Raw genomic sequence first — 142666 nt, 5'->3', positions numbered from 1 at the left:
CTCTCTCCAACCCCCAGCTTGGAGTCCCTTCCCCTGGGGAAGGCTGGCATCTGACGAACAGGGCATGCATACCAACTCTGGGGCCTGTGATGCACCAGGAATAATGGGGGAGGGGTGACTTCCTGCAGACATTGAATCTTTTCAGCTGAAAGGGACTGTATTCTGACCCTGTCATTTTAGAGATGAGATTCAGAGAGGGGTGGCTGTGATGTAATGTAAGAATATCCTGACCCCAAATCAGGAAAACCCCGGGTTCAAAATGCAGTTCAGGGGCCATGAGCTATGGGATCTCAGGTACAAGCCTTTCTATGTGTCTGTATCTATTTGTAAAAAGTTCATACAGATGCTTCACATCCCAGGTAGCTTGCCCAAGGTCACACACAGCACACACACACCAAGGTTTTCTGACTCCCAGACAAGGGCCTAGTCCTCTCCAGAGGTGAGCAGCTTGCATTAAAGGTTGGCTGATCATAAAATGTAGCTGGAGACACAGTTAAATAACTTGGCCTTTTACTACTTAATCATGTTCTTTGTGCGAAGAAAAAAATTCCTACTCTTTCTACTCCCTGGAGGAAATAATTGCTAATATTCTGGCTTTCCTGGTGGCTCAGATGTTAAAGAGTCCACCTGCAATGCAGGAGACCTGACTTTGATCCCTGGGTCTGGAAGATTCCTTGCAGAAGGGAATGGCTACCCACTCCAGTATTCTTGCCTGGAGAATTCCATGGACAAAGGAACCTGGTGGGCTATAGTCCATGGGGTCACAAAGAGACATAACTGAAGGACTTTAACTCTCACTTTCCTATCCCCTGCAGGAAATAATTGCTAATATTCTGACATTTATCCTTTCGGAATGTCAAAGCATATATAAGGTATATATTCATATACTTTTTTTTTTTTTTGCCCAGCTAAGCAGTTTGTGAGATTGAACCTGAAATAGGAATTGAACCTGGGCCCTCAGCAGTGAAAGCATAGTCATTACCACCAGGAAATAACCAGGGAATTCCCTATATATTCTTTTCAACAATGAGATTGTAGGAGATCTATGTATTCATCCATCCACAGTTTTACATATATATTGCTCTTTCTCATGTAATTTTTCAATGGACAATTGACATCTTTTCACGTCTGGATATAGTTGGATAAACAAAGCATTCTATAGTTTGTTTCATCCCCTATGTCAAGACATTTAGGTTTTCAATTTTCCATTATGATCCATCTTTACTCACTTGTTCTGTCATTTTCTTAGGATAAATTCCTCACTGAGGACTGCTGCAAAACTGTCCTCTACAAATGCTGTGATGATTGTTATTTCCTCAAACAACATATTTAATATGAAGGCTGGTCCTCCTTTAAATAGAAAGTGTTCTCCCTCACCAGCACACTCAGCTTTAGATGGGAAGAAACAGAACCCAGGTGGGCTGAATGGGGCCGGTTGATGCAGGGCAGATATTTTGCACCTGACCCTTGGCTGCATCTAAGCAGGCAGTAGCCTGGCTAATAAGATGCTCCCATCTCCAAGCTCACAGCATGTCTGGGGCCATGGGATACACAAGAAACTGATCCATATACTTTCCATCTGATAGATGGAAAGGGGCTTTCTTTCTCCATATTTCCTTGTCCACCTGGCCTCCAGCCCACTAAACAACCACCCTCAAGCGCTCTTTATTTCCTAGTTAGATAGCACTACTTGTGTAAGCTACTGTTTATTACAGGTCTCATTTCCACTATTACATTTCATCTCTACGTTGGCCCAGAAAGCAGGTGCATGCGTGTTCGGTCATGTCCGACTCTTTGCAATATCATGGACTGTATTCCGCCAGGCTCCTCTGTCCATGAAATTCTCCAGGTGGAAATACTGGAGTGGGAAGCCATTTCCTTCCCAAGGAAGCAGGTACAGGTGGGAAAGCTGAGTCTTGGGCAGATCAAGATCTTGTCTAAAGGAACACAGCAGATGATTAACCTATTTGGGATTCAAACCTAGGTCTGTCTTACTACGAAACCTGTGTTTTACTTTAAAATTACTGTAGAACTAGTATGTGTATCAATATAAACACAAAAGCCTCAAAAGATGCAGCTGGTTTGTGGTGTGCAGTAGACATTACCTGGGCTCACCAGTATTTCTAGCCTCCTTTTTTTTGGATACATAGGACTGTACTCTCTGGAAGTCAGGTGCAGCTGCATGAGTTGCTCTGGCCAGTGAAATGTGAGGGGAAAGCGACGCATGACCCTCTGGGGGGGATTTGAGAACCCCTGTGCGGTTCTCATGCCTTCTTGCATGGCAGTGGTAAACCCTGAAGCCTCTTGTGGGGATGGTGACTTCAGGAAAGTCTAATGATGACTAAAGTGCAGACAACAAAGTTCTGAGCCTATGCAAGCCACATTGGGAATGCAAGCATGGGTAAGAAGTAAATCTTGGTTGTTTTAAGCCAAAGATGTTTAGAGGTGTTTGTTACCACATCATATCCTAGTCTATCCTGACTGCTGCAAGTGGTGATGGGGAGTTTCATGTCTTTGTCTAAATTCTTCTGTAGTTTTTATCCTTTAAGAAGATAACTATTTATAATTTTAAGAAAACGAGTCATAAATGGATACCAGCAAGAACCTACTGTCTAGCACAGGGAACTCTTCACAACGTTATATGGCAGCCTGGATGGGAGGGGAGTTTGGGGAAGAATGGATACATGTATAGATGGCTGAGTCTCTCCGATGTTCATCTGAAACTATCACAACATTGTTAATCATCTGTACCCCAGTACAAAATGAAAAGTTAAAAAAAAGTCATAATACACATTCACACAATTGGGACCATAATACACACCCTGCTATGCAACTTTTTTTGTTCTTTTTCTATTTTTTTTGATTTATTGTTTGTGGCACTTGGTCTTCCTTGCTGTTCTCGGGCTTTCTCTAGCTGTGGCAAGTGGGAGTGACTCAAGTTACAGGATGTGGGCTTCTCATTGCAGTGGCTTCTCTTACTGTGGAACACTGGCTTAGTTGCTCCCAGACATGTGGGATCCTCCTGGACCAGGGATCAAACCTGTGTCCCCTGCACTGGTAGGTGGACTCTTATCCACTGTGCCACTAGGGAAGTCCCTATTGCATTAATTTTAACAGCTTCATAGTATTCTGTTCTCTGAATATACCATAATGTTTTATAGCTGACAACTATTGAGAGATATGTTGGTTGTTTCTGGTTATTCTCGAAAGACGTGCTCCGAGCTACAGCTAGGCTGTTGCAACATTTATGGGAAAGGAAGGATTACTATTTACTTTCTCTTTTTTTGGTTCAGATCTTGCGGTTAGTTTCCAGCCTGAGCTCAGCCCTTAGAGGGCTGAGGGCACCTCCTGAAGAGAGATGAATAAGCCAAGCTGCCTGCACCCCTCCCAGGATGTACAGAGGAGGAGGCTGAAGGGCACCTGTCTGTGTGCATGCGTGAAGGCTGGGTGCTAGCCCGGAAGAACAGGGCAGGGAAGCACGTACCTGTACAACCTGGGCTGCACTGACCCTGACTCATATGTTCAGGAAGATAAGTTAACGGCCTGGAAACTCCAGAGCTCTGTGTGAGTTCTGACTCACTGACAATTATCCATAAACAAGTCATCTCACTTCTCAGCTTTCTTCCGGGTGGCACCGCACGATCTTTGGGGAAGGGCTGTGACATTCCTCCTTAGGAGCTTGAGAAAGATGAGAGCTGCTCAAAGAGAGTGTCAAGAGGATTAGAAGTGTTGGTCTCTTTCATTAAGGTGTCGAATGACTCATCACATTCGTAATTTTGAATGGCCCCCCCAGTGGAGGGTCTGAGTGGCTGACGCAGGTTCTACCCGCATTCCATTCCCAGAATGATTTGACTGACAACAATGGTCACATGCCTATCAAGACCTCGTTGTGCTAAGTTGCTCCAGCCATGCTGACTCTGAGACCCCCATGGACTGTAGCTCGGCAGGCTCCTCTGTCCATGGGTTCTCCAGGCAAGAATACTGGAGTGGGTTGCCATGCCTTCCTCCAGGGGATCTTCCCAACCCCAGTCTCTCATGTCTCCTGCAGTAGCAGGTAGATTCTTTACCATTAGCACCACCTGGGAAGCCTGTACTATTTACAGGCACTGCTATAATTCCATGGTAGGGAAGAAACTGGGGTTTCTCAGCCAAGAAAGAGGGCATAATTTAGAATTTCCGTGGATGTGACTCAAGGGTTACATATAGATCACAGAGCTCAAGAAGAACTTAGAATCAGCTATACTTCAATTGGAGAAGGTGATGGCACCCCGTTCCGGTACTGTTGCCTGGAAAATCCCATGGACGGAGGAGCCTGGTAGGCTGCAGTCCATGGGGTTGTGAAGAGTCGGACACGACTGAGCGACTTCACTTTCACTTTTCATTTTCATGCACTGGAGAAGGAAATGGCAACTCACTCCAGTGTTCTTGCCTGGAAAATCCCAGGGACGGGGGAGCCTGGTGGGCTGCCGTCTATGGGGTCGCACAGAGTCGGACACGACTGAAGTGACTTAGCAGCAGCAGCAGCAGCATACTTCAATTAATAAAGAATTTTTAAAAAAATAAAATGAGAAAAAGAATGTTGGAGATCAGAGTACTACCCCCTCATACAGTAATTCTGAGTATGTGCTTATCTGTAAGACAACCTAAGGGAAAAATAGGTTTGGAATGTGGATTTTTCTCTTTTAAGACATTCTCACATTTGGTCTGGAGTCCTGAAAAGAGTTTCTGAAGTCTCTAGTCCTGGTTTGGCACCTATGACGCATATGACCTTAGGCATGTTCCTTAAGCCTCTGGGCACCTCAATTTTCTCATCTATAAAACGGGGCTTCTGATCTTGCCCGACCTGTCTTACAGGTAGCTGTGACGTGGTTTAGATGAGGCACTGCGTATGAAAGTGTTTTGGAAATCCAAAGCAACTTCATACCTGCAGAGCTCCCTCACTACAGCTCCGGTCCACTGCCCAGACTGCAGAGGCATGAGGGACACCGAGACCTTCATTCAAAAGTGGGTCTTGGGACCTCCCTGGTGGCCCAGTGGCTAAGCCACTGTGCTCTCAATGCAGGGGTCCTGGATTCTGTCCCTGGTCCAGGAACTAGATCCCATATGCTACAATTAAAATATCCCTTGAGCAGCCAAATAAGTAATAATACTAATAAATTTTAAGTGAGTCTGTTATAGGATTTCCCTGGTGGTCCAGTGGCTAAGAGTCCACCCTCCCAGTGCAGGGGGCCTGAGTTTGATCCTTGGTCAGGGAACAAGATCCCACTTGCTGCAACTAAAGATCCTGCATGCTGCAACCAAGACCCAGGACAGCCAAATAAATAAATATATTTTTTAAAGTGAGTTTTACAGAGCGGGTATCTAGAGAGAGTCCCTGAGCACCAGGGACTGTTCTAGAGCAGGGGAGGCAGCAAAAAGATATAAAGACAAGACCCTTCCCTCTTGGAGCTTATATTCCCGCGGAGAGGCAGACAACACAAAGGGAGGCAAATTAGAAGCAAGGACAGAAAAGCCTGGCGGCTACGTCCACGGGGCCGCAAAGAAGTCAGCCACAACTGAGCGAAGAGCTTCAGAGACAGGGCTACGTCCACGGGGCCGCAAAGAAGTCAGGCACAACTGAGCGAAGAGCTTCAGGCTACGTCCATGGGGCTGCAAAGAAGTCAGGCACAACTGAGCGAAGAGCTTCAGAGACAGGGCTACATCCACGGGGCCGCAAAGAAGTCAGGCACAACTGAGCGAAGAGCTTCAGAGACAGGGCTACATCCATGGGGCCACAAAGAAGTCAGGCACAACTGAGCGAAGCGCTTCAGAGAGAGGGGAGTGTTTCGAGTGAATGAAGCAGGATGAGGCTGTTAGGGAGGGATGAGACAGGGGCTAGGTTAGGGGGTGACCAAAGAGGGCTTCCCTGAGGAGGCGACACCTGAGAACTAGGATCCAAGCGACAAGGACAACCCCGAGAAGACCCAGAGCACAAAGTGTCCAGCGCAAAGGGACAGCCGTGCAGAAGTTCCGAAGCAGAGAGAGACTCCTGTTCACAGAACCTGGAGAAGCTGATGGCTCGGAGCTGCAGTGGGGTAGGGCGGGCACGGCCACAAGCCAGGGCTTGCAGCGTGTTTTCTGGAGAGGGGAATGACACAGGATCTCATTTTGTGTTGTACTAAGATCAGCCTCCAAACAGTTGGAAGTTCTGTCTCTCATAGGCCATGTTGGGGACCTCAAGGAATGTTTAGGGCCTTCAAGGGCTTTATCCAGGAACCACCCCAACCTCCTGAACAGTCCACGGGGTCCCTAGTTCCTACTAGGGAAACTGAGAGGTAGAGAGGAAGTCACTTGCCTAGGGGGACCCACTATTTCCTTCTCAGGCTGGCATTCATCCCTAGGTCTCAGATCCTGCCCCCCAGGCCCAGCCTCTCTCCGCCCCACGGGGCCACTCCATAGATGGAGGATGGGAAGAGAGCCAGAAGATGGGCCCAGTGGCCCAAGTCTCCTGCTTCAGGCAGTGAGATCTCTGGGCTGGGCTCCAGAAAGGAAGGGCCTTGTCCAGCTGGGCCCTGTCCTGCATCACCAGGCCCAGCGCTCAGCCTTCAGCTGGCAGGAATAGGGGGGTGAGGTGGGGCGGTCAGCTCCAGGAGCTGGGCCAGCCAAGAGCAACCTGATCAAGCAGGAAACACGCCTGCCGCCAGACAAAGCGTCACCCGGCACCTGGAGCCTTTGTTCCCTGGCTGCCCGTTGCAAACTTTCCCAGGCACCTGCAGCCGGGCCTCGGGAGCACCTGGGCCAGGAAGGGGTTCCCACGGAATCTGGTTTTTCTGCAAAAGGGAGTGGCCTGACTTGTGACCCGGAGGGAGGTCTTGTGACATAATAATAACAACAATAACAATAGGTCCTCTACGTGTAAGAGGCAATTCATCTAACCCTCCAACAAACCCAGGAGGTCTCTACTAATTATTCACGTACTACAGATTACGAAATGGAAGCACACGGAGATAAAGTGACCAGGGCCAGGTCACGCAGTATAAGGAAGAGAAAACAATATGGGCTTTTAAATTAATGAATCCCAGCCCTACTGACCCTCAGCAAGGCATTTAAAATTTTCCAAGCTTGTCATCTTGTTCTGGTCTCAGAGGACTGTGGTGCAGATTAAATGATATGAGATATACAAAGCCTCTGGCACATGGCTCCCCATCCAGACAGGTTTTGCTCCCCACCTCCTAGAGCTCTGTGATCATGCTACCGTCACTGGACCTCAGTTTCCTCATCAAAATAATAGGTACAATAACATTACCCAATAGGGCTATTGAAAGCCTCATGCTCTTCTGATAGGAGTGCCTCATCTTTTGAAAGGAGGCGACAGAGGATGAGATGGCTGGATGGCCTCACCAACTCAAAGGACATGAATGTGGGAGATGGTAAAGAGCAGGAAAGCCTGGCGTGCTGCAGTTCGTGGGGTGGCAAAGAGTCGCTCACTTAGCAACTGAACAACATCTTTTCAAAAGGCCCCATTCCTGAGACCATCCTAGCAAGACTCCATTTTACAAAATTGCTATCTCTGCTTTCTACCAAAACAAAGAAACACAAATAGAAAAACCAATCTTAGTGCCATTCTCCTTTTTGAGACAAAAAGCCAATATTACTCACACTGCTCAGCTTGGAAGATTTTCTCAGAAGGAAAACCAGAAGGGACAGCTCCAGTCATACCACGGGTTCCAGGATTCTCTCCAGCTTCACACTCTGAGACCGACGACCCACCCACAGCAGCCGCGACAGGACAGACAGCCCACGCAAAGCGCAGGGAAGATCCACCGGGGATTTCAGCCCAAACAAAACAAGACACTACACTCCTTTCCCTGTAAATGAGCCAACACTGATGAAGCTTGTGTTATCAGCAAAGGCATTGTGTGCATGGATGTTTCCCCAGTATCAGGGACTATATTGATACATGAGAACACACTGCCACCACTGTTGTGGATACCCGTCAGGGTGGCGGCCTCAGCTCTTCCCAAAGGCCACATCTGTTTTTCTCAATCAGCTTTTGGGGGATCAACTGCCCTTTTTCTAGTCCAACTCAGCCAATCATGTAAGGGCTGCCAATCAGCCTACATCACCGCCCCTGGTTACAGTGACTGGTCCAAGAGAAAGGTAAGGAATTAAAAAAAAAAAAGGCTAGCAGAGTTTTTACCAGAATTTCAAAATTGGAGCTGGAGAGGAAAATCCTATTCTTCTTGGATTTGGTGAGCTTGAAGGATGTAAGTTGGGACCACTGACAGCCATCTTCTGGATGGAGAAAGCCTGTTTGCAAAAGCAAGGGATGAAGATATCAAAGAGAAAAGCCATCTTGAATAGCAGGGTATCCTGATATAGTCCCAGATTGCTGTTGTCTCCTAAGAAAGTGAAAATGAAAGTCACTCAGTTATGTCTGACTCTTTGTGACCCCATGGACTATACAGTCCATGGAGTTCTCCAGGCCAGAATACTGGAGTGGGGTAGCCTTTCCCTTCTCCAGGGAATCTTCCTGACCCAGGAATAAAACTGGGGTCTCCTGCACTGCAGGCGGACTCTTTACCAACTGAGCTCTCAGGGAAGCCAGGTCATCTCGTAAGGCAGGCTCAACCCTTCCTGCCCATCTCCTAGTATGTGTTTAAATGAGCCAATAAATTCCTTCCCATCCCTTGTTAGTTAAGAGACCTGCTTAACCCAGCCACCAAGCATCGGGTGGTAATAAACACAGCAGTTGAGTGGGAGAGACGTCACAGGCAGGACCTGATGACTTGCCAAGTGAAAGTTTTAGGCAATCTGGACTGTGAAATCTGAGACAGACAAGATCACCTGATTCATTAAAATCAACAAACACTTACTGAGCCCCTCCTTACACCAGGGCTGGTATTAGGCATTCAGGAGGTAACAGTGAATGGGACAAACCAGGTACTTTTCCTCCCTTTGGAGTAATCAGAAGGGACTTCCTGGAGCTGGTGAGGTTTGAGGAAGTCTCCAAGAGACGGTAAAACCCGGTCAGACTGAGGGTGATGGGGAGAAAAGCGTGAATAAAAATATGGAATATGGAGACATAGGACTTGCCTGGTGGTCCAGCGGCTAAAACTCTGAGCTCCCAATGCAGGGGGCCCAGCTTCGACCCTTGGTCAGGGAGCTAGGTCCCCCATGCCGTAACTAAAAGACCCCGCATGATGCAACGAAGACCTGGTGCCACCAAATAAGTTTTTTTTAAAAAGAATGAAAAAAAAAAAAAAGATATGGTGGCACAAAGTACGTGTCCGTGAGGGCCCGCTGTCTTATATTTCCATGGTGCCTGGCTATAGGTCACACTCAGTACAGGTTGATGGCCTGGTATGAGTAAGAGAATGAATACGTGAGTGAAGCAAAGTGCAAGTCGTGTGGAGAAAGAGCAGCTATTCAGCTTGACTGCAGAAGAGCTACTTTTAGAGAAGGCAATGCCAGCCTGTAGAGGACCTCAATGAAAGCCGTGGTCTCTGCCCGGACCACAGCACACAGTCCCGGTTCCGGCTGGGCTGGGCAGAGCTGGCAGGGCAGCACAGTGGATCCCACAGAGCCCTTGGGGCCCCCATCTCTGTTGTGGCTGCCACACCCACACGCTCTCAGCGTCACCAGCCAGGCTCTGCCCAACACCCTAACCAGCACCCCAGCCACCCAAGGTCATGCCCCAGACACCACCGCCCTCCTGGCTCCTGGGCGAAGCTGCCAACACAGCACTCCTGCACAGTCTGTAATTTGAACAGGACCTCCTCCCAGCCTGACCGCTCCTGGCCTTCTGCACCCCAGACGTGCCCACTGTGGGAGCTGCCCAGAGAGGAGCGGTCTGCTGTTCGTCAAACCGCTGCACCTGGGCTGCCTACAGAGGCCGAGCCTGGGCACCGTGGGGGCATCAGAGGCCGCTCCTTTGCCCAGAACTAGGGAGACTACGCCCCCTTGTGGCCAGGAACCACCCAGCACCTTGGTCTTCCCAGTTCAGTTCAGTTCAGTTCAGTTGCCCAGTTGTGTTGGACTGCAGCACGCCAGGCCTCCCTGTCCATCACCATCTCCCGGGGCTTATTCAAACTCGTGTCCATCGAGTCGGTGATGCCATCCAGCCATCTCATCCTCTGTTGTCCCCTTCTCTTCTTGCCTTCAATCTTTCCCAGCATCAGAGTCTTTTTCCAATGAGTCAGATCTTTTCATCAGGTGGCCAAAGTATTGGAGTTTCAGCTTCAGCATCAGTCCTTCCAATGAACACCCAGGACTGATCTCCTTTAGAATGGACTGGTTGGGTCTCCTTACAGTCCAAGAGACTCTCAAGAGTCTTCTCCAAACCCGCAGTTCGAAAGCATCCACTCTTCAGCACTCAGCTTTCTTTATAGTCCAACTCTCACATCCATACATGACTACTGGAAAAACCATAGCTTTGACTAGATGGACCTTAGTCGGCAAAAGAATGTCTCTGCTTTTTAATATGCTGTCTAGGTTTCTTCCAAGGAGCAAGCGTCTTTTAATTTCATGGCTGCAGTCACCATCTGCAGTGATTTTGGATCTCAAGAAAATAGTCTGTCACTGTTTCCATTGTTTTTCCATCTATTTGCCATGAAGTGATGACCAGATGCCATGATCTTAGTTTTCTGAATGTTGAGTTTTAAGTCAGCTTTTTCACTCTCCTCTTTCACTTTCAAGAGCCTCTTTAGTTTCTCTTCGCTTTCTGCCATAAGGGTGGTGTCATCTGCATATCTGAGGTTTTGATATTTCTCCCAGCAGTCTTGATTCTAGCTTGTGCTTCATCCAGCCTGACATTTCGCATGATGTACTCTGCATATAAGTTAAATAAGCAAAGTGACAATATGTAGCTGTGACGTACTCCTGTCCCGACTTGGAATCAGTCTGTTGTTCCATGTACAGTTCTAACTGTTACTTCTTGACCTGCATACAGATTTCTCAGGAGGCAGGACAGGTGGTCTGGTATTCCCGTCTCTTGAAGAATTTTCCAGTTTGTTGTGATCCACACAGTCAGGTCTTCCCAGCTATGAAAATTTGCACCGGTAATTTGGTGTGTGTGTGAGCTCAGTTGTGACCAGCTGCTGCGACCCAGTGGACTGTAACCCGCCAGGTTTCTCTGTTTATAGAATTTTCCAGGCAAGGATACTGGAGTACGTTGCCATTTCCTTCTCCAGGAATCTTCCCAACCCAGGGATCAAACTCATATCTCTTAAGTGGTCCTACCTAGCAGACGGGTTCTTTACCACTAGTGCCAAAGTGAAGAGGAGCTAAAAAGCCTCTTGATGAAAGTGAAAGAGGAGAGCGAAAAAGTTGGCTTGAAGCTCAACATTCAGAAAACGAAGATCATGGCATCTGGTCCCATCACTTCATGGCAAATAGATGGGGAAACAGTGTCAGACTTTATTTTTGGGGGCTCCAAAATCACTGCAGATGGCGACTACAGCCATGAAATTAAAAGACGCTTACTCCTTGGAAGAAAAGTTATGACCAACCTAGATAGTATATTCAAAAGCAGAGACATTACTTTGCCAACTAAGGTCCGTCTAGTCAAGGCTATGGTTTTTCCTGTGATCATGTATGGGTGTGAGAATTGGACTGTGAAGAAGGCTGAGCGTCGAAGAATTGATACTTTTGAACTGTGGTATTGGAGAAGACTCTTGAGAGTCCCTTGGACTGCAAGGAGATCCAACCAGTCCATTCTGAAGGAGATCAACCCTGGGATTTCTTTGGAAGGAATGATGCTAAAGCTGAAGCTCCAGTACTTTGGCCACCTCATGCGAAGAGTTGACTCATTGGAAAAGACCCTGATGCTGGGAGGGATTGGGGGCAGGAGGAGAAGGGGACGACCCAGGATGAGATGGCTGGATGGCATCATGGACTCGATGGACGTGAGTCTGAGTGAACTCCAGGAGATGGTGATGGACAGGGAGGCCTGGCATGCTGCGATTCATGGGGTCGCAAAGAGTCAGACACGGCTGAGCGACTGAACTGAACTGAACTGAGTGCCACCTGGGAACTTTTATTTTTGGTTTTTGGCCCAGTCACATGACATTCAGAGCTTCCCTGCCCAGGGATCAAACCCATATCCCCAGCATTGGAAGCTCAGAGTTCTAACCGCTAGGCCACCAGGGAAGTCCAGGGGAGCTTTTAAAAAGGAAATAACAATTTTGAAAAGCTGAGAACACGAATCACTTAAGTGGATATCTCAAGGAAACTCATGGTAAAGACTTTGGGGAAAAAATAAAGCAGACTCTTGGAAAAAACTATTTTAGAATTTCCAACGCCAAAGTAAATTTTTCTGACTATAATTTCTTTTACATTTATCTGCTAAGGCAGGAAGATGTGATATCCGAAGATTGCTGTTTTAGGTGCTTTCCAGTTCCATGCGGTCTTCCCGTGTTCCATGTTCTTATGGAACATACCTCCCACTTCTGTGATTCTTAACAGCCCTGTCAGCCCAGATGGATAGTAAAGAGCTCCTCTCCCCCACATTCCTCAGCTTTGAAAACTCCGTTTTTCACCTACATAGTGTTTGTTTGCAATGGGGGCAAACCTCTGAGCATCTTTACAAGCGTTTTTGTCTATGATACGTAATACTGTGTATTAGATGCTCATTGTTATTGCTGGTAGTGTTTGTCAGGGAGGAGAATGGAGATTAAAAAAAGAAAAACTAGAAGACAGCTCCTGATCTCAGGGGCCTGTCTACCTTAGACAAAATACACACACATGACACAACTTGCAAACAGTCAGAAATTAACAGCCGGGCATAAACTAAACGTATGAGGGCTGAGAGCAGTAATCAGAGTGAGTGGGAGGCTGAAGGCAGGGCACTTGCTGGAAATACAGTCTGAGAGGAGTCTGGAAGAATGCCAGGCCCACAGACTGAGGCTGTCTGGGCTTGGATAGACGTTAAGGAGGCCAACATGGACTTCGGTAGTGGTTAAGAATCTGCCTTCCAACACAGTGGACATGGGTTTGATCACTGGTTGGGGGACTAAGATCCAACCTGTTACAGGACAACTAAGCCTGTGTGCCCCAACTACTGATCTAGGGCCCAGCAGCAGCAACTACTGAAACTTGTGTGCCCTAGAGCCTGTGATCCGAAACAAGAGAAGCCGCCGCAAAGAGAAATCTATGCACTGCAGCTAGAGAGTAGCCCTCACTCCCTACAGCTAGAGAACAGCCCTCGCAGCAACAAAGAGCCAGCACAGCAAAAAAACAAAAAAGGAAGAAGAAGACAGTCAGATGAACCAAATAGCTGAAGACATCAGGCCAAGAAAGCCTCGTGGTCTAGTGGCTAAGAAAGACTCCGTGCTCCCAGTGTAGGGGCCTGGGTCCGACCCCTACTCAAGGAATGAGATCCATACAACTGAAGAGTTGGCCAGCTGCAACTAAAAGGCCCTGCACGCCGCAACCAAGACGGCACAGCTAAGTAAATAAGTAAACAATATGAAGAAAGCCCAAGGCAGTCATCTTACCACCCCGAGTTCCAACTCTTTAGGATCATCTCTACATGTGGATTCCACCAGGCTTCTTAACCACTCGGGAGGCAGCCCCTGCTCACGACCAGAAGGACTGCCTATTACCCTAGGCAGTTGCCCACCCACTGCTTTTGAAACAGCTCACAGTTCATTCTCTGGGAGAGATTTTGCTGTCAGCGATGATCTCAGCATTTGGACCTGTACCTGTCTGGATCGGGCTAGCCCCTGGATGACCCAGTCAGATTCTGTGATCTGGCTTCTGGACAGACCCGACTTTGCTCCTGGCCTCAGGGTGGGGGGCAGGGCATGATTCGGGGTATTTTTGGTTCTCGGTAACAGACACCCTACTCGAGCCGGTTGAATCGGTGAGGACGTTTATTGTGTCACTTAATAGGAAGTCCCACAGGAGGGTGGTCTCCAGGTAAGCTGATACAGCCTCTCAGTGAGGACGTCAAGACCGAAATGCATGTGCTTCTTTGTTTACTCCTTCCCTGACTTTGGAGATTGTGCCAGTCTGCCCTTCATGCCTGGAAACACCTGCTTGCTCACAGCCTTACCAACAGAATGGATTGTCAAACATTTGGAATTCTGCCAATCTGATAGGGGATAAGTGCTGTAACAGTGTCATTTCAATTTTAATTGCTCTTACGATGAGCGAATTGAGCATTTTTTCATATACTTAAGGGCTACTTGTTTTTTCTTTTCTGTGACCTTTGTCTTCTTCACCTCCCTTGCTCATTTTCCATTCAGGTTGTTGACCTTGGATGCAGGTTTTTTTCCATCTCTCTGCTCTGGCTTTTTCAGTGCTTGCTTCCTGCTCAGGGTGGAACCAAGAGGGCAGCAGCGGCTTCCTGACCTTGAGATGCTCAGAAATCAGGAGTGTCACTTTCTGTTTGTACCTAACCCAGTTCTACTTCCCAACCGTCTTTTCCCTTTTCTCTTTCTTTTTTGTTGTCATTATTTTTTTTTTCCGGCTGCACCATGCGGTTTGCAGGATCTTAGTTCCCTGACCAGGGCTGGAAACTGGGTCCTCTGCAGTGGAAGCTCCGAGTCCTAACCACTGGACTGCCAGGGAAGTCCCATCCTGTTTTTCCTTTGGATAAGAAGAAATTGACTTGCCTAGTTTGCTTTGCAGTGAGGAGTGGCCATGAGACACAGTTCTGCCCAATGAGATGAAGGTGGGAACATGTCAGGGACTTTTGGGGAAAGATGTGGTTAGAAAAAGCACAGGTGTCGGGCTTCGCTGCTGGTCCAGTGCTTATGAATCACCTGCCAATGCAGGGGGACATGGATTTGAAGACCCTGCATGCCATGGAGGGATTAAGCCCATGAGCTACAACTACAGAGCCCAGGCTCTAGAGCCCTTGAGCCAAAACTACTGAACCCCGTGTGCCTAGGGCCTGTGCTCCACAAGAGAAGCCCCTGCAGTGAGAAGTCTGTTCTCGGCCAACTGGAGGGGAGCCCCCGCTCTCCGCAACTAGAGAAAGCAACGAAGACCCAGCGCAGCCCAAAGGAAACTACGAAACACAGGTGTCATGGGCGTAGCCCCTTTCTTCCTGTCTTAATACGGACAGAATGGCTGGAGTGGCAGCCTTCTTGACACCATTAACAAAGACAGAGACAGTCACAGGAATGTTGATCCTAGTATTACTAGAACCGCCAAACCAATGCCAGGAACCACCTACCTCCAGACTTTGTATATAGCTCACTGAGTATCTTCACTCCTAAACTACATTGTTGGCATGTAGGTGGAGGGAGGTATGTTCTGTTACCTCTGATGAAAACATCTCTAAGCAGCGCATTGTGGCTTTCTCTTAGCAGAAAACACTTCCCAGAAGTTCACCCTTCCTCATTCCCTGGACTTTTCCTCAGGATATTGGTCGCAATGGTCCCGAACCAACCATCTCAAGGGGCATAGGATTTCCCTTAGGCTGATGGGGTCACTCATCACTCATGGGCTGGGGGCAACATTCCCTGAGGCATATGGATGCAGGGAAGAGAGGTGAAAGCCAGAGGCGAGAGGCTTGCGGCATTTTCAGAAACCAAGGGGGTGAGAAATGGCTGCTCGGTAGCCAGGCACGGGGTCTCCTGCAGTGAGTGAGACAGTGGCCTCAGCTCGGGACTGCGCCTGGGGGAGCGACTTGTGTGTCGCCTCCGTGGACCCACTGCCCTGTCATCCTGCCCTAGGGCACTGCTGGGCTCCACCTGTGTGCAGAGGTTTGCAACCTGTCCCACCTGTAGGTCTTATAAACCATGAATGCACAGTTACATGAACTACATACACTTCTCACAGTGAGGTCAAAGAAATAGTTGTATTCCTTTAAGACAAAAACTTTCTTTGATAAATGAATAGATTACATTAGTTTATAAAGTCCATGAGGACAGGGGTGTATCTTTCTTATTTTCTGCTATACCTCCAGTCCCTAGCAATTGGTTAAAATTGTTGAACAGAACAGAGCTTTCGGACATAGTTTTTTTTGGAGGCATGGGGGGTGCCAAGTGGCATGTGGGATCTTAGTTCCCTAACCAGGGATTGAGCCTGTGCCCCTTGCATTGAGAGTTTGAGTCTTATTTTTAAAATACTTGTATTTATTTATTTGGCTGCACCAGGTCTTCGTTGCGGCACAAGCAATCTTAGTTGTGGCATGTGGGATCTAGTTTCCCGACCAGGGATTGAACCTGGGTCTCCTGCATTGGCAGCACAGCGTCTTAGGGTTAGGGAAGTCACCAACATAGACACTGACATCAATCAACCCACTAACTTGGGGGCTCTGATAATTCAGTCTGCTACCACCTGACTGAATTATACTTCACTCTCTCCACTACCAGACAACAATAAGAAGTCTGTTTGGAGACCTACTAAGTCCAGGATATCTGCTTTTAGCGTTTCAAGCCAAGGGTGCTATGGAGCTGGGGATGATGAACCCATTCTGGCTCCCAGGAATCATCGTTTCCTTTTCCGGGCCTTCCCAAATCACCCCTTCATTACTGTTCAGCCCTCTGGCTCAATGTTTGAAGTCCCCATTTTCTTTCCTTTCAAAATCAAGAATGGCCTTTCCACTCTCTCCCACTCTCCAGCTCATTTTCTGTTGGAATATTTCCAAGACCACAGGCACTGACTCAGCGTCCCATTTCTCAATAGAAGGGATATAATTAGTCCAGGCCAAAGGACCTTGGGGGCTTCCCTGGTAGCTCAGCTGGTAAAGAATCTGCTTGCAATGCAGGAGACCCCAGGTCGATTCCTCGGTCGAATCCCGAGATGCCTGGCGGGCTACAGACTGCTGCTGCTGCTGCTGCTGCTGCTGCGTCACTTCAGTCGTGTCGGACTCTGCGAGACCCCATAGACGGCAGCCCACCAGGCTCCCCCATCCCTAGGATTCTCCAGGCAAGAACACTGAAGTGGGTTGCCATTTCCTTCCCCAATGTTACATTCTATGGGGTCGCAAAGAGTTGGACATGACTGAGCAACTAAGCACAGCGCGCAGCACAACAGACCTTGTTTCAAGGAGCTAGAGGTTCATTTACAAACTCTCCAACCCACCTTGGGGATAGCCAAGAGCTAGTTCCTCTCTGAGTTGCTTGCACACTTCTCTAGGTCTGAAAAGCAAAGGTCCCATTGCTGACAGGTTCCGACCTTCCAAGATTCCGCTCCCAGCATCTAATGCAGGCCTGCTCTTCCTTTCATGTCTTTGCTCTAAACAAAACCTCCTTTCCATTGTCCTCCCTGGCAATGTTCTATTACATTTGTTTATTTCCTCCATTATAAAAAATAACATAAGCTCAGGGACCAGTGGTTAAGACTCCAATGGTCCAGTGGTTAAGACTCCAGTGGTCCAGTGGTTAAGACCGTGCTGTGCTTCCAGTACAGACGGCATGGGTTTGATCCCTGGTCAGGGTACTAAGATCCCACATGCTGCACAGCATGGCCCAGAAAAATAAATAAATTAATTAATTAAAAGGTAACTTTTAAAAAAAAAGGTAATATAAGCTTATAAGCTCATTTAAGAAAATGGAAATCTAGCTGGGTTCCCTGATAGCTCGGTTGGTAAAGAATCCGCTTGCAATGCAGGAGACCCGGGTTCAATTTCTGGGTCAGGAAGATTCCCTGAAGAAGGGATAGGCTACCCACTCCAGTATTCTTGGGCTTCCCTTGTGGCTCAGCTGGTAAAGAATCCGCCTGCAATGCAGGAGACCTGGGTTTGATCCCTGGGCTGGGAAGATCCCCTGGAGAAGGGAAAGGCTACCCACTTCAGTATCCTGGCCTGGAGAATTCCATGGACTGTAGAGTCCATGGGGTCGCAAAAAGTCAGGCACAACTGAGAGACTTTCACTTTCAGAAAATCCAGCTAAGTAGGAAGATGGAGCAAGGAAAACATACTTCTCCTTTTACCTAAAGTCAAGTTCAGTCAATGATGAGCTGTTGAGGCAAGGAATGTTGTCGTGGTCTGGGCGCGGGTTGCAAAAGAATTTCCAGACTTGAGACAGAATGAGAGGGAAATAAAGTTTATTAGAACGGGAGACACTGTTAGAACAGTGGACCAGTTCAAGAGAGAACTGATATTGAACAGGGGTCCTTAGTCCACTTTTGTACCCAGGGTACAAGGAGCGGGATAGGGGTCTTGCGGGTCATTTGCTGATTGGATGAGGCATGTATACTGGGTGGGGGAAGAGTAAGGCAAATACCTTCTCCCTATAGGGTAAGAGGGGAGACAGGTCATACTGCTCAGGAGGACCCAAAATCTGTTAATAGTTACAACATGGGGGATGGAAGGACAAGGGTCTGGTTTCTCTGTTCCTGCATTCTAAGACCCTCCTTGGTTTTATCTGCTCTTTAGTTCTTGGGTTACCACAAATATGGCTTTATTTGGAAAGCCCACAGATGAAGATGGCAGACTAAAGTTTCAAAATAACCATCTAGTTGAAGATTCTTTTATAGAACCAGAGAGAGGAACTAAAATCAAAAGGCAGAATAAAGATGGAGAGGCAATGGGGAAGTAAATAAAAAGGGCCATCAGTCTTGCAAAACATCTCCGGGAATGGCCAGCTTTGAGGAAGGGTGTGTTAGTCTCTTTTTTCATGCAGCCTGTCACAGGTGGGCACGGTCGGATTGAGAAATCTGTATGCAGGTCTGGAAGCAACCGTTAGAACTGGACTTGGTACAACAGACTGGTTCCAAATAGGAAAAGGAGTACCTCAAAGCGGTATATTGTCACCCTGTTTGTTTAACTTATATGCAGAGTACATCATGAGAAATGCTGGGCAGGAAGAAGCACAAGCTGGAATCAAGATTGCCGGGAGAAATATCAAAAACCTCAGATATGCAGATGACACCACCCTTATGGCAGAAAATGAAAAGGAACTAAAAAGCCTCTTGATGAAAGTGAAAGTGGAAAGTGAAAAAGTTGGTTTAAAGCTCAACATTCAGAAAACTAAGGTCATGGCATCCAGTCCCATCACTTCATGGGAAATAGATGGGGAAACAGTGGAAACAGTGGTAGACTTTATTTTGGGGGCTCCAAAATCACTGCAGATGGTGATTGCAGCCATGAAATTAAAAGATGCTTACTGTTTGGAAGGGAAGTTATGACCAACCTAGATAGCATATTAGAAAGCAGAGACATTACGTTGCCAACAAAGGTCCCTCTAGTCAAGGCTATGGTTTTTCCAGTGGTCACGTATGTGTTAGGCAGGCAGAACAGGGAAAATGAGTCCAGAATGGTGGTGGCTAAGAGACAAGGAAGGGAAAAGCCCAAGAAAATAGAACAAAAGAAGGTCCGAGGACCAGAGTGAGGACCTCAGATAAAACAAACAACACTCCTGGCTGGCCCAATTTACATAGGACTGGCCCAGGGAGAGAGAAACATATAAATAGAGGAGCCAAAGCTAGCTTCCTCTCTCTCTCTCCTGCGCGCTGGGGCGCTCTTCTCCTCATGCCTTTGGATCGATGTGCCTTCACGCCTTGAAGATGGATTTTCCTGCTATCTTCTAAATAAAATAGAGCTGTAACACTGAGCTGTAACACTGATTTGTCTAAGAGCTATAACATGGTCCATTCGAGACCTGAGAGCTATAACACGGTCTATCCAAGACCTGAGAGCTGTGACACGCCGAGGGGGCTTTCATGTCCGTCACTCCAAATCTTTGTTGTGACGAGACAAAGAACCAAGGAACATACACTCGCGTGACATATGGATGTGAGAGTTGGACTGTGAAGAAGGCTGAGCACCAAAGAATTGATGCTTTTAAACTGTGGTGCTGGAAAAGACTCTTGAGAGTCCCTTGGACTGCAAGGAGATCCAACCAGTCCATCCTAAAGGAGACCAGTCCTGGGTGTTCATTGGAAGGACTGATGCTGAGGCTGAAACTCCAATACTTTGGCTACCTCATGTGAAGAGTTGACTCATTGGAAAAGACCCTGATGCTGGCAGGGATTGGGGGCAGGAGGAGAGGGGGACGACAGAGGATGAGATGGCTGGATGGCATCACCAACTCGATGCACATGAGTTTGGGTGAACTCTGGGAGTTGGGGATAGACAGGGAGGCCTGGCGTGCTGCGATTCATGGGGTTGCAAAGAGTCAGACACGACTGAGCGACTGAACTGACTAGCTGACTGAGCTCAACAAAGGCATTTTTAGTCCAACAGTCAGGCTGAGGGGCTGGGTTTCCTGAGGTAGGCCATTATGTATGATGATAACAACAACAGCCACGAAAAGCAAGTCAAAGAAACACTTCCAACATGAAGTCAGAATTAGTTTTTCTCTGCATTGGGAGCGCAGAGTGTTAGCCATGGTGAAATAGGAGGGAAAGGGGCCAGGCAGAATTTCTGAAAGAATGACATAGCCCAAGGACACAACATAGACCAATTGGAATCAAATGGGCCCAAGACGGCAGACAAGCCAGCTTTGACCAGACCTTGATCCTCAGTCAGCAAGCTAAATGACACACTCAGAGGTGCCATGGTGGTTCCAAAGTTGACCATCAAAGACCAAAAAGCAGGCAGTAGTCCAACCCCTGGAAATCCCCTCCCTTTCCCCAAAATAGTTGGAATAATCCTCCCACTCATTAGCCTATGAAATTATCCAGCCCATAAAAGCTAACCACAACCCCTTTTGAGGCCACTGTATTCACCCTCTGTGATGGCCCATGCTCTGTGGAGTGTTTCTCTCTCTGAATAAATTCACTTGTTACCTATCACTTTGTCTCTCACTGAATTCTTTCTGCTATGAGACATCAAGAATCTGAGCCTGGCCTTTCTCACTCCCTGGCCATCTTGGTGGCTGCTCTTGGTTGGAGGCACCCCACACCCAAGGCAGGGAGGTGGTGGCCACCAAGAAGATGAAAAAGTCACTGGAGTCAATCAACTCTAGGCTCCAACTGGTTATGAAAAGTGGAAAGTACGTGCTGGCGTACAAGCAGACTCTGAAAAGGATCAGACAAGGCAAAGTGAAACCAGTCATTCTCACCAACAACTGCTCAGCCTTGAGGAAATCTGAAATAGAGTATTATTCCATGTTGGCCAAAACTGGTGTCCATCACTACCATGGCAATAACATTGAATTGGGCACAGATGTGAAAAGTACTACAGAGGTATGCACTCTGGCTATGATTGATCCAGATGACTCTGATATCATTAAAAGCATGCCAGAACAGACTGGTGAAAAGTGAATCACGTACAATTTTTCTTTAATAAAACTGGCAAGAAAGGGCTTGTTAAAAAAAAAAAAAAAAAGAGCCTGAGCCTGTAACCAGGTCTGTGATCTCAGTTTGAAGACTGTGGGTTTTGGCTCAGTTCAAGTTCCAGTCTGGGTTTTGGCTGGGTTTGAGTCCCGGCACATGGGTTCCAGTCTCAATCTAAGGTAAATGGCTTCAACTGGACCACCAGAGAAGTCCCTTGCAGAGATTCTTACCTTAGTTTCTTCACCTCTGGAAATTTTCTATGGTGAACATATATTGCTTTTATAATCACAGAAATGTAACACGTGTTACAGGCTGAAGCATCCCTCAAATTCATATGCTGAAGTGCTAACCCCCAGCACCTCAGTATGTGGCTGGATTCGGAGAAAGGGCCTTTAAGTAGGCATTTAAGTGAAAAAGGAGGCCATCAGGGTGGGCCCTACCCCAACATGGACCCTGCTCCACACTTCCCAGGCGGCATTGCTGGTAAAGAACCCGCCTGCCAATGCAGGAGACGTGAGACATGGTTGGACCTCTGGGTGGGGAAGATGCCCTGGAGGAGGGCATGGCAACCCTCTCCAGTATTCTTGCCAGGAAAACCCCATGGACAGAGGAGTCTGGGGGCTACAGCCTATGGGGTTGCAAAGAGTCACACATGACTGAAGCGACTTAGCAGGCATGCAGCACTACTCCAATGTGACCACTGTCCTTCTAAGAAGCGGGGATTAGGTCACAGATACTCATAGAAGGAGGCCCAGGGAGAAGATGTTGTTCAGTCGTTCAGTAGTATCCAACTCTTTGTTACTCCATGGACTGCAGCCTGCCAGTTTTCCCTGTCCTTCACCAACTCCCAGAGCTTGCTCAAACTCATGTCCATTTAGTTGGTGATATCATACAACCACTTCATCCTCTGTCGTCCCCTTCTCTGCCTGCCTTCAATATTTCCCAGCATCAGGGTCTTTTCCAGTGAGTCAGTTCTTCGCATCAGGTGGCCAATGTATTGGAGCTTCAGCTTCAGCATCAGTCCTTTCAATGAATATTCAGGACTGATTTTCTTTAGGATTGACTGGTTGGATCTCCTTGGAGTCCAAAGGACTCTCAAGAGTCTTCTCCAACATCACAGTTTGAAACCATCAATTCTTCGACACTCAGCCTTCTTTATGGTCCAACTCTCACATCTAAACATGACTCCTGGAAAATGCCAATTTGACTATACTGACCTTTGTTGGCAAAACAATGTCTCTGCTTTTTAATATGCTGTTTAGGTTTTTCATGGCTGCAATCACTGTCCACAGTGATTTTGAAGCCTGAGAAAATAAAGTCAATCATTGTTTCCCCATCCATTTGCCATGAAGTGATGGGATCGGATGTCATGATCTTTGTTTTTTCAATGTTGAGTTTTAAGACAGCTTTTTCACTCTCACTTTCACTTTCATCAAGAGGCTCTTTAGTTTCTTTTCACTTCCTGCCATATGAATGGTATCTGCATATCTTAGGTTATTGATATTTCTCCCAGCAATCTTGATTCCAGCTTGTGCTTCATCCAACCTGGCATTTCACATGATGTACTCTGTAAGTTAAATAAGCAGGGTGACAATATACAGCCTTGACGTACGCCTTTCCCAGTTTTGAACCATGTCCGGTTCTAACTGTTGTTTCTTGACCTGCATACAGGTTCCTCAGGAGGCAGGTAAGGTGGTCTGGCATTCCCATCTCTTGAAGAATTTTCCACAGTTTGTTGTGATCCACAGAGTCAAAGGCTTTAGAGTAGTCAGTGAAGCAGAAGTAGATGTTTTTCTGGAGTTCTCTTGCTTTTTCTAATATCCAACGGATGTTGGAAATTTGATCTCTTGTTCCTATACTGTTTCTAAATCCAGCTTAAACATCTGGAAGTTCTTGGTTCATGTACTGTTGAAGCCTAGCATGGAGGATTTTGAGCATGACCTTGCTAGCATGTGAAATGAGTACAATTGTGAGGTAGTTTAAACATTCTTTGGCATTGCCCTTCTTTGGGATTGGAATGAAAACTGACCTTTTCCAGTCCTGTGGCCACTGCTAAGTTTTTCAAATTTGCTGGCATATTGAGTGCAGCACTTTCACAGCGTCATCTTTTAGAATTTGAAATAGCTCAACTGGAATTCCATCACCACCACTAGCTTTGTTCATAGTGATGCTTCCTAAGGCCAACTTGACTTCGCGCTCCAGGATGTCTGGCTCTAGGTGAGTGATCACATCATCATGGTTACCTGGGTCATTAAGATCTTTTTTGTATAGTTCTTCTGTGTATTACTGCCACCTCTTCTTAATATCTTCTGCTTCCGTTAGGTCCATACTGTTTCTGTCCTCTATTGTGCCTATCTTTGCATGAAATGTTTCCTTGGTATTCTTGGTATCTTGAAGAGATCTCTAGTTCTTTCCCATTCTACTGTTTTCTTCTATTTCTTTGCATTGTTCACTTAGGAAGGCTTTCTTATCTCTACTTGCTACTCTTTGGAACTCTGCATTCGGATGGGTATAGCTTTCCTTTACTCCTTTGCCTTTTGCTTCTCTTCTTTTCTCAGCTATTTGTAAGGCCTTCTCAGTCAATCATCTTACCTTTTGCATTTTGTTTTCTTGGGGATGATTTTGATCACTGCTTCCTGTACAATGTTACAAACCTCTGTCCATAGTTCTTCAGGCACTCTGTCTATCAAATCTAATGCCTTGAATCTATTTGTCACTTGCACTGTATACGCATAAGGGATTTGATTTCGGTCATACCTGAATAGCCTAGTGATTTTTCCTACTTTCTTTAATTTAAGTCTGAATTTTATAATAAGGAGTTCATAATGTGAGCCATAGTCAGCTCCCAGTCTTGTTTCTGATAACTGTACAGAACTTCTCTGTCTTTGGCTGCAAAGAATATAATCAGTCTGATTTCAGTGTTGTAGCCACACGTTCTGGGAAACAAACTCACTCAGAAGGACGATGCAGATAGCGGAGTGCAGTTTATTACACCAGTGGGCCCAAGGCAGAGTCTCCTCTTAGCCAAGAACCCCGACCAGTTTTTGTGAAAAACCTTATATACCTTAAGAGCACTTGCTCATACCCACCTCCCCAAATTCCTTGAAACTAGTCTGGACAGGTAAAAGAGAGATATGATTAAAGTTAACCCATGATTCACATGTCACAAGACTAGAGAAACAGTAGATATTTATCAATAGGCCTACGGTCATATCCCGATAAACATAATGGAATTTACGACTTTGTTCTGTTACAGAGATAATTAGCATATTCTTTTAGGCAACGGAGAGTCCAAGTACAAGTCCTGAGGCTCCTTTATCAGGGGGTCTGGTTTTCCATTGGCATGCCATTTCTATAGACGCTGGGCACGAAGTTCAGAGTCCATTGGGAGGGTGACCGTGTGTGTAGCCTAATGTTTGCAGCCTGGCCTAAGGTGGAGTCCAGCTCTGTCCGTTTCTTCCTTCATCAGTACTGACCATCTGGTGACGTCCATGTGTAGAGTTGTCTCTTGTGTTGTTGGAAGAGGGTGTTTGCTATGACAAGTGGGTAGCACTGGAGAAGATGGCCATCTGCCGACGGAAGCCTCAGAGGGAGCCAACACCTTGATCTTGGACTTCTAAGCTTCAGAAGTACAAGAAAATAAATTTCTGTTGTTGAACCACCCAGTCTCTGGTATTTGTTACAGTAACACTAACAGACGAATATACTGTGTCATTAAAAGGAGGGAGAAGGCAGTCAATACAAGTTCTTGGCATTTCAGACGTTCACAGTGGAGGTTACTGCTGGTAATGAGAAAGGCATGGGGTTAGGAAGTAATTTGTAACTTTTTGCTTTCCTGGCTGAAATTTGAGCCTCAGCCGGTGGGGCAAGCAGAGGATCCAGCGGAGCCGAGATGAGGCATCTTTACTACAAGCTGCCACTGGCGTCCACCTACACAGTCACTGGAGAGTATTCAGAGACTTAAAGGCAGGTCTCTTCCTGATGAATGGTGCTGAGTAGAAAGCCTGCCCCTGGGGCAGGGAAGAGAAAGGGAGGAACAAAGAGAAGGGTGGATCTTTTGAAAAAGTCTTCAAAAGAGCAGACAGTGCAAGGTCCAACCTGGGAATCACTCAAGCCCACCACATTGTCCAGGCAGAGCTCTGATTTTCCGGTGGGTCCCCGTTATTATTGTTGTTCAGTCCCTAAGTCATGTCCGACTCTTTGCAACCCCATGGACTGCAGCATGCCAGGCTGCCCTGTCCTTCACCATCTCCCACGGTTTGCTGAGATTCATATCCATCGAGTCAGTGATGCCATCCAACCATCTCATCTTCTGTCGTGCCCTTCTGCCCTTCTCCTCCTGCCTTCAGTCTTTCCCAGCTTCAGGGTCTTTTCCAGTGAGTTGATTCTTTCCATCAGGTGGCCAAAGTATTGCAGCTTCAGCTTCAGCATCAGTTCTTCCAATGAATATTTAGGGTTGAGTGGGCCCCAGACCCTTTTAGAAATTGAGCAAAAGTAAGAGAAAGATGCCTAGGCATAAATGGGGCAGGGGTTGTGTCTTCCCCTTCCAATATTCATGTACCCTAATTGAACTTCCTTTCTAGTTAAAAACACAGAAAGGCAATTAATGGCACTGTTTCAGTTGAGATCTTGTCAGCAAACAAAGTGCCCACCGAGTAAGAGATAAAACCTGACTGAAGGGTAAAAGGGCAGTCAGATGGAAACTGGGAAGAAGCCAGGAACCAGAACAAACATTTCCACGAAACAGGAGGCAAAGGCTCCATGGAGGTCTCTCCTGATTCTCCAGAGAGCAAGGTGGAATGGAGGACCTGAAGAAGTATCTTTTTTGCATAACGTGCCCCAGGAGAGGGGCTTCACAGGTGGAGCTAGTGGTAAAGAATCCTCCGCTAATGCAGAAGTCACAGGAGACATGGGTTCCATCCCTCGGTTGGGAATGTTTCCTGGACGAGGAACTGGCAACCCACTCCAGTATTCTTGCATGGGAAATTCCATGGACAGAGGAGCCTGGTGGGCCACAGTCCACAGGGTTGCAAAGAGTTAAACACGACTGAGCAACTGAGCATGCCCACTGTAGCGGGGGCATCCTGGGCTGACCTTGTAGCCCAGAAATGTTTCCTCTTGAGCAGAAGCACATCAGAGAGCAGGAAGCTAGGTGGAATCAAGTGTTGGACACAGGTGAAACGAGCCTGTGTGATGAGAAAGTGAAATTATGAACATACAGGTAAGTGGCCAAATTCAGGGATTCTTCTATGCATGGGGACACGTGAGGCTTGCTGAGTTCACTAGACTCCCTCCTATACACCCTGAAGGCCAGACAATGAACAAAGTAGTGGAGATTAAAATCTTTTTGCCTTATTGGCAAACGGGAAAGTATAAGAATGTTCATCACAGAGCTATTCATGTTTGTGAAAAATTGATCTCAACTAGGGGCTGCTGAAATAGATGATGGTGCATTGTTTGAATGACTTTCAGGCAGCCATCTAAAATGATGGTGTAGAAAATGGTCTAAAGAGCTTTCTCACTCCTACTTTGAGCCATGGGGTCATTTTTCCTTTGAACTTTTATTTTGGGGTGGGGAGTGGGGGCCAAGCAGCACATGGGATCTTAGTTCCCTGTCCAAGAATCGAACCTGTGCCCCCCTCAATGGAAGGGCAGCATATTAAACACTGGACCACCAGGAAAGTCCCTCCATTGAACTTTTCAAAGCAGATTTAACCTTCAGGGTGGGATGCAAGTAGCCACACCCTTTCCTTCCTTGACACTCACTGCAGTGTGAGATGATGTCTCCCGAGTGTTCACTCCATGTAGGTTCAGATCACACTGGGACCACCTACGGGGCAAGACCCTTTAGCCTCTCTTATGCTCAGTTCTGGGCTTCCTTGGTGACACAGTCAGTAAAGAATCCACCTGCAATGCAGGAGACTCGGGTTCAGTCCCTGGGTTGGGGAGATCCCCTGGAGAAGGAAACGGCAATCCACTCCAGCACTCTTGTCTGGACAGAGGAGCCAGGCGGGCGACAGTCCAGGGAGTCGCAAGAGTCGGACACGACTTAGCGACTAAACCACCATCCTCTGTTCTGCTCTGTAAAGCAGAGGGAATAAGGGCAGACAGCCTTTTACTTTATGTCCTAAGGGAGATGAGACCCACAGTGGTGACAGCCCAGAATGTTTATTATAGGAGACCAGGTCCCCATCCCACACTTGCTGAGCTTGGTGGCTCAGATCCTGACTTAGCTACCTTCCTCCTGGGTGGCCTTGGACAAAGAACTTCTGCCCTCTGTAAAATGAGGATAACAAAACATGTGGCTAAAGTGCTTATATTGAGAATTAATATTAATATATCTAAACTGTTCTGTCCAGTAGAGTAACCATCAGCTACCTGCATCCATGGAGCACTTGAAAATGTGGCTCCTTCAGACTGAGGTGTGCCCTAAGTATAAATTCACATTGGATTTTGAAGACTTAATAAGAAAAAGAGAAAGCAAAATATCTCACAGATAATTAATATTTTACATCTTTTAGGTTAAATAGAATATATTTTAGAGTTACTTTCACTTAAAAAAAAAACTGTTAATAGTACCGAGCAGTTACTAATTTTCCCCCGGATATCTCACATATACTCATTAGGTATACATGTTTATTACTTGGAGAAGGGAATGGCTACTCACTTCAGTATTCTTGCCTAGAGAATCCCATGGACAGAGGAGCCTGGTGGGCTACAGTCCATGGGGTCACAAAGAGTTGAACACGACTGAGCAACTAACACTTTCACTTTTCTTCTTCATACATGCTTGTGTTAACATACATGTCTGTTTGTATTTCTTCCTATCTAAAATTTTTTTGGTCATGCCAAACAGCATGTGGGATCCTAGTTCCCTAGACAGGAATTGAACCTGTGACCCTTGCATTGGAAGCTCGGAGTTTAACCAATGCAATGAACCACCAGCAAAGTTCCCAGAGACCTTTTTTTTTTTGAGGGGTTAGGGTTAGAGATCTTACTTCCCTGACCAGGGATCGAATTTGAGCCCCCTGAAGTGGAAATGTAGCGTCCCAACCACTGGACCACCAGGGAAGTCCCCTGTTTGTATTTCTTAAACAATAAATAAAATAACATGCAGCCACTAGACTATTTTAAATCACCTAATTGGCGGGCACTGCAAGTTTATTAGCTGGCTTAGAACACGGCCAACCTGGCATGTAGCAGGAGTCGTTGAAGCTACTATCAGACAGTAAAGAATCCGCCTGCACTGTGGGAGACCTGGGTTCAATCCCTGGGTTGGAAAGATCCCTTGGAGGAGGGCATGGCAACCCACTCCAGTATTCTTGCCTGGAGAATCCCCATGGACAGAGGAGCCTGATGGGCTATGGTCCATGGGGTTGCAAAGAGTGGGACATGACTAGTGACTAAGCACGGTAGTGTTTAGCGCTTGGCACTTGGTAAGCACTTATCAAGCGGCAGTTTTTGTTCTGAAGACTTCTCAGGGGCCCTCTCCTGCCTTTGCTTTGGAGATCTATGCCTGGGAGGCACTGTCTGTTTCCCTGCGGGGATTTGTCGTAATCATCCACGGGGAGAGCTTCCCCATTTTTTCTTTAATCTTTCCCACCCGCAAGACCTCTCCAGGGATGTCTACACACACAGGCACACACACACACACACACACACAGGTGCAGACTTTCTTGATGTCCAGTCCTCCAACACCTCCTATCACTCCTGTGGTTCCAGTTTCCAGTCACTTCGTCCCACATGGAGTCCACCTGGCCTGGGCTTGGGGATTCCTCATTCTCTGCTTTATGCCCAGGGCCTGCGCTTCTGAGGCTTGGTCCTCGATGCTCAGACAGATGGAACGTTGCCAGCAGGGCCTGTTTGCAAGCTGCCAAAAGGATGCCCAGAGAGGCCTTTACTCTGACAAACTCACTCCTGGGGCCCCCAGGTCTATCCTCAGCCTGGCAGCTGGTGGAGAGAAGATGGCATCTCAACTGTGGACTTGGACTATTCAGTTCTTCAGGGGCCCAAGTACACACCAGATGCCACGTTGCCATGGCCTTTAGCAGCGTGACAACTGTTATACTTTCGGTGAGTATCTGGATCAGTCACTTCGGCTGAGGAAGGGGAGGTGCCAGGGACATGGTTAAACATTGGAGGAACTGAACAGCTTTACTGGGGTCTTAACAGGAACTTGGGGGAAAGGGACCCCCCATAAGAGAGGAGAAGACAGGGGAGAAGTTCAGAAGAATGATAAGGGGCCAGGACAAAATAGCAGGAGCCTCAGCCTGGGAGGTGTGTGTCCGGTGAGGAATCCCCAGTGGCAGGGACAAAGGACCTTCTTTAAAACAAGTGAGGTAAAATACACATGGCTTCCCTGATGGCTCCTCAGGTAGACGCAGGAGATGTGGGTTCAGTCCCTGGATCAGGAAGATTCCCCCGGAGGAGGAAATGGCAACCCACATAATACACATAACATAAAATTTATGTTTTTAACCATTTCTAGGGGTACATCCTCCTTGTTTAGAGCCATCACCCCATTCCATCTTCAGAATTCATCTTCCCCAAACAAAATTCTGTACCAATTAAACAATAACTTTCCATTCCTCCAGCCTCTGGCAACCACCATTCTATTTTCTGTCTATGTGACCATTCTCAGTGCCTCATAGAAGCGGAAACATACTGTGTTATGTTAGGCTTATTTCACTTAGCATACTGTCCTCAAGGTTAATCCATGGTGCAGCATGTGTCAGAATAGTCTTCCTTTTTAATGGAATAACATTCCACTGTATTGTTGTCGTTGTTCAGTCACTAAGTTGTGTGCGACTCTGCGACCCCACAAACTGCAGCACGCCACGCTTCCCGGTCCTTCAGCAGTATAACCTCATTTTGTTCATCCATTCACCCATTAGTAAACACTTGGGCTGCTTCCATCTTTAGGCTGCTATGATTAATGCTGCTATCAACATGGGTATACAAATTTCTCTTTGAAACTCTGCTTTCAATTCTTTTAGGTATCCACCTAGAAGTGGAATTGCTGCATCCTATGGTAATTCTACCTTTAATTTTTGAGGACTGGTATGCTACTGTCTACAGTGGCTGTGTTAGGGGAAGCACACTGCCTGAAACTGCCCACCCTGGCCAGGCACCCTAGTAACCATTTGCATGAGTTGTTTTACGACAGGAGGTCCTGGTAAGGAACATGGAACTAATAAGCCACCAGCAACCGGAAGAATTCAGGAAAGGTCAAAAGGAGACACTACGTGTCTGACCACCTCCCTGAATCCTTCTCGCTGGCATCCATCTTGGCTGAGCGATGCGTGTGCCATCAGGAAGGACTCTGAGTCAGAATGATTGGCTAAAGACAACCTGGAAACTAATCCCATCAACATAAAACCCGAGATTGTGAGCCACATTGCAAAGCAGTCCTCCTGGGTTTCCTTACCCCACTGCTTTCTGCCCAGGTGCCCCTTCCCAATAAAATCTCTTACTTTGTCAGCACATGTGTCTCTTCGGACAATTCATTTCCGAGTGTTAGACAAGAGCCCACTTCCGGGCCCTGGAAGGGGTCCCCCTTCTTGCAACAGCTGTATCATTTTACATTCTCACCAACAGTGTGTTAAAAGTTCCGATTTCTGAAAAGACAACCTACTAAATGGCAGAAAACATTTGCAAATGATATAACCAGTAAGAGTTAATATTAAATGTACATAAAGAGCTCATACACCTCAACATAAAAAAACTCCCAAACAACCCCATTGAAATATGGGTGGAAGATCTGAATAGACATTTTTCCAAAGACTTACAGATGGCCAATAGGCACATGAAAAGATGCCCAACATCATTAATCATCAGAGAAATGCACATTAAAGCCACAATGAGATATCACCAAACATCTGTCAGAATGGTTATCATCAAAAAGACACAAATAAATGGTGAGGATGTGGAGAAAAGGGAATCCTCATACACCAGTGGTGGGCATATAAATTAGTGTAGTCACTGCAGAAAACAACACTGAGGTTTCTCAGAAAACTAAAACTAGAACTGCCAAACGACCCAGCAGTCCCACTCCTAGGCATACCTCCCCCAAAATTAGAACACTAATCTGAAAAAGCACACACACCATAACGTTCACGGCCGCATTGTTTATAATTGCCGAGATATAGAAGCAACCCAGGCGTCCTCAACAGATGAAAGGATAAAGAAGAGGCAGGATACAACAACAACAGCATAACAAAAATGAAAGAGAATCTGCCGGTTGCAACAACATGGTTGCACCTAAAGGGTATTCTGCTAGGCGAAATAAGTCAGACGATGTCATTTATACGTGTAATCTAGTAAATAAAAAGAAACAGACTCATAGATACAGAGAATAATCTAGTAGGTTAACTATGGGAAGAGGAGACAGGGGAGGGAAAAGATAGGGGCAGAGAATTAAGAGGCACAAACTTCTACGTATAAAATAAATGAGCTGCAAGAATATACTGTAGGAAACAGGGAATACAGTCAATATTTTGAAATAACTATAAGTGGAATACAACCTTTAAAAATTGTGAATCATGGCCTTCCCTGGTGGCTGAGGGGTAAAGAACCCTCCTGCCACTGCGGAAGACACAGGTTCAACCTGGGAAGGTCCCACATGACACAGAGAATCTAAGCCCGCGTGCCACGAGTACTGAGCCTGCGCACACCGAGCAACCGGGGAAGCCTAATGCTCTGGAGCCGTGCTCTGCAATAAGACGGGCTACTGCGACGAGAAGTCCCCCAGCGCAACTAGTGAGTAGCGCCCACTCGCTGAAACTAGAGAACACCCCTCACAGCAACGAAGACCCGGCACTGCCAAAAATAATAAATAAAATTTATTTTAAAAAATTGTGAATCACTATGTTGGACCCCTGAAGCTTATATAATATTTTTACAGCAAGTAATGCCTCAATCGGAGAAGGCAATGGCATCCCGCTCCAGCACTCTTGCCTGGAAAATCCCACGGATGGAGGAGCCTGGTGGGCCGCAGTCTATGGGGTCACTAAGAGTCGGGCACGACTGAGCGACTTCACTTTCACTTTTCACTTTCATGCATTGGAGTAGGAAATGGCAACCCGCTCCAGTGTTCCTGCCTGGAGAATCCCAGGGACAAGGGAGCCTCATGGGCTGCTGTCTATGGGGTCACACAGAGTTGGACAAGACTGAAGTGATTTAGCAGTACCAGTAGCAATACCTCAATAAAACACAAAAGTTATGGGAATTCCCTGGTTGTCCAGTGGTTAGGACTCGGTGCTTTCACTGCTGTGGCCCACATTCAATCTCTGATTGAACTAAGATCCCTCAAGCCACACAGTGCACCAAGTTCAGTTCAGTTCAGTCGCTCAGCCGTGTCTGACTCTTTGAGACCCCATGAATCGCAGCATGCCAGGCCTCCCTGTCCATCACCATCTCCCGGAGTTCACTCAGACTCACGTCCATCGAGTCTGTGATGCCATCCAGCCATCTCATCCTGGGTCGTCCCCTTCTCCTCCTGCCCCCAATCCATTCCAGCATCAGGGTCTTTTCCAATGAGTCAACTCTTCTCATGAGGTGGCCAAAGTACTGGAGCTTCAGCTTTAGCATCATTCCTTCCAAAGAAATCCCAGGGTTGATCTCCTTCAGAATGGACTGGTTGGATCTCCTTGCAGTCCAAGGGACTCTCAAGAGTCTTCTCCAACACCACAGTTCAAAAGCATCAGTTCTTTGGTGCTCAGCCTTCTTCACAGTCCAACTCTCACATCCATACATGACCACAGGAAAAACCATAGCCTTGACTAGACGGACCTTAGTCGGCAAAGTAATGTCTCTGCTTTTGAATATGCTATCTAGGTTGGTCATAACTTTTCTTCCAAGGAGTAAGCGTCTTTTAATTTCATGGCTGCAGTCACCATCTGCAGTGATTTTGGAGCCCCCAGAAATAAAGTCTGACACTGTTTGTACTGTATCCCCATCTATTTGCCATGAAGTGATGGGACCAGATGCCATGATCTTCGTTTTCTGAATGTTGAGCTTTAAGTCAACTTTTTCGCTCTCCTCTTTCACTTTCATCAAGAGGCTTTTTAGCTCCTCTTCACTTTCTGCAATAACCTCAGTGCACCAAAGAGGGGAGGAAATGTTCCAATTACTCCACATCCTCACCCACATTTGTCATTTTCTTGTTCTTCTTCCCTGACTCTGAGTCCAGGATGGGTGGACAGCAGAGGAAAGAGAGAGGATGGAGAAGTGGGAGGAAGGGGCCTGGGAGGGCAGGGGTGCTGGACTGTGGCCATCGGGTGCCTGGAACACAAGGCATCTTGAACCCTTGAACCCGGGAAACAGTGAGGAAGATGCTAGGGGTCCTACTTCCTGTGATGGAAGTGACAGGAGATTCTATTTAGATCTCAAGGGCCAGGGCCATCCCAGCTGGCACACAGCTCACAGCCTGGGCACTTGGTCCTTGCCTGAATTTACCTCGTGGGCAGACCATCTCCAGGCCAGGCCTGGGGAGCTGGGATCAGCGCAAGGGGCCATAAGGGGCTGCACGCCTGGGTGACTCTGCCTGTGGTCGGGGCCCACCACCCCTCCCTGAGTAGACACTGCCACCTTCTGGCCCTTTGTTGACCAACTGCCCCACCCCATCCCAGGAAGAGCTTTGTCTTAATCAAGAAAGGGAACTGGACCTCTGTGTGTGTGTGTGTGTGTTTAGTCACTGACTGTGACCCCCACGGACTGTAGCCCACCAGGTTCCTCTGTCCATGGGATTCTCCAGACAAGAACACTGGAGTGGATTGCCATGCCCTCCTCCAAGGGATCTTCCCAACCCAGGGATCAAACCTGTCTCCTGTAATGGCAGGCGGGTTATTCACCCCTGAGCCACCTGGGAAGCCCGAGGTTTCCTCTACTTGTTTACAATCCTGTCTTCCTGGGGCCCACCCAGGTTGCCTGCCTCAGAGCCTTTTCAACCTGTCGGTCTCGCCCACTGAGAGCTTAACGCAAGGGCTGCTGCTATGCTGCTCCAGAGATAGGCTTTGTCTGCCTTGATTTTCTGTTGACTGGGGGCAGGGCCTCACTGTGGACTGCCATCTTTGCTGGGGTAAAGGGTCCAGCCACGAGCGCTGTTTCCAGGGTCTCTCCATTGTTTTTCTGTTTGCTGGTTGGTTGGTTGGTGTTTTGTTTTGTTTTTTTGAGGGGGCGGAAATCCTCAACTATTGTTCCCTCTTAGGCAGGCCTGTGGGGATTCCATGACTAGTTAACCAGCTTCTCAAGTTTCTCAAGGTGTTTATTTCTCTCTCTGTTTTTTAACAGTTTAACTTCCCCCTCTCCTCCCAGCAGCCCCCCCACCCCCCCACCCCCACCCCCACCCCCCGACCCCCACCCCCACCCCCAGCCCCCGCCACTTTGTCTCATTACTTGAAGTGTGGACAAACACTTTCCTCCGGGCCCCATAAGAACCACTGTAACTTGGCCCCAAGCCCTTTGGGGGACTTCCCTGGTGGTCCAGTGGCTAAGTCTCTGAGCTTCCAATGCAGGGTGCCAGGGGTTAGAGCCTTGGTCATGGAAATAGTAATAGCTCCCACATGTTGCAACTAAAGATCTTGAATGTCATCACTAAGACCTGGCACAGCCAAATAAATACACACTACAAAAAAAAATTTTTTTTTTAGGAAGCCCTTTGTTTGCTGTCTCAAACTCAGTGTTAAAACCCAAATCCTTTCCAGCAGCAGACCCCACTGGAAGACCAGCTCTTCAGTCTTCACCAAGACCAGCTCCTGGGTCTTCCCATTCCCAAGTCCCAAATCGCTAGACTACCATGTTGACTGGTTTCTTGTCTTAGATTCCAGGATGTCCAATAATGTTGTCCCGGCCTTGTCCAGGGAGGTCCTGAGTCCCTGGGGGTTCAGTGGGGGAAAGGAGGAACCTGGCGGAGAGGCCAAGGCTTCCCGGGTATACACCGCATCTGCTGATGGTCCGCCCCCCTTGCCCACCTCCTTCCCTGACTTGAAGATTCTCTGCCCACTCCACCTTTCCTCCCTCCTCGCCACAGGGCAGATCTATTCATTAGCCACCGGCAACAATGCAATTCCTGCTTCCTTTTCCCCTAGGCAGCATGTTTCAGAGGTTCCTATGGAGACTGGCCTTCTGGAGGTTGAGGGGTCATGGCCAGAACACATGTTCCAGCCAGATCGCAGCCAGTTGTTCAGAGGGTGTCCTTCCCTTCTACCCAAAGGTGGTGGCTGTCAGATATTCTGGAAACAAGGATGCTCACTCCTCAAGTCCTCAGGGGTTGCTAAGGGGACCTTGGGGCTTCCCAGGTGGTGCTGCTGGTAAAGAATCTGCCTGCCAAAGCAGGAGATATAAGAGATGTGGGTTCTCTCACCGAGTTGGAAAGATCCTATGGAGGAGGGCATGGTAACCCACTCCAGTATTCTTGCCTGGAAAATTCCTTGGACAGAGGAGCCTGGAGGGTTACTACAGTCCATAAGGTTGCACAGAGTCAGACATAACTGAAGCGACTTTGCATGCACACATACAAGGGCACTCTGAGGTTGTCTCTATTCCGCTGGTTCGACCCAGGGCTTCAGAAGCTGTCCAGACTGTGACGTCCAGCAGGGCAGACACAGATCAGCCCTTTGGCTCCCCAAGAGCCCTGTGGAGTGAGCATGAGCGACAGTAACAGGGAAAGAGACATGGTAGGAGATGGGAGGAACCACTCCTCTGTTCCTGGGGGCTGTTCTGGGGGCTGCCCCTCTGACCATCAGACCTAGAAGGACCAGGTCCTGCTGACACACCCCCAACCCCACTGGCCATCCTCTTTCTGGAATTTTCTGCAAGCCATTTTTTTAAATGGTCTTTCAGCCATGTCTGACCGTTTGTGACCCCATGGACTGTAGCCCGCCAGGCTCCTCTGGCCATGGGATTCTCCAGGCAAGAATACTGGAGTGGGGTTGTCACACCCTCCTCCAGGTGATCTTTCCAACCAAGGGATTGAACTCAGGTCTCCTGCAGTACAGGTGGATTCTTTACTGTCAGAGCCACCAGGAAACACCACTATGAAGCTCTTTGAAAAAAAAAATTATATATATTATATATTATATAATATATTATATTATATATATATATTATATATATATATATATATATATTTCATACGTGGGACTGGAATTGAATTTATAAAGTTTCCTTAATTTATTTATTTTTTGGCTGCGCCTTGGGGCATGGGGGATTGTAGTTTCTGGACCAGGGATTGAACCCTTGCCCCATGCATTGAAGTCTTAACCACTGGACCACCAGGGCAGTCCCTATAATGTTGATTTTATATTTAGTCTCACTTAAGTTTTCAATAGCCTCCTGCAGATCCTGGAATAACAGAGTCCTTACCAAGTCTGGAACATCCCATGGATGGAGGAGCCTGGTGGGCTGCAGTCCATGGGGTCCCTAAGAGCCGGACACGACTGAGCAACTTCACTTTCACTTTTCACTTTCATGTATTGGAGAAGGAAATGGCAACCCACTCCAGTGTTCTTGCCTGGAGAATCCCAGGGACAGGGGAGCCTGGTGGGCTGCTGTCTATGGGGTTGCACAGAGTCGGACACGACTGAAGTGACTTAGCAGCAGTAGCAGTAGCAGTACCAAGTCTTGAAGGCCCAAGAGGAATCAGCCCCTGCCCCGTCCCCTGAACTCACCACCCAGCCCTCTCCCCTGGCTCACCAAACTCCAGGCACACTCATCTTCTCAAGGTCCTGCCATTCCAAGCCTGATCCAGCCCCAGGGACTTTGCACTGACTGTTCCTTCTGCTCAGAATGTTCTTCACACCGGTGGCCTCATGGCCGGCTCCTTGTTGTTTGGTTTGTAGCTCAGACGTCAGCCTCCCCTGACTACTCCAGTCTAGAGTAGCCTCCCTTCCGTAAGCTCTATCTCCTCATCCTATTTCACTTTCTTCTCCACACACAACCCTCTCTGAAGCTTACACTTCAGCATCCCTCACTCACACAGTCCCCTTCCAAGGGTCTCCCTAATTTTGTATTATTTTCTCAGAAAGGATCCCCTTCTCAGCCAACCCAGCTGTGTAAGCTCCAGGCCCCTCAGAATCTAGACTCATCTGTACCCAGAGCAAAGGACCAGGGTGTATTTAGTACATCCTGTGCCTGCCACTGGCAGGAAGACAGACTCAGCATTCCTCCTGCCAGGCTATTTCAACACTCGTGGCCTCCCTGATCTCTTTCGGTCTGGATGCCAAGAGGAAACCTTGCCCAGGAATCTGGGTAACTGCCCTGCTCACTGTACCCAGGATTCAAGGTTGAGGTGGGGGGCATAGTGGGAGTGGAGGTGGGGGAGAATGAGGGATGTCCAAACTCCAAAGGCGGCTCTCTGTGTGTCTCCTTCTGGACACCCCTGCCCTGACTCCCCCAAACAGACATAAACGTTCTCAATCAGCAGCCACACCACTCTCTATTTAGCGAGGAGACTGAAAAATCTATACTTCCGTAGAATCTTTAATCTCTTTCTCTTCTAAGATATTTTGGCAAAGCTAATCCTAAGGTCTATCACTGACTCCTCCTCTCACCAGCTTGAGCATATCTTCAGTGCGCAGGTTTTAACCCTCCTGCTGCCTTGCCCTTGGCGGCCCTGGCTAAGTGATCACACAACTTTTCCACTGGGCCTTCTGTATAACCACCACTGATTAAATTGGGGAGAAAACCTAATTACATCCTAATGAAGTTCAGGTCTAAATGATTGAAGAAGGACTTTCCTGGTGGTCTGGTGGCTAAGACTCTGTGCTCCCAATGCAGGGGGTCTGGGTTAAATCCCTAGTCAGGGAACTAGATCCCACATGCCACAGCTAAAAATCCTGCATGCCCCAACTAAGACCCAGTGCAGCCAGATAAATAACAGGTAACTTGTACTTCTCACATTTCTCGAGGCTGGGACTCCAAGAACAAGATGCCGGCTGATTCCATGTCTGATGAGAACCAATTTTCAAGCTGCAGACACCTGGCTTCCCCTTGTGACCTTCCATGGTGGAAAGAAATCCAGAGACCCTCAAGCCGTTACTGGGAGCCACGGTGAGCTGTCCTTAGTATCCAGGCAGACTGTCACCTCCTGGTGGCCAAAGCAGTAAGAAAGTTGATGGTGAATGAACGTATTGAGCTTAAGGACTGCAGACACACAGCATGCACAGACTCCCGTCTGTGATGTTGGGCAGTGACTCCTGCGAGGACTGTGCCTGACCCCACCCCACACACGTGTTACTTCTGACTTCAGCTCATCTCTTGTTAACTTCCACTGACCAACTGGTTGTCACAAACTCCACCAGTCTCCTGCGTGTTCCCAACTATTCATCCCCTCACTTTCTGCCTCCCACTTGTCAGAGGAAATAGACGCCATCAGGCAGCCACCTCCTCCCCAGGAAAGAAGGGGGAGACTCTCTGCCGTCTGCTGTCAGGGGCTCAGACCCCTCAGGGTCTGGGGCCTCAGCCACCTCTTGCCTTTACCCTTCTCTCTCACTGGGATATTCAGCCTCACCTCTGCCAGCTCCTTTTCCTGAGCGTTTAAATTTACCAAAGGTTGGGAACTCTCTGGCGGTCCATTAGTTAGGACTCTGAACTCTACGGCTGAGGGGCCAGGTTCAATCCACGTTATTGTTGTTGTTGTTCAGTGGCTAAGTCACGTCTAACTGTCTTAAAACCCAAATTCCCAAAGCCCTCCTTCCACCTCGGCTTCTGATTCCTTTTCCCTGAAAGAGAGGTCTACAATGGCTGACCCACTTTGCTAACTCCTAGCCTTTCCTCACAGAGAAGGCAATGGCAACTCACTCCAGTACTCTTGCCTGGAAAATTCCATGGGTGGAGGAGCCTGGTAGGCTGCAGTCCATGGGGTCGCACAGAGTCGGACACGACTGAGCAACTTCACTTTCACTTTTCACTTTCATGCATTGGAGAAGGAAATGGCAACCCACTCCAGTGTTCTCGCCTGGAGAATCCCAGGGACGGGGAAGCCTGGTGGGCTGCCGTCTATGGGGTCGCACAGAGTCGGACACGACTGAATGCGACTTAGCAGCAGCAGCAGCAGCCTTTCCTCAACCCATCGCTGGGAAAGCACCTGCTTTCCCTGCGGCAGCTGCCGTACCCCCCAGCAGAGAAACAGGAGTGCCCACTGCCAAGGTCACAGATGGCCTCCAGCTTTTCTTTTTGGTCGAGCTGCGTCTTTGTTGCAGCACACAAGCTTTTCTCTAGTTGCAGCGCGTGGGCTCAGTAGCTGCGGCACTGGAGCCTAGTTGCCATGCAGCATTTAGCATCTTAGCTCTATGATCAGGGATTGGACCTGTGTCCCCTGGACTGGAAGGCAGATCCTTAACCACTGGAGCCCTGGGAAGTCCCACAGATGGTCTCTGGGAGGCTAAACCCAGGGGACACCTCAGCGCTCCACTTCTTGTCTGTTCTGTAGTCTTCCCACTTCGGTTCATCCTTTGGGAATCTCACACTTTCTGTGACAGCCCTTTTAGGGGTCTCCTCTTCCTCTGGGGCCCTCAGGTATTGGTGCCCCGCAGGGTCTCATCCACTCTCCCGCCTCCCCGCATCTCCTCCACCTCACAGCACACTGTCTTCCTGAGCAATCTTTTCAGACCCAAGGCTTCACCACTGTCTCTAGGCTGAGAACATTTAGGAGGAAGTAACACGTTGAAGTTGCTTCCCAGGTGGTGCAGCAGTCAAGAATCCATCTCCCAATGCAGGAGACGTGGGTTCGATCCCTGGGTCAGGAAACTCCCTTGGAGGAGGAAATGACAACCTTCTTCAGTAATCTTGGCTGGGATATCCCATGGACAGAGGAGCCTGGTGGGCTACAGTCCATGGGGTCACAAAGACTTGGACATGATTAGAGACGAAACACACTCACAACATGTTGAAGAATGAAAAATAAGCATATATGGGAGGTCTAGTGGTTAAGATTCCATGCTTCCAATGCAAGGGGCACAGCTTTGATCCCTGGTTGGGGAACTAAGATCCCACATGCCACATGGCTCAGCCAAAAAAAAAAAAGCATATATGAACTTAGACTACCATGTGAAGGAAGACAGTTGAGGGAGAAAGGAAAAACACTGGGACACTGGCTCTTTCCCTTATGATTGTTTGCAGATGAGCACGCCACTCTACGTCCTGGATTTCTCACAGAACTGGAATAAAAATAGTACGCACTTCATAGGGTTGTTATGCAGCTTAAGCGGGGTAATTCTAGAATAAGCACCCAGTGTCTGTACTTGTCAACATCATGACTCTGTTATTTGCAGGGGTAGAGAAGCAATAGGGAGATGAGAGGTTAAGCTGAGAAATGGATAGCTTGGATTCAGGTTTCGAAATATATGAAGGCAGTAGACTGATGGGGTCTCTTTGCCAAGGGCATTCCTAACCCAACAACACAGACACCATGGGGCTCAGAGCCCAGGAGTTGGAAGCTCCTTCCCAGGCCTGCTGCTCTCCTTCTGGCTATCTGGTTGACCTTGTGAGCCCCTGATGTGGGTTCAGCAAGTGGTTGGCTACAATCCCCTACGTGCACATCCCAGGCATTCCCAAGACAGTCTGTCCTGAAGCAGGGGGAGGTGCCAGTGGCTGCGAATGATAAACAGTTTAGAGTCAGGGAAGGAAAGGTCACCTTTGGGCTGTGACCTGGGGGAAGGGACACTTGTCCCAGAGGAACAAGCACTAGTCCCTAAGAAGTACATTGAACCTGCCCTTGGCACTTGTCCAGTCGCCAGGTCTTCAACACAAATGCTACTTGTCGGTGACACAGGCTTCAAGTGAGGGCTCGTAGGCTAATTTGTGGTAAGTGTGCTAAGTCGCTTCAGTTGTGTCTGACTCTTTGCAGTCCTATGGACCATAGTTCACTAGGTTCCTCTGTCCATGGGATTCTCCAAGCAAGAATACTGGAGTAGGTTGCCATGCCCTCCTCCAGGGAATCTTCCCCACCCAGGGTTTGAACCTGACTCTCTTATATTGCCTGCACTGGTAGGTGGGTTCTTTAACACTAGCTCCACCATCAGCCTGCAATGCAGGAGATCTGGATTCAATTCCTGGGTGGGGAAGATCCCCTGGAGGAGGACAAGGCAACCCACTAACAGTATTCTTGCCTAGAAATCCCCAGGGACAGAGGAGCCTGGCGGGTTACAGTCAGCAGGGTTGCAAAAAGTCAGCCACAACTGAGTCACTAAGCACCGCACACAGGCCACCAATTCCATGATGGCTGCAGCCGACTTATACAGGCTCAAGAGAGCCAACTGTTAAATTTTCAGGAATTTTGTAAGCCAATTATTAAACATAGGCACTATCAAAAATTAAGTTATGCAAACTCACAATGAAATAAACCATACTGAAAGACTCTAAACTCATTGATTCCTATTTTATGGTATTTTACTAGTATTTCCCCTCTTCAGGATATTTACATGTATTGTATCTATCTGATGGAAAACTCTAACGTGGAAATACTATACAACTCTGTGTTCAGTGATGTTATGTTAATAGTTCGAAATTGGCCATGGTGGAAGTATCTATACTACAGAAATGCTACAAATCAACATACAGACACACCCTCCATAGAGCTGGTTGTTAGCATTTACTGGGGACTTTCCTGGTGGTCCAGTTGTTAAGAATCTGCTTTGCAATACAGGGGACACAGGTTTGATCCCTGGTGGGGGAACTAAGATCCCACATGCCTTGGAGCAACTAAGCCTGTGATCCGTTGCAGCTACTGAGCTCATGCGCACCAGAGCCCACACATCACAGCTAGAGAGTCTATGCACTGCAACGCAGAGCCTATGTGCTGCAACTAAGACCCGATGCAGCCAAATCAATTAATTAAAAAAACAAAACATTTACCAGCACCCCCCAGATAAGCTGATGTCTAGAAAAAAAATTTTTTTGGCCCTGTGACTTGTGGGATCTCAATTCTCAGACCAAGGATTGAGCCAGGGCCATGGCAGTGAAAGCCCACTATCCCAACCACCAGGCCACCAGGGAACTCCTACTGAAATTTTGTCTTTAGCCACTTCTTCTGGGCTCAGCTGGTAAAGAATCTGCCTGCAAAGCAGGAGACCTGGGTTTGATCCCTGGGTTGGGAAGATCCCCTGGAAAAGGGAACAGCTATCCACTCCAGTATTCTGGCCTGGAGAATTCCATGGATTGTCTTGTCCATGAGGTCCCAAAGAATCAGACATGACTGAACGACTTTTACTTCTGATGAGTTCCAGCAGTCTCCATCAGCTCCACAGAAACAGGACCTTCTAGTTTGGGTAGTGTAATAGTGTTACTTGCTCAGTCATGTCTGACTCTTTGCGACCCCATGGATTGTAGCCTGTCATGCTACTTTGCCCATGGGACTCTCCAGGCAAGAATCCTGGAGCGGGTTGCCATTTCCTTCTCTAGAGGATCTTCCCGACCTAGGGACCGAACCTGGGCCTCCTCCATTGCTGGCAGATCATTTACTGTCTGAGCCACCAGGTAATCTCACTGGACTATATCCCACAGAATGTGAATGTTATTGTGTTCAGTCGCTAAGTTATATCCAACTCTTTGGAACTGCAAAGAGGCTGCAGATGGACTGCAGTATGCCAGGCTTCCCTGTCTTTCACTGTCTCCTGAAGTTTGCTCAAACTCATGTCCATTGAGTTGGTGATGCTATCCAGCCATCTCATCTTCTGTCACCCCCTTCTCCTCCTGCCCTCAATCTGTCCCAGCATCAAGGTCTTTTCCAGTGAGTCAGCTTTTCACATCAGGTGGCCATAGTACTGGAGCTTCAGCTTCAGCATTAGTCCTTCCAATGAGAATAATGGTGGTCATTACTGATCACTTAACACTTGTCTCATCTTCCTTTAGGTTGCCCTTACAACATCACCATGAGCTTGGTATTAAATTTTACTCTACCATTTTGCAATGATAAAGTGAGCCACAGAGAAAGTAAGTAAGCCTCTCTCAAGGTAACCAGAAAAAAAAAGGTAACCAGAGAAACTAATCCTCTCCTAACCACTACAGATAAAGAATAATCTGATAAAGAAATGTGATTAAGTGGCTCAACTGCCACTCCTTCAAGGCGCCAGCCCTGACTTTAATTTTCCCTACCAAAGGGCATTCATCTTGATGTTGTTTTATTGTTCTTAGTCACATTAAATAAAACAGAATATATCCTATCCCAGAACTTTAGACTTTAATGAATAAGTAAGACAGTTCTGGAGTCACTCTTTCAGTTGGCATGTTATTATTCAGTCTCTCAGTCGTGTCCAACTCTTTTCAACCCCATGGACTTGCAGCACGCCAGGCTTCCCTGTCCTTCAGCATCTCCTAGAGTTTGCTCAAACTCATGTCCATTGAGTTGGTAATGCTATCCAACCATCTCGTCCTCTGTCATCCCCTTCTCCTCCTGCCTTCAGTCTTTCCCAGCATTAAGGTCTTTTCCAATGAGTTGGCTCTTTGCATCAGGTGGCCAAAGTATTGGAGCTTCAGCTTTAGCGTCAGCCCTTCCAATAAAAATTCAGGGTTGATTTCCTTTAGAATTGACTGGTTTGATCTCCTCTAAACAATCAATTATTAATTAGGAACTGAGATCCAGCTATGAAACCAACTCAGTTCAAGATCTGCACACCTCTCATGAAAGCTAAAGACCAGAGTCTTTAAAGTTCCCACAACCTGTAAAAGGTTACAGAGCTTGTAAGAGATGAAGACAAGATATTAACTAGGCCTGCCTGGATTCCAGAGTCCCTGCTCCAGTAAGAGGCATATGATGACTGGGTTAACAAGCAAAACTCAACTGAGTAAATTTAAAGATTTAATTGTCCTTATTTAATGATTCATGAATTGAGCAGCACTCCATCTGGCAAACGAGCTCTGAGCAACTGTTCAAAAGGGAAGACTTTACAGGCAGGAGGCAGGGCAAGGAAGTTATTCTAGCTGAGAGTGGATTGTTTCAGGCAAGGTCACCTTCCTTTAAGGGGCAGCTGGTACTATCAGGCCGGTAACCCTTACTAGTGCTGACCAGGTAATTCCAGATTGGCTGATTAAAGATCACATTCCTGGGAGAGGCTGAAAATGCCAAGAGGTTAGGGCTTTTTGTTTTTGTATTTTACTGAAGTATAGTTGATTTGCAGTGTTGTGTTAGGGGCTCCCCTGGTAGCTCAGCTGGTAAAGAATCTGCCTGCAAAGCAGGAGACCCTGGTTTAATTCCTGGGTTGGGAAGATCCCCTGGAGAAGGGATAGGCTATCCACTCCAGCATTCTTGGGCTTCCCTGCTGGCTCAGTTGGTAAAGAATCAGCCTGCAATGGCTACCCACTCCAGTATTCTGGTGTGGAGAATTCCATGGACTATAGTTGTGGAGAAGGAAATGGCAACCTACTCCAGTATTCTAGCCTGGAGAATCACATGGACAGAGGAGCCTGGTGGGTACAGTCCACGGGGTCACAAAGAGTCGGACACGATTGAGTGACTAATTTTCTTTTTCAGTGTCGTGTTATAGGTTAGTTATTAAGTCTTGACTTGCTGATATGGAGTTTAGCACAAGGGAATTCATTTGGAGTCTGTTGTCTCTTTTTCAACACTATTAGGCATTTATTTTAAAAAGTCTTGTAGACGAATATTTGTGCTAGGTTGCTTCAGTCATGTCTGACTTTTTGCAACCCTATGACCATAGCCCACCAGGCTCCTCTGTCCATGGGTTTCTCCTGGCAAGATACTGGAGTGGATTGCCATGCCTTCCTCTGGGGGATCTTCTCAGAAGAATATTTAATGGTAAAGAAAAAAGCCTGTTAAGTATTAAGTTAAGGGACTTACCTGGTGGTCCAGTGGCTGAGATCCTGAACTCCCAACACAAGGGGTCCCAGTTTCATCCCTGGTCAGGGAACTAGATCCCAAATGCTGCAAACTGCATGCCACAACTAAGACCAGTGCAGCCAAATAAATAAAATCCATTTTTTAAAGTATTAAGTTAAAAATGGAAGTTAAAAAAATCTGAACTGTATCAATTCCTGGGTACATATTGTTTTTCACATTTAACGTGTCTGAATTTGCATCAAAAATCAATTCCAGGGGAATTATAGATATCAATGTGAAAGATAAAACAATAAAGCTTCTAGAAGATATTACAGGGCTAAGAAAAGGTGTATCAAACAGGAAATAAGACATAAACATAAAAGGCTAATAAGTTGGACTAAATTAAAATTAAGATTTTTTTTTTTGCATCAAAAGACATTTTAAGTGAATGAGAAGGTGAGCCAGTGAATGGGAGAGAAAACTTTTGCAATACATATATCCAAAAAGGGGACTCATATCAGAATGTATATTGAACTCCTACAAATCACAAACTGGCAAACAATCCAATGGAAAAAAAATAAGCAAAAAGCTTGAAACATTCACTTCACAAAAGAGAATATTCAAATGGACAATAAGGATATGAAAAGAAGCTCAATCTCATTAGCCTCTAGGGACATGCAACTTGCTAGTCTAACACACTGACCAATTGCTCCCCAGAGAACATGGGAAATGCAATTTAAAACCGCCATGAGAACCACAATATACCCCCAAGAATGCCTAAAACTGAAAAGAATGAGAACGCTGACTGTTAGCATGAGATGTGGAGAAACCAAAGCTCTCCTACGTTGCGGGAAGAATATAAATTAGACACTCAGAAAATTGTTTGGCAGTGTCTGTTAAAGTCAAATGCTTGTCAGTATCATCCAACAGAATTTCATACAAATGTGCAGCAAAAGACGAGAACCAGAATATTCATAGAAGCATCATTAATAATAGCCCCTACCTGGAAACCGCCCAAATGCCATCTGTAGTAGAATGGACGCATTGCGGCAGATTCATAAACAGAATTTTGTATAGAAGCAGAACTAATAAATTACAGCTACATGCGAAAACATGGACGAATTTTACAAACAGCATTGAGAACAAGTAAGACACAACAGAGTACATACAGCATGATTCCATTTACAGAAAAACAAAGATAGGCAAAAACAGTCTATTTCAGTAGAAGTTAGGATAGCAAATGGGAAGTTAGGAAAGGTTGTGCCTAGAAGGTGGTTTAAGGAGGGTTTGGGGGACCCTGGTGGTTTATGTTTCCTGATCTGGGTAGTGATTCAGTCAACACTCATAAGTTGTACACTAATAATTTGTGTACTTTCTGTATATGTGTGTTAGTCGCTCAGTCGTGTCCAACTTTTTGCAACCCCATGGACTGTAGCCCACCAGGCTCCTCTGTCCCTGGGATTCTCCAGGCAAGAACACTAGAGTGGGTTGCCATTTCCTCCTCCAGGGGATCTTCCTGACCCACGGATCGAACCCAGGTCTCCTGCATTTGCAGGCAGATTCTTTACCATCTGAGCCATCATATGTGTGTATAGATATATATTATACTTCACTAAAAAGTATACCAAATGAAGATGAAATTGAACAATTTGAGACCAAGAAGGTTAATTACCCACAGATCTTTGCTGAAAGACCTGTTCAATGATGTCATCCAGTTATCAGGAAATTGAACTCAGCAGGTAGGAGCGGAATGTAAGAACCACTGCAGAGCCAAGAGACAGGCAAACACGTAGATAAATCTATTTGGAAAAAAAATGGAGGGGCTCAGAAAACCCAGTGGAGCCTAAAATGCTATGGAATAATAACGTGGAAAACAGAAGAGGAGAAATCGGACAGAAATTATCGAAGTTTCACATATTTCTAAGAAGGATAAAGACAATGAGTTATAAACTTTTTACAATCAAGTCAAGAATTTAATTTCTAAGCAAGTAAAAATACAATGCACAATTTCTAAACCAGTGAAAAGGGTGAGAAAGAATAAAGAAGTCTGCATTGTTATAGTATAAAACTAAAAACGGGGGGACTTTCCTGGCAGTCCAGTGGTTAAGACTCCATGCTCCCAATGCTGGGGGCAACGGGTTCAATCCCTGGCTAGAGAACCAGGATCTTGCATGCTGCATGGCGCAGCCAAAAATAAAAAAGAAGAAGAAGCACTTAAAGACAAGCATGGAAAATAGAAAATGCAAAATAAAGTGACAGGCATAAGTTTAAAATTTTTGGTAATCCCTATAAATGTAAATAGTTTAATTGTGTCTGTTAAAAGACAGGGACTTTTAAATTTGTTACGAAAACAAAATTCAACTACAAGCGATTACATGTAAAACCTAATGACAGAAAAGATGAAAGTAAGAAGCATGAAAAAAATATATATACCAGGCAAATACCAAGGAAAATGAAGCTGGTGTTGCAATATAAGATAAATCTTAAAGAAAAAAGCAATATTAGGTATAAGGATGATCATAGGTCAACGATGAAAGGAAAAATTCACTAGAAAAATCTTGTACGTAAACCTACACTTTACAACATAGCTTCAAAATATATATAGCACAAATGGATGGAATTACAAAGAGAAATGGAAACGTTCACAACCATACTGGGAGAGCTTAACATCTCTCTCAGAAACTAAGAGATCAAGCTTATAAAAAATTATAAGAATATAGACTGGAAGAACACAGTGACACAAATGTTCCAACGTGCAGACACAGAATGCTGCATCTTACAGCTGCACGTGTATGTTCAGTGGCTCAGTCACCTCCGATGTTTGCAAACCCATGGGCTGTAGCCTGCCAGGCTCCTCTGGCCATGGGATTTTCCAGGCAAGAATACCGGAGTGGGTTGCCATTTCTTCCTCCAGGGGATCTTTCAGATCCAGCAATCAAACCTGAGTCTCCTGGGTCTCCTGCATCGGCAGGCAGATTTTTACCACTAGTGCCACCTGGGAAGTCTTAGGGAACTATATTTTTTTGTCTGTAAGAACACATGCAAGTTACAAATGTGGCTACACGTGGGACCACAAAGGAAAGGTCAATAAGTGCCGAAGAAGCAATAAACCTTGTGCAATAAAATATAAAATCACTATCAAGAAGAAAGCCCCCAAACCTACTCTGGCATAACAAAAATAGGACAAACTAACATTAGGGCCTTCCCAATGCAATGGGAATGACACACTTTACATAAAATTTTGGTTATATATATATTTTTAAGCTTGAATCTAATGATAAGGAAACCATCAGACAAAAGAAACAAGGCAATTGTGAAGGACAGTCTACAAAACAGCTGCCCTGGAAATCTTCAAAAAAATTCAAAATTATACACCTCCCACTGATTCTCCCACAAAAGAAGAAGGTACTGCTTTAGATTAGAGAAAGCTAATGAAGGACTTCCCTGGTGGTCCAGTGGTTAAGACTCTGTACTCTCAATGCAGAGGGCCTGGGTTTGATCCCTGGTCAGGGAACTAAATCCCGCATGCCACAACTAAGACTCAGTGCAGCCAAATATATAAATATTTTTAAAAAATCTAATGAGACGTGACAACCAAATGCCATGCCTGAGCCTTGATTCTGGATCCCAGACCATCTTCCCAAATTTAAAGGAATGACTGGGACAGTCTTGGGACAATTTAATACAGACTACAGATTATATAGCATTACCATATAAATGTTAAATTTCTTGTGTGCGATAACGTGTCCCCCATTTTTTTTTTTTGAGCTCTTAGTGCTCTCCTCTAGGATAATTCTCCAACTTCTTCGTCTTAGGATCCCTTTACACCCTGAGAAGTTGTTGAGAACTCCAAAGGTTGTTTGTTTACATACATTATATAAAACCCTATTTGGGGCTTCCCAGGTGGCACAATGGTAAGGAATTCGCCTGCCAATGCAGGAGACTTGGATTCAACCTCTGGTCTGAGAAGATGCCCTGGAGGAGGAAATGGCAACCCACTCCAGTATTTTGCCTGGGAAATCGCATGGACAGAGGAGCCTGGCGGGTTACAGTTCATTGGATCACAAAGAGTTGGACATGACTGAACACACACACGAAAACCTATTTACTGAATTAAAAGTTAAAACAAAATTTGAAACATGTTTATATATTCACTTAAAAATAACTACATTTTCCAAAATAAAAGAGTTAATGAGGAGAGCTGTTTTGTTTACATTTTGCAACTCCCTTCATCTCTGACTTCTCAGAAGTATTAGTAGCTGGACTCTCACACCCAATTCAGCACTCAGTCTGTTGCTGTATTTTGTTTCGGTTGAAGTGTTTGAAGAAAATCCAGCCTCACGCAGATATGCATTTGGAAAAAAAGAGGAGTGTTTCAATAGCTTTTTCAGATGTTAGGATTCTTCTCCCCTCCTCCATGCTCTCATTATCAAACCCCATTTAATTCTTAAAGATCAACACCACCAAAAATACAAAGTAGAATAAAAGTTTTTTTTATAAGTACCATTTAATTAAAGCTGTTTACAACTATTATCTCCCACAGGAGTTACACATGAATTTTCTTTTTTTTCTTTTTTTTTTTTCAAAATATTTATTAAACACCTAATGTGTGCAAGGAACTCCCTAAGCTCTAGCTATACTGTGAAAGTGAAAGTCACTCAGTCGTGTTCAACTCTTTGCGACCCCGTGGACTGTAGCCCACCAGGCTTCTCCGTCCATGGGGTTCTCCAGGCAAGAATACTGGAGTGGGTTGCCATTTCCTTCTTCAGGGGATCTTCCCGACCCAGGAATTGAACTCACGTCTCCTGCATTGCAGGCAGACGCTTTAACCTCCGAGCCACCAGGGAAGCCCACACATGAATTTTAAAAGTACAAGAGGAGTGGTCTGGTGGTTAAGACTCTGTGCTTCCACTGCAGGGGGCATGGGATTAATCCCTGGTCCAGAAAATTCCACATGCCTTACAGAATGGCCAAGAAAAAAAAGAGAGAGAGATGAGAGAAACAGCAGAAGCAGCACACAGGGTTGGACAAGCCAGCAGGAGTTTCACTGCCACAGCAAGGGGGGCCAGGCGTGAGTGGGCTTTTTTAAGATTTACTTTGAATGAGAAAGTAGTAAGTAGCATAAGCAGCTGAGAGTGTGCCCCCAGTATGAGAGCTCTTCTCCTTCCCACTTCTCTCTCTCTGTGCTGTGCTCAGTTGTATCCCACTCTTTGCGACCCCATTGACTATAGCCCGCCAGGATCCTCTGTCCATGGGATTCTCCAGGCAAGAATCCTGGAGTGGGTTTCCATGCCCTCCTTCAGGGGATCTTCCCGATCCAGGAATTGAACCCATGTCCGGTGCGTCTCCTGCATTGGCAGATGGGTTCTTTGCCACTAGCGCCACCTAGGAAGCCCTCCCACTCCTCACTCCAAGGTATAATTTTTTTGGAAAAACAAAATGTCCTATATCTAGTTAGTTGTGTTACCTACTATTACATCTCTAGTCTGTTTTCCTACACTAAGCAATTCAGCAGGAGTGAATGTCCTACAGTTTAACTAATTCTGACACTATCTACTTGCAGAAAGCATTAGATCCTTCAGATTAAGAGCTCAGATCTACAACACTGGTGCTTATCACTAACCAGGGACATTTCAGTTGCATTTCTGACTCACCCGCTAAAAACTGGGGATTTACATGACCCCTTCCGTGGGCCCCGTAATTTCCTAGGACAACTCACAAAACACTGGAAATGTTGATTCACAGTTCTCAATTTATTATAAAGGATGTATAAAGGCCTCAGGTAAACAGCCAGATGAAGAGGTACATAGGGTGAGGTCCAAAGGGGTCCTGAGCACAGGAGATTCTGTCTCAGTGGACCTGAGATGCTCAAAAAGGATTATCTATGAATAACAGAAGGAAACTCCTATCTCTTAGGAAATTTCAACGGTTTTGTGAGCTCTGTGCCAGGAACTAGGGGCAAAGACCAAATATATTCTCTACCACAAGTTTCTTATAAGGCAGGCATGGCATTGGCTGATACCTGGCTTAAAGTCTAAAAATCATGCCCAGATAACACATGTAAGCATTTATAGCTCAGCAGATAAAACTTTCACTGCAGTTAAAATTGAACACGTGTCTGAACCATTGATCTTGATTAAGTTAGGGCCAATGACTGTGATTTGTTCACATCCCCACAGTTCTGGATCAGAATATATTCTGACCAAATAATCTGCAAAGGAGATAACCTAGCTTTGAATCTATAATATAAAAGCAAAGAGGCAATGATTTTCTGCTCAGTTATCATGTTTAGGATCTTTCCAAGGAATGTAATAAGACCCAGGAAGCACCTCTTGCTGCCTGTGCCAGAAGTTTCATGTACTGTCCTTGAGCATGGAAATGGTCAGCTGACCAGCTGTATGCAGTCCACAGTGGTTCTCCCACAAACATCGACACAGCTGTCACACAGTTCTCATCCAGTGTGAAGCAGTGATAAATGACTGCAAGAAGCATCATTACCTTTCGTTTCTTCATAAAAATCTGAATCCATGTTATTGTTGTTCAGTCGCTAAGTCGTGTCCGATGCTTTTCAACCCCATGGATCGCCTCGCACCAGGCTTCTGTGTCCTCCACTATCTCCTGGAGTTTGCTCAAATTCATGTCCATTGAGTCCATGATGCAATCTAACCATCTAATTTTCTGCCAACCCCTTTTTATTTTGCCCTCAATCTTTTCCAGCATGAGGGTCTTTTTCAATGAGTCGATTCTTTGCATCCAGTGGCACAAGTATTGGAGCTTCAGCTTCAGCATCAGGCCTTCCAAAGAATACTCAGGCTTGATTTCCTATAAGATTGACTGGTTTGACCTCCTTGCAGTCCAAGGGACTCTCAAGAGTTTTTAGCACCACAATTCAAAAGCATCAAGTCTTCAGCACTCAGCCTTCTTTATGGTTCAACTCTCACATCTGTAAATGACTTGTGGAAAAAAACCACAGCTTTGACTATACAGACCTTTGTCAGCAAAATAATGTCTCTGCTTTTTTAATATACTGTCTAGGTTTGTCATAACTTTCTTTCCAAGGAGCAAGCATCTTTTAATTTCAAGGCTTGTAGTCCCCATCTGAATCCATGAGTCCTCTTTATCTCTTTCATAGTAGTATCCACTGCCATCCAAACTATAGCAAATTTTACACCCTAGTGCAAATGCTCCCAGAAAAACATCTTTTCTTTTCACTATTTTTAAATGTATTTAAAAGTAGACTTTTAATTTGATTTAAATTTATTTGGCTGTGCAGGGTCTTAGTTGTGGCTGGTGGGCTCTTAGTTGTAGCATACAGGATCTAGTTCCCTAACCAGGGGTCGAACCCAGGCCCACTGGGCTGGGAGCAAAGAGTCTTAAAAACTTGACTATCAAGGACGTCCCAAAACATCTTAACCTTTTCTTCATAATCTGGAAGTTTATTTTTGTGTATAGTTATTATGTCTATCTAGGGGTAGTTTCTCTTTATGATTTTTTTCTAATTCTGGCTCATTCTCATATTTGTCAACTTCCAGTAAAGGACTCCAAGCTGGCACAGCTGCTGCAGACTGGGCTCCAGGCCACAGGGATACCTCAGGTCATCTTGGGACTTGTCCATGTACCAGATCTGCACCACGATCTGGGCCTGGGGGGCTGCAGGGCGGTGCTTCCCACCATAGTAGGCATTGCAAGCACCAGGCGCTCTGTGACCTGCATGGGCTGAGCTGGGCAGAGTCCCTGGTGGCCTCTTTTAGGGGGCATCCCAGTTTGTGCCACTGCCCAATCCTGGTTTGCCAGTCATTGAGACTGTGTAAGACCTGACCCAGGGTATTCACTTACTATAACGAAATGTATAAGTGATACTTTCTCAAAGGTTAATTGCAATGTGGAATCTGAAACCACACAAATGTGCTTTTCTCTTCTGTTACATTCAGACCTCTCACATTCAAATCCATTCTCTTTACCCATGCATGACTTTTTAACATCATGTGTTGGTCAATTGGAAAATACTGGCTCACTGAGTTATGCAGATCTTCCCAAAGCTGACACAGTTCCTTATACAACATGAAAAAAAAAATCACATTTGTTAATATCACTAATCTCATTAGAAACATTATTAAGAATTGGAAAGCTCTCAAGCTCAGGGTATCCACAGGTTTTCCAAAATTTTAGTTTTCCCTCGAAAGCTCCAGTTTAAAAAAATCACTGGTAACAGACACTATAAGCTATTTTCTTGAAGTGACTGGTTCATTTCATTCATTTTTGAGAAAATATCTACCAGATACTTGTGTCTGAATGGCTTCTCTATCAGTTGTTCTTTCCAGTTAAATAGATGTTCTGTGAAGAAAGCAGCTGGTACAGCTCACAACTTAAATAAAGCATTCCAGTCCTTTCTAAGTTCTTCTCCAGGAGACAACCATCTTACATGCGTCTGCAGCACAAGTGCTTTGTATGTATTTCCATTTGTATTATTATATATATTATATAGAATATTAGAAAGATGTATAACCAAGAGTTATGATCTAATCAAATAATTTTTACTGCTTTATTGAGATCTTATTAATGGACTTGAAAAAAGAAAAAAGAGTGCATGGTGGTGAGAAATAAAATCATCATGGTCTGGTGCCTCTGTCATGACTCAGGCTAAATTGTAAGCAGTTATCCCACCGTTACTTTTGCATCATTTGGGCAAATGTTAGCACAGTGAGAAATATAACTGACTTACTATTATGATCACAATTTAGATCTCATGGTTCTCCCCTTCCTCAGGGTCCGCGGACCATACCCTGAGAACCGTTGGTTGCTGCTAGGTTGCACCATCTTGTCTTAACCTCCACCTAACTTTACATTCATTGAGTTCTGATCTTTCCCCCTCGGGTGTCCCCAGGAAGACCCCAGCACCTTCCAGTCGGAGCCAGATCCGCGGGGAAGGCGAGGTGGGGGTGTGTGTGTGGGTGCCTACGTATGTGACTCTGTGTGTCGGGGGGTGGGGGGGGGTGGCCAGCAGGGCACCGAAGCTGTACCCAGCTGCCCTCGCCCCTCTTTCCCTTACCTCACTTCCTCTTTCCCTCCCCTAGCCCCTTTAACCCTTTGCTTTCCTCCAAGGACGGAGGAAAAGCTTCAATTTAAAGAAAGCTGCCAGAGTGAATAATTCTGGGATAAGAGGCACTCTGCACAGCACATAAACTACTGTGACAATTTGTTTCAAAATTAAAAAGAATCTAATTAGATCCCTAGATATCTTTTTAAAATAATTCATTATTTATTTATTTGGGCTGTGCTGGGTCTTGCGAACAGACTTTCTCTAGTGTGGGGCTTCTATTGTGGAGAACAGGCTCTAGGCACTCTGGCTTAGCTGCTCTGCAGCCTGTGGGCGCCTCCGCGCATGGCCCCTGGACCACCAGGAAAGCTCTATCTATAGATATCTGGATTGTTCTTTTTCTGGTTTCATATTTTCTTGTTATGTGATTGTCAACCACCACAGAACTGTATAAAGTAAAAATCGAGAGTCTCTGACTATACCCCTCTCCCAGACTGTCCTTGGTATCTGTGCCTCTAATTTTTCCTATATATGTATGTATGTTAAGATAGGATGCATGTGTGCGTGCTAAGTCACTTTAGTCGTAGCCTGTCAGGCTCCTCTGTCCATGGGATATACCAGGCAAGAATACAGGAATGGGTTGCTGTACCTTCCTCCAGGGGATCTTCCCAACCCAGGGACTGAACCAGTACCACCTCAGTTCAGTTCAGTTGTTCAGTACTGTCTGACTCTTTGCGACCCCATGGACTGCAGCACGCCAGGCCTCCCTGTCCATCACCACCTCCCAGAGCTTACTCAATCTCATGTCCATTGAGTCAGTGATGCCATCCAACCGTCTCATCCTCTGTTGTCCCCTTTTCCTCCAGTACCATCTGGGAAGCCATAAAACAGGATATTTATCTGCAACTTTCTATTTTCACTTAATATGTCACAATGTATTTTTCTATATCAGCAAATATCCACTTCATCCTTTCTTATTTGTTCATTTATTTATTCGGCTGCGCCGGGTTTTAGTTGCAGTACTCGAGATCTTTAGTTGCGGCATGTGGGATCTTTTTATTCTCTCTCTTTTTTATAGTTACAGCATGTGGGATCCAGTTCCCTCACCAGGGACTGAACCTGGGTCCCCTGCATTGGGAGTAAGGAGTTTCAGCTTCTGGACCAGCAGGGAAGTTCCCATTCTAAGCATTTTATCTGCATGAATTTATTTAATCTTAAGAATCTGCCTACAATGCAGGAGACAGCCCGCAATACAGAAGAGCCGGGTTCAATCCTTGGGTCAGGAAGATCCCCTGGAGAAGGAAATGGCAACCCACTCCAGTATTCTTGCCTGGTATATCCCATGGACAGAGGAGCTGGGAAGGCTACAGTCCATGGGGTCGCATGCTAAGTCGGACATGACTTAGTGACTAAACCACCCACAACTGCGGGGAGTAGGTACTGTTATTATCCCCATTTGCAGCTGAAGCAACTGAGGCTCAGATTTGAACAGGCAATGAGAGAATCATAACAAAAGATTTCTACAAACAGGGAGAAAACTTTATGCTCTGGGACTCTGTTGCTGCTGCTGCTGCTGCTAAGTCGCTTCAGTCGTGTTCGACTCTGTGTGACCCCATAGATGGCATCCCACCAGGCTCCCCCGTCCCTGGGATTCTCCAGGCAAGAACACTGGAGTGGGTTGCCATTTCCTTCTCCAATGCATGAAAGTGAAAAGTGGAAGTGGAGTTGCTCAGTCGTGTCTGACCCTCAGCGACCCCATGGACTTCAGCCTTCCTGGCTCCTCCATCCATGGGATTTTCCAGGCAACAGTACTGGAGTGCCGGGACTCTGTTACCAATAGAGTAATGAAGCATCTGGTTCTTTTTAATGCCTTTCAATCTTTCACCTTCCTCTAACTTTGGATCTCTGGTTTTATTAGGAATTTTAAGGATTAATTTAAGTAATGTAAGAGAAAACTTCCTGAAATTAGTGTTTTAAAATCTTCCAAATTTGTTTCTGGACTCCACCTGTTACCGTCCATAGATTTATTTTACAAAGCTAAAATCAGAGTAGTCGTTCATGTTCTTTTTTTAGGAGGCAGGGGTCTGTTTACCTTTCAATATGATTCAAGTGTAAATGAATGTTGTGCCCCTCCCCCTTATCCCCAAGGGACAGTGCAGGCTTGAGAAGTTGAACTTGTACTTGGCCAACAAGGATGAGTTGGGTCTGTCTATTGGTTGGGGGGGTGGTGGCGGCAGTGGAAAGAAGCCACTTGATGGAAGGAAGGGACGGTGCAACTGCTCAGAGCCAAGGACTACTCAGGGGAATGGCTAAATCTAGGGTTTGTGTGGAGCAAGAATAGTAGAAGAGAAGGGTGGAGAGGTAAGTGAAGGTTATGAATTGCTATAAGCTCTTCAGATTTTATTGTATCAGGCGTTGAAGAGCTACTTCCCTATTTGAGTGGAGTGACTGCTCAGGCCTGTGCTTCAGGATGACAAGGCTGGAAGTGGCTGGCGGGGAGGGCAGATGGGAGGGGGAGTGAGCACAGACTACCGGCAGGGAAATCACTTTGGAGATGACCATAAATAGCTCTGCTATCAACACCTCCCCTACAACCCTCCCCCTTCCCATTTTCTGACTTCTAATAATGGCCTCACCATTCTCCCAGTGCCAGCGATGGAAGTCTGAGTCACTGTGCCTCCGCCCCCGGCCAGCAAGCTGCAATTCCTGCAGATGCCATCTCTAAACCGCCTCTACCCTCTTGCTCCTTCTTGAGGGTCCTGCCTGAACCCCGTGTTAGGCCTGTCTCTGGTTCAGGAACCCGGGCCTCCCTTTCCTAGGCTTGCTCTCCTACTCTCTGACATCCCCTCACTGCTGGGCCAGATGTTCCCAGATGTTACCCTTCTGCCGACAAACAGAACATGAAACAAACATAGGGTGAAACAAAACCCCTGCAGTGTCCACCTGGAGGAAGTGCAAGGCCCTCGCTCTCCTTGCCTGCCTGGTCAGCTTCCTCCCTGTCTTTTGTTTCTTTTTAATTTATCTATTTATTTGACTGTGATGGGTGTTTGTTGGTGCGTGGGCTTTTTCCCTGGTTGCAGAGAGCAGGGGTTACTCTGTAGTTGTAGTGCGTGAGCTTCTCATTGCAGTGGCTTCCCTTGTTGAGGACTTCCCTGGTGGCTCAGACGGTGAAGTGTCTGTCTACAGAACCCGGGTTCAATCCCTGGGTTGGGAAGATCCCCTGGAGAAGGAAATGGCAATCCACTCCAGAACTATTGCCTGGAAAGTCCCATGGACAGAGGAGCCTGGCAGGCTACAGTCCATGGGGTTGCAAAGAGTCAGACATGACTGAGCGACTTCACTTTCCTTTTTCACTTGCTCTTGTTGCAGTTCACTTTCCTTTTTCACTTTCTCTTGTTGCGGAGCGTGGGCTCCAGGGCATGTGGGCTTCAGTAGTTGCTACAGGTGGGCTTCGTGGTTTCCATTCCTGGGCTCTAGAGCACAGGTTCAGTAGTTGTGGCCCAAGGGGCGAGTTGCTCTGCAGCTTGTGGGATCCTCCCAGACCAGGGATAGAACTGGTGTCTCCTGCATTGGCAGGAAGGTTCTTTACTACTGAGCCACCACAGAAGCCCCTCTCATGTCTTAAAGATCAGTGAGCACACACGTGATGGGTGTTTCTGCCCTGAGCTCACCAGGGTCTCCTCTAGCAGAGGTGGTTTTCTGTTCACCGGATGCCTGGTGTGTCATCTAAACTCCTCTTGGGACACTTCACTTTCCTGTTATGTTTGGTTTGTGCTTGATTTGTGGCTTCCTAAGGGTAAAGACTGAGTGACATGCATTTTTGTGCCTCCACGGGGAACTGTGGAGAATAGCAAGGAGACATAAGAAAGCCTTCCTCAGCGATCAGTGCAAAGAAACAGAGGAAAACAATAGAATGGGAAAGACGAGAGATCTCTTCCAGAAAATTAGAGACACAAGGGAACGTTTCATGCAAAGATGAGCACAATAAAGAACAGGAATGGTGTGGACCTAACAGAAGCAGAAAATATTAAGAGGTGGCAAGAATACGCAGATCTTCACGACCCAGATAACCACGGTGGTGTGATCACTCACCTACAGCGAGACATCCTGGAATGTGAAGTGGGCCTTAGAAAGCATCACTAGGAACAAAGCTAGTGGGGGTGATGGAATTCCAGTTGAGCTATTTCAAACCCTAAAAGATGATGCTGTGAAAGTGCTGCACTCAATATACCAGCAAATTGGAAAACTCAGCAGTGGCCGCAGGACTGGAAAAGGTCAGTTTTCATTCCAATCCCTAAGAAAGGCAATGCTAAAGAATGCTCAGACTACTGCACAGTTGCACTCATCTCATACGATAGTAAAGTAATGCTTTACTAGCTTTACCGTAAACTTCCAGATGTTCAAGCTGGTTTTAGAAAAGGCAGAGGAACAAGAGATAAAATTGCCATCATCTGCTGGATCATGGAAAAAGCAAGAGAGTTCCAGGAAAACATCTATGTCTGCTTTATTGACTATGCCAAAGCCTTTGACTGTGTGGATCACAATAAACTGTGGAAAATTCTGAAAGAGAAGGGAATACCAGACTACCTGACCTGCCTCTTGAGAAATCTGTATGCAGGTCAAGAAGCAACAGTTAGAACTGGACATGGAACAACAGACTGGTTCCAAATAGGAAAAGGAGTATGTCAAGGCTGTATATTGTCACCCTGCTTATTTAACTTTTATGCAGAGTACATCATGAGAAACGCTTGGCTGGAATCAAGATTGCCGGGAGAAATATCAATAACCTCAGATATGCAGCTGATATCACCCTTATGGCAGAAAGTGAAGAAGAACTAAAGAGCCTCTTGATGAAAGTGAAAGAGGAGAGTGAAAAAGTTGGCTTAAAGCTTAACATTCAGAAAACTAAGATCGTGGCATCCAGTCCCATCATTTCATAGCAAATAGATGGAGAAACAGTGGAAACAGTGTCAGACTTTATTTTTTTAGGCTCCAAAATCACTGCAGATGGTGACTGTAGCCATGAAATTAAAAGGCGCTTACTCCTTGGAAGGAAAGTTATGACCAACCTAGATAGCATATTAAAAAGCAGAGACATTCCTTTGCCACCAATGGTCCATCTAATCAAGGCTATGGTTTTTCCAGTAGTCATGTATGGATGTGAGAATTGGACTAAAAAGAAAGCTGAGCACTGAAGAACTGATGCTTTTGAACTGTGGTATTGGAAAAGACTCTTGAGAGTCCCTTGGAGTGCAAGGAGATCCAACCAGTCCATCCTAAAGGAGATCAGTCCTGAGTGTTCATTGGAAGGACTGATGTTGAAGCTGAAACTCCAATACTTTGGCCACCTGATGCAAAGACGTGACTCCTTTGAAAAGACCCTGATGCTGGGAAAGATTGAAGGTAGGAGAAGGGGACAACAGAGGATGAGATGGTTGGATGGTATCACTGACTCAATGGACATGAGTTTGAGCAGACTCTGGGAGTTGGTGATGGATTGGGAGGCCTGGTGTGCTGCAGTCCCTGGGGTTGCAAAGAGCCGGAGATGATTGTGTGACTGAACTGAACTGAACAGGGAATTTGCACATGACCTAGACTCAACAACTTAGTTGAAGTTTGACTAAAAATGTGTAAGGGTGGGAGTTTCCAATTCTGCTGACCCTAAACTGGAGTATCTAAGCACCTTTCCTTGAAACATTATCTTTCTCTGAGGTGGTTTCAAGGCTAGTAGTTATCCACCAAAAATTCCAAACAAGTACAATAAATAGGGACTCTGGTTCCTCCTCTTCTTCCTTAAAAGAATGATGGACTATTAGCCAGGTATATGGATGTGAACTGGCACCCCACTCCAGTACTCTTGCCTGGAAAATCCTATGGACAGAGCAGCCTGGTAGGCTGCAGTCCATGGGGTCGCAAAGAGTCAGACATGACTGAGCGACTTCACTTTCACTTTTCACTTTCTTGCGTTGGAGAAGGAAATGGCAACCCATTCCAGTGTTCTTGCCTGGAGAATCCCGGGGACGGCGGAGCCTGGTGGGCTGCCGTCTCTGGGGTCGCACAGAGTCGAACACGACTGAAGCGACTTAGTAGCAGCAGCAGCATGGATGTGAACTGGCTTCCCTGATGGCTCAGACAGTAAAGAAGTTACCTGTAATGCGGGAGACGCAGGTTTGATCCCTGAGAAGGAATGACTACCCACTCCAGTATTCTTCTCTGGAGAATTCCATGGATAGAGGAGCCTAGCAAACAAAATGCATATCACTCAGTCTTTACCCTCAGGGTCACAAAGAATCGGAGATGACTGACGCTTCACTTTCATGCATATGAACCAGAGTTCTGCTACTTCCCAGCTGTGTCTTTTTGAGCAAGTGTCCTAACCTCTCTGAACCAATGGAGCTGACACCAACTGCCTCACCAAATGGATACTGGATGGACAAGGCTGCCATGGAGCTGGAGCCCTGGCAGGTGGGGCAGTGAGAGGAGTTTAATCTGAAGATTTTGCCTTGACTATCCTGGGCTGCTGCTGTGCTTGCAAAGGACCTATGTGTTCCCACCCTGATCCCTCTACAGGTAAGGGCCAGACTCTAGAATATGCTGAGACTCTAGTATTGCCTCTTGCCAGGCCTCTGATACCCTGGTCTACAATATAAAGAAACAATATGTGGAGAGCAATTTCTTTATAACCATTTCAGAAGTGGCAGTAGAGAACAGAATCTGCTCTTTTGAGCCAAAAGGAGGCTCGGGGGAGGGCATTCTCCTAGTTTATAGGTATAAACAGTGAGGCCTTTGTACCTGATAATACTAAGATGGCATGAAAGCCAAATACCAGAGGCTTCCACGGTCTCTGCTTGTGGGTTTTTGTTTTTTTTCTTTTCTTTTTTCTACTTGGGTTTTGAGCAAGACAATTGGGAACAAAATGAAAGGGATGATGGGTTATTCTGGGACATGCTGGCTCAAGATCAGGCCTCTGAATAAGGCCTTAGACTTTGGGGGGCCCCAAACAGCCCTGCTTTGGGCCCAATCTACTAGATGTCCGGGCCAAAGCGGTAGCTCTACCTGGCTGAGACAGGGAGAAGGAAACTTTGAAGTCAGTAATTCAAGGTCACTTTGCTGGCCCAGCTCCATCTGGCAATGTTGACTCTGAGGCAATGAAGGGGAGAGCTGGGAACACAGGGCAGAAAGAGGTGGCTAGCATTGGAGGGAGCTGGTGTAACTGGGAAAGTGGGGGGCTGGCCTCAGATGTTTCTAAATAAAACCAAGCCCCAGCTGAGGCTTTGGTTGTTTATGGCAGAACCGACTAGTATTGTCTTTTGTATGAAAGCAGGCAAAAACGTGCCTGGTAGATTATTCAGCCAGGCTGCCTGAGTACTGCCTGATAAGCATCAGTGGTTGCACAGGGTGTGTCAAGGCTTTAGCATATGTTTTTTCACCCAAGGCTTCTGGCAGCCCTGTTACTGTTACCGCTCCCCTCTCGGAAGGGAGGGTACAGACTCTGGCTATGCTGAATGACTTCGAGGACTAGCAGCTTGACCTGCTGAAGCAGTGGGACTCCAGTTCTTGAGTCGGGTCAGTCTACCTAAGGCGTAGGAGGATCTGGGAGCGAATCCGAGAAGACACGAGGTGGCCATGATCTTAGTTCAAAAACGCGGAACCCGCACTGGTTAATGCGCCCGGAAATTTCAGCCCAGCCAATGCGAAGGGTGCAGCTGTTCGTTCAAATTTGCCTTTTTGGGCTTAAGCTGATGCGTCAGCAATTGACACTCTGGTTTAAATAGGGCATCCTGGAATGAGAGTTATTCCTCGCTAACGGCTCCCCCAGTCCTCCAGCTCCCATCCCCTGCTCCCGGGTGCCAGTCGGTCTCAGCGTGTTCCAAGGTCTGGCCTTTACCTGTAGACGGATCACGGTCTCACTCGCCTCTCGCTCCAGTGGAGCCGAGCCTCCTCCGGTGCCCAGCGAACCTCGGGCTGGGTGTGGGGGCGGAGCCTCGGCTGGTGCAGGGCCGGGGGAGGAGTCCCCCCCGCCGGACTCCGCCTCCTCCCGGTGAGGCCCAATAGGGTGGCTGCCCCCGCAGCCCCGCCCCGGCCCTGCCCGCGCGGCCCGCGCTTCGCAGGCCTCCGCAGCCCGCCACCAGGCAGCCGCCGGCGCTCGGATCTCGCCTACCCGGGTTCCTTCGCTCGCTCATCCGCCAGTCCGACCGCCCAGTCGCTAGGGATGGCTGGTTACCTGCGGGTCGTACGCTCGCTCTGCAGAGCCTCTGGCTCCGGGTCGGCCTGGGCGCCAGCAGCCTTGACAGCCCCCAACTTGCAAGAGCAGCCACGGCGCCACTGTGAGTGCCACGAGGAGGGTCCGGGCGGGGTGCGCGCCCGGCACCGCGACGTGGCGGCCTTCCGGGCGGGGACCAGCAAGCGCGACCCGGGACGCCCGCGGGCCAGGGACGGCGGGTAGGGCACACAAAGAGCCGGCGCACTGGGGCTTGCTCCCCTGCCCCACCTTCCAGGCCGTGCCAGTCGCAGGGGTGGGGACTTGAAGAAAGGTGGCAACTGGTGGCCCGGGCGATCTCGGCCCTTGCAGCCCTGTGCCCCCAGATTTTCCCACAGGGGGGTTCTGGGGGTATCCCGGGCTCAGAGGGTATCCTGCCCGCCCTGCGCTCCTGGAGGGAGACAAAGCAACCGAGTGGGTGCCGGAGCGCCTCGCCCGCTCCCCAGCGAGAGGGAGGGTCGCGGCGCGGTCCCTGATCAGACAAAGGAGGGGAGGGAGGAGGCAGCCACTTCCCCTTCCTTCTCACCCTGGGCGCTAGGTAATCCCTGCTCGCTGTCAGGCGCTTGTCAGCTATTTTTGGAGCCTTTTAGGCTACAGCTGGAGGAGCGTCCTTTTTATTTTCGCTTTGTTTGGACGCCCCCGTTCTCCTTATCGACGCACTTGAAGCTCCATCCTGGGGCCTGTCCTTGGCTTGACCAGCCTCTTCTCGCCAGCCGGCTCCCGCGCCACTCCTGGGCCCTGCCCAGCTCACCCGACCAGGAGACCTGGCAACCGAGCCAAAATGTCACTTTCCCAAATCGTGCGTCATAACTTCTGTGGTACCCTTAGTCCACTGCTTCGGACAGACGTGCCGAAGGTCTTTTTTTGGCCGTGCCAGGTCTTCGTTTCGATAAGGATCTAGTTCCCTTATCCGGGATCGAACTCGGGCCTCCTGTATTTGGAGCACGGAGTCTTAGCCGCTGGACCACCAAGGAAGTCCCGAAACGAAAGTAGTCTTGATAAGCAGGGTAATAAGCAGGGCGTCCAAGGACGGGGGAGCCTGGTGGGCTGCCGTCTGTGGGGTCTCACAGAGTCGGACACGACTGAAGTGACTTAGCAGCAGCAGCAGCCGCCTGAACTTCCATTACCGAGGCAGGCTTGCCCCTCTGACATTGGTCTGCCCCCTGGCTCTCCTTCGCAGGCTGCAAAAGGCAAGAAACAATGTGGGTCCTGACTACTGCCTGTTGCCATGGAAACCCCTCTACTGCCTGGCCTGCAGGCAGCCCCTTGGAGTGATGACAAGGGGGTGGGGCCCAGGCAACTTGGTTTTACTGCTGGAGTAGGTAATCTTTAACCTAGTGTGGGAGCAGCTGACCAGAACCTAGAAAGGCCCCAGCACCCTCCCTCTCCTTTCAAGGAGAAAGGGACATTTCTGTTTTTGTATACTCATGGAATTTGTCTTTAAGGAGCCAGCCCTGCAACTCAAGGTTCCATGGGTCCCCAGACCCCAGACAAAGTTTCCCATATGACACCACCTTCAGCAAAATATGGCAGGAGTTAGATACATTCTCCACTTCTCCCTTTTATTTTTTCTTCTGCACATATGGTAAAAAATAAAATAAAAAAAAACCCCACATAAACAAGAAAACAGAGCCCCTTTGGGGGGCCTGAATTTTAGTAACACATAAAAAGAGCAGCCAGTGGCAGGTCCTTTCAGAAGCCCCTAAGAAGGGTTTGGTTATTGATTGAGTTGGACATGCATGCGACCGTACAGTTGTGACCTCTGCTAGCTTGTTACTTGGCAATGCTGCTGGAGACAGAATACTTGGCATTCTCCTTGATGACAAGAAAAGAATATGCTTTGGCTAAAATACTCTTGTGTTTTTGCTGCCGGGTAATTCCCACACGTGTCTCTTTCTAGTTTTGCGACTCACAGGCCTCCTGCGACTGCTGGTGGTGGTTCTGATAAGTTAGCCTGGGGAAGTGAGGGTGGGTGCTTCTCAACCGCTCAGCCGGATCTTTATCTGGCATTCTTTAGCTCCTAGCCTGGGAACTTCTTAATTTCCTCACCCCCCTGTTCCTCAACTCTTCAGATCTCTGTGACCTGCTTCAGATCTTGGTGACTTGTTTGCCCTTTTAGATTTCAGAGGAAATTATTTAACGATTGTTCGAAGTTGTGCAGACCTATCAGTAGTGTTCTTATGTGTTCTCCACCGAGCCTTGTTTCAGCTGCATCAGATAAGACCATAGCTACCCCATCAGATGTGGAGCTGCTGCTGCTGCTAAGTCGCTTCATTCGTGTCCGACTCTTAGCGACCCCATGGACTGCAGCCCACCAGGTTCCTCCATCCATGGGATTTTCCAGGCAAGAGTACTGGAGTGGGGTGCCATTGCCTTCTCCGCAGATGTGGCGCTAGGGGTAAAGAAACCGTCTGTCAATGCAGGAGACATAAGAGACGCAGGTTGAGTCCCTGAGTCGGGAAGATCCCCTGGACGAGGGCATGGCAACCCACTCCAGTATTCTTGCCTGGAGAATCCCATGGACAGAGGAACCTGACATCCATGAGGGTGCAAAGAGTTGGACACACTGTAGTGACTTAGCATGCACATACCCCATCCAGGGTGTTCTGTGTGGTCATGTTTTGGCCCTGCAGGTTTTAAAGAAAAACTTCTGGAAGGGCCTGGGCCCTGTCCCCCAGATCCTTTATGGAAAGCTGTGGCCTCTTTTACTGATTCCAGGATGGGGTGTTGGAAATTGCTCTCTGATTACTGGAAGTCAGCCTTGTGATTTGCTCTGGAGTTTACACTTCTGTAAACCCATGTTTAAAATGCCAACAGATGGCAAATACTAACACGATAAATTGTGAGCTACTCCAGCCCATTACCTGGCCACCCAAGTACATTCGTGATGGTCTGGTGCCATTTCGTGGTGAGAACTCACCGGCCTCTGTGTGGTAATGCATCCCGGGATGGGGGAGGGAGTGGAGTAACTTTCTATCCAAAGGGTAGGTTATGACAGGGCAGCCCTGACCAGACTGAACTGACCGTAGCTTGACATTCATTCATGGACTTCAGCAAATATTGTGCTTCTACTCTGTGCCAGGCACTGTGCCAGGGACACTCTGGGGACAGAGCTGGACATAAGGGACGAATATTTCTGCCCTTATGGAGCTTAAATTCTAACATGAGGAAGGACAGTAGGCAAGGTAGAAGTTGGCTAGTGTGATGTACGGTGACAAGAGCCAAGGAGAACAAACAAGGCAGAAAGATACGGGTGAAGGTTTGGGTAGGGCTGCCGGATAAGACCCCAGTGAATGAAGGAGAGTAAGTCCCCTACATACCACCTAGTTCTGTTCGGAGAGTACCTTCCTTAGACCCATTTGTTCGTAAGTCCGACAAAGTTAGCTTAGATACCCAGCTAACACAATGGGCTATTTAGTACTGTACTGTAATCGGCTTATAATACTTCTCACATAAATAGTCCATAAAAAAATAAAAACATTTTTAATCGTACAGAACAGTGGCTTGAAAAGTACAGGAGTACAGTACAACACTGGCATACAGGTGCTGGCATCGAGTGAAGCGGCACGAGGAGTGACTGGCTGGAGGTGGGAGATGGTAGAGCGAAGGGTCGTCAGCAACAGGAGAGGAGGGCAGGCTGCGGTGTCACTCATGCCCGATGCTGGTGCCACGGGTTCCGGTTCCTTGCTGGAACCAGATGCATGTTCGCATCTTGGAAAGGTTGCATCTTGAAGGTTCATATGTAGGGGACTCACTGTACTGAGGGAATAAGGGAATGAAAACAGGCTTGTTTAGTCTTCAGGGGAAGAGGGAATGTCGATGCCAAGGCCATGATGCAGAAGGGCACCTTTACTTGTTGGAGAAGCAGAAAGTCAGGCTGGCTCAGAGTGCAATATGGGAGATGAGGTCAGGGTTGGGGGGTGCTTGTAGGCCACTTTGGAGGATTTTGGCCTAAGTGAAAGAGGAGGCTTTTCAGGGCTTTGAGAGGAGTGTAACTTGATTTACATTTTAACAGGAGCGTTGCTAGCATCAGGGACCTGGTAGGAGGGTTGCTTGGACCTTGGTGGCAGTTGGATTCTGGGCTTATTTTGTAGGAAGAGCCAGTAGAATGTTTGTGATGGTTTGGACGTGGATGCAAGAGAAAGGAAGGTGTGAAGGATGACACCAAAGAAAATGCTAGAGCCTCTTCTGGAATTGCTGCCCAGCCTTCTTGAACCCTCAGGAATTGGGGGCTTCCTCCCACATTCTACTAGGTCTCTCTGCTGACAGGAGCGTCAGTGGGAATGTGGTGAAACCAGTTACATAGACATAGGGGGTCGAGGGGGTGCCCGTCTTAGGAGGGCCCTTTAGCCCAGAAACTAGATCTCTTTACTCGAGCAGCAAGTAGATGCTGAAACCCGGGCTGGGTTTTGAAATCCTTACTCCATTCCCCGGCTGGGACTTGGCCTAACGGACCTCTTGGGACTGGTGTAATTCCATCCCACACTCGGCCCAAGAGGACAGTATTTGTGCAGCAGGTCGTCTGAAGCTTTCATGGTGACTATTACTTGGATTTCAGGTCACCTGTCACCACCTGTCTCCCAGAGAGGGGCAGATGGTGGGGCTGTCTCCACCATAGTGGCTAAACAATAGGCAAGCTTTCAAACTCCAAAGCCTTGGGGTGCTCTGGAGGGCACGCACGTGGCAGGGCTGGGATGGAGGGAGAGGCTGACCTCTATCAACCTGTCCTTCATCCTTGCTGTGGGTGAGCAGGGGCTCAGTGGGATGAAGTGACTCTTTCTATAAGAGGGACTGGATTTTTATGTATAATCTTCTGTTGTTATTTTTTTTTAAAAAACTGGTTTAATTAGGCATTAAAGCATTTTTAAATTTCTTATTTTTTATGGTGGTAAAACTGCACAACAAAAACTTCCACCTTAACCATTTTTATGTGTGCAGTTCAGCGGCATAAAATATATCCACCTTGTTGTTCAGCAGTCTGCACAGCTTTTTCATGTTGCAAAACTGAAACTCGGTACCCATTAAACAACTCTGCTTCCTTTCCTGCCCCCCAGCCCCTGGTAACCACCATTCTACTTTCTGTTTCTAAAATTCTGACCACTCTAGGTACCTCATGTAAGTAGAATCGGACAATATTTGTGTTTTGTGTGACTGTCTTGTTTCACTTAGCAGAATGTCCTCAGTTTTTTTCCTTGTTTAGCACGTGTCAGCATTCCTTCCTTTTCAAGGCTGAATAGGCTTTCATTGTCTGTATACGGCACATTTTTAAAAATATTCAGATTAAAATTTATTGTTCTTCTGAGTCAGGTATAGGAATTGTGAAAAGCTTAGGTGATATAGTTATTAAATCCTTACATACTCAATACTGTTTCTAGTTTATTATAAGTTACTTCCCAAAAATGTTAGTCATGGCTGGACTGAAAAAGTCTTTGAGTAATACATAAAGTTTCCATAGGAGCAGGCATATAAGGCTTTGTCATATGCTTATGGAGAACTGTTGTAGGTGTTACAGTTATGAGGTCCCCAGTTTGACTTAATGGGTTAGGTAAGTCTCTGTTACTAGCTGCATTGTAATTTCCAAAAGTAATAATGCATGTAGTTAGAAATAAAATAAGAAAAACTTTTTTTAAACTTTTTATTTTGTGTTGGGATATAGCCGATTGACAGTGTCATTTAGATTCCACATATAAGGGATGTCATACGATGTTTTTCTTTCTCTGTCTGACTTGCTTCACCCAGTATGACGCTGTCTAGGTCCATCCCTGTTGCTGCAGATGGCATTATTTCATTTTTTTAATGGCCGAGTAATATTCCATTGCATATACGTACCACATCTTCTTTATCCATTCTAATAGAGAAGCTTTTAAAATTAAAGATCTTCTTCTCAAAAACAAATAAGTATTTGGGAAAGGTGGTGATGTTGTTTCTATAAGAACACCACATTGTAAGTCCGATCCAAAGGGAATTTACCATTGTGGAATTCGAAACAAAAGAACAAGTGGCAAAGGCTGTTGAGGTAGGGCCAGATCCATCCCTGAAACTTGGAAGCGCTTCCTTTTTTAGTTTGAAAGCAAGTACATCCATGTTTAAGTGGTGTGGGGCCCAGTTTTGGAAAAAACTCAGAGTCATGAACATAGTTTACCTTTTTGGCGGAAAGTTTTTTCTTAAACATCCTGGATTAGTTTCCAAAGGATTCTTTTCTCCTCTTGAACGTTCATATCACACTTTATTTCTCCATTCATCTGTTGCTGGACACTTGGGTTGCTTCCACCTCTTGGCTATTGTGAATAATTCTGTTGTGAACATGTTTATACAGATAACTTTTTGAGACCCAGCTTTTAGTTATTTTAAAACATTTTTTGAGGAAGCGTCATACTGTCTTCCCATAGTGGCCCCACCATTTTACATTCTCACTAGCAATGTACCCGGGTTCCAATTTCTTTACATCCTCATCAACACTTGTTACTTTATGGCTTTTGTTTTTGTTTTGATAGTAGCTATCTTAAGGGGTGTGAGGTGGTATCTCATTGTGGTTTTGGTTTGCATTTTCCTAATGAGTAGTGATGTTGAACATATTTTTATGAGCTTATTGATGTTTTTTTGAGAAATAGCTATTCAAGTCCTTTGCCGCTTTATTAATCAGGTTTGTTGTTGTTGTTGAAAGGGCCTGTTTTTTAAGCCTTGGTCACCAAACGGCATTAAAAAAAAAAAAAAAAGACCCACTACAAAATGACCCACCCCACAAACAAACAAGAAGACCCACCCCACAAACAAAATGAGCCTCGGCTGCTGTGGCTCACACCTCCGATCCCTGTTCCCAGCTCCTTTGGGCAGTTGCTTTGAGGAAGGCTGACACTTGACTTTGATAATAATGCCTCTTGCTCTCTCTGTTATCAATGGTGATAGTGATAAGGTTAGTCGCTCAGTCGTGTCTGACTCTTTGTGACGCCATGGACTGTAGCTCACCAGGTTCTTCTGTCTATGGGATTCTCCATGCAAAGATACTGGAGTGGGTTGCCTTTCCCTTCTCCAGGGGATCTTCCCAACCCAGGGATCGAACCTCGGTCTCTTGCATGACAGGTGGATTTTTTACTATCTGAGTCAGTTTTCCTTTCCATACTCACTCTTTAAGGATAGGCACTGTGTGTTGAGGTGTTTCAGGAAAGGCCATTTACCCTTGACACCTGGTTGTAAATAAGCGGGCCCTGTGGTCTCTGAGGGTTTGACATTTGCATACACAGCTGGGAGGGCTGCCTGCTGTGGTCTTGACATTGAACTCCCCCACTGAGGTGTGCTGTCCACAGGCTGCTGTGCCTGAAGCTCAGAGCTTGAGTGGAGCCCAGGCTGAGGCCAAAACCTTTAGGACTGGCCCCAAATGGAGCTCTCCTTAGGGATTCAGATTTTGGTAGCTTTAGTTCATTTAAAGGTCTTCCCCTGGTAGCTCAGAGGTGAAGGTTCCACCTGCCAAGAAAGAGACATGGGTTTGATCCCTGGGTCAGGAAGAGCCTCTGGAGAAGGAAATGGCAACCTGTTCCAGTATTCTTGCCTGGAGAATTCCATGCATGGACAAAGGAGCCTGGCAGGCAACAGTCCATGGGGTCCCAAAGTGTTGGACATGACTGAGCGACTGAACAACAAGTACATTAAAAGAAATTGATTGGCTCTCATCACATTAACTCATAGAAGATCCATCTGAAAATTAAGCGAGCTAGCTCTACAACAGCCCAACAGGTCCAACAGGTTTCTACAGGGCCGCTCCTGCTTTAGACCAGACTTGGTGAAGGTCCAAAGTACCCACTGCACCTTGGGAAGAGCTGGAGCGGTGCCAGCCGTGTTCCATCTTGTTCCCTGGGGGAAGAAATATTTGGAGCCTGTGTTTGCTTTCTGCTTCTCTCCATCTGGCCCACAGGGGCATCCAGAGGCTATGCTTGAGCCAAGGCCCTGGGATCTATCCTGACCCTGACACAAGCCATGCTCCCTGGGTCTCATTTTTCTTCCTTTTTAGATTAAAAAAAAAAAAAATCTGTTTGCACATCTTTGGAGAGTGAGTCATCAGCTGCACATAATTCACTTGCTGCTTCTGCAGGAGGGGGAATGAATGCTGGGCAGTGGGACCTGGCTGACACTCCTCCCTGCGTGGTGAAGGGTGGATCTGGCCAGGAGGAGAAGAGCTCTCCCGCCAACCTCGTCTCGTGGCTGTGATATGCTGTGCGTGTGTCTGGTTCTAGATGCCGACAAGAGGATCAAGGTGGCGAAGCCAGTGGTGGAGATGGACGGCGATGAGATGACCCGTATTATCTGGCAGTTCATCAAGGAGAAGGTAGTTCCCTCCCAAAGTGGGTGGCCTTGCACGTGGCCGGCTGGGCTCAGTGATCAGTCCCAGCTCCCGTCTCCTGAGCCCTGCTTCAGGTCCCCGGGATTCATCCATCACCCTGGTGGGCAGGAGCAACCCTGTTTGTCTCCTTCTGCTCACCCTCCTGTCATGTCCAGACCACTCATGGGCCTTGTTATTGTATTTATTTTTAAAATATTTATTTATTTGGCTGCATTGGGTCTCAGCTGTGGCTCTCGGGCTCAGTTCCACAGCCTGTGGGATCTTATTTCCCAGACCAGGGATTGAACCCACATCCTCTAATTTGGAAGGCAGGTTCTCAACCACTGGATCACCAGGGGAGTCCCTGCTCTTATTATTTTTTTAAATACTTATTTATTTGGCTGTGTCAGGTCTTCATTGTATCATGGGAGAGTTTTTCCTTTCGGCCTATGGACTTTAGCTGTGTTGCAGGCTCAATAGTTGTGGTGCATGGACTTAGGTCAGGCATGGGACTGTCCTCAGCCATCTTTGTCTTGTACCAAGTTTAAAGCATTTTAAAGAATGTGATTAAACATAATCACATATCATGTCTTTTTTTTTGGCTGAATTAAGCTTTTGTTACTCCAGGTGTTTCTTGACTTCCTACTTTTGCATTCCAGTTCCCTATAATGAAAAGGACATCTTTCTATTTCTGCTTTATTGACTATGCCAAAGCCTTTGATTGTGTGGATCACAATAAACTGTGGAAAATTCTGAAAGAGATGGGAATACCAGACCACCTGACCTGCCTCTTGAGAAATCTGTATGCAGGCCAGGAAGCAACAGTTAGTACTGGACATGGAACAACAGACTGGTTCCAAATAGGAAAAGGAGTATGTCAAGGCTGTATATTGTCACCCTGCTTATTTAACTTTTATGCAGAGTACATCATGAGAAACGCTTGGCTGGAATCAAGATTGCCGGGAGAAATATCAATAACCTCAGATATGCAGATGACACCACCCTTATGGCAGAAAGTGAAGAGGAACTAAAAAGCCTCTTGATGAAAGTGAAAGTGGAGAGTGAAAAAGCTGGCTTAAAGCTCAACATTCAGAAAACAAAGATCATGGCATCTGGTCCCATCACTTCATGGCAAATAGATGGGGAAACAGTGGAGACTTTATTTTTTGGGGCTCCAAAATCACTGCAGATGGTGACTGCAGCCATGAAATTAAAAGACACTCCTTGGAAGAATAGTTATGACCAACCTAGATAGTATATTCAAAAGCAGAGACATTACTTTGCCAACAAAGGTCCGTCTAGTCAAGGCTATGGTTTTTCCAGTGGTCATGTATGGATGTGAGAGTTGGACTGTGAAGAAAGCTGAGTGCCAAAGAATTGATGCTTTTGAACTGTGGTGTTGGAGAAGACTCTTGAGAGTCCCTTGGACTGCAAGGAGATCCAACCAGTCCATTCTGAAGGAGATCAGCCCTGGGATTTCTTTGGAAGGAATGATGCTGAAGCTGAAACTCCAGTACTTTGGCCACCTCATGCAAAGAGTTGACTCATTGGAAAAGACTCTGATGCTGGGAGGGATTGGGGGCAGGAGGAGAAGGGGACGACAGAGGATGAGATGGCTGGATGGCATCACTGACTCGATGGACGTGAGTCTGAGTGAACTCCGGGAGATGGTGATGGACAGGGGGGCCTGGTGTGCTGCGATTCATGGGGTCGCAAAGAGTCAGACACGACTGAGCGACTGAACTGAACTGAAGCTTTTGTTTTATTCTTCAGATTAATTAACATATATACAGATACAGGAAATACAAGAAACACAGTGGAGGAATTCAATCTGTGTTGCAGATTGAATATTTATCTCCCTTCAGAGAGCTGGCACAAGTTGACTTATCCTTCAGGAATTTCTTTTTTGTTTTTAATTTATTTTCTATGAAGTACAGTTGAGTATGTTGTCTTGATCCGCTGCATTCCGATGCACTCCCTTGAGGGAGTGAAAGATGATCAGGGATCATGAACCTTTCCTTAGTGGTCCGGGGATGTCATTGTGAGTTGTGGCATGGTGTCTGTTGGGGACAGTGATGTGTTTGAGCCACCACTGCAGGTGGTTCCCAGGGTGGCTGCTTGACTTCTCCAGAGTCTCTGTGGGCTGGGTCTGCCTGGGGGAACACACGGTCCATGTGAAGACTCCCGCCTTGTGTGTCTGTCCCCAAGAACAAGGTTGAGAATTGCCGCTTCTGAATGGGGGAGGAGAGGGAACCCACTGTTCAGAGAACTCTAGATGTGTTTGGAGTGGGGTTTGGCTGAGTTGATGGGCCACGGTGGGGGATCGGTGGTGTTTTATGTGATCCTCGCTGAGGAAGAGCCCTCCAAGGGGCTGCAGCCTGATCTGCCAGCCTCTCTCCAGAGCCCCAGCTTCCTGCCAGCTTTGGCCAGCCCTCCAGAGGTCTTTCCTCTTCCCCTCCCAGATGGGGTGAACCTAGATGCCCCTGAATCCCAGTCAGTCTGGGCTGATGCCTGGCCCCGGCCGTCTGTTTCTAGCTCATCCTGCCCCACGTGGACGTCCAGCTCAAGTATTTCGACTTGGGGCTCCCGAACCGTGACCAGACCAATGATCAGGTCACCATCGACTCCGCGCTGGCCACCCAGAAGTACAGCGTGGCTGTGAAGTGTGCCACCATCACCCCCGACGAGGCCCGTGTGGAAGGTGCGAGGGGGTGGGGGTGGGGACCAGGAGTCAGAGGGTCGCCGTCTCAGGAATTTCGGCTCAGCCTGGCGGGTGGGGCTGGAAGCACAGCGTCTGAACTGAGGCTGGGTGTTGCCAGGTTCATCAGACTGAGCTCTGCCCAGTGTGCCGCGGCAGTGTATCGGCTGACAGAGTGCTTACCACGTGCCAGCCACTGTTCTGGGCACTTTACACACAACGTGCATTGAAGTCTCACAGCAACCCAAAGACCAGGCGTTTTATCAACAGTTTCATTTTATGGGCACTTGCCTGAGGGGGCACAGCTGGATCTTGGAGCTAAGAAATCTGATTCAGGAGCGCCACTCTTGACTCCACTGCTTCCCCAGGGTGGTTTTGAGGAGCCCCTTCTAGCTACATTCTTGCTTAGGGTTCAGATCCTGGTCTGAAGGTTTGGGCTGCAGTGGGGCCGCTTCATCTTTGTCCTCATAGAGTTCAAGCTGAAGAAGATGTGGAAGAGCCCCAATGGAACCATCCGGAACATCCTCGGGGGAACTGTCTTCCGGGAGCCCATCATCTGTAAGAACATCCCGCGTCTCGTCCCTGGCTGGACCAAGCCCATCACCATTGGCAGGCATGCCCACGGCGACCAGGTTGGCCCCGGTGGGAGTGGGGCTGCGAGGGCCTGGGACACCCCGCCCCTAGCTGGAGCCCTGGGGCTGAGCCATCTTTTCGTCTCTGCAGTACAAGGCCACAGACTTTGTGGTTGACCGGGCTGGCACATTCAAGGTGGTCTTCACCCCGAAGGATGGCAGTGGCCCTAAGGAATGGGAGGTGTACAACTTTCCCGCTGGTGGCGTGGGCATGGGCATGTACAACACGGATGAGGTGAGCAGTGGCTCCTGGGCTCCCTCCCCCACCCATGTCTCTGACTCCGGCCCCATCGGGTTGGTGGTTCTGACTCTTCCTGTGTCGGTGGCCTCAAGGTCTGAGGCCTGAGAGCAAATGCATCTTTAAATGTGTTCAGGGGGTCCTATGGTATGCCTAACATCCTGTGCTCATTCTTGGGTGCATCTTGGGGCATACTGGTTGTCAGCTCTTGGTTTACAGCAAACTGGGTGAGTGCTTCTTTCCCTCCCTACCCCCATTTCTTGGCTTTCTTTTCCTCTGTGGTTGGCCTCATTCTTAGGCCGTGAAGAAATGGCCAATACTGGCTCCGGGCTTATCCCTGCCAGCCTGGCTATCCTGGCAGAAAAGAGCCTTTTTGGCTCCTGGTTCCAGCAAAAGTAGATGGCTTGGGTCACATGGCTATCTCCCAGCCAATCATGAAGGCCCAGGGGAGGAAGGGCTCTGATTGGATAAACCCAGGACATAAGAGAGACAAGCAGGTGGGCTGAGGGCATGGCCCCACCCTAGCCATACGGTTTAAGAAATGGGGAAGGGGATAGCTTTCCCAGGTAAAACTGGGCATCTGCTTTCTCCCAGAAATTGGGAGCAGGGTGCTGGGCCAGCAGCAACAGCAGATGCTCACTCCAGGAAAAGAAAAAATGTTCGTCGCTCAGTCGTGTCTAACTCTCCGTGTCTGTAGCCCGCCAGGCTCCTCTGTCCATGGAATCCTCACTCCAGAGGGGCTGGGTAAACCCTGACTGCCTGGGTCGAGTGCGGGGAGGGGAATGCTGTTCCCAGGGCTGGGCCTGCCCTGGGGGACCGCTCCAGAGACCTTTCTCTCCCTGCAGTCCATCTCAGGTTTTGCACATAGCTGCTTCCAGTATGCCATCCAGAAGAAGTGGCCTCTCTACATGAGCACCAAGAACACCATCCTGAAAGCCTACGACGGGCGCTTCAAGGACATCTTCCAGGCCATCTTTGAGAAGTAATGGCTTCTCCCTTCACTGTTTCCCAGGGAGTCCATGACCCTCCTTCCTGGTCCCCTCCGCCTTGCCCCCCCCCCACCCCCCCACAGGGAGGCTGTCCTAGCATGTCTGTCTTGGCCCTGAGGCTCAGGGCGGGATTCCCCAGCTTGTCAACCTCCTGCCCTCCCCTCACCACAAGCCCCTTTGCTCCCAGGCACTACAAGACCGAGTTCGACAGACATAAGATCTGGTACGAGCACCGGCTCATTGATGACATGGTGGCTCAGGTCCTCAAGTCTTCGGGCGGCTTTGTGTGGGCCTGCAAGAACTATGACGGAGACGTGCAGTCGGACATCCTGGCCCAGGGTGCGCTCCCCGCAGGGATGGGGGGTGGACCGTCAGTTTTCCCTTGCTGGGAGAGAGGGTTGGCTGGGAGTGGGGGCGCTGGTTTGCACATCCTTTTGGGAGGAAACTGCTCCAGTGGAGCAGCAGGACTGAGGGTTGCCTGCTCATTGCAGGGTCTGCTGTAGACACATGCACCAGGGCCTCTCTGGTGTCTGAGTGAGGAAGGGCCATCTGTTATGTTTGGACTGGGGTATTGCTAAGGCTGCCGTTCCAGAGGAAGTAGTACATAGCAATTTAGGTCCTGAAGACCAGGCTTGTTAGCTCTGAGGTTGTTCCCATTCGTGAAAGGGCCTGTCCATGCAGGAGATGTTCCTGTCCATGCAGGAGACTCAAGAGACACAGGTTGGGAAGATCCCCTGGAGGAGGGCATGGCAGCCCACTCCAGTATTCTTGCCTGGAGAATCCCATGGACAGAGGAGCCTGGTGGGCTACAGTCCATGGGGTCACAAGGAGTCAGACACAGCTGAAGTGACTTAGCACAGCACAGCACATGGAAGGGCCAGGTGACTCTGCTTGGCTCCAGATTTGGATGAGGTTTGGCTCTAGCAGAAAAACGGGAGTAAGTATTCGGTTGACTGAAAAGTTTGTTCATGTTTTTCTGTAACATCTTTGGCCAGGTTTTTAGCCAACCCAGTACAACCAGATGCTCTTTAAATTGCAAAGAATTTGTTTTGCACAGTAAACCTTTCGGATATAGGAGAATATTGGGGGATGATGGCAAACCCCCCAGCCCTAGAGCATCCTAAAAGACAAGCTGAGTTGCAGCAGAAAGCCATTAGGGAGGAACAGAAAGAAATAACTCAGTTGTAATGGGAACGAGGGGCTTCCCAGGTGATTCAGTGGTAAAGAATCTGCCTGCCGATGCAGGAGACGATGGTTCGATCCCTGGTCCAAGAAGATCCTCTGGAGAAGGAAATGTCAACTCACTTCAGTATTCTTGCCTGAGAATCCCATGGCAGAGGAGCCTAGGCTCCAGTTCATGGGGTCACAGACAGTCAGATACAATTGAGCACGCACAGATACATTCATCTTATTGGGACTGAGAGCAAGAAAGATAGTGGGAAGAGGCAACATGTATGCATAGGGAGTGGAAGAGAAACCAGGCTCAGTGAGCGAGCGGGCTGAGGTCTAGCTCCCATAAGGAAAAAATGAAGCCCATGCAAGGCTGCAGTGAAAAGGCAGAGGGTCGCCATGCTTCATAAAAACCTTTGCCTTCGTTTTGAAAAGTTCAGTGTGATCCTCTCACTAGAACAATTCCTATCTAGGATGGAAGGATGACAAGCCCTAGCACACAAGAGAAAGGCATGAAGTGTGTAAGGACTAGTGAGTGTGAAGGTCCCAGGTGAAAATGGAGAAGGGATCCCCCTTTCTCTGCCCCAGCAGCAAAAATTCTCAGGCAAATAATTTCCCCCTAGAAGTTCCCACTTTTTCTTTCTTGGGCATTTACAGTTCTTATTATGGTGCTGTGGGGTGCTTTTGAAGCCCAGGAGACCTTTGACCATAGTAAACGCTGACATCTGGATTTGAAAAAATTTGGAAGTAGATCACAAAGCTCTTTTAAATTTTTAAATATTTATTGTTTATTTGACTGTGCCAGGTCTTTGTTGTGGCATAAGGATCTTTGATCTTTGTTGCCGCCCTTTGGGATTTTTAGTTTCATCATGTGGGATCTAGGTCCCTGACCAGGGATCGAACCTATGCCCCCTGCTTTGGGAGTAATGAGTTTTATCCACTGGACCACCAGGGATGTCCCAAATCGTAAAACTTTCAAGTGGCCTAAAAGAGTAGAGAGCTTCCTGGGTAGCTCAAACAGTAAAGAATCTGCCTGCAATTTGGAAGACCTAGGTTTGATCCCTAGGTTGGCAAGATCCCCTGGAGGAGGGCATGGCAACCCATTCCAGTATTCTTGCCTGGAGAATTCCATGGAGAGAGGAGCCTGGCAGGCTACAGTCTGTGGGGTTGCGAAGAGTCAGACACAACTGAGCGACTAACACACACATACTCAAAAGAGCAGATAAAGTGATGACTGTGAAATAGCTGCCTGCAGGCTTTATTCTTCCTGCTTGAATGAGCCTCTTGGTCACCTGCCAGGGTGCCCTGGGGGGCCATAGATTCTGGAGCATCCGGAGGTAGGGGATGTGGATGTATGCCAGCAGGTGGATGAGAACCACCTCTGAGTGCCACCTGCCCTATGCTGGGCCCTGGAGACCCAACACCAGTGCCTGAGGAGAGGTGCTGGCACTGAGGGGGGTCTTCCTGCTCTCCAGGCTTTGGCTCCCTTGGTCTGATGACGTCCGTGCTGGTCTGCCCAGATGGGAAGACCATTGAAGCTGAGGCTGCTCATGGCACAGTTACCCGCCACTATCGGGAGCACCAGAAGGTGAGTGCCAGGGCAGTGGCCGCGTGCCCTTCTATCCCCGGAGCCCGAGCCCACCGGCCCTGAGGGCTGGGAGCATGGGCCTGGTCCTGTCAGTCTAGAGGGGACAGCTGTGTCCAAGGGGCCTTTTCATTGGCTGCTTGGCTCTTCATCCCCCTGCGACCTCTTCCCCCAGGGCCGGCCGACCAGCACCAACCCCATCGCCAGCATCTTTGCCTGGACACGTGGCCTAGAACACCGGGGCAAGTTGGACGGGAACCAGGACCTCATCAGGTGAGCTGGTTCTGGGCAGGTTCCGGGCCCCGGCTCCATGCAGCTGGGGTCTCACTCTGCCCTGTGCCCTGCAGGTTCTCCCAGACCCTGGAGAAGGTATGTGTCGAGACAGTGGAGAGCGGAGCTATGACCAAGGACCTGGCGGGCTGCATCCATGGCCTCAGCAAGTGAGTGGTCTGCGGTCAAGGCCGGTCTGGGCTTCCGGGGGCTCAGGGTCCCTTGTAGAGGCTTCTTCCTAAGTCAGCTTGGCTGCCAGGGGACAGGACAAGTCCACGGCCCTGAGTGATGGCTGGGGCTAGCCTCCCCACACCAGGCCCAGTGAATGGGTCCCTATCCCTAGGCCAGCTGCTCAGAACCTTCCAACCCCTGCCGCAACCACCTCCCGGCTTCTCTCAGAAGAGCTTTACTGAGCTGCCTGTTGTAATCTGGAAAAGCAAAGCCAGGCCTCGCTGGGTTCCTGCTGAGTTTGCTGTGGCCCCTCCCCCCTCTTTTTTGCCCACACCATGCTGTATGGAGGATCTTAGCTCCCTGACCAGGGATCGAACCTGCACCCCCTGCAGGCACTGCAGGATTCTTAACCACTGCACCACCAGGGAAGTCCCGCTGTGGCCTCTTGACAGTGGGCTCCAGGTAGCCTCTGGTCTGTAGTCCTCTGCACAACTGCACGAGAGGCCTACTGTCTGGATGCTGCCCTGGATTGGGCGGTGGCTGGGGGAGGCGGGGTGGGTGTCTGCCAGAACCACCCGCACATGCACGTGCTCTCTTGACAGCGTGAAGCTGAACGAACACTTCCTGAACACCTCGGACTTCCTGGACACCATCAAGAGCAACCTGGACAAAGCTCTGGGCCAGCAGTAGCGGGCCAGGGTTGCTGCCAGCTGCCAAGCTGGCCGGGCCGGAGGCGAGTGGGCAGCCAGGGGTCCCCCTGCCCCCCCCGACCGACACGCCCCGCGGTGGAGGGTGAGCCTCTTAGCCCCTGTTAGGAGGCCTTTCTAGGGGACGTTTTTTTTTTTATAAGAAGTTTTTAAAAGTATCTGTGTGTTTCCCCTCATGGTGACATGAGGCAGGAACAGTGTGTTTTACCTCAGCCGGTGGTATGTTTTGCATACTGTAATTTATATTGCCCTCGGGACACATGGTGCCATATTTAGCTACTAAAAAGTTCTTCACAAAACAGGTCTGCTGTGTTTGTCCCTGAGGGGAAGGAGGCAGCCAGGGCTGAAGGGGCAGACGCCTTCAAAGGGCTGGTGGATTCCAGCAGGGGCAGACTGGGATGCCCAGGCTGCCGCAGGCCTCTGTGGTCAAGGGGCCAGGTGAGGGGGTGAGGGTGACCGGGCAGCAGGTCTTGCGGGGGTGTTCACTGGGATTTCCCAGCATGTTCTGGTTTCTATATCCTCTTCTTTTTGAGAGTAATCACTTCCCAGTTGATTCTGGTTATATTTTTTTGTTTCGTTGTTGTTGTTATTGTTGGTTTTAACCAACAATATTTTGTTATTGTTGGTTTTAACCTTCTAAATGTCTGCAGACCTCTTGATTTGCCTGTTTCTCAGTGCTCAAAACAGGTCCCACAAAGCAACCGCCTCAGTTTTCTTGCTCACAGCTGCTTAGAGCTTGAGCCTGGGAGTGTGTGTGGGGCTCCCGTGTGGTTGGTCCAGGCCACTGAATCCCAGACTTGGGCTCCTCTTCACTATTCTTTGGCAAAACTAGAACACTAAGATTCTAGAGTTGTTACACATGCTAGTGGTAAAGAACCTACCTGCCACTGCAGGAGATGTGAGAGATGTGGTTCGATCCCTGGGTCAGGAAGATCCCCTGAAGGAGGGCGTGGCAACCTTCAGTATTCTTGCCTGGAAAGTCCCACTGACAGAGGAGCCTGGCAGGTTACAGTTCATAGGGTCAGAAAGAGTTGGACTGAAGCAACTTGGCAAGCAAGCAAGCAAGCAAGCAATACAGCTAAACAGGTCCAATTTAAAGGGCTGTGCTTTATGCAGGGATTATATTCTACTTTTGGTGTTAAATGTCCTGGGGAAGAGTTGTGACATTTTTTTTGCCATCCTATGTGGCTTATGGGGTCTTAGTCCCGTGACCAGGATGGTACTCAGGCCCTTTCCTGTTAAAGTGCAGCCTTGTGCTCAGTTGTGTCCAGCTCTTTGTGACCCCATGGATTGTAGCCTGCCAGGTTCCTCTGTCCATGGGATTTCCCAGGAAAGAATATTGGGTGTGGGTTGCCATTTCCTCCTCCTGACCCAGGGATCAAACCCGTGTCTCCTGCATTGGCAGGCAGATTCTTTACTACCCAACCTGGGAAGCCCATACCTGGTCTCAGGTCTTGACTTGAAAAAAGTAAACACTTGGCAACCCGAAGTCCATTTCCCAAATTCGGGCGGGCTCTTGTAGGCTCCTGAAACCCGATACCTGGAAGCTTTGAGATGGGCTCCTAGGTGCCCACCTCCATGGAGGTGTTTTAAGCCCATTCTTTTCCAGTCATCACTGGAATCCCAGGGCTGGAGGAGGAAAGGCTGGCATGCTGGCTGTGCCCGGACCAGCTCCTGGGAGAAGCTTAAGGTTTCTAGCCCTTCTTCCCCATCAGCGAACAGCCAAGGGCTGGCAGCTCCCCAGAAGACACAGCCTCTGAAGCCCAGTCTGGCACCAGGAGCTGGCTTCTGTCCTGGAGGCCTGTTGGTAGGAAAGCGGCTTTTCTCTACAAGTGGTAGGAATTCTGGGGTCTTGGCCGGCACCCTTTTCTCATGGGCTCAGAGGCCTGGAGGTGGCCATTCTAGTGGGAAGGATGGTCAGGTGCTCCTCTGGACCCCCTAGAGAATGAAGTACTTGTAGGGGGTTCCTTTCCGGGAAGGGGCGAGGCCCAGTTCCCCCAGAACCATGGAAAGAAGCACTTGCAGTCACCTCACTAAAGAATATTCATTTATTTATAATTATTGCTAAGTAAACTTCTCTTTGAAACAGGAACATAAAAACACAGTAGGGCTTTGCACGAGTGGAATTTCTAAAACAGTTGGTTCGTATACATGTCAAAATAAGTTAGAATGGAGTTCATTCAGGAGTTTCCAAGTCACATGAGAGGCCTCGAGAGCCTCTTCTGAACAGGTTGGGGCAGGGTAGGGCAGGGTGAGGACATGAGCCTTGCTGAGACCACCGCCCTCGCCCCGCCCAGCTCAGATTGAGTTGTGCTGCAGCTTCCTTCTCTCAGCCTTGCCCAGGTCCAAGGCATGGGGCAGGGGCGGGGGGTTTGTTCAAGTATGGAACCTCTCAGAGGGCTGGTGCTGATGGCGGGGCTGGGGGAAGACAGGAGAGCGCCAGCCTGGGGGCTGGACCTTGTCCTATGGGCTTCCAAGACCAAGGCCACTGGGTGGCTGGAAAGAGGAGAAGGAGGAGGGGTTTTGTTTTTTGGTACCTGGGGTGGGGGGAGAAGATGTGGTGGGAAGAGGTAGTTTACAGGGGACAACGCTTCTGCTCAGCAGGAGAAAATGTCATCTACAGTGACGGGGTCACTGCCACCTGAGGGTCGTCATGGCGGGCACCTGGGAGGCTGGGGGCCTTGGGGTCTAGAGAGCCACACTTGGGGTGAGGACCCTAGTCCTCTCATTTGCTGCTCAGCATGAACTCTAGTGAAGAAGGAAGGGGCACCTGGCTGCCTGATCCTGAGGCTTCTGTGTCCTCCCCTCCCCCCCATCCTGATCTCAGCCACCCTGAGGCCTGGCTTGTGTGCGTGTGTGTGTTAGTCACTCAGTTGTGTCCGACTCTTTGCCACCCCATGGACTGTAGCCCGCCGGGCTCCTCTCTGCATGGGGATTCTCCAGGCAAGGATGCTGGAGTGGGTTACCACTGGTCCTTCAGGAAAAACACAGCTCTGGGGGCACCTCCTCCCAACTGCTCCCTGGGGCCCGTGGCCTCACCTCCTGTGCCTTTGCGGATGGCCCTGCCTGCCCCGACTCCCAGCCCATCACGGAGGCCTCAGGGTGCGAATGGGTGGGAGTCTGGGCCCTGGCATTCCTCAGTTTACCGCCCCAGGGCCGCTGCAGTCTTTTTCAGCTCCGAGGCAGGAGCTGGGGACAGAGGGGCTGAGAGTGGGCAGGCGATGGGAGCTCTGGCCACTGCTCTGAGCGGGGCCGAGTGAGTCACTGGCCAGAGGGGCCAGGCAGGGGTGGAGGGCCTGCCAGGCTTCGCCCCCTCTTGCCTCTCGCCCTCATCTCCTGAGGCTTCCTGCCCACAGCTGCATGCACCCTCCAGGGCCAGACCAGCAAGTACCCCCTCCATCCCCACCCCAAGTCCCTGGGCTGCTCTCGGTTGGTTGGGGAGCCACAAACCACGCACAGCACACAAGAAAGCTTCCGCTGGAAAAAGAAAGTGATGTCCATCAGAAAAGAGAATAGGTGACGCAGATTTGGAAAGAAAAAGAAATAAATTACCTTCAAAATACCCCCCTTGCTCAAAAAAAAAAAAAGTGTTTCTTTTTTCTCTATAGTCTTCCTTTTTAAAATACGTTGCTCTTCCTAGGACTCCAGTGACTCTTGGCTGTCCCCGTCCTCAAAATGCATACTTATTAGACCTTAAATAAGAAAAACTCCAGTCCCCCCTCCCCCCCACAGGCCATCCTTGGCCTCCTTGAGGACAGTCCCTCTGTGACCCCCAGTGACCCCCGCCCTGTTCCCCTCACTTGGGGGGCTGCCACCTTTCTTTGTTAGCAAGTGCCTCATGCACTGCTTGTCCTGGCTTTGTCGGGGGACCCTGGCGTGCTGCCCTGGGTAACAGTTTGTTGGAATCCACTTTTGGGGACACCCACTTCCAAACAGGGCTGTGAGATGGGGGCTTTCTGGGGGCTGGCTGGAGAGGATGGTAGCCAGGGTTGGGGCTGCACCCTGCTTTCCTAGGGGCTGCATGCATGCCTGGCTGGCAGAGAGTGTGGAGGGCACCAGGAGGTAGAAGGCAGAGGGCCCTGCCTGGCTGTCTGTGGACTGGGTGGGGAAGGGGGCTCTGGGCCTGGGCTTTTCCCAGTCCATGGGCTGATGGGAGCGGGTGAGGGTGGGGAGCAGGGCTGACCAACCGGCACAAGAGCTCAACCATCCCTAGAGGCAGGAGATGGTCCAGAGGAAAACACAACATGGCTCAAGAGATCTCTTCCTCCAGTGACCGGGCCCTTGAAGAGCCATCAGGACGGCCCCCCAACACTGGCCGCCGCAGCTCTGCTGGGCCCAGAGAGACAGAACCTCTGCCCTAGTGGCCTGTCCCCAAACGGCCCCCGTCTGCATTTCTCCCGCAGCAGCAGGCCAAGGAGACGGGGACCTGGGGCTCCCAGGTCATCCTTCCTTCCCCACCATGCCTGGGGCCTGTGCTGGGCTCATAGCTGAGGCCAGTAGTACAGTCTCCATTTGGTCTCCAAGTCCCTAGTGGTGCAAACAACCAAGTGGGAGGGCAGGGCTCAGGACAGTGGGGCAGCAGCTCACTTCTCAGCTGCAGGGAGGCAGCCCGCACGCCCCACGCCCTCCTTGCCCTGTTCCGGGCGGCCCGGCCTGTGCTATAGCACGTTGTAGTAGGCCATCTCTTTCATGGCCTGCTCGGTGAGGACGCTGGCCTCGGCGCTGCCATCCACACCGGTGTAGGCGTAGGCGTTCTCCTCGAAGTCCTCCATTTCCTGCTGGCTGTCGAGCTCAGAGGGGTCCGTGCCCGTCAGCTCCATCATGGGGTCTGCAAGAGAGGGCACAGTCAAGCTTGGCTGCTGCCTGTGAGAATGGCCGGTCACTCCCACACAGGAAGCAGAACTAAAGGAGTGGTTCCTAGTCACGGCTTCCAGAAGACTCAGTGGTTTCCTCTACTGCCCTGCTCTGGGGAGACCTGACTGACTGCTGTGGCTTCTCAAATGTGTGCCGAGTGAGTTCAGGCCTGGATTTGAACTCTGGAGGGTCTCCTGCACCTCCTGAGTCACGAAAGTGAAAGTCGCTGTTTTCTCCGACTCTGCCACCCCATGGACTGTAGCCCACCAGGCTTCTCTGTCCATGGAATTCTCCAGGCAAGAATACTGGAGTGGGTAGCCATTCCCTTCTCCAGGGGATCTTCCCAACTGAAGGACTGAACCCGCATCTTCCGCTTTGCAGGTGGATTCTTTGCCATCTGAGCCACCAGGGAAGCCCCCTAAGTCACTAAGCCCTTATTTATTCTTTGCAACATGACTCAATCCCCTTTCCCATATGAAAGATTTCCTGTGCTGTATCATGTTGGCCACACCACTTATTTGGCACCTACTGTATGCCAGGCACTTCACATGTACCATCTGAATGCTCACAGCGACCCCATTTAGGAGAGCAAAAGCAAGTTCAGAGTGGTTAATCAACTTGCTCAGGGGCACCCAGCAAGTGCTGTTGTTTTGATCTACTTGTGACTGTCTTAAAGGGCTGTTTCTCCTGGTGCCAGCTGTATCCTCTGGCCCTGCTTTCCAAGGCCAAACACTCACGGTAGGTAAACAAAGATGATGAGATAAAAACTCTTTTAAGAGGACTTCTGTCATTTTATCAAATTGAAATCTTTTATAAAGCTCTTACTGTTGGAACAAAGCCAGATAGAAAACTGCAGAGGTGGAGGCCTGGGTGGGGCTGCCTTCTGATGAGTTTTGGAGGGAGGGAGGGAGGCCTAGAGGACATTGGGAGGCTTGCTGGCAGGCACTGTGGCTGAGTCCCAGTGTGCATTCTGCCCCATCTACCTAGGAGATGCGACGTGTTTGGGAAGAGATAGAACCCAGCCCAGGGGTAGCCTTGATGAGTCTAAGGCATGGTTTTTCAACCTTGGCATTATTAACACCTTGGGCCATGATTCTTTGTATTGGGGGACTGGCCTGTGCATTGTAGGATGTTTCGCAGCATCTGTGGCCTCTGCTAGCTAGATACCAGTAACATCACCCCAGCTGTGATACCCAAATGTCTCTTGTGTACTACTTGCTCAGTCGTGTCTGACTCTGTGACCCCAGAGACTGCAGCCCGTCAGGCTCCTCTGTCCATAGGATTCTCCAGGCAAGAATACTAGAGTAAGTTGCCATTTCCTCCTCCAGGCAATCTTCCTGACCCAGGGATCGAACTGGAGTCTCCTGCATTGCAGGTAGATTCTTTACCGTCTGAGCCACTAGGGAAGCCCCAAATGTCTCTTAGACATGGTCAAATAAATGTCCCCCATTGAGAACCACTGATTGAACAGTAATCTCACTCCTTGCCAATGAGTGGCTCAGGATGAGGAATGGGACCCAATTCAGGCCAATGAATCATGAGGAAAGGCCTACTAGTGAGTTCTGAGAATGTTCTCATTGGTTTCATAGAGCAAAGGACAGCAGGCTCTTGCTCTTCCAATGGAGGTGAACAGAGAAGCATGTTGCCCTAAGGCCACTGGCAGCTTTTTTGACCATGAGGAAAATCACAGCCAATGCTGTGGAGAGAGTCTGACCCTGTCATTGCTGAGGGGCTGAATCAGTCAACTTTGCAGATAACCTGGACTGCAAATCATTTCTTAATTTATTTCCTTATTGTTTAAGCTGGTCTGATTGGGGTGTCTGTTACTTGTGTCCATGGCATTTGACACACTGAGTCTTCTGACTATAAAACAAGGTCAACTGCACCACATCTTACAGACCCTAGGCTTTTTCTTCCTCAGATCCTAGTGGCACACTTTCCTATCATATAGCTGATTAAAAATAAGCTACATAAAGGCTGAAGAATTGACTTTCAAATTGTCGTGCTGGAGAAGACTCCTGAGAGTCCCTTGGACTGCAAGGAGATGAAACCAGTCAATCCTAAAGGAAATCAACCCTGAATATTCATTGGAAGGACTGGTGCTGAAGCTGAAGTTCTGATACTTTGGCCACCTGATGCGAAGAGCTATGATGCTGGGAAAGGAGGGCAGGAGAAGAGGGGGACAGAGGATGAGATGGTAAGATAGCATCATCGACTCAGTGGACATGAATTTGAGCAAACTCCAGGAGATAGTGGAGGACAGGGAAGCCTGGTATGTGGCAGTCCATGGGGTCGCAAAGAGTTGGACACAACTTAGCAACTCAACAACAACAACAACAAAATAAAGACCCAGGAAAAATTTCTACCTTTGAGTCTCTTGTTACCCTCCCAACTTCTTTTATTAACTCTATTTGGCAGTTCCAGTTGGCCCCAGGGAACAATTTGTACCTTTTTTTTTTTTTTGCAAAAACATAAATCTACCTCTTAAATTACAGTCCTATAGTTTATTGGATAGCTCTATCTAGAATGTATGCTGCCTTCCGCCTGCACAAAATCAAGCCTGAGCTTCTCAGACCAAGGTTATATATGAGTGACTTGGGCCCCAGCCATTCCTATGTCAATCCTTGCTGTACTGTCTATGTCACCTGGTACAATCAGGAAGAAAGCCACCGTAGGCCTCCTTGGTTGCTGACCTCAGATGGAAAGAGCTTATGCCTTAGCCATACCCTGGGAGAGAGGGTTGTAGGGACAGCTGCTTTCAAAGGGCCAGTCCTGCTCTGTCCTTCCTGGTGGGTTTGCTTCCTAGCAGATGCACTAGAGCACTGGCTCTCAGACTCCACTGCGCATAGAATTACCTAAGGTGCTTAAAAAAAAAATCCGGATCCTGGGCCACACGCCAGATCAATTACATTTGAATCTCTGTGGTTGAGACTCAGGCATCAGCACTTTAAAACTTCTCTAAGTGATTTCAATGTGTAGCCAAGTTTAAGAACGGTTCTCTAGAGCTTAGATCAGAGGTTCCCAATGTGAGTTTCTTGACCGGTAGCTTCCCTTTGACTTGAGAACTTGGAAATGCAAATGGTCTGACCCCACTCCAGACCTACAGAATGAGAAGCTCTGGGGGCTGGGACTCAGCACTTTAACAAGCCTCCAGTGATTCTCATGCTCCCTGGCTCAGATTTGAAAACCATCACTTCATTCGATGCCTCTCAAGTTTTCCAGTGCAAACAAATCACCGAGGGATCTTTCTGAAATGCAGATCCCGATTCAGCAGGTCTGGGGTGGAGGTGAGTCTGCAGTTCTAGCAAGAGCCCAGGTGATGCCAACACTGCTGGTCCTAGAACCACATACTAAGGAAGAAGGTGTAACAGAGCATCTATATGCAGCCAACAGCATTTCATTCTCACTCAGGGAGAGTGGAAAACTGAGGACACTTGTTTCTACCAGAAAACCCCAGGCCACTCACTGTTTCAAAGCTAAAGCAGGGTTATTTCCATCACGCCCCAGCATCTGATTGGCTCCTCCTGAGTAACCTCACACAGCAAGTCAACCCACTCAGTGATTGTCGACACACATTCCTAGCTATGCGTCTTGGAAGGAACTCCAGAAAGTCAAACAGCTCCAGACTATACAAGGAACCTTCTGAAAGTGTGGCTGTCTACTCCTTCCTGTAGAATGTCTAAAGTGTCTCCTCCCCATGAGGCCAGAAAGAATCAGGTGCTTCCACTACTGACCAGTGTTGAGGGGAGAGGTCATCACTAACACGTGGGGATGTTATAACCAACAGCCAATGAAACCTCCACCAACTGCGGAGGTGAGCAAGTCTCCTGAGTATGTGGGCTGCATTCCTTCTGCCAGGCACTAGGAAGAGTGTGACTGACTGTATTACCCTTTTTGCCTTGGCCATTGGGAAGCTTAGGGCTCCCTTCTGCATGCCCAGAGAACCTCCCACTTGTACTTGGGGTTGTGACCTCTACCTGGCTCTCCCTTATCTTTCAGTTGGCATTTTCCCTTTTGTTACTTTCCTTCCCATCCGTTTTTAAACTCATTATCAACTGGGGGATTTTTCCAGAAACGAATGCCTTTGACCAGTGATTTTTATTTTGGCCAGTCAAATATTAATTCTGTTATTTCACTAACACTTTGCAGATTATCACATTCAATAGTTATACCTGACACACCTATAAAGTCTTCTCCAGCACCATGAGTTTCATTTTCACTTTGAGTATCCCAATCAAACACTAGGGTTTTTTTTTTTTTTTGGTCTGTTGGTCTAATACATCGTTTGAATCAGAACTATATCCTGAAGAACTATCATCTTCCGAGACACTAGAATTTATGTTGCTTAGACAATCAGAGGAAGTAACTGAATAAAATTCACCGAAAAATTCTTGTTTTACTCAAAATTTCATAATGCATCATTTTTGAAATTTTATGGTAATAAACTTGCATCTATAATATACACAAGGTTGGAACAAAAACCTAACAGAGCAAAATGTGAATTATGACAGTCGTAAGTTGTACAATGAACCCTTGATCAATTTTAAGCTCTAATAACTGCACGGTGACGTTAATTGTATCACTCTCTAAAAACATATTGATATGTCTCCAGTCAATAACGTCTGGGCAATAAAAGACATATTAACACATCTCTGGTCAAATAATGTGTTAAAAATGCCCTGTCTCAGTGATGATCTTGCATGAGTTCCTTAACTTCTCTATCGTTCAGTGCCTGCATCTGTACAATGGTGATAATAAGAGAGCCAACCTCGCAGTGAGGGTCACATGAGTTAATAAAGGCTTGGCACACAGCACTCAACAAATATTCTTTTTATTATTGTTTATGTGAGCCCACGTAAGTCCTTTGGAGAATACATAAACGTCCCATCGTTATCACGCTGATGGCCCTCCGGGGAGCCCCCTCTCCAGACCTGAGCCCACCCCAGTGAGGTCTCAGGCCTGGCCAGCCTCCCCGCTCCCCTCACTGGACAGGAGGCTCCCGAGTGCACCATGACAGGACCGCTCCTGCTCCGTCCTCGGCGTGTGGCCCACCCACCTTGGCTGTCCAGGCCGATGTCCATGACGCCGTGCTTGACCTTCATGTGCCGGCTCAGGTTGCCCTTGAGGTTGAACTTGCTGGAGCAGTAGGGGCACTTGAAGGGTTTGCTCCCCGCGTGAAGGTGCATGTGGCCCAGCAGGTTGTACATGCGGTTGAAGGACTTCCCGCACACCTGGAACACACCCGGCCCCAGCCCGGCCTCGTCAGCCTGGTGGCCTGTCCTCCCCCGGCCCCTAGCCGCTCCCACCTCCATGGCTGGGCCCGAATCGCATCCCCTTTGTCCTCTCCTATGTGACCCCAGAGGCCGAGGACACACTCCCCGAGCCGAGGCTGAGACCCAGGCCTGGGAGCGCCAGCAGCACTGAGTCTCCGGCCTGGGCTCCTTCCCTGAGGCTGCACCGCGACCTTCACCCCCGCCCTCAACTCTCAAAAAGCAACTTCGGGGAATTCCCTGGTGGTCCAATGTTTAGGATTCTGCACGTTCACTGCCAAGGGCCTGCGTTCCATCCCTGGCTGGGGAACTAAGATCCCACAAGCCTCAGTGCGGCCAAAGAAAAGCAGCCAATTCAGTAGCTTGTAGGACCTCCTCTCTCACCACCTACCCCCCAACCCCTCAGAGCCCAGCAGTTTCAGCCAACGGGGGTGGGGTGGGGGGAGCGGCCCCCCCTTGCCCAGCCTGGGTCCCGCCTTCAGTGATCACACGCCGGGGCCACTTGTGAGCAAGTCCTGCCCCGGGGCCCGAGGGTCCGGTACCTTGCATTTGAACGGCTTCACGGGCGAGTGGACAATCATGTGGGTCTTGAGGGTCTGCTTCTGCACGAAGGTCTTGAAGCAGATGTGGCACTGGTAGGGCCGGACGCTGGTGTGGATCAGCATGTGCCGCTTCATGTTGGCCTGCAGGGTGAACTCCCGGCCGCACACCTCGCACTTGAACTCCTTCACGCCCTGTGGGGAGGCGGGGGGTGGGCGGGAGCCACGGTCAGGACCGCACGATGGACACGGGTTCTGGGAGTGTGTTCGTGCGGACCCGAGCATCAGGGCTTCTGGGAAATGACTTCCTGTCGTTTGCTGTTTCTTAGTCTCTCAGTCGCGTCTGACTCTTTGTGACCCCATGGTCCCAGTGTCTACGTCTCGGCACAGACCGTGTCTCCTGTGTGTGCCGGCATGACAGTGAAGATGACGTGTGTGACCACCAGGGGGCCCTGCCCGTGGGGAGCTGACCGCGCATGATGTGTGCCCTGCATACACTGAGGCTGATCACGGGAATGTCTGCAGTTTTATCAGCCGTTGATCTTGATTTTTTTCTTCACAGTATTATTTATTTATTTTTTTAAACACTTTGTGGTCTTGTGGGGATTTTAAAGTCTACGAAGAGAGGAGAAAGATGGCAAGCACACAGCACGTGTACTTATCGCTCTCTATTCTCATCACCCAAGCCCCCTGCAGGCATGAATAATCAATCATCTGGTTTTATGGCCAAGGCCAGATTCAGCTTCAGAATCCTTCTTTACAGTCTAGGTAGCTACACCAATTGAACGGAGGAGCACCTGCAATGAAATCTGCAATCATATCTGCTGCAGCAGAAAAAGTTCCCAAGGGGACTTCCCTGGTAGTCCAGTGGCTAAGACTCATCGCTCCCAGTGCAGGGGACCCTGGTTCGATCCCTGGCCAGGGAACTAGATCTTACATGCCATAACTAAGACCCAGTGCAGCCAAATAAATTTTAAAAAATATATTAAAAAAAAGTTCCCAGGGCTGGAACAGGCTGGATTCTCGGCTTGGCAGGATATTTCTCCCCTACTCACTGCAATGTCCACTGTGAGAGACACGGACACGAGTTCAACCTGGAGCCTCTCTAAGGCCCCAGGTTGGAGAGTGGTAGCTCTATGCACATGCATGCTCTATTGGTCAGTCATGTCTGACTCTTTGCGACCCCATGTATTGTACTGTAGCCTGCCAGGCTCCTCTGTCCATAGGACTTTCCAGGTGAGAATACCGGAGTGGGTTGCCATGCTCTTCTCCAGGGGATCTTCCTGACCCAGGGATCGAATTGGAGTTTCTTACGTCTCCTGGGTTCTTTACCACTAGCGCCAACTGGGAAGCCCCAGCTCCATGCACATTCTGCTTCAAAGTGTGAAGCTGGTTGGATTTGGGTGGAAACCACAGCGCAGGCCAAGTGCCAGAGTGGGATGGTGGGACCCGAGAGGTCTCATTCAGCCTGTCTGGATGTAAAGGCCCCTCAAAGGAGGTGACGCTGGCTGAAAGTCAGGGAGGCTAGCAGCCTGCAGGCAGGGAGGAAGGCAGGGAGAACTGGTCAAGGTGATGTCTAGAGACACAGCGGACAAGACGGTGTTGCTCTACCATCTGTCTCCACAGGCCACTTTGCCTCATTTCAGAGTATCTGGAACCAATTGTACTTCTCTATAACAAATATTTTCTCTTACATTCATTCCCTTTTTAAAGCTTTTTTTTTTTTTTTAAATTTATTTGGCTGTATCGGGTCCATGTTGTAGCATGTGGGCTCCAGAGCACACAGGCTCAGTAGTTGTGGCCTGTGGGCTTAGTTGCCCTTTGGCATGTGGCATCTTAGTTCCCTGACCAGGGATCAAACCTGTGTCCCCTGCATTGGAAAGTGGATTCTTAACCACTGGACCACCAGGGAAGTCCCTCACTCCCTTCTACAGTGAAATAGATTTAGTATTTGCTTAAAAGAGAGTCACATGCTTTTGATAGACTCAAGTAATTACGAGAGGCAAGAGGAGCCCTTTGTGTTCTTGAGCATCTCATCTACTTCCCCACGGCATCCTGGCCTCTCTCTGGCCTTGGTCCTCCCAGCTGTGAGATGGAAAACTCAGCGATTCTCCAACTATGCTCCTTGGGTCCTGCAGGGATTCTTCAAACACTTCAGTTCAAATGTTTTAAAATGAATAAAGTTTCACTATTTAAAAAACTGATTTCAGAGCGCCTGAGACACTGGGGCTGAAGCCCCTGCAGAGCTCCAGACTTGCGGCCCAGCGAGTCCCCCAAAGTGTTTGCTGTTGACCTAAGGGGGCCCCAGCAGGGTGGCAGATGTGTCCCCTCTGCTTACCTGCATCTGAATTGCATGTGTCAGGATTAGGGGGGAGAAACCACATTCAGAAACATATCTTTGGTTGTTAAAAAAAAAAAAAAAAAAAACGGTTCATATCTTAAAAAAAAGAAAAAAATCCCCCAAACCACACACACAAAAACCAAAATCCAAATACACAAAAACTAATTTCAATTACATCTTTTCCTAACACTCATCAAAATAAAGCAGAGACATCACTTTGCTGACAAAGGTTCATCTAGTCAAAGCTGTGATTTTTCCTGTGGTCATGTATAGTCCCTTAGACAGCAAGATCAAACCAGTCAATCCTAAAAGAAATCAACCCTGAATATTCATTGGAAGGACTGATGCTGAAGCTGAAGCTCCAATGCTTTGGCCACCTGATGCAAAAAACAACTCACTGGAAAAGACCCCGATGACGGGAAACATTGACGGCAAGCGAAGGGGGTGACAGAGGATGAGATGACGGGATGGCATCATTGACTCCATGGGCATGGATCTGAGCAAACTCCGGGAGATGGTGAAGGACTGGGAAGCCTGACGTGCTGCAGGGCATGGGGTGCAAGGAGTTGGACACAACTGAGCAACTGAACAACAACAACATCAAAATAAATATAACGATAAAAAAAAAGAACCATTTGGGAATTCCCTGGTGATCTGCTGGCTAAGAATCTGCCTGCAATACAGGAGATGCTGGGGACAGGGGTTTAATCCTTGGGTAGGAAGATCCCCTGGAGGAAGAAACTGCAACCCACTCCAGTACTCTTACCTGGAAAATCCCATGGACAGAGGAGCCTGGAGAGCTACAGTCCACGGGGGTTGCAGAGTCGAACACGACTCAAGTGACTGAGCACACACATATTGAGGAAAGAAAGAAAAGAACATTCACCACCTAAGCGGTCTCATCCAGCACTATGGGAAGCTCTGGATGAAAGCTCGGCAGGAGAGAGCAGAGACTCAGGAGGCCCTGGGCGGTTGTGGCCGGCAGGGAGGTTCCAGAGGCCAGGTCTGGCCAGGGTGCGGGGTGGCGCATGGCGTCCTTACCTTGTGGGTGAGCGAATGCTGCTTGAGGTGGTGGATCTGGCTGAATTCCATGCCGCACTCGGTGCACACGAAGGGCCGCACGTTCTGGTGCTTGAGCATGTGATTCTGCAGCTGGCTGCGGTAGTGGAAGGACTTGTCGCACTCCAGGCACTGGTAGAGGGTGGGGCCCTGGTGGGAGGCCAGGTGGCGCTTGAGCTGCGTCAGCGTGGAGAAGTCCAGGCCGCACTCGACGCACACGTGGCAGCGGCCGCTCTCGTGCTTCACCTCGTGGGCCTTGAGCTCGCTGGGGTAGGCGAAGCCGCGGCCGCAGAAGTGGCAGCTGTAGGGCTTGACCTCCGAGTGCAGCAGCATGTGGCGCTTGAGGTGGCTGGTCTGCGTGAAGGCCTTCTGGCACACCTGGCACTTGTGTGGCCGGGTGCCCTGGTGCGTCAGCAGGTGCGTCTGCAGGTGGCTGGGCTGCTTGAAGAGCTTGCTGCAGTGCGGGCAGGAGTGCGGCTTGATGCCGTTGTGGCCCAGGATGTGCGTCACCAGGTTGTACTTGGACGTGTAGGATTTCTCGCACATGCGACACTGCCAGCGCTTCTGCCGGTCGCCGGCCTCCACCAGGTACGAGTCGTCGATCTGCACATTGATGTCCAGCCGGTCCAGCTGGGCCTTCTTGTGGCGCTCCACCGTCGAGCCGGCTGTGTCCGCTTCGAACTCGCCCACCTCCTGCCACACGAAGCCCTGCTCCGGCTTCACGGGCTCCGGGGACTCCATGGTAGGGGGCTCGGGGTCGCTCAGCGGGGGCAGGTGCGGCGGCTCGAAGCTGCACTCCACAGACAGGGCCTCCGGCCTGGGCAGCGCCATGCTGGGCTCAGCGAAGGCATCCCGGGCCGGGTCGGGGAAGTGGGGGTCGAAGGGGGCTACGTCCAGCTCCGGCCGCGGGGTGCGGGGCAGGTGTCGCAGCGTCCGGGGCTTGCGGCTGAAGACGCTGAGGTCGATCATCTTGACCGCGCTGCTCTGCACCAGGGCCTCGCAGCCGCCGCTAGCTGCCTCGGCCGGGGCCTCTGCTGGGCCAGCATCCTTGTCATCGCCGCCGGGCACCGACACCTCGTAGACCTCCTCCTCCTCCTCCACCTTCTCAAACTTGACCTTGGGCACCAGGCGCACAGGAGGCCTCGTCTTCCGCCGGGTGTGCTTCTCGAAGGCCGCCTCCACCTCCAGCACCTCCTCCTCGGCCGGCTCCTCCAGGGCCCGCCCGTTGCAGGCCAGCTGGTAGACGTCGGGGCCCGGGGGTCGGGGCTCCCCTATGGCTGCCCCGGACAGCTCCGGCCCCAGGTCTGGGTAGAAGGCTTCGGCGCTTATGGTAGCTCCAAAGAGCTCATTTTCTGAGACCAGGCCCAGCACGGCGGCCTGAGCCAAAGACAGCACCACCACAGCATCAGTCTGTGTCCCTGAGTCCATGAAGCCCTCCATCCCGTGGCGGCTGGCTAGGAGGGCATCGCTGCGGGAAGAGAAGGGAGCATGAGCACCACCAGCTCAAGGCTGCCAGACCGACGACAGACAGACACACGCTCAACAAGGGCTCGCCCAAGTCTGGGTGTGTCTGTCCCTGACGTCTTTCTATTCCTGTCTTGGGAACAGGGCACAGAGTAATTATGGGGAGCCAGGACACCCTCTGTGTATGTGATCTTTGTTTGCCACGGCCTCCATCTCCCTGTGGGGGTTCTGGGTAAGCCCTGCCCCCTTGCTGGCCTCAGTCTTCCCATCTGTGAAATAGGGAGGCTGGGTTTCCCCAGTGGTACAGGAGTTCCCAAAAGAATCGGATCCAAAATGGCAAACACTAAAGATTCTGCTCTTTTAAAAACTGATGTTAAAAAAACCCATCTTTATTCAAATGAAATATATACCTTGTTCCCACACAATGGCTTTGTGGCCAAGGTATAATTAATTTTACACTGACCTTGACTGTACAACTGTCACCATTTGCTTAGCCATGTGAATGTGGTGTTTGGGGTTTTTTAATATATTGGGCAAGAACAAGGCAACACATAAAAATAAATTAGGTGCCGAGGCCAAGCTCAGACAGCAGTTACCACCTGTCAGCCCTGATGCTAAATGACTGTGCCTTGCACAACAGGTCATTGCTCTTGATTAGCTAAATGTTGCACATTTAATGACCTAAGTTTACACCGATTAAAATATAGCTTGTGTCTGATATGTACCCTGGAATTTCATGAAAGATCTGATTTGAAAGAAGGAGTCTGTGATGGCTAACAAGCTGGAGAAAACTGACTGAAGTGAATGCTAAAACTAGCTCCCAGCTTCACAGCCACATTCTCTGATCCAACAGGTGTTTCTACAAAAGCCACTGAACCCACCTGTCTGGGTCCAAAGCCGGGGCATCAGCTTCCTGCCTTCCTAAGGGATCCGCCACACCAGTGCCCTCTGTGTAGCCCGGCCTTTGCACAGGGTTATCCCACAGGGGTGCCCTTTCCCCAACCCCACTGAGCTCCTGGCTCCTCCCACCAGCTCCCCAGGCTTCCCTGAAATTCCCCCAGTTCCCAGTGCTTCCCAGCTCTCCCTGGCGGCAGGGATGTGGGAGGGCCTCCTCCCTGGCCTGGGGTCCTCATCAGATTGCACTCTGCTGCCCTGCTCAATGTCTAGCACAGCACAACAGAGGCGCTCCATACAGAAGGGGGAAGACAGGACTGGGGTGGCTCCTGCCTGAGGCTTCCTCCCGGGCCAGGGTCAGGTGCATGGCGGCGGCCCTTCCTCAGGAAGCAGGCTCCCGGCCGGTGTCTCCCTGCCCCCAACAGGCCAGAGGAGCTTCCCCTTCCTGAAGCCGGCTAAAAATAAAATACCCCAGAGAGGAATTTTAGCCTCCTTGAAATGGACACTAAAGATTAAACTATTAAGCTTGAAGTAGGGCTCTCGTGGAAGGGGTAGGATGGAAGGAAAACCTCTGGAATAGGCTGGGGGTTGTGGGGAGGGGGTGGCTAGCCCTGATGGAGAGAGCTCACCCTCCCACCCTACGTTGGAAAGAACACTCAGCAGGGAGTCAGGCAGCCTGGCCTCAAGTCCCAGCTCTGTCACATACAAGTGACTAAGCAAAGTCACTTCTGCATCTCAGTTTCCCCATCAAAGAATGGGGGAGGGGGACTTCCCTGGGGGGTCTAGTGGTTAAGACTCCGCATTTCTAATGCAGGGGGGAACCCACTGCAGGGTTTTATCCCTAGTCGGGGAACTCTAAGACCCCCCCATGCTGCATGGCATGGCCAAAATAAATAAATAAAATTAACTGGACCGCCAGGGAAGTCCTCAAAGAAGCAGACTTTTTGGATGAAAACCACAGACTTGAGAGATTTCTCCATTCTGGGGTCCCAAATTCATCAAAGGTTTGGGTGATTCTACATCAGGCTCTAGAGACTAAGAACTCATTTGATCAGTGCAACAAATAATTTGCTAAGTCCCTGGTCTGGGTCGGGCCCTGTGCTTGGAGATGAAAGGCAATGAGGTCCCCTGTGGTGTCCAGCGGGGACTGCTGTGCCCACTGCAACCCCCCTGCCTCCCCGTGTGGGGAGCCTCACTGCCTCGGAGCACAGCGGCCCATCTGACCCAGCGTCCAGCAGCGCCCAGCAGCAGCCCTCGTGTCAGCTGTGGGCTTGAGAAAACAAGCAGCTCAGCACTTTTTCCAGACTTCCCCAAAGGCAGGGCCAGCAGAGGGGAGGGACTGGCCCTCAGCGGCGGAGCCTGTGCTGGGACTTGGCCTGGATTCCGAATTCAGATCTGGACTTTGCCCCTTTCTGGCTCAGGCTCATCCTGTCATGCCCTGAGCCTCAGTCTCCTCATCTCTGCTGAGAGGGAGGTGATGTCTGAATCCTAGGGTGCTGAGGACATGAGATGAGTATGTCGGCAGAGATGTCAGTCCCTCCCCGTGCTTTTTTCCCCCTCAAATCCCATCTAATTTATTTTTAATTGGAGGATAATTGCTTTACAATGTTGTGTTGGTTTCTGCCATACAACAACATAGATCAGCCTTAAGTATGCAGATGTCTCCTCCCTCCCACCTCCCCACCCCACCCCACCCCTCTAGGTAGTCACAGAGCCCCAGGGTTGAGCTTCCTGCATCATATAGCAAATTCCCACTATCTACCTGTTTTACCCATGGGGATGTATATGTTTCCAGGCTGCTCTCTCCAATCATCCCACCCTCTCTCTCCTTTCTACAAGTCTCTATTGCATCTCTATTGCTGCCCTACAAATAGGTGGATCAGTGCTATTTTTCTAGATTCCATATCTCCTGTACTTTTCTCCAGGCCCCAGTCCTTGGCAGCACCCCTCTTCTAGCACCTGAAGGGAATGGGAACAAAGAAACCCATAACACATCACTCTATTGGCAGATGAGGGCTTCTCAGGTGGTGCAAGTGGTAAAGAACCTGCCTGCCAAAGCAGGAGACGTGGGTTTGATCCCTGGGTCAGGAAGATCCCTTGGAAGAGGAAATGACAACTCACTCCATATTCTTGCCTGGAAAATCCATGGATAGAGAAGACTGGAGGGCTACAGTCCACGGGCTCGCAGAGTCGGACATGATTGAGCACACACACACTCATTGGCAGATGAGCGCCTGCCTATGGAAGCACGTCTGGGGCGGCCCCTGACAGGGAGGGTGGTCATGTAACATTCCAGCCCTGTTAGGAGGACCTTCTAAGAGCAAAAGGGCCACTCCCAAGGCTCACACCAGGAACCCAGATGCAAGCTGAACCTGCCCCTGGCCACCGTGCATCCCCCTCCCACAGGGACAGGCTGGTGCTTTACTCTGGGGCTGAGGACTACAGCCCGTGCCTGGGTGTAGAAGGGGACCTGCCCACAGCCCTTGCTCTCGAGGGGTTTGTGCCCAAGTGTGGGGACACAGAACCGCCAACAACTAACCACAAACATGGTGACTGAGTGCTCAGCAAGTCCTAGGCAAGCCTTTTAATCCCAAAATCAACCCCATGGGGGTGGGCAGTAGCGGGCACCACACTCCACAGCCTGGGAATTCGAGGTGTAACTAGCAAGCTCAAGAGTGCCCTGGCAGGGACTTCCCTGGCAGTCCAGTACTGAAGACTGTGCTTCCAATGAAGGCGGCATGGGTTTGATCCCTGGTTGGGGAACTAGAAGACAAAACAGTGCCCCGGCAGCGAGGGCGGCACTGGGTCAGCACCTGGGCCCATCCAGGCTCGGTACCTGCAGCTCCGCCCCGCCATCTGTGCAACCTGGGAGGTCACCTCTTGGCTCTGAGCCCTCCCTCCTCAAGCTCCCGTGAGCCAGCAGGAACGCACGGGCAGACCCAGGACCTGCTCCTGTCTGGCTGGTCCAAGGCTCCAGCTGGACTGGGCTGCCCTTCCAGGCAGCCAGAGCCCCTCTCTCCTTGGGTATCCACTCAGAAAGCACTTCTTTCTGGGAGCCTTGATTGACGTACCTGCCGGTCAGGCCCCTGCTTAACCGACACATATCACTCTGTAAACACAGGCTGAAGGGGCTGAGTGTTCACTGGGGCAGCCAGGCAGGCTGTGTGTGTGTGTGTCTGTGTGTGTGTGTGTGTGTGTAGGAGGAGCTGTGTTTGTTGAGACAGAGGCCCAGAGAAAGAAGAGAGAGGGAATTGAATTCTCCTGCATCTGCGTGTTTGTCCGCCTATCGCATATGGGGCCGGGGTTGGGAAGCTGGGGGCTTCGCAACGCGGGTGCCATCACTCCTCCTCCTCCTGGGCCATCTTTTTGTGCTTCCCCTGCCCCAGCTCCTTCTCACAGGTCACAGCCCTCCTGTTTTAACATCCTGGCACGGGCTGCCCAGGGCAGGAGGTGCACCCCACCCATGCGCCAGGGCAGGGTCCCCACACCGCAGGGCCCCTCTTGTCATCAGCCTGGGCCCTCTTGCGGCACGTGGCTTCTCAGGGCAAGGCCTCTCTCCCAGCCCTTGTGCTGTGGGCTCAGAACAAAAGCTCTCTACAGTGTCCCAGAGAAAGGGGAACTCAGACCGCCCTGGGCTCCGCACTGCCTGGGCTGTGAGATGAAGGGCCACCAGGGGAGGGGATGCGGCTCAGCCTCCTACCAGGACACCCTGGTCCCCGGGGTGGAGAGAAAGGGAATGGAAAAGGCAGGGAGACAGAGGAAATAGAATCACTGCTTAATTGTAGTGTGAAGACCTGCAAGGGGAATTGCGGGGAGGGGGGCCACAGCAGAGAGAGGGGGAGAGAGAGAGAGGGAAGGAGGGAGAGGCTGTGGAGGCCAAGAAACAAAAGCAGGGGAGGGGCGGGGAAGGAGGCGCTTGCAGAGGGGGAGGGGACTGTGCCAGTGACACCAGAAGCCCAGGGCTGTCCTATTTCCCAGGGCTTAGCATCACCCCCTCCCAGGCCAGCCCCTGGGGAAAGACACAATCTCATTTCCGGAGGCCCAGCAGGAGGCCTCCCCAGCCCCGGCAGGGCCCCAGCAGGGCCCCCAGAGCTCTCACTGCTGCTTCATCTATTGCTGTGCTAAGGTCCCTGTAAAACACTGACACAAGCTTGTCAAATGCATTAATGAGTGACTTGCTCGGTGACCCTGGACAAAGTCACCCGGTCCCTCGGGGCCTCAGTTTCCTCATCTGTAAAATGGCCACAAGCAGCTTCTTGGAACCTTGAGGGCGGGTTAATCCTTGGCTTACCTGCCTGCCTTCTGGGGTCCCCTCCCCAAGACGGGAGCCCACTTCTCAGCCACGCTGCTTTAAAAGCTCCTTTCCTCTCATGGAGACCCCCACCTTCATGCACCAGGGGAGGGTCACGGAGCTCAGGGCCACCAATGTTCCTGGGAACCAGACAGTGGGGCAGAGCAGTTGAGGCCTGGTCTTGCTTGGGGCTGGCAATACAGGAGTCATTTGAAAAGGAAGAACCAACAAGACTTTGTGACCATCTGGCTATTCTTTGCCTCACTCTTGCCACCAGGACACCTCAAAAACCAACTGAAGACACAGGAATGCTCCGGGGCTTTTGCCCAGTCTTGGGACGTCACTCAGTACCCTGTGATCTATTACCCTCAGGATGACTTTTGAGGGTCTGCTCCCTGACACAGGCCCCACAGAGCCCTGGGCTCCTGCTGGGGAGACAGGTTCATCCCTTCGGTACTGCAGCTGAATCACTGACTCAACACACCGGCCAGGCGCTGGGTGCCATTCTCGGTTGTAAAGATATAGTTGTTGCTGTTGTTGTTCAGTTCCTAAGTGGTGTCCGACTCTGTGCGACCCATGGACTGCAGCCTGCCAGGCTCCTCTGTTCATGGAATTTCCCAGGCAAGAATACTGGAGTGGGTTGCCATTCCCTTCTCCAGGGGATCTTCCTGACCCACAGACTGAACCTGGGTCTCCTGCATTGGCAGAAGGGTTCTTCACCACTGTGCCACCTGGGAAGTCCAAGGATATGGTAAGAAGCATAAGTTCCCACACCAGGGGCAGCTGCTCTGAGCAAGCTCAGTCTAAAACCTGAGGCACCAGGAACTTTGGGAGGTGAAGCACTGGGCTCAGGTGGGTACAGGTCCCCCACAGAATAGCCGCTGGATCCTGAGGCTGAACTCTGAGTGCCAGGGACAGGACCAGTGTCTGTGCCCAGGGAGGCGGGTAGGGAGTGTCAGGTATGAAAACCACTGTTTAAAAAAAAAAAAAAAAAAGCCACTCATGGGACTTCAACTTAGAGCAAAACCACCCTTTTTGTTTCCTCTGCTGTCCCCTTCTTAAGGGTAAACCCTGCTCACATCCCATGAAAGGAAAAGGAAGCAAAAGTACAGGCTGGAGGTTTGTGCAAACCTCAGGGCTCCTTGCCGCAGTCTCACTTCTGTCCAGCCCACAAGGTCTCATTGGACTCTGGAGCTGACGAGGCGGCTGGGGTTGGGGTGGGGTGGCCCAGGGGGAAGTGTCCGAGGCTCTTCCTTACAGGAGTCTCTCTCTGCCTCAGCTTCCCCTTTTTCCTTGGACAGATTTGCTAAGCTCTGGCTCCAGAGGTCAGAGTGGCTGGGCCACCAATACAGGGCCACCAACCCAACACAGGAGGGCCCGATGAGGGGAAAGGACTGGTCCAAAGTTACACAGTGAGATGCTGGTGAAGCCCAGAAGCCCATCTTCAGCCAAAATCTACCTGACCCTCTTTTAAAGCTTCCTGTATGTCTGCATCTTACACACAACACGCACACACACACACACACGCACACACACACGCACAGTGCTGTTTCCTACCTCAGGGCCTTCGCACGGGCTGACTCCCCTGGCAGGACTTGCTCCTTCCCTCCCACTGGGTGAATACCCCTTCTTTCTTTAGGAATCAGGCTTCCTAGGTGGCTCACTGGCTAAAAAAAAGAAAAAGGAAAAAAAAAATCCACTTGCCAATGCAAGAGGCATGAGAGACTCAAGTTCAATCCCTGGGTCAGGAAGATCCCCTGGAGAAGAAAATGGCAACCCGCTCCAGTATTCCTGCCTGGAGAATTCCCTGGAAAGAGGAGCCCGGTGGGCTACAGTCTACAGGGTCACAAAGAGTTGGACATGATGCAGCCCACACGGCACACAAGCAGGCATGGCCTCCCAGGAGATACTCCTCTGCCTGGGGGCAGGGCAAAGGCCTCTTCCACAGCCTGGAAACATCAGGTTAATTTTACCTGTGTCTAGGCTGGGTGCCCAGTTGTTTGGTCAAATAGCAATCTGGATCTTCTGATGTTGTGATGTCATGGTTGATGTGATGAACATCTACAATCAGCTGACTTTAAGTAAGGCAGATTACCCTCCTTAATATGGGCAGCTCTCATCTAATCAGTTGAAGTTTTCAGGAAAAAACCCTCAAAGTTTCCCCAGAGAAGAAGGGGATTGCATATCACAGAAATCCTGCCTGGGTCTCCAGCCTGCCAGCCTGCCCTGCAGATTTTGGACTTGCCAGCCTCCACAACCGCATGAGCCAATTCCTTAAAATAAATCTCTCTCTCTCTGTGTATATATCCTGCTGGTTCTGTTTCTCTAGAGAACTCTGATACAGTTGTCGCGATTCACAATTGTATCTGTTGATGGGCCCTCTCCCCCACCAAAGGTCCACCCTGTAGGAGGGTGACTGCAGGGGACTGTCCGGAGAGAAAGACACCAGGCTCCTCTGTCCATGGGATTCTCCAGGCAAGAATACTGGAGTGGGTTGCCATTTCCTTCTCCAGGGGATCTTCCCAACCCAGGGATCAAAACTGTATCTCTTACATCTCCTGCACTGGAAGGCAGGTTCTTTACCATTAGTGTGACCTGAGAAGCCCCAGAAGCGTTAGTCCACTCAGTCGTGTCCGACGCTTTGAGACCCCATGGACTGTAGCCCACCAGGCTCCTCTGTCCATGGGATTCTCCAGGCACAATCTTGGGCCCTCTCTCAATTCAAACTCTTCCAAGGGCAGAGGTCCTGGCTTCACAAGATCCAATTGGCACTGCCTGATGAGAGCACCGGTGCCTGTGCCAGTTAAACCAGAATCTCTGCTTCTGGGGCCTGGATATCACGTTTCTCCAAATCTTCCCAATACATTCTGATTCTCAAAATGAATTAGTAAGAGCTGATGAGCACTCACATGACCTGGGCCTGAGGGTGAATGAAGAGTGCCCTCCCATGGATGTTGTGACGCCTGCACCTGATGGGCCCTTCCTCCTCACTCTGAGGGGTCCCGTGCACAGCACACCCATGCCGACCCCCCACCACAGGTGGTTCATACAGGAGCCGAGACCACCAGTCTGCTTCTTCTCACGGCCCAGATGGACTTAGGCCATGGAGGTTCCCCTCTTGGAAGCACAGCTACGCATCAAGCCTTACACTCTCAAGCAAACTCCTCATATACAAATGCGCATGTGAGGCGGAATAAGGCCAAAACTCAGGAGCAGTGACACTAAGCCAGCTGGAGCCAGCCCTCCGAGGAAGAGGGGGTGAGCATGTCCGGAGAAGCAAGGCCATGCACTCCTGGGGAGTCCTGGTTCCTGAAAGGGGCCAGTCCCTGCCGCCAGCCTGGGGACCCTCAGTCACCCTCTTGTCCTGAGGAAAACTGAGTGGGTTCCTGATTCTTGTAGAGCGTGCCTGTGACTCTTTGCGACTCCATGGACTGTAGCCCGCCAGGCTCCTCTGTCCATGGGATCTTCCAGGGAAGAATACTGGCGTATTCTTGGTTGCTATGCCCTCCTCTAGGGATTTTTCCTGACCCGGGGCTCCAATCCCTGTCTTCTGCATCTCCTGCACTGGCAGGCAGATTCTTTACCACTGAGCCACCTGGAAGCCCTTCTAGAAATGAGCCCAAAATAACAGGGCATCTAATTAACTGCCAGAAACAAACAAAGCTGCTTACAGAGCTGCATACAAAGCACACGGCATCCTCCTCGGGTACAGGGGTGACGTGTGCCTCTGATCCCAAGTCACTGGGGCCCTAGAAGGCCATGGGCTAGGGTTGCTCCGGCCTAATGCCTTGCTTGCCACAAAGAAAGCAAGCTGAGTTCTCCCGCAGCCGGAAAGTAGCCTCGCTGAAGACCTCTCATCTTCGAGGCTGGTCTTGGAATCTTCATCAGTAGGGTTGGAAGGGCCTTTGGGGACACTCCTGTCCAATGCTGTCATTTGACAGATGTGGAAACTGAGGCCCCAAGGCTCCCACCCCACAATGGGCACCAAACTGAGAGCTCTCGATTCCCAGTGCATTTCCATCCACAGCAAACACGGCATCGCCCCACACACTCAGGCCCCCCACCAGGCTGTTGGCTGCATCAAGTCCAGACATATCACTGAAGACCTATAAGAACTTGCTCTATTGGCCCTTGCTTATGTGGGAACTTCATAGCACTGCTTGTCCCCTTTGTCATCACCCTCCAGCCATGTGGCCTTTCCTTTCCCGGGGTCTTGAATACTCTCTTGTCCCTCAGCCTCCAGCCTTCAACTCAGGCATCACTTCCTCAGGAACCTTCCCTGCCCACCCTTCTCCCCAGCCAGGTCTGGTCCCCCAAGTTCTAAGTGGTTACAAGTTTACTACTTTTCTTTCCTGGACTTTACCACAATTTTTAAGGACAGGTCTAATTGTGTAATCATTTGCTCAATGTCTGGTGCCCCAGTTAGATCACAGACTACGAGAGGGCAGAGAGCATGTCCGTGCGCCCCTGGTGCAATCCTCGCAGAGCACACATCTAGAACGGATCACTGCACCTTTCGAGAATATCCATTTCAAGTGTGAAGAAAAAAAAAAAAAGAGAGAGCCCCTTGCCGAGCCCCAGGTGGACACCCCCAGGTCTGTGCTTCTTTTCCCTGAGCTCCAGGACTAGTCTCTTTTCCCAGGAGAAGGAATGCAGGCTTCATGTTTCTGCAAGGCTCTGTGTCTTTTCTCCAATTCCAGAAGCAAAAAGCAAGTCTATTCTTGAAACAAGGACACTCATCTGGACCCAAAGATCACCAGCGTAATGTAACAGGGAAAAACAAACAAAACTTGGGCTCACAAGTTCACGGACAAAGATAAGAATCACAGCTGAAGGAACATCGGGAGCCTTTATTGGGCTTGACCTTTGTCAGGTCCTGTGATGAGCGCGTGCAGTTTCCAGGCTTCCAAGCAGCCCTTGTGGGAAGGAGAACCATTTCCATTTTACAGCTGTGGAAACTGAGGCTTAAAGAGAGGCAGTCCCTGATGGGTAGGGCAGGGCAGACCCCAGCTGCAGGGCAGGGCAGCCCCAGGGCCCAGGCCCAGCTCTCTCCACCCTGCTACCTCTGGGTGGGGATGAGCTTTCTGGGTTGGCTCTTATTTCCTTGCCAACCTCAGTTTCTCCACACTGGGGCCCGATTAGGACCTGGGAGCCCCTCCTGGCTTCCCTTCCTCCTCCCCAGCCTTGTCTCAGGCCCCTCCCGCACTGAGCCCTCAGCCTTCTCCATCCGTCTTCCTCTCCCTCCTTCTGTTTCCGTGGCAACCCCATCCTCTGCTCTGCCACTCGGTCCTGTGTTCCCATCTCTTTCTTTCCTCTTTCATCTCTCCCCTCATTGCGGTATATAGCCCAAATCCCCCTTCGTCCTTTGCTTCTGGTCTCTAGTCCCTTTTACTTGCCGTTTTATCTCTTTCAATATTCTCTTGTCATCTCAGGGCGACATTTATTTATCCCTTGCTAAAAAGAAAGAGAGAGAGAGGGAAGAGGGGAGGGAGGGAGTGAGAAAGGGAGGGAGGAGGGAAGAAGAAGAAAGGAGAAAAAAGAAACCCTATTTCATCAGCTCCAGCCATCTTTCTTTCCAAGGGCTAGAGTCAGACAGATCCCAGATTGGACCCCCTGCTTTGCCACCATGCAGACCCTCTACTGACCCTGGAGAAAGAAATGGCAACTCACTCCAGTATCCTTGCCTGGAAAATCCCATGGACAGAGGAGCCTAGCGGGCTATAGTCCATGCGGTCGCAAAGAGTCAGGCACGACTGAGCGCCCACGCAACCACAGGGAGGAAGTAAACACAGGTGGGGGGTGTCCAGGGGACGAGGGCTCACTGGGAGAAGGGGCACCCTAGGGGGCTTGGCCCTGCTTCTCTGAGGTCAGGTTAGGGGAGGCACCAGAGGCCCCTTCAGAAGAGAACAAGGCTGGACCCAGACTCAAGGTTAAGCTGGGCCCAGCATCCCTTTGCATCCCTGTGCCAGCAGGAAATCACTGCAGTTCAGGAAAAGTCCACACATACGCTGCCCGACGTCCCACACCTCCTCCAGGCCCCACCTTGCCTCGTGTGCACATATGCATGAGACACAGGGCCTGTCCCAGTCTGGGGCCCACAGCGATACTGAGGTACCCAGCTCCCCTCACTCCAAACACGACAGTGAGATTCACAACCACTCTTCATAATTCACTCTTCCTCCTGATCCTAAATGGCTTCTGAGCAAAGGCGGCACCGACTGGTGGGGACTCTCTGGCGCACATCTCCGACTCTGCAGTTTTTTTGACCATGCCGAGCGGCATGCAGGGATCGAACACGTGGCCCCTACAGTGGAAGCACAGAATCTCAGCCACTGGACCGCCAGCGCAGTCCTGTCTCCACAGCTGAAGACAGAAGTAAGGGTTGTCAGTTTTTTCCAACTTCTTTTTAGCTGCCATTAGTTGAGCTAATACTACCTTCCAGGTGCGCAATCCTAGCCACCACAGGGAGATAGGCATCTTTATTTTCATTTTACAGATGAGCGAGCTGAGGCTTGGGAAAACCTGTTACTTATCCAAGTCACCAAGCCAGTAGGAGGTGAAGGTGCGATCTGAGCAGGTTACAATCATGTCCCTTTTTCTTTTCTTCTTCCTGTGTTCCGGGGAGGGAAAGGTCATGTGACTCCCGGCCCAGACACCCCAGTCCCTGCCTTCAACACAAGAGAAACAGATTTACCACCTAAAACAAAGCAAGCCGATCATAGCCGGGCCCCAGTGTCTCAAAGTGACAGAGAAAACACGGGAGCTGGTGGAAAATGCTATCAAGTCCCCTGGGAAACCAGAGCCACATGGAGAAGAAAGGGGCCCTGGACCCCTTCCGGAGTCCACAGGCAGCTTGAGTGCCTGCTGAAGCTGAGCTGTGTTGTGGGCCAGGGAGGAAGTATTGGTGGCCACGAAGTTCTGGGGCTCAAAGGCCCTTCCGGAGTAGCTCCCGCCTGCCCTGTGTGAGCAGCTGGCAAGGCCCGGCCTCAGGACGCAGCAAGGCCCAGTGATCCAGGCCTGCCAAGCCCAAGGAGGTGTCAATGACATGACCTCTCTGTTTCTCCCCTAAAAGGCGGGCTGAGCACATCAGGAAAACCAGGAGCAGGGCCAAGGAGGAAGAGATGGGCAGCAGCAGACGGGGAGGGGAGGCATAGAAGGACAGCCCCTCAAGACTTCTTCCCCAGTCAGTGGCTCAGCCGCTAGAGTCCGCCTGCAATCCAGGAGACCAGAGTTCGATCGCTGGGTCAGGAAGATCCCCATGAAAAAGGAATACCTGCCCACTCCAGTATTCTTCCCTGGAGAATCCCACAGACACAGGAGCCTGGTGGGGTACAGTTCATAGCGTCACAGGGAGTGGACACGACTTACGTGACTGGCACACAGAGGGGAGAGGAACCCGGCTCTTGGTCTGGCAGGCCCAGCCTGCACCCCCATCTCTGCCACAGATGAGCTAGGTGACCTTGGGCAAGTTCCTCAACCTCCCTGGGACTTGGTTTCCTTGTTGTAAGACAAGGAATAGTGACATGAAAACGATCCACCACACACTGAGCCCTTCCTTCAGGGCAGGCTTTTTTTGCCTGATGAGATCACGGGCAGAAAGCATGACTCCCTTTTTTCTTTTCCCTTTGGCCACACCATGCTGCATGTGGGCCCTTAGTTCCCTGGCCCTGAATTGGAAGTGTAGAGTCTTAATGAATGGAAGGCCAGAGAAGTCCCAAGCGTGACATCTTCAAACAAACCCACGTTACAGAGGAGGCAACCAAGGTATAAAGGAGTAACTCACCCAACTCACCTCATCTAGGATACACACGAGAGGAGTAAGTGAAGCTTGGGTTTCATTCTTGAGTCTAACTTAAGTGCTTTAAAAATTTTTTATTTTGGCTATGCTAGGTCTTAGTTGTGGCCTGTGGGGTCAGCTGCTGTGTATGGGCGCTAGTTCCCTGACCAGGGATAGAACCCAAGCCCCCGCACTGGGAGGGCAGAAGTCTTAGCCACTGGACCACCAGGGGAGTCCCTTAAGTGTTCTTTAAGGCAAAGGAAAGAAGGGAAATACAGGTATCCGTGGGGGATGGGCTCCAGGCCCCCGGTGGAGACCAACACGTGCAAATGTTTGAGCTCCTTACATAAAGTGGGCAGTACAGTCAGCCTGCCTGTGCCGTGTTTGATAACAAGACTGGTCGCACACAGTAAGGACTCGATTGCCAGGAGCTGTTGCTGCTATCATCATTCTATTCCTCATCCACGGCCTGGGCCAGGCTGGTAATGGCGGCTGGTGGGAAACACAGACCCCATTTTCGGGGACCTCACATTTTGGTTTCAGAGATAAGACGAAGAAGCACAAAGCAGAAGAGGACAAAAGCACAAAAGGCATGGGGTGCCACAAAAAGACAAAGTGACTTTGCTTTTTTTTTTTTTAAAGGTGTCAGGAAGATTCTTCCAAGTCAATGGGCACTTTGGGAGTCAATGGAGACTCCACTGGCTCTGGGGTCCGGCTTCACCCCCTTATATATTGGTTCGGGGGAGCCTCAGGCCCCTCATCTGTGACACAGGATCTCAGTTTCCACTTCCCAGAGCTGAGCCCATCGGTCCAGTGAGCATGATCTACGGCGGGGGCAGTATACAAGAGAGGGGCTGGGACAGTCTAGGAAGAAGAGAACCGTGCTCAGAAGCCCCCACCCACCTCCCCATCTGCTGCAGCAAGAGATGAAGGGAAGGGAAAATGGCAGAAGAGCAGCAGGCAGAGAATGTGCCGAGGGCCGAGGACGGCCGAGGAGGGTGGCCTGGCTGCAGAGCCCTCCCCTCGCTCACGGCAGCCGGCGTGACTCATCCCGGGCCTCCAGCCCAGCGGCGTCCCTGGCAGCGTCCACCGGTGCTGCAATCAACATTGATTTTGCAGTCACCCACACACCCAAGTCGAGACCGGATTTATGCCAGGAGAGGAGTAAAGAATGCCTCTCTCATTCACGTAATGCCTCCATGTATCTCCGGAGGGGAGGGACAGCTGGGGAAACATTCAGCCCAAGAGTGTACACACACAGACAGGAGACGCACGCGGCTGTCCACGCAAGTCATCATCAGCGGCAGTGCCGTGCCAGCTCTCTCCTTAGTCACCTCACGACCCGCACTGTCACGTGGTGAGTCGTGGGTCAGAACCCACGTGAGGGGGGGATGCCTGCAGTCCAGCCAGGAGGATAAAGGTGGGGCCAGGGGGCAACCCCGAGACACGCAGACGTGAGATGAGAAGTTCAGGGCAGACTGCGGACAGAAAGCAGGGGAAAGAGGCTGGAGCCCCAGGACAGGGGTGAGGCAGCCAGTCCCCGAGGGGTCTGTACGCTCCCAGGACTAGTCGGGGCTGGGGAACCTCTCACCTGAGGGAGGAGAGGTGGGAGGAGGACCAGAGGGCAGAGACCAGAAACCTCTGGGGTGGCCTGGCCGGAGGGCAGGCGGGTCCACAGACATCAGAGGAGAAGGTGGCCAGGGTGGCCGGCTCAGCCCAGAGTGCATGCCAGTTTCCTCTGATCTGGATCATAAAGGATGACACTGAGGCCCTTCAGAGCAACAGTCCCCATCTTTGGCACCAGGAACTGGTTTCGTGCAGGGTGGGGTAGGGCGGGGGCGTGGTTGGTTTCTGGACAATTCAAGTGCATTACATTTACCATGTACTTTATTATTATCATCACATCAGCTCCACCTCAGACCATCAGGCATTAGGTCCTGCAGGGTGAGGACCCCTGCTTTAGAAAACCTCACCTGCCAGAGTGCTAAGCTGTGGACCACCTGTCCCCAGGTGCTAAAATTCAAATGCATGTGGTACGTGATGCAAAGGCCAAATGAGTTTAGTGGAGGCGACTATTATAAACCAACCAAACGTCTGGCCTTCACCAGAGGTGTTTGCGGTGGACTTGAGGGTTTCCTCTGCACACCACCTGCTGTGGGGACAGCCTGTGGCATTGAGGTTCCTCAGAGAGGGCCGTGGTGACGACCGAGGGCGGCAGGAGGGCCTGGAGTGAGCCAGGCCACTTCCTGGTTGTGAGCCCGTGGGGCAAGTTGCTTCATCTCTCAGACCCTCAGTTTCCTTAAGTGCAAACGGGAGGGACGGCTGCCTTTCCTACAAGACGGCTGAGAGCATGTGAGTGAAAGTACCTGGCACAGGTGCTATCATCTGATGAAAGGAAATTCTCTGCTTTACCCTTGCAATATATATAAACACACTATGGGATTCACTCGCAGCCCCCAAATATTTGATATTTTCTTTTGAGTTCAGTCATTCAATCGTGTCCGACTCTGTGACCTCTACGCACTCTAGCCCGCCAGGCTCCTCTGTCCATGGGATTCTCCAGGGAAGAACATTGGAGTGGGTTGCCATTCTCTTCTCCAGGGGATCTTCCCAGGGATTGAACCCACATCTCGCGCATTGCAGGCAGATTCTCTACCGCTGAGCCACTGGGGAAGCCCGATACTTTCTTAATATCACTAAATATATCTGCAGTAAGACCTACAAAGGAGTGGTAAGTGCATGAACATTTGGAAAAAGCAGCTACTATTTTGAGGGACAAAAAGTAACCAAATCAGGTATGTGGGGAAAGATGCTGGAACTGAACCCAGCATCTTCAAGGAAGTTTCCAGCTGCAGCTTTGAGCCACACAAGAGCCCCTGGGTTGCTGGACAGGGGTGGGGTGAGGGTCTCTTGGGATGTACCATGAAGCCCTGGGGAGGTGGGAAGTCCTTTCCTGGTGTACTTGGAGAAGCCCTTGTCAGACACCAGATGTTTTCTCTTTTCTAAAATTTCACAACTCATCGGGGTGGCTCAAAAGACCAAATTTCTGGGAATTCCCTGGCTGTCCAGTGGCTAGTGCTCTGTGCTTCCACTGCAGGGAGCCTGGGTTTGATCCCTGATGGGGAAACTAAGATCCCTCAAGCCGCACAGCACAGCCCAAAAAATAAACAGATAATTTTAAAGAGAACACGCTTCTAAAAGAATGACAACACCCAACTCTCCTCTCACCAGAATATAGTGTCTCTTTCTGGGGCCACTGGGCACATTCTTAGTCTCAATGTTACCAGCTGGGATGACCCACACTCAGCAAACAGCCCCAACAGGTCACAGGGTGAAGGGGAGTGTCTAAGGTCCCCCAGGCTGCCCTCGATTCCTTGAAACTAAAATGTCCCGGAGGCTTCTTGGGTGAAGACCGCGCATATGCGCACGCACACGCACACGTGTGTGGGCCAGAGCCACGGGCCACACTTCCTCCTGCATTGTGGCCAGGACTGTTCAGGGTCCTGGTTCAGGAACATGCGGGGCCTCCTCCGAACACCCCCAGATCTGAGTGCCAAAGCGCACGATGAAGCAAGTTCTTTTGGGACCCAGAAACACAGGCCGGGCAGCGAATAAGCACACCCGCTCGCCCAGGCAGAGCCCTTGACGGTTTACAAAGCCATTTCCGGGCACGATGCCACTGGGTCCTCCCTGCCCGGACTGAGCAGCCGTCTGTATGGGCAGCACCTGTGTAGGCAGTGTTCTTATTCTTGTTCAACTGGTGGCATAATCCTGATGTTAGCAGACTGGCTGGCGGTCCTGAGAACTCCAGTGCCAGCCTGCGCCAAATCTAAGAGCGTTATCTAATTTAATGCTGACCACAGCCTGCATAGCATACCACGTACTCTGTGTGGGGCTTACCAGGTGGCACTAGTGGTCAAGAATTCGCCCACCAATGCAGGAGACACAAGAGATACAGGTTCGAACCTTGGGTCGGGAAGATCCCCTGGAGAAGGAAATGGCAACCCACTCCAGTATTCTAGCCTGGAGAATTCTATGGACAGAGGAGCCTGGAGGGCTACAGTCCATGGGGTCGCAAAGAGCTGGACACGACTGAGTGACTAACTCTCCTCACTCGTCACTATACAGCCAATTGTGTTAGTTGGGTACCCAGACTAACTCTGTCGGATTCACGAACAAACTGGACTTAAGGAACACGCTCTCGAAACGGAACTTGTTCGCATGTAGATTTACTGTAATTTAAAGACAGGCTGAGAAGTGCTGGTTTAGAGCTGAGACTCTGGAATCTGAAGGCCTGAATTCAAATCCCACCTCTGCTTCCTCCCATCCCCTCGACTCGCTCCTGACTAAGTGGGGCTGGGTGCCGACAGGACCTGCCCTCAGAAATGAAAACATGTAAAGTGTGAAACCAGCAGCCTGTTTGCTACTATTATTAGCATCCGGGAATTGGCCTGGGGCCACAAAGCGACTTCCTAGAAGAGCCAGCTCCTTGTGCCAGGTCTTGAAGCGAGGACTGACCGTCAGGCCCTCTGCCACCCTGGAAAAGGGGGTGGCTGGGGGCTCCAGGAAACCTGTCTGTCTCTGAAGCCTGATCACCTTCTTGCCTCTGCCAGGAGCAAGCTGCCTTCCCGGGCTCCCCTTTCATCTCCAGACCAGGTGCTGTGGGAGCCTTAATGGGGTGTAAGGAGATGTTCTTGCTCAAACTGGAAAAACCCGATGGGCAGCCACTCGCCCTGGCAGGTGTGAGTTTGGCAGAGGGTAGTCTTAAGAGGCGGGCAGGGCCAGGGGGGGCGGTGGTATCCTTTGTGGCCTGGCCCCTGGATCTCGGCTCTGGGAGACGCTGCAAGAGATGCTGTCTGCTCGCTGGGTAACTCCATCCCTCCACTGGAGCACAAACCTACTGTCCCCGGAGGCAGGGTCTGCCATCCCCACCCACAGCTCCCCCATCTCAGTCACCCAGACATAGAGGCAGGACACAGCCCAGCCCTTCGGAGCCCCAGGCTGTCCTCCTCCTGAGGGTATGTCACCCACTGAACTTGCACACAGTAGGTGCTTCACCGTGTTTCCTGGATAAATCATCCTTCGGGGGCGTTCAGATCCACTTCTCTGATGTTCCTCCTCCAGTGAGCCTGCTCGCTGTCCTGCCCTGCTCAGGCCACTGCTGTGCCTGGTGGGACTGGCTTGTCCTTCCACCTTCCTCCAGGGATGCGCTGGGTCCCTGCCCTGACCGGCAGCGGCGGCTCCAGCCAGTCATGCTTCCCTTGAGTCTCTGTCTCCTCCTCCCTAGAGATGCCGGGCTCTGGCCTTGGCCTCTGCTTTCTTATCCTGCAGGGGGTTCCCTAAGAGAAACCCTCTTTCACATGCTTCAACACTCCATCAGGCCCTGCAGCGCTCTGGAGCTGTCAGGCCTTCCATCAGTCACACCTGTCTAAGCCCCAAGGCTTGCTCAGCTGCCTGGAGCAGTCCACTGTGGCCAGACCCCTCCTTTCTGCCATTCCAGGTTTCCAGCCTCCTGTGCAGGACTCCAGGGCCAGCTGAGGCGCCCCGCCGACCCCGAGGCCGGGACCACCCGGGGCCAAACCAGAAACCCTGTGATGCTGTCTGCAACCACTCGGCCTTTCTCCTCGTGCTCAGCCCTGGCCAAGGTGCCCACGGCCTCCCCGAGCCCTCCCCCAGCCAGGGGGGCCAGGCTCCCACAGAGAAGGGAGGTCTAGCGGCTCTGCGCCCACCTCAGGTCCTTCCCTCCGCACACATTAAGGCCCACTCTGGGGCCAGGCAGAAAGGGAGACCATCCCCAGGGCTGTGTCTGCATCCTGGTGACCAATTCAGGGTTTCTCAGCGAGAACCGCCTGACCTGTGATGAACAGCTCCCTCTTGTCTGACGGAGACACTTCCCTCTCAGAACACCCTTCCCTCTCAAAGTGATACCCCAGAGGGAGCCAGTGTCCTGCGTGGTGGTTCTTTTTCACACATCTAGAGCACACGGGGCGGGGGTGGGGTGGTGTGTGATTAAAACCTCCACACTCTCCCTTCCTCAAATAAACCGACTTCTCTGCTCATCCCGGTTCTTGAAAACAGAAGCACTATTCAAAACTAAAAAGGAAAAAAGAATTTAAAAAAAAAGGAGGGGGGCAAAAAAGAAAAGGAACTGAATAGAAGAAGAAGAAAAGGGATGAAAAAAGAGAAGGAGAAGCTGGCGGTCCCCGAGGGAGCGGGTGAGTGCTGAGAATGAAAGGCAGGAAAGTGAAGGGAAGGAAAGCAGAGATACAAAGGGGGAGAGAAAGACAGAAGCTTTGAAAGAAAGAACGTTCCAGCGTGAATGCCGCGTGCAGGGGAGAAGGGGGCGCTTGAAAAGGAACAGCCCCGATGCGGTGACCCCTCATTCACAGAAGGTGCCAATCACTGGGACAATGCAGACCCTTTATTCTTTCTCTTTCTCTCCTTTCCGGGAGAGAGGGAGGGGCTGGGAACCGCAAGTTAATTCCTAAAAGTAACAAAAAAATAAATGCAGTTTTCCTGGAGAAGCATCAAAGGGTTGCTTTAAATGCTTCCCCCCAAAACTCACTACACCCACAAGAGAAGCGCTTCTTAGGGAAGCAGGAGGCACAGGCCAGCAGCCATCAGCTTGATTTCAGGGTCAGCCTCCCCTGCCCCAGCCCTGGGTGAGCCCAGGCCAGGAGAGCCCTGGGCCATGGCGCTGTGAGTGATGCCTGGCCTCTGCGGTTCTTGGCCCTCTGGGTTCTCCCGTTTTGGTCTGAGAGTTGAGAGCCCAGGTAGGAGGACCAAGGAGGAGGGTCTGAGCAAGGCGGCTGTTCTGGCTGGAGGCCAGCCTGGGGCCCAAGTCTGCTCAGGAGGCGCTGGGTACCAGTGGCGGGAGGGACACTTTGAACGGGCCCTGGGATGGGGTGTCCTCTCCTGGGGCTGCCTCAAGGAATTGGCTGCTTGCTCAGGAGGGTAAGAGGGTGGCGGCTTCTCCCTTTTCACTGGCTGCCAGCTGTCGGATCAGTGTCCTTCCAAGGGTGGGGCCCCTGTGGACATCACAGATCAGCAACTTCCCTGGGCTGGCCGAGACCCAGGACTAAGAGCCAAGCAGGCGCCCCGGACACTCCCAAGTCCCCCTTTCGAAACAGGCCTGGATGTGGGCTCTGTCCTTGCCTCCTTTCTGAAGACAGACATCAGCTATGACGGGGTGTCTACAGTGTGTGGGACTCGTGCTGAGCTCCAGGGAGAACGCAGTGCACAGGACGGTCCCTGACCGCACACAGCCCTCAGTCTAGTGACCAAACATCTCTCCGAAGGTCCCCCCGAGAGGGTGGGGCGGGTGAGCATCCCTGGCCCCCTCTTCATATTCCCTTCTCTGGCTCTTCCTGTCTCTCAATACTCAGTGAGTCACGGCGAAACCTGAAATGGGGTCACCTTTATGCAGAGGCTTCTTTTTCCTTCTGATCATCCAGACGCTGGATAATGAGAAATGCCTGGGAGCAGAGAGGCTGAGTGGAGGAAGACTGATTGGTTTATTGATTGATTGATTGAGCAAGCCTCAACCTCACTCATCTATGGAGCCATCAGTCTGTGGGGAGCTGGGCAGCAGGGGCTGGGATTACAAAGTGACGAGGACCAATCCAAGGCCCCGAGATGCTTGAGGCCCATCTCGGGGGAGAGGGGGCTGCGATGCAGCACAGACCCGGGAATGAAAACCCTGCCTTTGCTAGCTTCACCTGGGAAAGACTGTTGTTCAGTCCAAACAGGCCCAGAAGGGCCTCTGAACCCAAGGAAGGAAGCTGAGAGAAGGGGCACGTGGAAGATGCCAGGGAGCACAGGGCGAAAGACATCGCTGAAGTACCCGGACTGTATCATCACACTGGCATTTCAACCCAGCACACACGAAGTCCAGTGAATATTTATTGAGCACCTATGTGCCCACCAGCCCCTGGGCATTCGTAGGGAGACCACAGTGAACAAGACTCACTCTGCCCTTGGAAATCCCAGGGTGGGAGGAGTGACAGGCAAGAAAACAGGCGACTGAGTTCAGTGCACTAAGGTCTGTGTGAGGGCGAGAGCAAGGGACCACAGTGGGGGTCGGGGGCCGCCCAGAGGAGGGGCAGCCTTGGCGAGGTGGGGGGGTGTCCGGAAAGCCTTTTCAGAGGAGGTGGCACAGTCACTATAACAGATTAAAATGAACTAAATTTTCATTTGCTTTCAAGAAACTTTAAAGAAGTTTACGGGTGAGATGGCCCAGTGTCCAGAAAACAGAAAAGGAACCTGCTAACGAACTAATAGGTAAAATACACGGTAGAGGGACTTTCCTGGTGGGCCAGTAGTGAAGACTCTGGGTGCCAATGCCAGGAAGAGGGTTTGATCCCTGGTCGGGGAACTAAGATCCTGCATGCCGTACAGTGGGGCCAAAAAATTAAAAAAAAAAAATCTGATAGATGTTTTCTTGATCTTTTGGTGTACTGAGAAGAATCAGCTAGACAGAGAAAAACCAAGGAGGTGAAGACAATAATGAATTCTTTTTAAAGAACAGGTCAGTGCTAAGCTCAGCAGAGAATGGTATTTATATTGTGAATTTAACCCCAAATTGTGACAGAATGATATTAACAGGAAAGGCAGTTACATGGAGGCAATAGGTAATGTCCAAAATTGGTAAATTGAGAAGTAGTGGGATAAATGTACTTTTTTTCAGAGTATGGAGGTGAATATCACAAAGGAGAAACGAAAGGAATTGAGAATAGTGAACCGGTCTGGAGGGCTGGAGTGAGGGGAGCAAGGTGGGCCGGGGGTGGTGGCTGCTTTATCTGTGTTAGCCTTCAGTACTGTTTGACATTAAAAAAAAATGCATATGCATTACTTTGATAAAGACAAATTAAATGCAAGCAAACAAGCAAAACAAGGCTTGGCTAAGGAGTCACTGTGAAGTCAACCTGGGATCCCTCTAAGGTCCTTGGAGGACTGGGCCAAGCAACAGAAAGGGCGTTGCGCCCTTACACACTTATGAGGACAGAAATTTCTTTGAGAAAGAACAGAATTCAGTGGTCTCCTGCCCAAGATAACACAATTGGGGGGAACAAGACAGAGGGGAAAAACCTTAGGGAAAGAACATGCACAATACTGGCATGTGGCTTTAACAACAAGACCCCAAAGCTAGGGACCCTTCCCCCAGGAAACCAGGAAACCCAGAGACCAGGGTGCTGCTGCCTAGCGCCCTCAGGCATGGGCCCAGATCCCCAGGAACGCCAGGGTACATTCATACAGACGAGTTGGGCCAAGGCAGCATGATCTACATGCAGGGAGCGGGGTGGTCAGAGCACACCAGCCTGAGCCTGGGGGATCCTTCACCCCGCTCCAGCCCCTGCTGACCCTCGGTATCATGCACACCCCACCCAGAGCACCCTCAAGCTCTGGCACTCACACATGTGCTCACTGTTCTCACCAGTCACTCCTGCCATATTCTGGTCTTTTCTAGGCCTTTTAAACTGGAAACGTGTGGAACTTGCCTGGTGGTCCACGGCTTAAAAACCCACACTCCCAATGCAGAGAGCCCAGGTTCAATGTTTGGTTAGGAAACTGGATCCCGCATGGCCCAAATAAGACGTGGCACAGCCAAACAAACAAATAACTTGAAACATGGAACAGCAATACCCCACTTGCCCAGAGGTCTCCTCTTTGGTAACCACAAATTCTCTCAAGAAAATAGAGAGCATAAGGTTTTATTCCCAAAGCACAGGAAATCTATTAATACAAGTAAACCTGACGTGGGCACCTCCAAGAGGGGCCTTCGGTGTTACAGTCACCCCTCGAGGAGACAGAGCCCCTCGCTCACAGCCTCTGGACCCGGTCCTAAAAAGCCTCTTTCTCTGGCTTCCCAGACCACAGCAGATGCAAGCTGCAAATCAGGAGGAGGAGTGAGGCACTGTGAGGTGCTCTGGTGAGGCTGTGTGGGCTGACAGAGAGGGTGTAGGATAAAAATTTTAGCCCTGGTGGTCCAGTGGCTAAGACACCATGCCCCCAATGCAGGGGCGCCAGGTTCTATCCCTGGGCAAGGAACTAGATCCACGTGCCATAACTAAGAGTGCCCGCGCCTCGACTAAAGATCCTGTGTGCCGCAACGAAGACGCGGCACAACCGTGTAATAAATAATAATATGTATTAAAAAATGAGGACCAAATGGCAGCCTGGGGCTGTTGAGGGTAGGGCAAGCAACTACAATACCTGAGAGCACCGTCCAGTCACTAGATTCAGATCCATGACCTAGAGTCATCCAGACAGGTGAGAGCGTATCCAAGTATATACAACAGGCGTGTATGGCACTCAGGGTCTAGCACTGCTGGGTCCAGTGTTGAGGCTCAGGGGCACTACCATGTAACTTGACACGACAAAGGCATCAACTATGCCCAGTCTCCCAGCTGCCACTGCGGCCGTGAGTCAGCAGGGCTGGGCTCTGGGCCACTTCTGCCCATGCCATGCTCCTGGGTACAGACTCAGCCTCTCAGAATCCCACCTGCTAAATAACACCTTGCCCAATCAAGCTAGGCTTGCTCTGAATCAAGTGAACCATTCTTTCTTTAAAGAAAGTCGAAAGTCAGCTGAGGCATTTTACAAATGTAATGTTACTAAAGCCACCTCTTTTTGTGGATGGCTGGACAGGACACCCCATGACTCACACGGGCATAGGGTACAAGGGAGTTACCCCAACTCTACCTTCTGCCTTGGGCTTCCCTAGTGACTCAGACAGTAAAGAATCCATCTGCAATGCAGAAGACCCAAGTTTGATCCCTGGGTGGGGAATATCCCCTGGGCGAAGGGAATGGTTACCCACTCCAGTATTCTTGCCTGGAGAATCCCATGGACAGAGGAGGCTGGTGGGCTACAGTCCATGGGACCACAAAGAATTGGACACGGACGACTAACACTTTCACTACCTTCTGCCTTAGGATGTTTTAGACACAGCGAAGCAAGTATCAGGCAAGTTTCAAAATCGTGCAAACTTCTACTTGAATGTTCTCAATCAGATAAAGCCAGAATCCACTCTACAAGGCCTGCCTGGACTCTTCACAGCCAGCGTCACACATTCACACACACAAAAGAGGGAGATTGTTTCCGATAAAAAGAAGCTAAGAATATATGACAACCAAACGCCACACATGAACCTTTTTGGATTAAGAACCTAAAAAACAGTTTTGGAGGACAACTGGGAAATTTTGCATAGGACTGTTTATTAGATATTATTGACTAATTGTAGTTTTTTTAGGTATGATGGTACTGTACTTATGTAGAGGAAACCCTTGTCCCTACTAAAGACACCTGATAAAGTATCTTTTCAAGGGTGAACCAGCATATTGCCTATAACTCACTTTCAAATGATTCAGCAAAACCATTTGAAAGAGAGTGAGATAAAAGATAAAACAAATGTGGCTAAATGGTAATGATCGTGACTCCAGAAGAAGCCTCTTAGCTTTCCTGTTAGACTTGACATTTTCAAAATAAAAAGTGGTGAGGATACAGACCACACAGGCGAGTTGTCACTTGTTCTTTGCATTTGTTGGGCCTATCTTGGTTTGTTACCCAACCTGCCCAATGAAGAAAGTGATGTGCTCGTGATGAAGAGATAGGCCACTGGGACTTTCCTGGTTGGTCCCGTGGCTAAGACTCTGGCCTCTCAATGCAGGGGGCCCAGGTTCGATTCCTGGTCAGGGAACTAGATCCCACATGCCATAACTAAGAGCCGGCAGAGCCAAATTAATAAAAAGATTTTTCTAAAGAGAGATGGGCCACTGCAGTGCATCCCAATCTGTTCACGGAGGAAATAATGCTGGGACTGTACACGGGGGTGCTCAGCCCCACCCTACCTAGCTACCTGTGAGCCGATTCAGAGCTTAGCGGCTCCAGCACTCAGCCCAGCGTGTTAGCAGGCAAGCCAGGCCTGCAGTCAAGGAGGATGGAAACCTTCAGGTCCTACCTGTTTCTCTGTCTCCTCATTGAATCCTCCCCTGGCAGAAGAGGGGGCCCTTTGCCCCCCTCAAACCTATCTCCTTTACAGGTCTGGAAACACAACATTCAGATTTGAATTCTTTATGCCTGAACCCATCCCTCCCCAGATCCCCAGTTCTTTGGGGGCTGAAGCTCTGCCCCCTCCCCTTCAAGCACAGATCCCTCACTTGCAGGTCAGAGAAGGGACTTCCCTGGCCACCCCGTGGTTAGGACTTTGCTTTCCAATGCAGGGGGTGTGGGTTTGATCCCTGGTCGGGGAGCAGGGATCCCACACACCCCCCAGGCCAAAAAATCCAAAACATAAAACAGAAGCAATATTGTAACAAATTCAATAAAGACTTAACAAAAAAAAAAGGTCCACATTAAAAAAAAAAATCTGAAGGTCAGAGAAAAGGATGTAAACTGTGGGGATTATGAGTGCCAAAGCTGCCGTCAGTCAGAACCACGGCACACCTGGCAGGGATCACTCTGACTGTCACGTTCTAGGCAGCTCTCACTAGCCAGGTTGGGGGGCAAAGGTCTGAAGCCCCAGGCTCTGCTGCCCAGAGGCGGTCCGCTGGTGACGGGGCCTGGTTCCCTTCTGAAGAAGGCCCCTTCTAGGGCCCCACGCCCGCTTGTGTTACTTGCTCCTTATGTCCGATTCTTTCGCGAACCCAAGGACTGTAGCCCATCAGGCCCCGCAACCCGTGGGATTCTCCAGGAAAGAATACTGGAGCGGGTGGCCATTCCCTTCTTCAGGGGATCTTCCCGATCCAGGGGTGGAATCTGGGTCTCCTGCAATGCGGGCGGATTCTCTACCATCTGAGCCACTGCAGTCTGCTTAGAGCTTCCCGGTTCATCCTAGCCCGGGACTCAGAGCTGAGTGAGCAAGACAGGCCTTCCCATGCACGGAGAAAAGTCCTAGCGCATTTCTGTCCTGGCATGTCTGCCTACTGGGTCCGGCCACCTTCCCAAAGTGTTCATCAAGAGCAGTGTTGGTGGTACAGTGGTGAACGTAGCTGCCTCCCAAAGTGTTCTAAGAGATTCTTGGACCTGTGGCCTCGGGGGAGCAAACGCAAATCCCAGGATGGTTCACTCCCAGAGACTGGTGATTTTTAAAAGCCACTCCAATGGTCCAAATGTGAGCAGGGTAGAGTCCATCTCCCAGGCACCAGGTCCTCGGAGCTGAGGCACTTTTACTTCTAGTTCAGCCCCGCAGCCTCTCCTCCCCAGCCTCTCCCAAAGCCCACCTTCAGAAGCCTGCCTGGGAACCAACCCTCTCCTTCCCTGCGCCTTCCCAGACCTCTTGCATTCTTCAAGATACTTGTGCCTCAAGTATCTCTTCAGAATCCCGGGCTGCCTGCCTTTCAGAGCGGCAAGGCCAGGGAAGGCCACACACGGGGCCGGGTGCCTTTCAGAGGCAGTGGGAAACCTGAGGAGGCTTTTAGGAGAGGACACATGAGCCAATGGCTGCTTTGAAGATCCTCTGGTTACTGGGCAGAGAGGGTGAGGAGGCCGGGACAGGGTCCCACCAGGCTTATTCATTTAACCCCTTGCACTCCGGGCCCCTGCACCTCGCCCCACCCCAACCCCTGCACTGGGGGTTCCAGGCCCTCCTGGAAGCTGCAGCCTTGGGAGCCACCGTCAGGTCCATCCCCAGGGCTCAGCGGTGTCACAGGGGAGACACCATGGCTGGCAGCGCTGACAGCTGAATGTGCAGCGGAGGCGGTGAGTGCCGAATGCTAACAATGAGAATTCATTCCAGACTCCCAGTGGGCAGAGACCATCTGGACCCGACCAGAGGCCACTGGCGGGACATCCCCCGTCCCTCGGTAGCGGGCAGGTGCTCGCCTGGGCCACTCCGGAGAGAGGCTTCGGAAATCCGAAGGGGCACCCTTCCTTTGCTCTTCAAAGGGCCGTGGAAATCAAACAGCACCAAATGAATGGGTGGAAAATGTTACACAGCAAACACGGGAAGGGTTTTGCCCCCAGATAAAAGGGATGGAAAGAGGAAGAGAGAAATGGAGGTGGAGGGAGGTGGGTAGGGCAGCAAGAATGGAAGGGAGGGGAGGGGAGGAAAGAAGGAGTGGAGGAGGGCCTCAGAGCTTTCTCAGGTTACAGAGAAACAGAGGGAGGGACAGAAAGGAGAAGCTGAGCCCTTGAGAGGAGCTGCCCTGTGGGGCAGAGTGGAGACAGTGCCTCTCAGAACCCACAGCTGGGTTTGGGCAGAAAGCCCCTCCTCTAATGAAGAGAAGCCCACTGCTGCCACCCTTGAGGCCTCAGTCACAGGTTTACAAGGCTGTTAGGACTTCCCTGCAGCCCTGGGCGGTCCCGTGGCTGAGATTCTGCGCTCCCACTGCAGGGGCCTGGGTTCCATCCCCGGTCAGGGAACTAGAGCTCACACACCATAACTAAAGACCCTGCATGCCGAGACCCATCACAGCCAAATACATACATAAAATATTTAGGGGGAAAGAAAAAACAGTTCACAAGACTGGGCAACATGGACCTTGGGACGCTGTCCCTTGGGGCCCTGGTAATCATGCTTGGCTGCAGCCATTTAGGAATTCACACTAATTTTCAAACAAAGGGGCCCTCACTTCCAGGTTGTACCAGGGCCCGCACACACTGCGTGGTCGGTGCTGGCTGTCCTTTCCAGAGGACGTTTTGCTAGAAAGGCACAATCAGGAAGGCAGGGGCCGGCTCTGACTGCTGCTCCCTGTTTGCTAACCAAACACGTGGCCGGCGTGTTGACTTAGCCACAGGGTGGGAGTAAGCACAGGGCTCCCTGCCTCCCCCTCCAAAGAGCCAGCCTCAGATGACACGTGTGTGGAACTGTGCCCCTGCGTGTGCTGTACATGTCACTGTTCCAGAGGTGGTCAGGGCCGGCCATACTCCAGGCACCAAGTGGTACTGACCTTTCCAGCCCTGCGTGTGGAAAGCATAGCCAGCCTGACGAAACCCGCCCAGTCCCGAGAGACCCGCCTTCCACTGGTGCCTGAAGAGGCTTCAGAGCCCACATTCTCAACCATCCACATCCTTCACTGTGTGAAGTGGAGATGTCACCCAGGATGACATCTACCCCTAGAGATGTGGCTCCCATAGTGCTCGTGAGATCACCGTGAGGTCACCAGGTCTCCAAGTGATGGACTGAGGCAGACCCAGCCTAACCCAGGCTCCCTCCCCTACGAGTGCCCCCCCCAGGATGCAGGCTAGGGACCCTCAAATCCCAGTACAATATGGGCCTCTCCCCCTGCCAGCACCTCCCTTCTGAAGACAAGAGGCAGAGGCCCTGCAGACTACCCTTCCACCGGCAGGGAAATCTTGGGGTCCACTGCTCTGGCCTGGGGTCCTTTCCAAGATCCCTGCAGACAGGCTGCCTCCTCTGAAGGGGCAGAGGACCCTAAAAACATAATTTCCCAGGGCTTGCAATCAGATCATTGTACTTCTCAAGCCCAACTTGATGGGTAACATGGAAGACACCTGAGTCCCCACAGATGCCAGGTGCACCAAGGATCACATCTGCCAAACCAGAGACATCTGGGTCCCAGCACCCCGCCCATGGTGAGAACAAAGCCAGGCTCAGCGGGCAGCATTGTGTCTGGGCCAAGGGCAGGCAGGCAGCTCAGAAGGGGCCATCCAAAGTAAGCGGAGGAAGCAGGCGGCCAGGCCTGCGAGGGAGCACCCGCCAGGAACTGAATTAATCAGCAGGAAACTGATGGCTGTTTCCTGACAACTCCACTCCACCACCACCAAGAGCACAGAAAACACACACGCGCACGCGCACACACACACGCACAGGAATTCGGAAACAGGGAGGGCAGCTGGCAACTTCCTCGAGACCCACAATGCAACCACTTTTTCAAATACCTAGACAGAACAACACAAAGCACCCACCCTCTCCCAAGTGTGAGGAGCCCCTGCTGCATGTTATTTCTATCTTGCATGAAAACCTTTCCAAGAGGGGCTGTCATTTCCCGTTTTCTAAACTCCAAGTTGCAAAGCAAAGTGAGAGGACCTAGGTCACAGCTAATGGTGCCCGAGTTTTCAAGGCTAGGCCTGGCAGGACGACAAAGGCCAGTTCTTAAACCATCTTACTCCACCCTGGACCAACAGATCTCTCCCACAGACTCCAAGACCAGGGATTAAAGGAATCCTAGGGGGACTTCCCTGGTGGTCCAGAGGCTAAGATTTCAAGCTCCCAACGCAGGGGGCCTGGGTTGGATCCCTGGTCAGGGAACTAGATCAGACATGCTGCAACTAAAGACTTTGCGTGCTGCAATGAAGACTGAAGATCCTGTGAGCCGCAACTAAGATCCAGTGCAGTCAAATAAACATTAAGTAAAAAATAAAGGACTCCTACGGCATGAGAGGAAGGGCTCAAAAGTGAAGAACCAGCTAGTGCGGCAGTGGACGCCCTTCTGCATGAACTGACCCATTGAGATTTGGAGGGTGGGGGCAAGCAGTCTTCCACTTCTCCCCTGACTCTCTTGCTTTCCACTTCTTCAGCTTAAGAGTACACTTTTAAACATACCACTACGGATGGAGGAGCCTGGCAGGCTATAGTCCATGGGGTTGCAAAGAGTCGGACACAACTGAGCGACTGAGCATATACATGCGTGTGTTTCTCAAACTTCCTGCAGTTGAAGAGCTGCTTTATTTGAATCCCTGGAAGAATTAACACTAACAAGCAGCTCCTGGTCCCACCACCTGTCACATGAAGTCAGTGATGCCCATCTCAGTCCACTCTGATCAAGATGCAGCTGTCAATCATCCACTTGGATGTCGTCATGGCAACATGAAACTATGTAAGTTTCTAAGCCTCATTTTCGATATTTCTTAGCTGGGTAACGCTGCGCAGACCAGCAATGGTCCATGGCCAGTCCTTTTACATGGCGCTGGCCTCAGAATGCATGAGAATGTTTATAAATTCAAGAATTTTAAATGCAGAGGGATATCTTTCTTCTTAGGCGAAAATTCTACTCATAGATAGAACCTCAAATCTGCCCTTAATATTTCAAACATGTGTTCGTAGTCACCACTGTTTAGGGGTGGTTGATTTTCCAGTCATCTCTCCTGCCTCTCCTCTCTCTTAAAAACAGAAAATAATACATTAAAGTTTCTTAAGTGTTCTTGGAATTTACACTCAGCAACACGTGATGCACTGAGCTCCATGCAGCTGAGATGTGAAGAGAATGTTCTGTCAATGAGAAATTCGTAAGTGCTCAGAACAGAGCACAAAATTTGCAGTTCTTAGGCAGGGTCACAGCGCCATTGGATTCCTGCAGATGAAAACAGGCTTGGGTTTTGATCAGCCCAAGCATCTCTGCAGGTTAAATCTCAGGAGAGAAAGGCTGCTGCAGTAGTTCACAGTTGGCCCACGTTGGCTGTAACAAGACTGGGAACTGGGAACCACCCGAAGGCATTGTAAGATATAGACTTTTGAGTCCCGCCCAGATCCTGCAGACTCGGGGCTGGACACAGAGAACTGCACTTTATTTTTTAATAATTATTTATTTGGCTGTGCTGGGTCTTAATTGCAACATGTGAGATCTCTTAGTTGCAGCATGTGGAATCTAGTTCCCTGACTGGGGATCAAACCCAGGCGCCCTGCTTTGGGAGTGTGGAGTCTTGGCCACAGGACCACCAGGGAAGTCCCCAGGGAACTGCATTTTAACCAGTTTCCTCCAGCAGGCGATAACAAATGGTGTGGCCACTGAACCTGCCCTTCTGCCAAAGAACCAGTGGCTCAAAAGATTTGGTCTTGGTAAAGTAAAATGGGTCCAAATAAAACCAACTGGGTTTATTCCACTGGAGCAAGTGCTAGCGCTACAAAGCCCTGGCACAGAGAGACCCATGGAATAAATCCAATTTGCTTGTTTATTGAAGGTGGTCTCATATTCTCCACTTAGCTGGGCCCAACACTTAGCAGTGTCAACTAGCGTCAGCTGTTGTCCACAGACCAGGAAATCAAAGCCCAGAAGGTCAAGTTCTTAGAAAAACCAAGACTTGCCCCAGGCTCATGCCTCTTTTCCTCTGTGCCTCAGTTTCCTCATCCATACGATGGGGATAATACTCGCCAATTCTCATGGTTATTGTGAAAATTAAACGAGGGAATGTCTTTGTAAGTGCACTTGGCCTGGTAGCTGTTCAGATAGTCATGATCAATTTGAAAGTCTGAGATGACATAAAATCTGTTTCCATAGCTGGAATTTACTTATCCCAGATGGTTCTTGTTAGCACTAAATACCCTGGAGATGCTGATTGGCTAGAATTATCCTTGCACCTTGGTGGAGACTTTCCATTAAGGCCAGGAGGGCCAAGCACCCGGCAAATACCCCACCCTGGACACACACCTAGCCTGCACTTGTTCTTGGGGAGACCAGCTGGCTGGCCGAAGTTCCCTGCAAACATGTTCCTAGGCTGAGCCCCTCTGAGAGGTTTCACAGTGGGCACTCATCCAGAACATTTATTATGTCCATAATATGCCAGGCACGGGGCTGGGCACTGGAAAATAAAGGAACTGCAATAAATGAAGCAGAGTCTTCCCCTGCCATAAGCTTACAAAACTTTCAAGTGGGAATAAATTGGTTTTGATTAAAATTTTCCATTATAAAATTCATAAAACCACCCCCTGCAAAGAGTTATGGAAGTGAACAAAAAATTAACACTCCTCATCCTAACTCAACCATTCTTGTTATTTCTTTCTGGTCCTCTTTAAGCATATGGTTTTTGCACGGTTTTAATCATGGAGTGTATAAGCCTGGTGTCCTGCTTATTTTCCCTGGATTGGACACTAGCAAATTTCCATATTGCATGTTCAGAACCAATGATCCGTACTCATAAACACAGAACATGTGCAGGACTGCACAGATCACCGCTTGCCTGCCCATTCTCACAGTGAAGGACATTCAGGGTGTTTCCAACTTGTCCACCCTGCCCACTCAACGCCTTCATGCATTCATGCAGAAAGATAAGAGGGAAGCGGCAACTGGTGTGTAATGTGATGGTGTCAGACAGGCCTGGGTCGAATACTGCCACAGTATGAACTTGGGCAAGTTACTGAACTAACCTCTTTGAACTTCAATTTCCCCCCAAATGGGCATAATACTTCCATCACACAGTTGTGAAGAGGATTTAACAGGAGACCATCAGTAGAACAACTCGCAAGGAGCCTAATGCTCAATAATTATGTGCCTTCTCTTTTCTTAAACATCACAAGGTCCTGACTGACTCCTTGGTGCCTTCTCAAGGACTGGGGCGATCAGCAGACACCCTCAGAGCACAGAGTGCCAACTTCCCCCACCTTCCATACAGATCGCCGAATCCTGGGAGATGAAGCATTTGCAAGCTGAGGTATCCAGGAGGGAAGTGATAAGTGCTCTGCAACTTACTTAAAAAATGGTTCAGGGGTTAAAAAAAAAAACATATACATGTACAGTTCAGTTCAGTTGCTCAGTCGTGTCTGACTCTTTGCGACTCCATGAATCGCAGCACGCCAGGCCTCCCTGTCCATCACCAACTCCTGGAGTTCACTCAGACTCACGTCAATCGAGTCAGTGATGCCATCCAGCCATCTCATCCTCTGTCATCCCCTTCTCCTCCTGCCTCCAATCCCTCCCATACATGTACAGATGAAGCAAATATGCCAAATGTCCACATCTGTTACATCCTGTCTTAGGTGTATGAGTATTTCCTGCACTATTCTTTCAACTTTTCTATGTATTTGAGATTTTTCATAATAAAACCTTCAGGGAAAACCTCTTGCTAATTCAAAAGGTTAAAAAAATGGTATCATGCTTTAAAAACTTGCATTATATCCATTTATTTGTTCAACAAATATTAATTCAATAGTTAACAAATATTAATTCAATACTGTGTCTGTCATGCAGTGAGTTGATCTAACCTCATACAACATACCATCTGGCATTTCTTTGGGTTGGGTTTTTATTTGCTAATTATATATAGTTTGTTCACTTTGTCTTTTAGTTTAAATCTTGATTTTTAAAACCGGTATGTATAGGTTCTTGGTGGAATTAAAATATTAACCCCTTAAGTGTCTTAGGAGATGATCTTTTCCCTCTAGCTCTCAAGTGTTTTGTAGAATTGACACAGAAGTTAAAATTTGTAAAATGTAGTCAAATCTGTTGAATTTTGTTGATGACCTTTTTTATTTCTAAACTTTGGAAATCAAACTCCAGACCAAGATTTGGTATAAATTGTACATACTGCTATGCTTACTCTTTACAATATATTTGTTTCAGTATTATCGTGATGATTAGCATTTTAAAAGCCATATTAATCCGTGATGGTGATGGCAAGCCCTTATTTTGTTACTAGTTTTAACAGGAATGCCTCTAGTGTTTCTCAGTTAACTATAACTTTGGCTATTGGTTTGAAAGAGATATCCTTAACCAAGCTAAAAATACCCCTTAACCAAGCTAAAAATACACCTTTCTACTCCTTTTTTGGTGTATTGATTAGTTAGAAATGGTTGTTCAATTTTAATCAATTATCTCCCTGCATATATTGGAATCAATCTGGTTTTATTTCTTTAAACCATTAGCATGAGGCAGTTACTATATTAAGCTTCTCTAGTATTGACAATTTCCCCCTACTTGCCCCATTGGGTTTTGGCGGATGACTTCTTTAATATATTATTGAATTCTATTTCTTCTTAGCATTTTCATTCTTTAACATGGTCTCTTTGCCATGTTTAATATCAGGCTGATTTTGCTTTGTAGAATGAATTGGAGAGCTCTCCATCTTTTCTGCTAAGACGTGGAATAGCTTAACATTAACAATATTATCAAATTTGAAACAATTACCTAGCAAAAACACTTGGGACTGGTGTCTTCTTTAGGTAGAGAGGGCAGCACTTTGATAACGATTGCAAATTTGTTCTCAATTAACACATCCATTTCCAGAAAAGCATTCATTTAATTGAGATTTTCAAATTTAAGCCTAGTGTGCACAGATTTTCATTTTCTAAAACCTTTCTACTTACTGCAATGTCCCCTTTCTCATTTCTATTGTTATTTTCTTTTCTTTTCTCTTTTATTTTTCAAGTAGATTTGCCGAAGGTTAAGCCACTTTACTGTTGGTTCAAACACAGAATCAGCTCTTGAATATACTTGCTAATTTCATTGCATTTCTATTTTCTAATTCACTTATTTCTGCCTTTTACTTTTTTCTCCCTCCCATTTTCCTTAGGGGCTGTTTTTTATTCTCTTTTTCCTCCCCTAAGATCTCAGGCTGAATACTTAGTCTCTTTTTTCTCTTTCCCTTTTTAATAATAAAAATATTTAAGGCTATGAGAACAGTGCCAGCTGTCTCCCATAGGTGTGCTTATATGGCACTCCGGTTTCCAATGCTTTCTATGTATTTGTTACTGTGCTCTTTATTTCTTCCTTGACCCAACAGCAATCTAGGAAAGCGTTTTAAATTTTTTTCAAGCAGTTCGGTTTTAGTCTGTATAAATTTACACTATTTTGTCGAGGTTTAACTGCATGGTGATCAAAGGACTCTCCGACTGGCACAACTTCTGTTTTGGGTAGACTGTGAGCTCTTACGTTCGGTTACTGGTGGCTGACAGAAATATTTGTGGAGCATATGCTCACTAGGAAAGCCCAAGTGCTTTTGAAAAGTTTCTGCTTGCCATAATGTTATGTCAAATCAAAGAGCGTATAAAGTTCAGTGTGCTTGTAACCAGTTTAAAAGAATATTTACCTATGTGGATGGAAAAAGACTGAAAAAATATATAAAGGTACTAATCAGTGCTTTGGCCACCTGATGCAAAGAGCTGACTCATTTGAAAAGAGCCTGATGCTGGGAAAGATTGAGGGCAGGAGGAGAAGGGGACGACAGAGGATGAGATGGTTGGATGGCATCACAGACTCAATGGACATGGGTTTGGGTAGACTCCGGGAGTTGGTGATGGACAGGGAGGACTGGTGTGCTGTGATTCATGGGGTCGCAAAGAGTCGGACACAACTGAGCAACTGAAATGAAATGAAACAGTGCTGGAAATTTTTCTTTTTCTTTTTTTAGTTTTGTTTGTTTAGTTTTTTTTTTTAATGTGGACCATTTTAAAAGACTTTACTGAATTTGTTACAACATTGTTTCTGTTTCATGTTTTGGCTTTTTTTGGCCATGAGGCATGTGGGAACTCATGCACCCATTGTGGGTTCCCTGTGGGAACCTGCACCCCCTGCATTGGAAGTCTTAACCACTGGACCACCAGCGAAGTCCCTATGTTGGTAATTTCTAATGGGTGAGAGTTTGGGCAATTTTCACTTTCTGTACAATTCTCTGCATAAGATTTACTCTTTTAATAAGATTCCTTTCAGTGTTTGGAAAGGAAAATGCTTGTTTCGAGCTTTATCTTTGCAAGCTCCCTCTGGCCAGATAGTTAAGAAGTCACCAGAAGAACTTGAGGAATAATTGGATTTGGACCCCAAACAGTGCCTACACCTGAAGACAGTGGCCCTGCGAGGAGCTCACAGTCACTCAGGCCGTGGAGGCCCCCTTGCTGGAGGAGACTCACTCCCCAGGGCCCCCTCCTCATCTCTCCATGCTCCTCATGCTGAAGGATGAGCCCCCATTACTGTCACCGAGGAGTTTTCCCTCAAAGGGAAAAACAATGAAATCCAACTTCTGCAACTGACGCATGCAGGCTTTTATTTCCCTTCTACCTCTACACGATCTCTAAGGCCCACTCCAAAAGCAGCATTTTCAACCCAAAATCAACTGCAGAGCCCCTGTAAATTCAGGGAAGCTCTGGGCCCTGGAAACGGACAAGGTGGCTGTGCCTCCAGCTCGTGCCATCGCAGCCCAACACCAGCAACTCTGGAGAGAGAATAGCCGAGTTCCCACGAGCTGCCCACTCATGGAGTGGGATTGAAAACTCCAGAGAGGTCGAGAAGCCTGCTCCGTGATGGGGGAAGAAACAGGGACGGAAGGTAAGGGAGAGGTGGCAGGGGTGAGAGAGGGTGAGACAGAAGAGGTGTGAGCGACAGCAAGCGTTAGGGGAGTGGAGTGGTGGTTCCAGGCGGTTCCTGGGAGACCCATGGTTTCAGAAGCATTTCACAAGCACGTGACTGGCGAAGCCCTGGCACTCCTAACAAGGAGTCATTGGACTTGCCTGGTGGTCCAGTGGTCAAGAATCCACTTTCACTGTGGGTGGCACAGGTTCAATCCCTAGTTCAGGAACTAAGATCCCACATGCTACTCGATGCGGCCAAAATACCCGCCCCACCTCAAAAAAATAAAAGCCCCAAACAGAGAGTCATTTTACACTGGGGTCTTTTCTGCTGTTTCTCTGTCCTCCATCCTTGCTCAGCCCTGTCCTGTGCTAGAAGACAAGATGTCTCAGCTGGCTTCCACTGAGCGCCCCCAGGGAATCTGGGGACACTCTTAGAAAGTCAGGGAAGAGAACCCTAACCCACAGAGAATGTAATAAGACAGCTAAGCAAAGAAAGCAAGGGCCAGAGGAAGTGCAGCAATACAGAAGGAGATGCTGGCTTGTGCTGAGCACCCCACAGGGGTGGCTTGTCTCCTGGGAATGTCTCTTGTCTCTTTCTCCATAAAGCTTTGCCCCCACCCCACTGTGGCTTCCTATATCCAGGCAGGTCTGCCCACCACCCTGACCGTTCTGGGCAGTGACCTTCAAGTATGTCTCTGTTTCAAACTGATGTCACTTACGGGTAACAACTTCATGCCCCCTGCTCTGTGCAGTGTCTCCACAGTGGACTGAGTCACCCAAACCAGAATGCAGCCACTACCCTTTGGAAGAATGGTCCTCAAGGAAGTGTTTCAGCTCTGACTTTTATCTGGAAATCAAGAGGCTCTCCATCGGCTCATCTGACCCATCTCTGCACCTCCTGTTTTTCTTTTCCTTTGGCTGCACTGGGTCCTCGCTGTGGCACATCAGCGTTCTCCTGTTGCAGAGAACGGGCTCTAGAGCCCGCAGGCTCAGTAGTCCCACAGCATGTGGGATCTCAGCGCCCTGACCAGGGACTGAACCCCTGCCCTTTGCATTGCAAGGCAGATTCTTAACCACTGGACCACCAGGGAGGTCCCCCACTTTACTCTTCTACTGTCTTGGAAATTAGGTGGCAGAGTGGTTCGATGAAAGGAGTGTGAATTCGGGATTCACTCATACCTGGTTCAAATCCCACTACCATCTCTTACAGGCCCTGGGAAAGTAGCTGCCTTCATGAACCTCAGTTTTTCTGCCTCTAAAATGGGTCAAGAATGCTGTTTCTTACAGAGTCACTGAATTAAAAGTGCCTGGCCCAGAGCAGGTACTCAACAAACATTGGTCCTCCTTATCCTTCCCTTGCTGGAACTGGGGAAAAGTGTTAGTGTTAGTCACTTAGTCAACTGTGTCCAGCTCTGTTCGACCCCATGGACCCCAGAGGCCCACCAGGCTTCTCTGTCCATGGTACTCTCCAAGTAATACTGGAGTGGGTTGCCATGCCCTACTCCAGGGGATCTTTCTGACCCAGGGATCAAACCTGCATCTTCTGCAGCTCCTGTAATGCAGGCGGATTCTTTACCACTGAGCCACAGGGAATCCCATTCAGTAACTATGAAAGTGAAAGTCGCTCAGTCGTGTCTGACTCTCTGTGACCTTGTAGACTATACAGTCCATGGAAGTCTCCAGGCCAAAATACTGGAGTGGGTAGCCTTTCCCTTCTCCAGGGGATCTTCCCAACCCAGGGACTGAATCCAGGTCTCCCACATTGCGGGTGGATTCTTTACCAGCTGAGCCACAAGGGAAGTCCAAAAATACAGATCTTCCCAACCCAGGAATTGAACTGGGGTCTCCTGCGTTGCAGGCAGATTCATTACCAACTGAGCTATCAGGGAAGCCCCTCAGTAACTATAAACATATATTAATAATACGTCTCAGTGGGGACTTCCCTGGTGGTCCAGGGGTTAAGATTCTGTGCTTCCACTGCGAGGAGCACAGGTTCTATCCCTGGTGTGGGAACTAAGATTCCACATGCCGTGCAGCATGGCCAAAAAGAAAGCAACTGTACTCCAGTAAAAAATGTTTACAAAAAAAAAGAATGTAACTCAGTGGAAAAATTTTACTTGGGATTATTTCCTGGTCAGTTTTAAGAAACACAGTCAAGCATAGAAAACATAATTTTATAAATGATCTGTAAATGGCTCATACGGAGCAGATATTTCAGGTTAAATGAAAAGGAATTCAAGCAAAAATACTGTATTTATTCCTCTGAAGGGTTTTTCAACCCTCAAATCAACTTTTTCAAAGAGGATTTTCCCACAGGGAATAACAATGTAAACCCCAAGTCCCCTGGCTTATACCAGAGTGATCTGTTAATGGCTTCTTTGCTCAGAATCCACTGGTGGCTCCCCCAGGTCTCTGAATGAAGTTCAAATCTTTGGACACATTCCCAATTGGCCTCTCTAGCCCCATCTTCTGCCATCCCACCTCGACACCCTATCTCCCATCTGCAACAAACCACCTCTGACTCTTTGAATGCCCCTGTTCTTTCTGACTTCGTATATTCTAGTCCCCCAGTGGAATGCCTCTGCTTCCCTCGCCTGCTAAGACTCAGCTAAACACCATCTCCACCAGGAAGTCTTCCCTGAACTGCTCCCCAGCTTCACCACGTCTGCATATCCCATATCCCTCCAGTTTGAGGGCCTGCTGGGGACAAAGACCACTTTGTTTCCCCTTTATATCAGAGTTTACTAGGTGTTTGGTGTTTACTGACTGAACAAAGGAATAAAGAAAATGATGGAGGTTTGTAAGAGAAAAGAGGACTCTCCCTGACTTCACATGCCTGCAGTCCACAGGCAACAATGATTACCACATATCACACAGCACAGACAAGGTCCGTATAGTCAAAGCTATGGTTTTTCCAGTAGTCATGTACAGATGTGAGACCATAAAGAAGGCTGAGCACCGAAAAGAATTGATGCTTTCAAACTGTGGTGCTGGAGAATACTCTTGAGAATCCCGTGGACTACAAGATCAAACCAGTCAATCCTAAAGGAAACCAACCCGGAATATTCACTGGAAGGACTGATGTTGAAGCTGAAGTGCCAATACTTTGGCCACATGATGCAAAGATCTGACTCATTGGAAAAGACACTGATGCCAGGAAATATTGAAGTTAGGAGGAGGAGGCAGCAGCAGAGGATGAGATGGCTGGATAGCATCACTGACTCTACAGACATGAGTTTGAGCAAACTCTGGGAGATAGTGCAGGACAGGGGAGCCTGGCATGCGGTAGTCCATGGGGTCGAATGGGACACAAGTTAATGACTGAACAACAGCAATACAGCATAAAGCACACCTATTCAAAAGTAGGTACGTGAACCCACTTCGCAGGCCGTGAAATCAAGGCTTGCTGCGGAAGGCTGTGGCTTGTCAGGGCTGGGAGATGGCAAGCCAGGACAAAAGGCCATGGCTCCTTGGATCCTGAGTCCAGTGGCTTGAAGTAGGTCCTCCACTTGCCCTGTGATCCTACCTCTGTGGCAGACAACCCTTTAGATTCATCCCTGCCTGTGGGGAGAAGAACAATTCTGTGTTTCAGTGATTAAGCCCCTGCAGGGCTTCCCAAGGCCAAGAAGGTGCCAGGTCAGAAGTTATGACACAGGGACTTCCCTGGTTGCCCAGTGGTTACGAATCTGCCTTCCAGTGCAAGGGACATGGGTTCAATTCCTGGTTGGGGACTGGTCAGGAAACTAAGATCTCACATTGGGTGAGATCTTGGGTGACCAAGCTCATGTGCTGCAACTACTGAGCCCAAATCCCGTGGAGCCCATGAGCTGCAGTGAAAGACCCTACATGCTGCAACTAAGACCTGATGCAGCCAAATAAATAGTTTTTAAATTAAGTTAACAATTTTTTATAAAAAGAAGTAGCAGCACACATGGGAGCAAACCATCAACTGCGTCTTGGGCGACCCAGAGCCAAGACCCTCACCCTTGGACCCAACTCTCCCATCCTGCTAAGGGTGGGTGCCACATACCATCTCTCACTGGACACCAAAGCTGCCCACTTCTCATGCCTTTGCTGGGTCCACCATCACCAAAAGTAGACCCTGGTTTTCTCCAAATCAATGAGCTAAGAAGCAAGGTGAGGAGTTTCACTGGAATCTAAGGTTGCAGAATGAGGCCTGCAACACTGTGTCTCAAATGGGGGAGGGGGGTAGAGACTGTGGGAAGGATGGGCCATTGAGGGATGAGAGGCAGGGCCGGGCAGATAAGAGATCGCATCCACCAGAGAGATAACGGGACTACAACGACAAAGGAGCTGGAAGCCGTGCTGGCGCATTGAGAGAAAGAAAGAGCATATTAAATTTTAAACAAAGCCCACCCCGGGGGAACCTCCAGCCTTGTCTCCCAACCTGTGCCTCCCATCTCCAGCTCACAAGTCACCAAGTTCACAGAAACCGAAACATCCCTCATCTCTAAGGGGTTGGGTTTTGTTTTGTCACTGTGTCTCTGGGGGGTGGGGAGACTTGGGCCTCCCTGAGCCCCCGGGGTCTTCCCACCAGGCCTGAGAAAGGAGAGCAGGCTAGAAGCAGCTTCAGCTGGGACAGCCCTGCTTGGAAGGGGGAGCAACGAGGGGGCTGGAAACCAGAGCAGAGTGGGTACAAGAAAAGAGCTGGCAGTGCCAGGTCCAGATGGTGGGCAGCAGCAGAGATGTCACCAGGAGCCAAGAGGAGGGAAGAAACTAAGATGTAGGGAAGGTCCTGAGAGGCCTCGCCAACTGCCATAAAGACTGTGCTGGTGTGGAGGAGGAAGGGAACAGAAAAGGAGGAAGAGCAAGCCCCGAGCTGGAGCAGGAAGGCCCAATTTAGCCCAAGCACGTGTTACTTCCTCTCTAATTCCATCAAACCTCCCCCACCCAACCCCACGGTGATGACTGGGGAATGGGGCTGCAAGGGCTGAAGGTCTGGAAAGAGGCACTCCCCTGGGGCAGGACCCATAGGGCAGGGCCTGAAGCCTGCATACAGCATCCTCCACGCCAGCCCCACAAACACTAACCCAGCCGGGCAGGACCGGCTTCGGGTCTCCGGAGTCAGAACAGGATGTTTGTTTCACAAGCATCGTCTCTGAAGAAAGACCAGCCTAAGTCTGGAATCCTCAAAGCCAGCGCTGCCCCGGGCACCCTGAGGGTGGGCTTCTTGAGGACTCCCTGGGGAGCCACAGGCCTGCACTCAGAGAAAACAGGAAAGGCTCTAGTCTCGGTGCTCAAGGCCCACTGTGAACACAGGGGCAAGGATCCGCGGGTTCTCTTTCAAGGTCAGCTGTGCCCGAGGCCAATCAGGCTGTGCCCAGGCCAGTCCCTCTTAATCAATGTGCGTGAAACAGCTGAAAAGCAGTATCTTAAAAACGCACAACCAAGTTCTATTAATAAAAGAGTAAGACTTAGTATTCACCTAAAAGGAACCAAAAATACTACATAACATTTCTGGAGGCCAATTTAACCATCTAAATCCAGGGCCATTAGAATGTGTCCTGGGCCCTGTAATTTCCTGCTAGAAATGTATGCCAAAGATTTAATCAAAAAATACCCAAGGTTGTTCATCACAGCATTCTTTACAAGAGAAAAAGAGGAAAAAATTTAAATTTAGGAGACTGCTTAAATATATGGAAGAATATATCATACACTGAAATATTAATAATTACAGGCATTTTAATTTTCTTCTTTTTGCTTGTTTCTATTTCCTAAATTTCTTGCAACAACCGTAAATCTCTTTGTAACAAGGAAAAAAAAATCAATAAAAGCTATTTTCTAAAAAACAAAAGGCAGAGATCCAAGAGACTGCGTTCCTTGGACATTCGAACCTGAACTGGATTGGAACAAAACAAAACTGGACAGACAGTTAAAACCACCTAAGAATATTTTTAAGGACTAAGAGGTGTTTTCCACCGAAGAGGAATTAAAATCCTCTGTGGCTCGGTGGATAAGAATCCACCTGCAAATGAAGGGGACACAGGTTCGATCCCTGGTCCAGGAAGACCCCACATGCCACAGAGCAACTAAGCCCGTGTGCCACAACTACTGAGCCCAAGCTCCAAAACTACTGAAAGTCTGTGCTCCACAACAAGGGAAACCCCTACAGTGAGAAGCCCACGTACTGCAACTACAGAGTAGCCCCCAGTCGCTGCAACTAGAGAAGACCCAGGCAGCAGTGAAGACCAGGACAGCCACAAATGACTCTCAAAAAAAAATAAAACCAAATCCTCCAAAAAGCCCAAGTGAGAGCAGGGAAGGCAGGCCAAGAGCAGGGAGCTAAGTCAGGACCCCAATTTTCTGTCCCTAGAGTGACGGCCACGGGGAGAACAGGAGGTGGGAATGAGAGCAGGCAGAGCGGCTGATGGGTGAAAAAACAACACAAGTGTTCCTTTCGTCCTTGATCAAGGAAAGAACAATGACCAACTCCTCTGACAGCGAATTCAACCGGGGGAATTACAAAATGGCCAGTCTGAGACTTCCCTGGTGGTTCAGTGGTTAAGAAACTGCCTTGCAATGCATGGGACGTGGGTTTGATCCCCGGTCAGGGAACTAAGATCTCACACTCCACACAGTGAGAAAAAATAAATAAACAGACTATAAAAATCCTTAAAAAAAAAAAAAAAAAAGAACTTAGCTGATGTTACACAGAAATTTTCCAGATAATGAGCTAGGACACAAGAGGACAACAGAATCGGGAACTGTCGGGAAGGCATGAGAGGACCACGTGCACCATTTACAGAAGTTGGCCTTTGTGTAAGACGAGCCAGAGCCCAAGAAAGGGAAAAGCTCACCTGCCATGGACTTAATTATTCAAGCATCAGGAAAACTTGAGGAGCAATGGGAGCTGTCTGAATTTCTCCATTCCTCTTTCTGATTGAAAGCTTTAAAATCTATCTCAAAGATCACAACCTGTCCATTGGGGAACCGTTTATGGGGTGCCTCCTATCCATGCATGCATTCAGCAAACAGCCCAGAACGAACTTAATGTGGGTACCACTCTGTAATGCTCAAGGTGCTTCCACTGGCCTAACAAACAAAAACAGAGAGCATGAACCACTAGGACGCATCCTTTGTAAAGATGCTGAGTGGCACAGTGACCAGGGGCTGGACATGCCAGCTCCAGCCCATGGATTCCAAAGACCGCCACAAACATTCCTCAGCCCCAGTGGACCCTGCCTCCTCCTTCAGAAATGATGATTCCAACTTGGATAATCAATATGGCGCTGCCCATGAGGACAGCTGGTGCTGGATGATTCTGTGTCTCTTAAAGACATCAAATTCTCCCCCCAGGTGAAGCTGTAGCCTACAGATGACAGCCTCGTATTATATACGGCCGACACCTTTAGCTTTGTTCTCCGTAGAGAATTTCTCTTCAGCGAAGAGGAAGCAGTCAATACCCTACTTTGAAAACAGCACAGGTGTTTTCTGCCAGACAAAAACCAAAACCCCAAATCGGAAAACCACCTCCCCTTCCTTTTAATTAAAGAGATGCCATCCAATTGCACCTGTGTAAAGAAAGATAGGAAAAGTTGTGCTTCCAGAATGTTCCGTGTTCCAGGTACCATCAGCCCTGAAAACTTCCCCGCTGTAAAACAAAATGAAGGCACCAGGAAGCGCTCCCTTGGCACCTGGCAGCTGGGACCTACCCGAGGCCAGTTCACACAGACAATAATAAAAGCTTCCTTGAAATAACGTAAAGCTTCAGACATTCTGATAAAAGCCAGGAACTTCAAAGGTAGGACAGCAGAGCCCATCCCTCATCCTGCTCATTGTGTCTGATGTGGAGGGCTGGGTTCTGGGCTGACTCCACCACCTACTGCCCAAGCTTTGCCCAGTAGGACCTGTGAGCCAGCCAGCCAGGAAGTAGGGTGGAACCTCACTTAAAAAAAAAAAAAAAAAGCTTTTAGGGCTGTTCTTTTAATTACTTTTTTATTTTTTAATTGGAGGATAACTGCATTGCAATGTTGTGTTGGTAAAACAGAGAGCTAGTAGGAAGCCTATACGTAACACAAGGCGCCCAGCTTGGTGTTCCGTGACAACCGAGACGGGTGAGATGGGGTGCGGGAGGGAGGCCCAAGGAGGAGGAAAAAGTGAAAGTGGTAGTTGCTCAGTCTTGCTCGATGTTTTGTGACCCCAGGGACTGCAGCCTCCCAGGTTCCTCTGTCCCTGGGATTCTCCAGGCAATACAGGAGTGGGGTGCCATTCCCTCCTCCTGGGGATCTCCCCCACCCAGGAACTGAACCTGGGTCTCCTGCATTGCAGGCAGATTTTTTACCATCTGAGCCACCAGGGAAGCCCCGAAGGAGGGGATACATAGAAGGAGGGGATGTATACATATAATTATGACTGATTTGCATTGTTGCAGAGTAAAATCGATAAAATTTACTTTTAAAATATTTTCTTGTCCGTGCTGCATGAGTGATCCTAGCTCCTCGACCAGGGATCAAACCCAAATTCCTTGCATTGGAAGCATGGAATCTTAACCACTGGACCACCAGGGAATTCTCAGGATGGAACTTTATACCCACTCCTCTGCCCTGGGGGGGGTCAGGGGAGAGGAGGGCTGTCTAGGCCATGATGCACAGCCTATTGGTCCTTGACCTATGAGAGGCTGGTTAAAAATAAAGGAAGGAAACAACAAAGTACTGATCTACAGATATGAGCCCAACGATTCTGCAGTGAAAGCTGGACTCAATGCTAGGTTCCAAGGCTCTCTCCGTGAACTTGGGCAAGTCACTGCAGACTTTCAAGCTTCAGTTTCTTGGTCTATAAAATGGTAGCCTCCTTAGGGGCTGTTGAGCTGAATAACTAAAATAACCTATGTGAAAAAGCAGAGCAAAGGTGAGATCCTCCATCTCTTCCTCCTTCTCTTCCTCCTTCCCACCCTAACCCCTTCTTTGAAAAAAAAAAAAGAAATATATATATATATATATATTTTTTTTTTTTAATTAGGTGACATAAGGAATTCTCTGGTGGTTCAATAAGCAAGGAAATCAACCCTGAATTTTCACTGGAAGGACTGATGCTGAAGCTCCAACACTCTGGCCATGTGATGCAAAGAGTTGACTCATTGGAAAACACCCTGATGCTGTGAAAGATTGAAGGTAGCAGAAGGGGGTGACAGAATGATATGACTGGATGGCAACACCAACTCAAGGGACATGAATTTGAGCAAACTCTGGGAGATGGTGAAGGACAGGGAAAACTGATGTGCTTCAGTCCATGGGGTCAGCAAGAGTTGGATGTGATTTAGAGACTGAACCACCACCACCAGTGGTTACGACTCTGCACTTTCGCCACAGGGGGCACAGGTTTGATCCCTGGTCGGGGAAGTAAGTTGCTGCAAGCCACATGGCATGGCAAATAAATAAATTAGGTGGTATATACACAAAGTGCAAAATTCAAGAAGAAGAAGGAACACACTGAAAACTCCGCACCTGCTGTCAGTCGCTCAGTTCCGTCGCTCAGTCGTGTCCGACTCTTTGCGACCCCATGAATCGCAGTACGCCAGGCCTCCCTGTTCATCACCAACTCCTGGAGTCTACTCAAACTCACGTCCATCGAGTTGGTGATGCCATCCAGCCATCTCATCCTGGGTCGTCCCCTTCTCCTCCTGCCCACAATCCCTCCCAGCATCAGAGTCTTTTCCAATGAGTCAACTCTTCACATGAGGTGGCCAAAGTACTAGAGTTTCAGCTTTAGCATCATTCCTTCCAAAGAACACCCAGGGCTGATCTCCTTTAGAATGGACTGGTTGGATCTCCTTGCAGTCCAAGGGACTCTCAAGAGTCTTCTCCAACACCACAGTTCAAAAGCACTGATTCTTTGGCGCTCAGCTTTCTTCACAGTCCAACTCTCACATCCATACATGACCACAGGAAAAACCATAGCCTTGACAAGACACTGCACTTTGTTGCCAAAGTAATGTCTCTGCTTTTGAAAACGCTATCTAGGTTGGTCATAACTTTCCTTCCAAGGAGTAAGCGTCTTTTAATTTCATGGCTGCAGTCACCATCTGCAGTGATTTTGGAGCCCAAAAATATAAAGTCTGACATTGTTTCCACTATTTCGCCATCTATTTGCCATGAAGTGATGGGACCAGATGCCATGATCTTCGTTTTCTGAATGTTGAGCTTTAAGCCCACTATAACCAGTCACCTAGGTATCCTTGCAGCATGCCACAAAGCCAGTCATTCTGTCTCTTACTTTCTTACTTAATAGCTCGGCAACCACATCCACATACAGGGAGCTTCACATTCCTTTTTACCGCTGAACTGAATTTTCAGTGCATGGATATAGGATAATTTATTTAACAGTTTTCAACTGATGGACAATAAGGTTGTTCCCCTTGCTTTTTTTTTTTTTTTTGCTTTTACAAGCAATGAAGCAATGAACTATCTTGATAAATGCATCATTTCGCATGTACTCATACCTGTGAAAGGAATCCCCAGAAGTGGAGTTGCTTGTGCAATTTTAATAAATATTGTCAAAACACTCTCTATACAGGTTGTACAAACTTACACTCTTTTAATAATTCGGAGAGTATCTGTTCCCACTGTCACTTCTTCATAGCAGAGTTAACACTTCTCTTAACACTGGTGGGCTGAAAGAACACTTCATATGGTTAAGAACCATTTGTGTTTCCTTTTCTGTGACTGGTCCATTAACCCATTTAAAAAATTGGGTTCATGGGACTTTTCTGGTGATCCAGTGGCTAAGACCCCACACTCCCAATGCAGGGGCCCAGGTTTCATTTCTGGTCAGGGAACTAGACCCCACATGCCACAACTAAGAGCTGGCACAGACAAAGAAGTAAGTATTTTTTAAACAAATTTGATTGATGGTCTTTTTCTTACTGATTTCCTCTTCAGATATTAAGAAAATTAGCTCTATCTCTGATATACGTCATGAAAACTGTTTTCCCAGTTTTGAGAAGTAGGAGACTCTTTTGACTGTTTATGATGATTTTTGCCTCGTAGAAATTTACTTGTGTAGGATCAAGTATAATCAGCTTTTCTTCTATGGCTCCTGGGTTTTAAGTTGTACTTAGAAACTATTTTCTCTGAGTTTGTTTTTAACATCTAACATCTCTAATCCATCTGAATTTATTTTGTTATAGCGTGTTCTTTTTTTTTTAACGTAGCCATCAGGTTGCCTCACGGAGAAGGCAATGGCACCCCACTCCAGTACTCTTGTCTGGAGAATCCCATGGACGAAGGAGCCTGGTAGGCTGCAGTCCATGCGGCCGTCAAGAGTCAGACAAGACTGAGTGACTTCACTTTCACTTTTCAGTTGCATGCATTGGAGAAGGAAATGGCAACCTACTCCAGTGTTCTTGCCTGGAGAATCCCAGGGACGGGGGAGCCTGGTGGGCTGCTGTCTATGGGGTCGCACAGAGTTGGACACGACTGAAGCGACTTAGCAGCAGCAGGTTGCCTCAAGTCACAAATTTTAAAATGTCACCTTTCATATTAACTTACTTTTGAGTCCCTTCTCTTCCTTCTCTTCCATATCATGCCCATTTTCTCAGAATCATACTCTTTCTCTCCAAGGCCCTCCCATCCCTTCATTCCATTTGTGAGCCAAGTGCTGATCCATGTTATCATGCTTGACAGTGATACAAGTTATGCTGAATACCAGTATCTTAGAGTAGGCAGAGATTTCAGAAGCATCCTTTTATTTTAAAGCTCAGTCACTCAGATCCAAAGAGGTAAACTGGGCTTCCCTGGTGGCTCAGTGGTAAAGAATCTACCTCCTAATGCAGGAGAAACAGGTTCAACCTCGGATCCGGGAAGATCCCACATGCCACAGAGCAATTCAGCCCATGTGCCTCAATTACTGAGCCTGCACTCTAGAGCCTGCACGCCACGATTGCTGAAGCCCACGTCCTCTAAAGCTTGTGCTCCACAGCAAGAGAAGCCACTGCAATGAGCAGCTCGAGTATCACAACTAGAGAGCAGCTCCTGCTCTCCCCAAGTAGAGAAGGACCATGCACAGCAACAGAGACCCTGCACAGCCAAAACATAAATAAACTGAAACAAAAAAACAAAGAGGTAAACTGGACTTGTCCAGGAGCACAGGGTAGGTTAATGCTTAATGCTTGGGGTTTGATTACTATTCAAGAAGAACAGAAACATTGATTTTGCCATAAATTCCATCCAATCAATAGATATCTATTAAGTAACTACTCTGCCCA

General features: G+C 49.2%; 2 protein-coding genes, 1 non-coding gene and 2 pseudogenes across 3 annotated transcripts; 3 read left to right on the top strand and 2 right to left on the bottom strand.

Moving 5' to 3' along the window:
- The window catches only part of LOC138094933 (large ribosomal subunit protein eL30 pseudogene), a 56982-nt pseudogene extending 35838 nt beyond the window's left edge, over window positions 1–21144 (top strand).
- An 8013-nt stretch (window positions 21145–29157) lies between these two features.
- LOC138094932 (acireductone dioxygenase-like) lies at window positions 29158–62149 on the bottom strand (annotated as a pseudogene).
- TRNAE-CUC (transfer RNA glutamic acid (anticodon CUC)) lies at window positions 48371–48443 on the top strand. Its single transcript has one exon. It is a non-coding gene; the product is annotated as a tRNA-Glu (tRNA).
- IDH2 (isocitrate dehydrogenase (NADP(+)) 2) lies at window positions 62104–79280 on the top strand. Its single transcript, XM_068990942.1, has 11 exons — window positions 62104–62293; window positions 70455–70546; window positions 73076–73241; window positions 73710–73870; window positions 73962–74105; window positions 74954–75090; window positions 75285–75436; window positions 77743–77855; window positions 78028–78125; window positions 78200–78292; window positions 78896–79280. The coding sequence occupies exons 1-11, from the start codon at window positions 62179–62181 to the stop codon at window positions 78981–78983; spliced, it is 1359 nt and encodes a 452-aa protein (XP_068847043.1). The 5' UTR covers window positions 62104–62178; the 3' UTR covers window positions 78984–79280.
- A 1839-nt stretch (window positions 79281–81119) lies between these two features.
- Window positions 81120–95475, bottom strand: ZNF710 (zinc finger protein 710). The gene is made up of 5 exons (XM_068991060.1): window positions 95409–95475; window positions 93046–94531; window positions 89667–89858; window positions 88911–89085; window positions 81120–83828 (listed from the first exon to the last, which is right to left on the bottom strand). The coding sequence occupies exons 2-5, from the start codon at window positions 94501–94503 to the stop codon at window positions 83659–83661; spliced, it is 1995 nt and encodes a 664-aa protein (XP_068847161.1). The 5' UTR covers window positions 94504–94531; window positions 95409–95475; the 3' UTR covers window positions 81120–83658.
- Window positions 95476–142666: the final 47191 nt, after the last annotated feature.

The sequence above is a fragment of the Capricornis sumatraensis genome, chromosome 19 (assembly GCF_032405125.1).
Source record: "Capricornis sumatraensis isolate serow.1 chromosome 19, serow.2, whole genome shotgun sequence".
In the NCBI taxonomy this organism is placed as follows: domain Eukaryota; kingdom Metazoa; phylum Chordata; class Mammalia; order Artiodactyla; family Bovidae; genus Capricornis; species Capricornis sumatraensis.
Note: the sequence above shows the minus strand (reverse complement) of the source record. Positions and strands in the feature narration are given on the sequence as shown.

Excerpts from the sequence above, each read along its gene's own strand:
- ZNF710 (XM_068991060.1), bottom strand. The coding sequence starts at position 94,503 with ATGGAGGGCTTCATGGACTCAGGGACACAGACTGATGCTGTGGTGGTG. Across the intron at positions 89,086-89,666 it reads TGAAGCCGTTCAAATGCAAG|GTGTGCGGGAAGTCCTTCAA; the intron begins GTACCGGACCCT and ends GGTGTGTTCCAG. Across the intron at positions 83,829-88,910 it reads CATCGGCCTGGACAGCCAAG|ACCCCATGATGGAGCTGACG; the intron begins GTGGGTGGGCCA and ends CCTCTCTTGCAG.
- IDH2 (XM_068990942.1), top strand. The coding sequence starts at position 62,179 with ATGGCTGGTTACCTGCGGGTCGTACGCTCGCTCTGCAGAGCCTCTGGC. Across the intron at positions 75,091-75,284 it reads TTCCAGGCCATCTTTGAGAA|GCACTACAAGACCGAGTTCG; the intron begins GTAATGGCTTCT and ends CTTTGCTCCCAG. Across the intron at positions 78,293-78,895 it reads TGCATCCATGGCCTCAGCAA|CGTGAAGCTGAACGAACACT; the intron begins GTGAGTGGTCTG and ends CTCTCTTGACAG.